This window comes from Equus przewalskii, chromosome 19, assembly GCF_037783145.1.
Source record: "Equus przewalskii isolate Varuska chromosome 19, EquPr2, whole genome shotgun sequence".
Lineage (NCBI taxonomy): Eukaryota > Metazoa > Chordata > Mammalia > Perissodactyla > Equidae > Equus > Equus przewalskii.
This window is the reverse complement of record NC_091849.1, coordinates 56,800,882-56,914,001: the sequence shown is the minus strand read 5'-3', so window position 1 is coordinate 56,914,001 and position 113,120 is coordinate 56,800,882. Positions and strand designations below refer to the sequence as shown.

The 113,120-nt window shown below is 40.5% G+C and overlaps 2 protein-coding genes and 1 long non-coding RNA gene across 9 annotated transcripts; 1 reads left to right on the top strand and 2 right to left on the bottom strand.

Moving 5' to 3' along the window:
* The first annotated feature begins 24,075 nt into the window (after positions 1 to 24,075).
* LOC103557177 (uncharacterized) lies at positions 24,076 to 87,374 on the top strand. Of its 6 annotated transcripts, XR_546396.2 has the most exons (5): positions 67,781 to 69,491; positions 72,905 to 72,975; positions 75,912 to 76,067; positions 84,128 to 84,223; positions 86,349 to 87,374. It is a non-coding gene; the product is annotated as an uncharacterized lncRNA (long non-coding RNA). The 6 variants fall into 6 exon arrangements; XR_011529826.1 differs by lacking the exons at positions 67,781 to 69,491; positions 75,912 to 76,067 and adding an exon at positions 24,076 to 24,212 and having other exon boundaries at positions 86,360 to 87,374; XR_011529828.1 differs by lacking the exons at positions 67,781 to 69,491; positions 75,912 to 76,067 and adding an exon at positions 67,554 to 67,677 and having other exon boundaries at positions 86,360 to 87,374.
* On the bottom strand, positions 34,575 to 42,634 carry PTP4A1 (protein tyrosine phosphatase 4A1). 2 transcript variants are annotated; one of them, XM_070584817.1, is made up of 5 exons: positions 42,090 to 42,634; positions 40,486 to 40,578; positions 40,018 to 40,148; positions 38,774 to 38,848; positions 34,575 to 38,034 (listed from the first exon to the last, which is right to left on the bottom strand). In XM_070584817.1, exons 1-5 carry the CDS (start codon positions 42,192 to 42,194, stop codon positions 37,917 to 37,919), a joined length of 522 nt encoding a protein of 173 aa, XP_070440918.1. In that variant the 5' UTR covers positions 42,195 to 42,634; the 3' UTR covers positions 34,575 to 37,916. The 2 variants fall into 2 exon arrangements, with proteins under 2 accessions (XP_070440918.1, XP_070440919.1); XM_070584818.1 differs by having other exon boundaries at positions 36,609 to 38,030; positions 42,090 to 42,400.
* LOC139077370 (uncharacterized) lies at positions 42,388 to 46,452 on the bottom strand. The gene is made up of 2 exons (XM_070584819.1): positions 46,271 to 46,452; positions 42,388 to 42,637 (listed from the first exon to the last, which is right to left on the bottom strand). The coding sequence occupies exons 1-2, from the start codon at positions 46,307 to 46,309 to the stop codon at positions 42,542 to 42,544; spliced, it is 135 nt and encodes a 44-aa protein (XP_070440920.1). The 5' UTR covers positions 46,310 to 46,452; the 3' UTR covers positions 42,388 to 42,541.
* Positions 87,375 to 113,120: the final 25,746 nt, after the last annotated feature.

Sequence of the window (113,120 nt, the reverse complement as noted above, 5' to 3'; positions counted from 1 at the left end):
TGTACTAAGTATATAAGCCAAGATGATATGAAAACATATGTCCATGCGAAACCTTGTTCTGGAATGTTCAGAGCAGCATTATTCATAATAGCAAAAGAGGGAAACAAGGTAACTGTACATCAACTGATGAATAGACAAATGAAATATGTTACATCCATACAATGGTGTATGATATGGCAATAAAAGAGAATAAAGAAACAACGTGTGCTACTACATGGATAAACCTTGAAAACATTATGCTAATTGAAAGAAGCCAGTCACAAAATACAATGTATTTGATGAAATGGTCGGAATAGGCAAATCAATAACATCATAAAGTAGATTAGTGACTGCGTGGAACTGCAGGTGAAGAGCCGACTCCGGAGCGGTGGCTAAGGTGTAGTTTCTTTTCAAGGCAATGAAAATGTTCTAAAATTAACTGTTGTAATGGTTACACCTATCTGTGAATCTCCTAAAAACAACCGAATTGTACTTTAAATGGGTGAATTGTGTGGTATGTGAACTTTATCTCAGTAAAACTGTCATTTTTTTTAAAAAGCAAATGAATAAATGGAAGGATATACTATGTTCTAGGTAGAGAAAAACAAGATAAAGAAGAAATCCATCTCCCAAAAATAACACCTGAAAATATTGCCATTCCTTTTTTAATTTGGCAAGTGAATTCTAAAGTTATTGTAAGAGCAGGGAAGAGCTAATATAGCTGTCAAAGTTAAAAGAAAAAAGAAGTGTACAAGAGTGGAAGGTGGGCCATTCAATCTAAGCAGAGGAATATATAAATTCATCATTATAAAAATGGCATGAGACTGTCTGGGGAATAGAGAGGTGGGCCGTTAACAGAATAAGAAGGCCAGGAACAGGGGGAATGAGGATTTGGGGCTTAGTGTTTACAGGGTTTTCACCTGGATGATGAAAAAGTTTTGGAAATAGATAGTGCAACATTGTAGATGTAATTAATGCCACCAAATTGTACACTCAAAAATGGTTAAAATGGCATTTTTATATTATATATTTATTACTACAATTTTTAAAAATCAATAATATAATACACTAAAAACAATTAAACTGGACACTTTAAATGAGTCAATTGTGTGGTATGTGAATTGACATCTCATTGAAGCTGTTCAAAAGGAGGTCTTGAAATAGGGAAATAAATATAAATAAAAATTTTGTCTCTAATAAAGATAGCTTAAGCCTATAGGGAAAGGATTATTGGCTACATGCTATTGTAATTGGCAACAGTTGGGGAAAAAATTAAAGTTGGATCCCAATCTCATACTTCATGGCCAAAGAATTTCCAGCTATATTCAAGACGTAAGAACAAAAGAAGTGTTCAGTAAACGTATCAGAAAATGATCAACTTCATATCATATATCATCCGGCAAATAGGTAAAATCTAAAGAATGGTCACTTCTCAGTGTTGATGTGGACAAGCATAAATGCTCATGTACTGAGGACAGAATATAAATTGATGACTTTCTAGAGGGAAGTTTGGTAAGGCACATCAAAAGCCTTTAAACATGCACACTTTTGATGCAGAATTTCCAGTTTTAGGACTGTACCTAAAGAAACAGTAGAAGAGGAATCTAAAAATTTAGGTACCAGCATGCTAATAACATAAAATTGAAAACAACCTAAAGGCCAGTAATCATATTAGTGTATCTCTTACAGAACTTTATTCTGTGTAATACATATATATGCACACACACCCCTTGCCCCACCCCTCTCTATATATTTTAAACTTTTAATCTATTGACTCTGGAATTCAGCTTCTGGAAATTCATCTTCAGAAATGAAAGGTTTAGTATGCAAAGATTTGTATACAAAATGGAATTTACCATATCTATCGTTTTGAGTTTGCTTTTTTAAAATCAATACCATATAGTAAAAATTCCTCCATGTTAGCCGTGTAGCTCTACGAGAACATTTCAAAGGTTGCATGGTATTCTGTCATACAGATGTGTACAATTTTATTTAATCAACCTCCATTGTCTGAACATTTAGAACATTTCCTCTGAAGTGTGACTGAGTTATAGGAATGACCAAAGGAACAGATTGGTGCAAATCCTATCCATTTCTCCTGGAGATCTCTAGAATCTGGTCTCCTCTGGACTTTGTTATTGAAGTGATTTCCCATCTAGTCTCTTTCCCTTCATTTTATCGACCACACACCAGGACATAAACTTTCTCAAAGGCCGAGGCTAACTTAACGATGTCGCTCCGCTGCTTGTGACTTCTCAAAGTTCCACACGGACTAACCCATAATGCCATCTGATTTCTCAGCATGAGTTAGAAGATCATCCATGATCTGATCTCAGTTCACTGGTGTCTTTTTCCTGCTTCCTATGGTCCAGCCATCAAATTCCTCATGATTCCATGGTGTGATCTCATGCTTCCATTCCTTTGCACATGCTGCTTCCTCTACTGGAAAATCCTATCTGACAAACTCTTACTCAGATGTCTCCTGTGTAAAATCTTTCCTGATTATCTTCCTCCTAAGGCAGAGTACTTCCCTCCCTGCTTTGCATCTTGTACATACACACTTCTATCATAGAACTTAGTAAAGTGCTGTCTTTGCCATTAGAATTTGAGCTCTAAGAGGACTGGGACGTCATTTCCTTCCTGTGTCCCTAGCAGTAAGCACATTGCCTGGCTTATTTGGTTAATGTTGCTACACACAGCACTGATTTTTTTATAAGGTTATTTGGTTCTGAAATATTTTTCTTTAAAAATCTGTATATTCACAGCAGCCCATTATAGTAGACATTGATATACGTTTGCATTTGTGTATATTCTGAGTGCTATTGCACACTCTAAGACACTGAATGCTAACTCTGGGCAGACTGAACAGTAAACCTCAGTCAAGGTGCGTTAGCACAAATCATACTGAACACCCTCTTGGGCACTGTAGGTTCTGCTGCTCTTCTCATAATCATGTTCTACAAAGAGTGTGCTTTGCTTTGCTGGAATTTTCTTTCTGTGATTTGCATTATTGAGAATAGTTTTTGACTCATAGTGTCTGACAAAATACATGCAGTTCAGAGGGATGGTTTTACCACATAAGAAACAAAGGAATAGTATCAAGGGGCTGGCCCGGTGGCGCAGTGGTTAAGCTCACACGTTCCCCTTCAGCGGCACGGGGTTCGCTGGTTCGGATCCTGGGTGGGGACTTACCCACCGCTTGTCAAGCCATGCTGTGGTAGGCGTCCCACATATAAAGCAGAGGAAGAAGGGCATGGATGTTAGCTCAGGGCCAGTCTTCCTCAGCAAAAAAGAGGAGGATTGACAGCAGATGTTAGCTCAGAGCTAATCTTCCTCAAAAAAAAAAAAAAAGAAACAAAGGAATGTATCAAGCTTGATATTAAAGGACAAGCTGATTTGCAGCTAAAACTCCCTCCATGGAAATAGAAGAGGAAGCAGTGGGTAATGACCACTAAATAGGACTAGAAGCAGAGACAACATGTGTAGCGGCTGTTTTGGGAAGTTCTGCTGTTAAGGGAAGTATAGGAATGGAGCAAAGGCGGGAGGTAAGAGAGATCTGCGCAAAGAAGAGTTGTGTGTGTATGAGGGTTTTGTTCGTTTGTTGGTCTGAGTGCTAACGGTAAACCTTCGGAAGGCAGCCTTACACACGTATAAGGATACTCGCCATTTTAACAGGAAGGAAGACAGGGCAAAGCCGCAGTTACAGCAGTGGATTTGTTGCTGTGAGATGCTGAGGGAATTCTTTCCTAATGACTGAGAGGAAGCAAAGGAGGCATATGGAATATTTGAGGAGAAAGGAGAAGCAGTGGAGTTGATGCATCCGAGTGGAAAAGCAAGCCTACCAAGGGAAATGGAGGAGACATCTTGGGTAGTGTTGGTGCCTATTTAAGGTTTGCAATGATAAGATAAAGCCAGTTAGCCTGGTGGCCTGAGTTCCCCCAGCAGCAGTCTGCTGCTCAGGCACAGGCATCGAGAATATGGATAATTGGATTCAATTAGGGTTGAGATTTTGCCAGACAAGTGTAGTGGAAGAAGAGAGAAGCGATGACTTGAAGATAATTTTTAGGGAGTAATAACAATAATGGACCTTGGACTGTAAATGGGGTGGCACAGAAAGTAAAGACAGGAAGGAGATGATGGATAATGAGAAAGTGGTGGGGTTCAGTAGGTTGGCATGTGAATGAGGTAGGAAAATCACAGTACTGTGGATAGTAAAACCAGCGTGGTGAAAGGCCAGGCTGGACTACACTACAGGATTTCTGAAATCAAGACTATTGGAGGTAGCATAATTTCAGGTCTTGGCAAGTTCTCAGATATGACTATGGGAGTGGGTAGTTGAGGGGAAGTGGAAGTGAGTGTCAAGGATCTGAGAGTTCAATGCATGAAATGAGTCCTTTACATGAAAATTGGCATCACCGACCATGATGGTAGGAACAGGAGTGCAGAAGAAGGCTGGGCTAGAAGCTGAAGTCATCAGGGAAGGAGTGGAGGGACTAGGAAGAGGTCGAGGATGGCAATGATGAGTGGGATACCGTGGTACATCTGAAGAGCAAGAATTTCAAAGGAGCAGTTTTTAATTTTTGTTCCCTGAAAGGAGTTAAATAGTCTAGAAGCAGCTGCAATGGAGAAACGGAAAGCCAAGTCCAAGGTCAGGGGGATGTGAAAAACATGTGGCCTCCATTTGAGACGGTTGCAGAGCAAATAAGGACCGCAGGGAACAGCGAGACTTCAGTTAAATCAAGGAGGTGAAGAGCATCTGCAGAGAGGCAGTTAAACACAACTTTCAACTGGGTAGACACTGATCTTCCAGTCGCGAGAGCAGTGATTTGTGCTCCGAGCGCATGGAGAACCACGTTCATCAGATATAATTAAAATAAAAGCAAGTTTTATGCTGACTGCTCCTAGGTCCAGACACAGTGGGAAGGCAAAGGGAGTTTCCTCTGCCCAAAGGCACAGGAAGGGTGAGAGCTCGCCTCGCCCCAGGTGGAAGACAAAGAAGGGGATGGCTGTCATCGCCTGCAGCTTGCCAATTCCCAAGATGAACTGAGTCTCTGTCACCCGGTCCAGACATGAGGAGGGAACTTCAACAGGAACCGCAGCAAGTTACAGCAACAGCAGACCGCAGGTCCTTTAGGCAAGATTGCCTCATATAAGGGTTAAGGGATTCTTTTTTTATGGGACTAAATGCAGTCATGGCTTTTCTCAAAGGGACAAGTCCTAGCATACCTGGGCTAGGTTGTTCATTCATCATTTTTCAAATTAAATCACTAAAAGCCAATGTCTTGTTTATAATTTGTGTTTGAATTCAAACTATTGCTGAAGAATAAAGTTACAAAATCTCGTTTGCAACAATGTCTACAGAGAGAGAGCCTCAAGAAAATGTAGCATTTGCTAGGAGGGTCCAAGCCCTGGAGGAGAATTCTCTCAGGTGGTCCCATCAATAGAAGTATGTAGGAAACTTTGCTGATCACAGATGGGAAACCAGAGACATGTTGGAAAGTTTGGAAGGGAGGTCCAGGGAAGAGAATTTCATCCAGCTAGAGGAGGAACTGGAAAGGTAGGGGATGAGACTGTGTGGTTATTTACTAACAACCAAGGAGATCACACAGGAAAAGTGCTCTAGGGGAAGAAAAAGCTAATTCTGAGACTCTCTGGTAGTAACGAATTTAGAATGTTCTAGAAACAGAAAAAGCTAATGTGACTGGAGGATAGGGTGTGAGACAGAACGCTGAGAGATTGGCAAGAACCTGGTAGGCTAAAGCGAGGAATTTAGAATCTATTACAAACAAAACTGGAAGGCATTGGGGGATTTGTTTTCAACCAAGGAGTGACATGCTCTGATTTGTTTCTTTGGTAACAACCTTATTGAGACATAATTCACATACCATACAGTTCGCCCATTTAAAGTGGACCATTCAGTGATTTTTAATACATTCACAGAGTTGCATATCATCACCACAATCAATTCTAGAACATTTTAATCGTGCTAAAAAGAAGTCTCATACCTTTTAGCCGTCACCGCCCAACCCCCATCCTCCCACTAGCCCTAAGCAACCAGGAGTCACTTTCACTAATCTACTTTTTGTCTCTGTAGATCTCCCTATTCCGGACATTTCATACACATGGAGTCATAAAACCATCTAATTTTTTGGTTTCAGCTTGAACATCATTTCCTTTGAGCCATCTTCCCTCACTCCCCATACCACAGGTCCCCCATTACATTCTCTGGGGCACCTCTCAATTTTCCCTAACTCTGCCCACTTGACATTATTTAGTTAAGCATATGTAAATTAATTGTTTAATGCTCCTTCTCTATCCTAGATAGTAGGTTTCAAAAGAGCAGAGACTATATACTGCTCAAACCTTTCTTTCTAGTACCCAGCATAGTATTTGGCTCGTAGTAGAAATTCAATAAGCATTCCTTGGCTTAATGACTTAAATCTGCCAAGAATGGATTTGCCCAAGGTCTTTAACCTCTGCAAAAGGATCTCATCACCATCCTTACTCTGTTCTTACCCACTGATCCCAATCATTACACTCTAGCACCCCCCAAACCAGGAGTCAAAGAGAGTGGAGACTGAACAGCATTGGATATTGGTTCACGAGCCAGGTTCAGTATTATTTTGTCCCAATGCTTCTGTAGGCAGAAGCCAAAGGAGTTGTTTTCAATGAAGGAATTTCCATAAAGTGTGAAAAACCAAAGCCCTGCTCCTCTGATACTGAGAAGACCAAGCTTGGTGTAGAAGGGGGAAGAGGGATGTCCTCGACCTCTGGAGAGAACACAGACAGCTTTGGGACCTACCAGACCTCAGGGAATGTGGTGCTTTGTTGGCGCCTCAAGGGTTCACAGTTTTTTGTTTTGTTTTATTGAGGTGTAATTGACATACAATATCCTATTAGTTTCACAGTTTTGATAGCTCTGAGAGGCGGGACCTTCAGCAGGGCCATCACACTGTCACAGCGCCTCCTCCTCCCTAAACACAGTGGTAGTGACTTAGTCGGCAAGGAACATGGGGAAAGCTGGGCAGGTAACAGAAGACCGTGAGCTCATGTGAAACCTTCTGATCTTCAGACGAAGGCAAATATGTCTAAACCAAAAGTCTTAGCCACTGATGTTCCTTATGGGATCACCAGACTCTTGTCCCCTCAACTCCAACCCCAATGAAGGTGGCAGGAGAGATGTTTGGTTCAAGTGTGTTATCGCTGACTGGAAGATGAGATCAAATCCCTGTACACTGAAGATGGACTGGAGCACCCTGCTCTGGCTGGAGGAGGAGGCAGTGGGCATTCTGTTCACATTACAATAAAATGGGATAAGTATTTAGTCATACAGAGATTAACATTTTAGGCAAATAACATGTGACTGAACGGCAAAGTTAGTATTCAGCAAAAGCTGATAACAAGCAAAATGGCAACTAAAAGAACCAATTTCTAGAAAATAATAATTAATCTGATGGTGATGTTGCTGCTGAGGGGATCCAGCTTTCTCACTTCTCCAGTCATAATTGACTAAAGTAAAGATTTATTTTTACTTCTGGACTTAAAGATTTGTTTGATGCTTTTGATACATATTTTTTGAAGAAAATCTCATGATATAAAGCTTTGTGTACTACCTCAAAAAGATGCTCCTACAAGTTCTCATCACAAGGAGAAATTTATCTTTTTCTCTCCTTTTATTGTATGTATATAAAATGACGGATGCTAACTAAACCTATTGTGGCAATCATTGCACTTATTCAGTGATGGATGTCAATTATTCCCCCATAAAACTGGAAAAAAAAAGATGTTTCTGATTCTTTTTCAGAAGTAGTCTTAAGATTGCTGTTCCCTTCACTATAAAGATACAATCAGGCAAATACAGAACATGGAAAATTCTCGAAGTCAAATACTCAGTTTCTTAAACAAATTAACAACATTTAAAAAAAAGAACTAACAAGGAGAGAGAAATATTATTGATTAAAAGAAACTTAAAAGACACAAAATAAGCACAACATGTGGATCTTATCTCAATTCTGATTTGAACAAACTAATAAACAATTTAACAAACTAATAATTGAACAAACTAATAACTAAACCATAAAAAGACTTTTAAGGCAATTGGAGAAAATTGAACACTGATTGGGTATTTAAAAAAACTTCGTCGAGTGTGAAAAATAATATTTTTAAAGATTCCTTATCTTTTAGAGATCCGTGTGGAAAATCATGTGAGTGAAACCACATGATATCTGAATTTTATTTTAAAAACTCCAGAAATATAAATAAAATTAAAAATTAATGAATGGAGACTAGATAAAAGAAGAATGACAAAATGCTGTTATAATAGCAGATGCTGGGTGACAGATACAAGATGGTTTATTATACTGTTCTCTCTTGTGTATGAAAAGTTTCACGATAAAAAGCGAATTTAAAAAATTTGCTTTTAAATATACTAATTTATTTTAATATATTTTCAAGAACTACTTCCTTTAGACAAACATTTTTGTCCTTAAGCTTTGGATCTAAAAATGTGTCAATGGAATATAGATTTGGCTGTAAGGAAAATAAAATCACCATTGGATTTCCCTCTCCTAGCATTCATTATATGCATACCGATTTCAGAACCTCCCTTGGAGTAGAACACTGGAGGCTTTTTCTACCAGGGATCATGTGAGAAACGGCTGCCTTCTCTAGGCATGTCAGTTCACTTCTTCAGTAGCAAATGAACTCCTTTTGCAGACAATCATTGTTGGTAGTAAATCCTACTATGCTAGTATTACAACCTGCAAAGTGTAGTAAAAAGGCTTTCTTTAGTTCCATCAGCTTTTTATATGTGTAATAGCAGACATTTCATCTTGCTTGAACAGTTTGTAAGAAGCAACTTCAAAATCTGAGTTGACAAAATTAATATTCTCTCTCTCTCTTTTTTTCTTGCTGAGGAAGATTAGCCCTGAGCTAACACCTGTTGCCAATCTTCCTCTTTTTTCTTTTTCTTTTTGCTTGAAGACGATTAGCCGTGAGCTAATATCTGTGTCACTCTTCCTCCACTTTATATGTGGGTCACCCCTACGGCATGGCTGACGAGTGGTGTAAGTCCACACTCATCATCTGAACCCACGAAGCTGGGTTGCCAAAGCAGAGCACGCCAAACTTAACCACTACGGCCCCAATATTCTCTTTTTAATTCCTCCTCACAGCAGTAAAAAATTCCCAAAGGGACTTTTTTTCTTCAAAGACTTCACAACGTAAATGAAATTAAGTACCTAAGAAGGAAGCACAATTCTTCCTCCCAAGGCAGGATGATACAAGGAGAACAACGTGGAGAAAAAAATATAATACTCTTTAGCAAAATTACACACTAGATCCAGTATTAAAAGAAAGGTTTGTTGTTTTGGTGATTTTGACCTGGAGATTGAACCAGGCGGTCAGCTTTCACTCTTCTCCATTATGTGTAGGATCTGAGAGCCAGCAGTGCCCTCCCAAACCTTTCACCCCCACCTCCTTTCTCATTCTCTCTCCCTAGCTCAGGCTGTTAGTCAGACTCAGAAGGACTCTGAGCCAGAGGGTGAGGAAAAGGAAGTGGGACGGTGTGGAGGGAGGGGAGAGATGGGAAGGGATGAAGAAGTTTATTGGGCTCTTAAGGGAGGCGAGGAAGAGAAGGCAGCCTTGATGGCCATCTGCAATAGACTCAGGACCGTCTGATTGGTAAGAACTCACTGCATGTGGGTGTTTGATCATTTGTCTGTAAGATTTTCTTTCTGGTAAGAGCTCAACGTTCTCTACCATCCAAACATGGTTAAAGTTTTCACATCTTATGGTGTAATTAGGTGCATTCAATATTTCAGAGGATTTTGGAAATGGTAACAGTGGACGTTAAGTGAGGAGGGCAGTGTCTGCCCTGACCTCACGGATGGTTTAATTTAATCCCTGCTGTCCTTAGGGCGACAAGAGCTCTTGAGCACACTCTTCACACTTTACACACGATAGGAAGGCAGAATTGAAATCGATCAGAACATGTTAAGAAATTACAGCCCACAGAATAGACAGAGGTTAAATCAAGCAGCTGCCTTATGATATAGAAAGTTGGCTTTGAAAGGATCAGAGGAGGTGGTGCAGTGTGAAAGGCAAAAGTCAGATCTAGATAAGGCAGCCCCACAGAGTTAAAACTGATTAGTAGGGTAGCCCTATGGGTTCCGAGGTTAAATATAGCACGTTCAGTCAATTACTCGTTGTATTTACTCCTCTTCCTAAATTACAACTTGAATAGTTGCAGGCAGTTATAAATAATATGCAAATTCAATAATTATGGATATGTTTACTTTTGTATTGTCAACTCTGGCCATTTATCTGTTTAAACACCCAATTCCTCTTTTTTATTTCTATTTTCTCTTACAAATAGATCTCTAGTAGGAGCTCAGGCTATCTCATTATCTTTATAAAATACAGTAATCATCAAGATACATGGTTTTACTTTAATTAACCAATGATTGTTCTTTTAAAATTTATTTTAATTTGACAATAAAATTACAACAAAAAATCTATTTAATAAGTATACTAATTATATTATTTGTGGGCATATTTCTCACTTATCCATGAAACACTGACAGAGTCAGGCATTATGCTAAATTCTAGTTGTCACATTTACTAATTTTTTCCCAAAAGGCCCAAACGACTTCTCAATCTATATTTAATACTAATCTCCCCTATGAGGTAGGTAGGAGTTGAGAGAGGAAATTCGCGATGGGCCCTGAGCATCGCTGTGCATTCGTGCTGGGTTTGCCAAAAACATAAGGCTCTTACTGCTCCTTACCTGGGGCATTTCTCAGGGTTGGGTTTGCAGTGAGAAACCTTGAGGGGTGAGGCAATGTCTCTCCCAGACATAGAGCAGGTTTACTTACTGTTTACTATTAAAGTAGGGAACCCCCAAAGCTCGGTGTTCCTCAGCCTCAATGCAAACTCTCTGCACGCATGGCTCCTGCTGCTTACTATACTGTGAGTACTAAAGTCCTTTGCCTCTGACTCATCAGTCTCGCGTCTTTGGCCAGTGCCCACAAAACCGTAACATACTAACTTACTAGTTTGTAAGGAGGGTGAGATCAAATTCCAGACTCTGACTTTAAGCAGGTAACACGAGAATTGTAATCTCTATTTCAGCAATGCCTTGCTGCATCCTCAAGCCACAGATACAATTGCTTTGACCGCTCAATGATAGACATGCCTTGAAGAAAGGACCGTGAAGTTGTAATGATTTACTCAGTGCTTTCTGGGTCTCAGATCCTGGAACAAGCACAAGCAGTTACTATTATCCCTGTTTTACAGATGAGGAAACAAAGACTCACAGAGGTTAATAAGCTCCAGGTCAAACAGTTTGTTAGTGACAGAGCCAGGTTCCAAATGCAAGTCTTCCTAACTCTAAAAATCCAGGTACATGCCATATATTTAGAAGAGAAAATCTGCAAAAGAAATCGCAAATTACCTATATCAATGTCCTACTCAGATTTGAAGAGTTATAATTATAGAAATTATTTTGCAATGTCAGTTGGGATAATTACACCAAAAGAGTTGAAAGAATCTTCTATTGGGGCCAGCCCCATTTCCCAGTGGTTAAGTTCATGTGCTCTACTTCAGTGGCCCACGATTCACTGGTTCAGATCCTGGGCATGGAACTACACACCGCTCATCAAGTCATACTGTGACAGCACCCCACATAGAAGAGACAGAATGACTTACAACTAGGATATACAACTATGCATTGGTGCTTTGGGGAGGAAAAAAAAAGAGGAAGATTGGCAACAGATGTTAGCTCAGGGCTAATCTTCCTCACCACAAAGAAAATAAAAGAAGAATCTTCTATTTAAAAAAACACTTGTCTTTGTTAATTGTCTTTTTTTTTTTTTTAAAGATTTTATTTTTTTTTCCTTTTTCTCCCCAAAGCCCCCGGGTACATAGTTGTGTATTCTTCGTTGTGGGTTCCTCTAGTTGTGGCATGTGGGACGCTGCCTCAGCGTGGTCTGATGAGCAGTGCCACGTCCGCGCCCAGGATTCCAACCGACGAAACACTGGGCCACCTGCAGCGGAGCACGCGAACTTAACCACTCGGCCACGGGGCCAGCCCCCTTTTTTTTTTTTTTGTTAATTGTCTTAAAACACACTTAAATGTTGACTATGCTCAAGTCCAGTACCTGTTTCGTGGACGTGAAAGGATTTTAGAAAGTGCACATATCACTGAAAAATACTGAGTAGAAACTAAATGTTCAAAAGCATTATATCTTAGAAAATGAGAACACAGCTGAGGCTTATCAAAGTGCTTTCCCCCGGCTCACCTGGAACAAAGATCCCAAAAATTTGGCATCAGAAATTAAGGGTGTTCTCTCGAACTTTCTCTGGAAGTTGGGCTCCGTATCCGTGGTTACCATGGCAGTGGAAAAGGCATTCGTCACACTCTACTGTGAAGATTTAGCTTTCTAACTCTCCCAGTAGACAACGAGTTCCGTCAGGCTTAGACTCAGGTCTTACTCATTTCTCTAATATTATTGCTTTGTGCTATACCAGGTTTCACTTGTTTTCTCTCTTTCCTTTCTCCCCCTTTTCTTCCTGCTTCCTTTTTCTTTTTTTTCCTGCTTTTTCTTCCCAAATGCCCCCTGTACATAGTTGTATATTTTACTTGTGGGTCCTGCTAGTTGTGGCATGTGGCATGTGGGACGCCACCTCAGCGTGGCCTGATGAGCGATGCCAGCTCCGCGCCCAGGATCCGAACCAGTGAAACCCTGGGCCACCAAAGCAGAGCACAAGAACTTAACCACTCGGCCATTGACCGGCCCCCTGCTTCCTTTTTTTAAAGAATCTAATAAAATGTTCCCCAAATGCCAAAAAGTACATAGGAAGAATCCCTTAATCAAATACAAGCCTTCATTTTGTATTCATTACATCATTGTTTTCATTTCTGTGATGCCAACTGAATCTTAAATAGAAGGCTGTAAGACAAAAATTTTATACATTAATGTAGGATGACTAATAAATACCATAACATCATGTAACAGTTAATAGCTGCTCAAATTCCAACAAGGAAAGTTCTTTTACCTAATTGCCTTTACATTTATCGCTCTGGAATTTCCTTTTAGTAATAATGCAGGGAAATTTTACAATTTTTAAAAGCAATGAACTACATACAAAATAAGACAAAACATTAACTAAGTCAAAGTCATTTTATGCTCATGCACTTAACACCAATATTTGGGGCAGATAACTTTTATGAGTTCAAAATAAATAAGCTTTCTTACCCAACTTTAGGAAATCATATTTGAAAACAGTGTACCAGGAAAGTAGAAATCTTTAAACAACATTTCCAAAATATGTCAAGACAGCAAACTCAAGTTTCTGTGTTGGGTTTTTTGTTTATTTCTTAAAGCAAACAAACAAACAAGCGAATAGCTGAATCACCCTGTTGATTGCAATGTAAGGGTACAATATATTCTTCCTGAATAAAGTGCATATACATCTTTATACACATCTGCATACACAGATACATGCAGACATATGTGGATGTACACAAACATATGTATAGGAAACATTTGAACTTCAGAAAATACTTTGCTTTGGCCTCTATTATAATCATGCAATGACTAAAGAGAAATTTTATTCTATTTTCAAATTCCAGGGCATGCTTCCAGTAATTCCTTGTTAGTGGAAACATGGGCAAATACCAGCTTTATTTAGGCTCAGATTTATTTCTTTGGTATACACACATAGTTGTTATTGATCACTTCCTATGTTAGCTTCTTTTTTTTAAATTAAAATAACTTAACTAATTAATTTTTTTGCCAAGGAAGATTCACCCTGAGCTAACCTCTGTTGCCAGTCTGCCTCTATTTGGTGTGTGGGTGGCTGCCACAGCATGGCTGCCAACCAGTGATGTAGGTCAGCCAAAGTGGAGCATGCAAACTTAACCACTAGGCCATGGGGCTGGCCCCCTATGTTAGCTTCTTAAGAAACCAAGGGGTATTTTAAGGCCCATTATGGGTGATACGGAAACCCAGTGACTAGGAAGAGGCAGGAAACACGCCTGACCACTTTTTATAGGAAAAAAAGACATTCAGGACTCATAATGTGCTCTAGAGTAATTAACTACTGCTTAGCAGTCATAACATTACAATAAACCAAATGTTAGGTGTTAAAATGATTAAGTGTGCAAATGAACTGCTGTGATCTCAACAATCTAAGCACCTTTGGCACTATCTTGGTACAAAAGAGATAGTTTCTAGAGTTGGGGAGACATTTTCTCCTCATAATGCCTCTGTCTTATGTGATTAAGGTAACAAGTGAAAAGTGACAAAGCAGCTAAAGTGTATTCCTATTACAACTTCATCAGTTTTTTATATAAACTTATATTTCAACATAAAAGTTAATATATTAGGTAAAGAGATCTTAGTACATTATGGATATTAACATTAAAACAAGAAATACCTAATGTATTTAATTTACGCTTATCATTCAGATTCTTTTCAGTATCAATGGGAAACGTCGTGGGCATTGGCCTCAAAGTTACATCCCATCTTCTTTATTTCAATTATCCTTTTCTCTACCTACTTTTTGAACTATCTTCACCTCAAATTTTCTTCACATAATAACGGCAAATTAGAGTTCGAATTTTTCCAGTAGTCTTTTCCTACCAAGACCATGACAAGCGAGTAAGTACATTTTAAATAGTTGCTAATTCTTGGCATCACATTTAGTCGCCACGAATAACTCAGCTAAAGGAGGGATATTTGGGAAAGCTGCTTTAAACTTGACCTACAACTTAAAAAATGTTGAGCTCATTTTCAGGTATTTCCAGAAAAAGCTTGAAATCTCGAGTTTCTAACAATTTTTCTAAGCTCTACAGGTGAAGAGAGAACTGCCTTTGTGACATCAACATTATTCAAGAGTAGATAGCAGACAGAAAAGAACCAAGCAGATGGGGGCTGGCCCAGACAGAAGAAATATTTTTCCAATGAATGAGTGAATTAAGCAGCTAAGGACTAAATCAGAGGGTAAATCTAAAGCTGGGATGTCATTCTATTACAAGAGAAGAGTAACTGAGCCTAAGTTATGATTGTAGCTACCACTACTGAGCTCCTCCAATTTGCCAACCACTGTGTTAAGCACTTTACACACATCATGTAATCCTAACAATGACCCTTTCAGACAAGTACTATCACGAATACTACCACAACCCCCACGATACAGATGAGGAAACTTAATAAGAGAAACACTAAAAACACCCACAAAACATTGTTCAAAGTCCCACAACTACTAAGAGTGGGACATCATAGATTAAGCGGTTTTTTTCCCCCTTAAATAATAGATCTTATTTTTTCGAGTGGTTTCGGGTTTACAGAGAGTTGAGCAGACAGAACAGAGTTCCTATATGCCTCCTCACGCCCTGGGTCATGGTTCCCCCTATTATTAACTTCTTGCACTCGTGTGGTACATTTGTTATAATTAATGAACCAATATTGATAGATTATTATGAACTGAGGTCCACAGTTCACATTAGGGGTCATGTTCTGTGTTGCACAGCTCCACAGGCATTAACAAATGCAAAGCTTAAGTTTTTAACCTCATGTCACAATAAAAAGATAGTCTAGAATCATTAGAAAGATGTTCAAACCAATTCCAAGGTTTTCTTCTCATCATAGAGATAGCAATTCTTCCAAATCCTTCTAAGAAGTTATTGCATTCCTATCAGACTCCCAACAGGGTTTCGTTGAACTTGAAAAACCCATCCTAAAACTCAAATAGAAAGGGTCCAAGAAGAGCCAGGACAACTTTGAAGATAGGGAGGATTATCCTTACTAATCATCAAGTCTTATAATAAATCTACAGTAATTAAAACATGCCCTTGTTACAACCAAGTGGACCAATTAAAAGAAATGAGTCTAACAATGGTCCATGCGTATGTGGATTTTGATTTTTGAAAGAGGTGGTATTAAAAGTCAGTGGGGAAAGTGTAGACTATTCAATAAATGATGCTGGAACAATTAACTCTCCATATGGGGGTAAAAAAGAAAATTTTGCCACCTCCCTCTCCAAAAATTCAGATGGAATAGATAATGAATGTGGAAAATGAAATTCTAAAACTTTCAGAAGTAGACATAGTAAAATATCTTCATTAAATCTGGGCAAGAAAGGATTTCTAGCACAATCCATAAAGGAAAACTGATAAATTGAATTACAATAAAATTCGAAACTTTGTATGACCAAAGGCACAATAAACAAAGTGAAAAGACATGCGCAAACTGGAAGAATTTCACAATTCCTATAGCCAAAACAGGTGTAACCAGTAGGTAGGATTTATGAAGAACTCCCACTAGATCGACAAGGAAAAGCTAGTGAAAAAACGGAGCAATCGATTTCAACAGAAGAGGAAACAATGGATGGCAAAAGAAATACATGTAAAGACGTTGACCTTACTATTAATCAAGGAAATGCAAATTAAAAGCACAATGCTAGGCTATCGCATACCCCTCATCTTGAGAACATGGACGAATTTGACAATATCTTGTATCAGTAAGGGTGTGAAGAAATAGAAATTTTTGTACACTCCTGGAGGAGTAAATAGAAAGTACTTCCACTACTTTGGGGAATGAAAGTGGCAGAGATTGCTAAGCCTTTATCCATTCTCCTCTTCCTCCTGGACACACAGCTAGATGACCTTTCCCAGCTCCTCTTGCAGTTAAATGTGGTTGTAACTGAGTGTTACCAATGGAATGGGACTAAAAGTGAAGTGCTTCTCCAGCTATCTTTCCTTTCCGGCTCACTGGGAAATGCACAGGGAAACTTGGAAGCCACGTGTTAAATGTGGCAGGATCCCTGACATGGTTGTTACCTGGACAGGTGAGTGAAGCAGAGTCCCCTTTGCCCAACCCTCTCAGCAATTATCTAGTATTCACTCAAACTACAGTAAAGGTCTGAGCACGTGCTGTTCTAGGCTCTTAGGTGAACAAGAGGTAAACTGCTATTGAATTGAAGCACTATATTTTGGGATCTATCTTTTCCTGTAGCCCAGTCTACCCCAGAGATACATTTGGCAATATACAATATCTACATACCTTAGAAGCCACAATTCTGTTTCTAGGTATTTTTATTCCCTAAAGAAACTCACAGTTATGTGAAAAGGGAGACCTGTACAAGGATGTTCATTGCAGCACTGATGGCAAGAGAGCAAAAAATTGGGAAAGAAATTAAGTACTCTTGGAGGAATGGATAAATTGTGATTTGTTCATAAAATGGAATACTATAGAACAGTCATAATTAATGATTTAGACACAGATTTATTAATGTGGAAATCGCAAAATAATTATAATATGACACCATCTATCTAAAAATGTAAAGATCAGGGGGTGGCCCCATGGCCTAGTGGTTAAGTTCGCGCGCTCCACTTCAGCAGCCTAGGGTTTTGCTGGTTCAGATCCCGGGTGCGGACATGGCACCGCTCATCAGGCCGTGCTGAGGCGGCGTCCCACACAGCACAACCAGAAGGATCTACAACTAGAATATACAAGTATGTACTGGGGGGCTTTGGGGAGAAGAAGAAGGAAAACAAAAAAGAAGATTGGCAACAGATGTGAGCTCAGGTGCCAATCTTTAAAAAAGAAATGTAAAGATCAACATATGGAGAACATTTATAACTAATCCCCATTTGCAGTGAAAGTATAAAAATGAGAATTATAATGAAAACCACTAATTTCAGCACAGTAATTCTGGGGCTGCCATGAATAATTATGTTCTGCATTGCACAATCCTTGGGGCAAAAAGGAGGCACCATTCATGTAAACCAACTGTTTACATCATGTGCACAGTCTTCACAGCAGACCTAGGAAGGGAGGGTGGAAATATGGCGCTGACTTTTTAAGTGTATCTGTACTTTCTTTTGAGAGAGAGAGGAAGGAGGGGAGCTGATGTGGTCAGATGTTAACTTTCGTTCCATCTTGCGGTTCATTAGTAGATGCCTTTTTATTTTCATACTTTTTGATATGTGTGAAGTGATTTATAATTTAAAATAAAAAATAAAAAGGAAACTAAAGAAGGTCCCAAGAGCTATTCTCTTTATTATTTTAATGTAAAGTATTTCTAAAAATTTATGGATATTCAGAAGCCATTGAAAAATATGTCTAATAAGAATTTAGTATATTCAGCAATAATTTTATCTTTGTGAACTGTAAAATTCTATCCATATAGTATTGTGATTTGTCTATAGTATATGTGCCATAAACTAGGAATATCAGATACGTAGGCTACAAAATGACTACTATGGTTTGTAGGGATCTCTACTCTATCAAAATGAAACTCATTGCTTCCAGATATTTTCAAATTGAAAGTGGGGGGTAGGGGAGTGGTGTGGTTTATGGACATCTCACTATGAGTGTGACTATCACTGGTGGGTGTGGAGCCTGAGCCAAAATGCATTGTGTCTTTCACTTGCCTTGTTAGGTGTCCACCAATATTTATAAGTGAAGATGAACTCTGGTTTAAATAGCATTAAGGACAATCCAGAGCACGAACACATTAAGGGATTGGTGCAGTGTGGCAGATTATGTTTTCTGAAGATGGCCACAACAGTATCTGTCATCCCACCTGCTCTTCTTAGAATATGACTTTTTCTCTCCTCATGTTAAGAAATGGGGTCTAGGCTATGACTTCTCTCCTCCAACCTGAGCGGGCCTTTGTGACTGCTTTGACCAAAGTGCCTGGAAGAGGGACACTGTGTGACTTCCAAGGATAAGTCATAAATATGCCACACACGTTCATCTTGATCCCTTGGGATGCTCATGCTGGGGACGCCTCCCACGTAGAAGCCCAAGTGTTCTGAGGCTGCCGTGCTGTGAGGAAGAAACAACTAACCCATGTGGACAGACCCTGAGAACTCCTGAGACTGCTCGGAGAGAGAAACTCCTGGCAGCCCCTGTGCTCCAGCCCCTCACTGTTCCAGCCACTCTGACTCGAACTGCGTTAGAGACCTGAGAGGAGCCACCTAGTCAAGCCAGTCCTGAATTCCCGACCCATGGAAACCAAGAGTGATCAGAAAATCAGTGTGGCTTTAAGCTGCTACATTTTGGCGTGGGTTTTTTTTTTTCACACCATAACAAATAAGTGTAACATGTAGGAGAGAGGGTAGGACCAGTTGCCAGCCCCTGGATCCTCAGATTATATTGGCACCAATCAAAAGCTTCCGCTTTCTTCCCTCCACTTGTGCAGTCCCCTGGTCTGGCCCCCGCAGTGCTTTGCACATTAAGAGGGAACAATCAATGTTTGTTGAGTAAACGGACAGTCTGCAGGAGCTGAGCACTCTCATCCCGCTGTCCAAACACTGCGTTTGGGGAAACAAACCAATATTGCACACCCTTGCGTTCCAGTCATTGTTCCTCCCACAGATAGGATGCACCCTTATTCTATAAAACGGTCCAGATACCTCATCCCTCTAGAGTTTTGCTTAAAAGTTCGACTATCTTCATTTTTGAGTCATGGTGTTTTTTTTTTCCCCCCGATACAAACATTAATGCACTGTCTTCAAAATATTAGGCTATGGATCTGAATTTTTCAGCCGCTGTGCACTCGAACAAGAGTATTCAGTCTTGAGGTATGGCATACCTTTCAGTCCTAGGAATCCTTTCTGTGATTATTATTTCTCATCCTTCAAATCATGGAACAATGACCCTCAAAGAAAGGATAGGACGCAGGATTCCTAAGGAAGAAGGATTAAAAATTACCTTTAAAATTACCAAGTCAACATTAAAAAACATTAAAATATTAGTTTAACTAAGTTTAACTTAGTTTAACTAAGATTAGTGTAATCAGTAACTGGGTAATCAGTTCAGAGTGTTTCTCTACCAGGATTCATTATGACTCTTGTTAGCAAATCAGAAAACCCCAGTTTAGGGAACTAATTTAGCCAGGAAAAGTGACTGTGTTGGCTCATGCAAACAAGCCCTATTAAGATGACAGTATGACTGGCATCAGAGGTGTCCAGAACCAGGACTCCAATGTCGTCAGGATCTCTCTCCATCCTTTTCTCTTCCCTTTTCTTCCTCTCTCCCTGCCACTTGCTTTGTTTCTCCTGATTGTTGATCCCCGCATCACTCCCAATGTTGACTGGGAAATAGCTGTTGGCAGCCATTGGACTCATATCCTCACCAGAAAGGGAGGAATTCTCTTCTGACTGCTCCAATTACAAAAATTGTTTCTCTCTCATTAGGTTATACCCCATTCTTCCTTTCAGAAGAAATGTTTATCCTTCTCTTTACTTCCACAGTACTTGGTCTGTTCTTCTCCTGAGGCACTTTTCCATTCTGCCCTCTGTTGCCTCTGTGGAGGAGGCAGAAACCCTCTGTCTTTCTAGGTTCTTCTGGCTGGTCTAAGAATGAAATTGACATGAGACAGATTAACAAGAGCAAATCTAATTTAATTTTCTACGTATGGGAACCCCACATACATGAGGGGGGTCAGAGACACAAAGGCAACATGAGGTATATGTGCCATCTTGAGCTAAGGAATGGGATGGGGACTAAGGCTTCAGAGGAGAAGGTAATTCACAGGGTGATAAGAAGAGCAGACATTCAGTAATTAGAGGTTTGCCCTGCCATGGAGATAGGTCACGAAAATTTATTTCTGGTAATAACTCTTCTTACGGGAAAGGCCCCCAATTTAAATTCTTTAAGAGAGAGGTAAAAGTTTTTCTTAGCCTACAGGCTCTCAATGCCTTTAGCTCAAAATACTCCACATGCCAAAGTGGTCCATTTTGGGGAGACCTGTTCTGAACCCCTTCACCTCCTTAGAGAGCTTCTCTCTCTTACTAGACTGAAAATTCCATCAGAGTGGTGGTTAGGTGTTATTTGTTGTTGTTATTTTTTTTTTCTGCTTACTATTACCTATAGTGTTAACAGTAGTAAGAGGCTTAAGAATATTTTAAACGAATGTTTTATTTCTAAAGCAATATTTGATCCTCAATCCATTCATTCAGGAGAGAGAACATTCTACACATAGTTTTGTGAAGCAGCAGCTTCATTCAACAGCATAGGGGAAGGTCCCAGCAACCCAGTGAGTATCTCACCTCATAAGAGAGTAAACCGGAATACCAATGGACCACTGTATGGGGGATGCGAGTGTTGGGGGGTGGGTATCCAGGTAGTTAATGGGGCAAAAATGGAAAGAGTCTACGGTGAGTGATACAAAGAGGCTCAGGTAGGCAGGGATTAAGCATCAAGGTAGAAGCTCAACAGTCATTGAAACTCAGGGACATGAATCCAGATCTTGGAAGGGGAATGACTTGAACAGATGCTCTAAGAAAGAACGAAGGTCTGGAGAGATGGCCAAGAATGACTCAGAAACTGCGACCTTGGTATAAAGTGGCAAGACTTTCACATTAGCAGCGAAGTGTTGAGGGGAGGATTTGGTCTTAGTTCATAGAAATTAGAGCTGGCAATGCTTGAATACAGTTATTGGCAGTCCTGGGAAGTGGGGGAAGGAGTGAGTTTGAAGCTGGAGATCCAGGGACTTCAGCTGTGTGGAGAAAATGGAAGCCAACGTGGGCCCTACAAATACAGTGTAGAGGCAATATCTAGAAGCAGGTTTGAGAAACAAATGGGTGAAACAGATGACACCTCCTGTGCCCCTCTGCTACACCTTCAAAATTTTACCCTTTACTGTGAGTATGGAAATGTCAGGTGTGGTGAAACAATAGAGGAACAAATAATAACCACATTTTAAGCTACTTTTATTCTTTAGAATAATTTTCTCTCTTAATCACAAACTCCATCTTGCAAAAATTATATCTTCAATATACGGACAAATTTTGAACAGAAAATATCAGACTAAATAACACCGTTGCTAAGTTTTTATTTGTTCATTTGTTCAATGCTCATCTTACTTTTTTGGATTCAGGCTCTAGTTCAGTACCTTGCTGAGCCCATGAAATGTAGAGAGAATTTCCCACTGCAATGCAGACAAAGCCAAATTTGAATTAAGTTCTCCCAATCATTGGGTACGTAACCCAGAAAAAATTATTTCATGTCTCTGAGACGTGGTTCTTTATCTGTAAAGTAGGTCTGATGATAGATATCAAGTGGTGTGTTATGAAGATTACATAAGATGGTGTATTAACAGCATTTGATATACAGCCTGTCTCACAGTAGACAAAGTGAATGCCAGCTACAAACATGTCTATGCAATTGAATATGTTTCATTTGTCTTTGTTCTCACCTTATTTTTGGAGACAATAAATTTAAACATTTGTTGATTAACATGTTTCATTTCCTAAGTTCTTGGCAACTTCGAAACTACAACAGTATTTCCACTTCAAGCATATGCCAAAAAAAAAAAACCATGATTACAGAAGTTCTGCCTTCGGGTACTGGTTAGATTATTCTGGTCCATCCTTTGCACTAAACAAGCTGAGGTCGAGGTGGACATAAAGATAAGCAGTTGGAAGGTGTAGGAGAGCAGCTAAAGAAGTGAGAATTCATGGGCCAAGATCCAGGACAGGACGGAAGCCAAGAGAGTTCAGCTCAGAATTTGAGACTTCCTTCTGCCTTAAGCTGGTTGTCAATTTCAAAAGCAGAAGCTGAGAACCTGCAAAGTTTGGTTTTTAAGTGATTTTAGCATAGGTCACATATGCCTAAGGTATGACATTGACAATGTGGACAGTGAGGAGGATGGTGACGGTTTCCTTCTCAGCTCTGTTCTCCACATATGATTCCCCTTTCCAGGAGGCAGCCAACATTACCACTTGCTCACGTATCTTTGTATATCTGAAAATGAAACTATTCTCATAGTGCAAAGAGAGATGTGCTGGGTGTATTTCCAGGGAGTGGCATGGTGGATCCATCAGAGCCAGTTTGAAGCCAGTTTACCACCCAAATAAAGCTATTGCTTTGTTTAGCCTCTTTCAGCCAATACTCTTAAATATTTGTTTAAAATATATTGAAACTAATTTTTAAATAAATATTATATGCAGACACCAATCCACTTATTTACTGCCATTTGCTAGTCAATGTTCCAAAACATTTGTAAAATATTTTTTATAAGTTTTGTAGTTTTCCTCTCTCTCCAGCTTTCTTTTATGAATTTTCTGAACTGGACAATTTCTGAGAATTATGACAGACACTGCTTGTGGGTCTTGCAAAAATACTCATTGGAGACATGCTGGCTTAATGAGGGCTGCTGCTTTTTCTTTTGAGGAAGATTAGCCCTGAGCTAACATCTGCTACCAATCCTCCTCTTTGTGCTGAGGAAGATTGGCCCGGAGCTAACATCTGTGCCTATCTTGCTGTACTTTATATGTGGGACACCACCACATCATGGCTTGATAGACAGTGCATAGGTCCATGTGTGGGATCCAAACCCGCAGGCCCCAGGCTGCTGAGAAGAACATGTGAACTTAACCACCACGCCACTGGCTGGCCCCTTAATTAGGGCTTCTTAAAACCCTCACTAGGATTGTTGTCTAGACTGGTTAGAGTGGGGTCAATTTAACTTTTTCTCAGTATTCACTGCATCTCGAAACCTGAAATAATTACAATTTATTCCAATGATAACAAACCTACTCAAGATATTCTCACACTGTTTTAATTAATATTCTTGTTCAAATCTATGCTTTTTTGTTCCTCTTTTGTATTCTTTTATTTTACCATCTAGCTCTAAAAGTAGAAGCCTCCTGTTTTTATTTCCCACCTCATTCTGTTTTTCCTACTGAGTATTTTTAATTCCTATCAATCTTTCTTTTTAACATCAATCTGCTTTTTAAAATTTTAATTTATTCTCTTTTAAAACTTCTTCTTAGCCTTTGAATTTTTGTCCCTACTCCCTTATTGTTTATGGTCTGTGCTTATTGTCAATTTATCTGTGTAAAAAAGAAGTACCAGAACTCAGCCAAAAAGAGGCACGGACCTACAAGTTTAAGGAAATTGATTTTCATTTATAACAAGGTGGAAAGGCAAAGTTTGGAGGGATAGCCAACTGGTATCATCTTCAAATTTGTCTTTATCACTGATTTTAACCACCAAATTTCGACTTTACAGAAGAATTACAGCTTGTTTCTTTACCCCATTTCTTGTCTAAGTCGGGAACTACATTTCCCAGAATCCCCTTTCCTATATGGTTCCAGGTTAGAACTGGACAAAAGAAGAATTCGTGTGAGATTTGGAAAGTAAGTGAAATTGAAGCCATTATGCTCAGAAGGTCGTCGTTGTCAGACGGGGTGACCGTAGAGGCAGAGATGCTCGGTGAGTCCACCCTGTCCTGTCTCTTCTCCTTTCCGCGTCTGGCCTCTCTTGCCACCTGCTGGTCCTCCTGACTAACAGCAGCCCCTGCGCCACCACGGGACACTCAGCTGCAGACCCAGAGGTGACAGTTACACAAAGGCAAGTGTTTCCCCAGAAGTGACCATCCGAAGAGACCTCTCCCTGAGCGCTTTCTCCTGAGCGGTCCCACAGTGCCAGGCGGGCGGGGTTGGCTTCTCGGACTCCTCCGCCAGCTGCGGCTGTGCTCACAGCCGTGCTTCAGGGGCAATGTTAGCGCCCAGCTCTGATCCTCTGACTCCCTTCCAGACCGTCACTTTCGCAACTCCTCCTCTATTTGTGTAAGGTCTAATTCTTATAAGAAATCCCTTCTTCTCGTTATATTTACAATGGCTGCTTTCCTACTGATACACTCGGAATCTTTTGATCTTTCGGCTCTGCCGTCCTTATCGCTGCCGCAATGTCTTCCCTCATGGCTGCAAAATGGCCACCACAACTAAGCATTATGCCCTCACATCCCGTGGCCCCAAGCAGGAAGCAGGGGCACTGGTACTAAAATATTTTTCTGTCTACATTCTGCTACCGGAAGCCTCTAGCAGAATTGACCCTAAGTGTCATCGGTCAGAACAGGGTCGTGTACCTCCTCTGGTCCCTGACAAAGGGGCGGGGTTGCCATGATTGGTTTACACCTGGGGTCCTGCTCCCTGGCTGCCTATCAAGATATACTGTGAAGCTTTTAAAACGTATTTTCACCTACAGCCAGCTCGCAGCGATTCTGATTTAACTGCTCTGGGGTGGTGTCCTGGCATCAATATTTGTAAAATTCTCTCATGCAGCTTAGGTGCAGCCACGGCTGAGAAACACAGTTGCATCAAACATGATTCATTCTCTGGAGCTGTTGCACAACAAACAAAATCAAGGTTCTGTTCTGGGAAGAAGGTGGAAATGGCTGTGAGCTAGGCAATCAAGAGTGTCTTAGGGCATTTTCTATCTAGATGATCTCATCTAAGGATGATCTATAGAATAGATAGAAATATGACTGAAATTCCCTCCTGGTTTGCATCATAGAACATCACCAGGCACTACCAGATTCTATATAAGTTCTTTGAAGCATATGTTCCATTTTTACTAACTCCAGGAATGACAACAGACAGCTACCGTCCCATTCCTTAGTTACTTGAGGTAAAGCCTTCCCAAACCACGTTGCACAGGGCCCAAGAAATAATGACTCCTTGGGAGGGCTGGAAAACTTAGGTAAGAAATTATGTGTTCCAATATACAAGTTACTCGAAGAAAAGAACACATACTAGCGTCCTTCGTTTTAGCATCTAATCAGCTGTTAAGAGTATTAGTCACTGAGAGGTGCACACCAGAGAGCTACTGAATGCGGAGTATTGGCTCACACACACTGGAATCATTTGCATCAGAGCTTTCGGTAGACAACTCTCCAAGGATTGGCAAAGTTCACCTTTTTTTAAAGGAAATTGTGCTTAATCAGTGCCTGAAAATAGAAGAAGCTGAAGGCTATACTTTACTCGAGCAGCAAGTTCGCTTTTATCTTGCAGAAAGAATATTATTTTTAAAATTTTATGTGTTTATTTTTAAATAGTCAATATATTCACGATTCAAAATTTAAAAGGAACACCTATGATGGCATCTTAACAAAACAAAATAAAAAGCAATCAAACTTTAATCTGAACAAGTCTATCACTAACTACCAACTGACAGAAAATAAAAACAACAGAGGAGCACATGAGTGCAGTCAGCAAGATCTAGAAAAATGGAGAATTCTATAGACACAGAATCCGATTTCTTCAACAAATAAATTACAAAGGAAAAAGGTAATTGAGAGATAACCTATAAATTAAAAGAAACGTGCCAACCAGTTGCAATGCATGGAATTTATGTGAATCTTCAATTGAACAATCTTAAAGAAAATTCATGAGATAATCAGGGAAATTATTTTTTCATTGCAGTAACATTGGTTTACAACATTATATAAATTTCAGGTGTACATTATTATATTTCAATTTCTGTGTAGATTATGTCATGTTCACCACCCAGAGACTAATTACAATCCATCAGCACACACATGTGCCTAATCAGCCCTTTTGCCCTCCTCCCTCCCTGCCTTCCCCTCTGGTAACCACCAATCCAATCTCTGTCTCTATGTGATTGTTTGTTGTTGTTTTTATCTTCTACTTGTGAGTGAGATCATATGGTATTTGACTTTCTCCCTCTGACTTATTTCACTTAGCATAATACCCTCAAGTTCCATCCATATTGTCAGAAATAGCCTGATTTCATTGTTTTTTATGGCTGAGTAACATTGCATTGTGTATCTTTAACCACATCTTCTTTATCCATTTGTCCCTTGATGGGCACCTAGGTTGCTACCAAGTCTTGGCTCTTGTGAATACGGCTGCAATAAACATAAAGGTGAAAATATCCTTACACATTTGTGTTTTCATGTTCTTTGGATAAATATCCAGCAGTGGAAGAATTAGGTCATATGGTAATTCTATTCTTAGTTTCTTGAGGAATCTCCGTACTTTTCTCCATGGTGGCTGCACCAGTTTGCACTCCCACCAGAAGTATATGAGAGGTCCCTCTCTCCACTTCCTCTCCAACACTTGTTGTTTCCTGTCTTATTGATCATAGCCATTCCGAAGAAAGTGAGGTGATATCTCATTGTAGTTTTGATCTGCATTTCCCTGATAGTGATGTTGAACATCCTTTCATGTGCATCTTGGCCATCTGTATATCTTCTTTGGAGAAATGTCTGTTCAGATCTTTTGCCCATTTTCTAATTGGGTTGTTAGTTTTTTTGTTGCTGAGATGTATGAGTTCCTTATATATTTCGGGTATTACCCCTTATCAGATATATGGTTTGCAAATATCTTCTCCCAATTCTTAGGTTGTCTTTTCGTTTTGTTGATGGGTTTCCTTTGCTGTGCAGAAGTTTTAGTTTGATATGGTCCCATTTGTTTATTTTTTCTATTGTTTCCCTTGACCAGTCAGACATGATACTTGAAAATATGCTGCTAAGACCGATGTCAAAGAGTGTACTGCCTATGTTTTCTTCTGGAAGGTTCATGGTTTCAGGTCTTATATTCAAATCTTGAATCCATTTTGAGTTAATTTTTGTATATGGTGCAAGATAGTGGCCTACTTTCATTCTTTTACATGTGGCTGTCCAGTTTTCCCAACACCATTTATTGAAGAGACTCTACTTTCTCCATTGTATGTTCTTGGCTCCCTTGTTGAAAATTAGCTGTCCATAGATGTGTGGGTTTATTTCTGGGCTCTGGATTCTGTTCCATTGATCTGTGTGTCTGTTTTTCTGCCAGTACCATGCTGTTTTGGTTACTATGGCTTTGTAGTATATGTTGAAATCAGGGAGTGTGATACTTCCAGCTTTGTTCTTTTTTCTCAGAGTTTCTTTGGCTATTTGGGGTCTTTTGTTGTTCCATATAAATTTTAGGATTCTTTGTTCTACTTCTGTGAAAAATGTTCTTGGAACTTCGATAGGGATTGCATTGAATATGTAGATTGCTTTAGGAAGTATGGACATTTTAACTATGTTAATTCTTCCAATCCATGAGCATGGAATATCTTTCCATTTCTTTGTGTCTTCTTCAATTTCTTTCAGCAATGTTTTATAGTTTTGGGTGTACAGATCTTTCAACTCTTTGGTTAAGTTTATTCCTAGGTATTTTATTCTTTTTGTTGCAATTGTAAATGGGATTGTATTCTTAATTTCTCTTTCTGCTACTTCGTTGTTAGTGTATAGACACGCAATCGATTTTTGTGTGTTTTGTGTCCGAATCAGGGAAATCTGAAGAGTGATTGGATACGTTGGACCCTTGATAATACTAAGCAATGACTGTTAATTTTTAGGTGCGATAAGGATATTGTGGTATGTTTAGAAAAGATAAATTATCTTTTATAAATGCACACCAGAATATATTCGATGAAATGATACTATATCTGGGAATTGCTTCAAATAACCAGTATGGTGGGATATTGTTGTATTCGGTATCTATTGCTACATAACAGATTACCCCAAAATTTACCTACTTAAAACAACAAACTTTTATCTCACAGTTTCTGTGAGTCAGGAATCCAGAAGCAGCCTAGCTGGACGGTCCTGGCTCTGGGGCTCTGTGGTCATCTGAAGGCTAGAACATCTGCTTCCAACGGTACTCAGTGGTTGTTGGCTGACCTCAGGTTCTACTGGCTGTAGCTAGACACCTCACTTTCTTTCCTTTTTGTAGACTGCTTGGGTGTCCTCAAGATTTGGCAGCCAGCTTTCCCCAGAGCACGACCCAAGATGCAGTCTGCAGTCTTTTAAAACCTAATCTCAGAAGTGACATACCATCACTTGTGCCATTTGCTATTGGTCATGCCTGCCAATCCTGGCACAATAAAGAAAGGGACCACTGATTGGCATAAATACAAAGAGGTAAGAATCATTAGGGGCCATCTTAGAAACTGGCTACCAGTTTAATCCAATGTTTTATGGGCTTACGCCAAGCCTCCATCCCTCCTCTCACCTCTATAGACCCAAACTCTGACTAGTGGACTCTAGCGGTATTTCTGGTCTCCAATTTCAGTGTAAATTCAGAGTGATTGTCTAATAAAGTTCCCAGAAGTCTAGGAATGTCCCTTTCCTTCGTGCAGAGTCAACCAGCAAACAGACTCCAGGGAAAGTCTGAGGGAAGATTCACCGTAAACACTGGTGGAAGAGTTGGAGAATCCTTTCTTAAAGGGATGAGGCCCTCCTCCGACTCTGAACTGACTTAGATTTGGGAATTGGGTAAAAAGTCACAAATCCCACTATAGGGACTTGAATTATGTTTTCCTCTCAGAAGACTGATAATTTTCCACCTTGATGTGTCAAGTGGCACCGTAGTAAGCTGACCATCTATTTCATTTCTAATGATCCCATGATGAATTAGCCGTCACCACAGATCCTGGGGATGAAACACTCTAATTCCCATTTCACCCCTGTGGCTTACTTTAGCAATTTTACCTGTCTTGTCTCTGACAGTCCAGCACTGTCACTTGACCTCTGACATTTCAAGATCTCATTATTTCCTTAGAGTTGGGCATCCCAATTCCTTTGTGGTATCCTGCAATATTATTTCTTGTTTACGGAAGATTCCCCAACACAGGGCTCACCATGGATGTTGGTGTCATCATCCCCAACCGATTTCTGAATGTCTCGGTAAATGACAAGTCCTCTGGGTCACCACAGAGGCTTTGGTTCAGTTGCACATAATAGATCCATGTCAACGTTCCCGTTTCCTTTAGAATTCAGAACCCTTTTTCTAAAGTAGTGGCTCTGAACGGGTTTTCCTGGGACCAGCAGCAGCACCTGAGAACTTATTAGACGTTCAAATTCTCAGGCCCCATTGCAGATGTATGAAATCAGAAATTCTGAGAGTAGGGTCCAGCAGTCTGTGTTTTAACAAGTGTAAGTCTTAGTGAGTAAGGGTAGGGTAGAATATCCATTGTGACTAGTCTCAGTATGCCTTGAAATTTATCATTGACTTTCAGAAATTAAAGTAAGTTTTAATTCAGAGGATGGAATCACTTATTCTGGACAAAACCTAAAAGCATAAGAAAATTGTAGAAAGAGGTGAAAGAAATAAGATATTGGCAGGGCTAGAAAAATAATAAGTTGTGTTACTTTCTATTGGGTTTCAGAATTTAGTTTTGTATATTTCAGATAGGATAAGACCACCGCTCTGTGAAGTTTCAGCCAGATTTCAAAGGAAGCGGGTACTATTTGGTTTTGTGAACTGGTTCTCTGTTAACTCTTCCTGTGCTTGCCACCCCATGGGGGAAATGATTAGTGCTCTCAGGCGAGCACAAAGTAGGAAGGGAAGCAAGTTGCCTCTCTTTAACTTTCCAAAAGCTGAAACATACTGAGAGGCGAGCTGTATCAGAAGTGAGAGGAACCAGAAGGACTTTGACAAAATAAGTCACCAAGTAAAGAATTTTCCTTTTAATATTTAACAAAGACATCACAAATTCTTGGGATTGATGACATCGTACATTGTCAACAAATGAAAGGTTCCTAGTACTAGTTTTGCCTAAATGGTGTAGTTACAAAAGATGAAATTTTCAAAGAAAGAAAAAAACAGTAAATCAGAGCAGCAGCCTTCGTTGATTGTACTGTCAAGGTGGTTAGAATGAAGTCATAATAGCCTTTTTTTCATCCATCAGGAGGTAGAATTAGTGGGCAGATTTATTTTCCAGGTAGAAATTGGTGGTGGTTTTAGATCCTCCACGAGGAACAACCTGATTTGTGTGTGTGACCAGACAAACCCCTTGCTGCCAAGGCTGAGACCTGGAAGTTCGTCCTGTCGGGTTTTTGCTGTTGGAGCTGAGTTTCCATGTTGAGTCTGAGTCTGGCACACCCAAGAGCCCTGCCAAACCTGGCAGGATTAATTTTCATGCACGGCATATGTATCAGGCATAACTACAACTAGCATTTAATTGATGTCTACACATTTGCTTCTTAGAATCTGTGTTTTAATGGCATTCTCCTGATAGCTACCCATGAAAATTATGTGAATTTACTTGTGCAGCAGGGGCATTTTAACAAACTTCTTTTGCCATCTAGAACCTTTAGGGAGAGGTTGTTTTGGTTTAGATACACTTGTTTTTATTACACTACACCTAGCAGTTCAAGTTTAAATTATGATCTGCTGGTCTAAATACATGAAGGATTTGTCCTCATCACTTTGTCCTCAATGCCAAATACATGGTACATAATGTTCATTCAATGAACATCCATGGAATCACTGCACTATTTCCTGGTTCCACTCAATTGAAAAATTCAGTAGCTTTCTCAGGGCTAGAATTTTGCCTCTCTTCTTGCCCCTCGCCCTGCCAACAAACCAGAGACTCTCTTCTACCTTTTAAAAAGAAAAAGTCTTCTTTCCTAGAAAAACATGTACGTATTGAATTGACAAAAACATCTACTGATCAAATTTGGCATTTAATACTTGAATAAATCCTAGCAAACACAACAAGAAGTCGTACATATGAAACACTAACTAGTAAAAATAGAACAGAACAAACTGTCTTACTGGGCTGTTTTCTTGGTATGTTGTCTGATTTCCTTATGATTGAATTCACATTAGGGAAATGCCCTGGCAGAGATTTGCGTAAAACACTTTTCCTTGCAAAGGAAACAGGAATTTAAATATGTTGAAACTGGGGGCAAGCCTTGTTTCAGGTATTATCATGTTACAGATTTTGCATTATGAAAATTGGAGAAACCGACTGATGAGTTGTTTCCCTCAGGCTGGATTCTTGCTTGACAAGAAATGGGGGTTATTCGTGAAGTTCTGTGGGATTATTTTATCAACGGTATTGGTGGGCGTCTAGCGTGAGCAGGTTTTTAACAAACACAGACAACTGAATAAAAGAATTATAGTGAATCACACCCATCCAGGTCCCATTAGATCGGATGGGAGCTGAACTCTGGTGCTTACTCCTTCAAACGAGGGGCTCTTTTTAGCTGTGTCCTCACTATTTGAGTCTCCAAGTAAATTTAAGCCCTAGAGAAGCAAAAGTACAGTATTTTCATTAATGAACATCCACTTATAAGGTTAGTCTTTTATATAAGTATTTCTCCCTGGTTAACACTAGCAGCATCTATTACATCCAAACCTGTTTGTTGGTCATTTTCTTGCCAATCAGTATAGCCAACAACACAATGCAAACATAAGCAACTGAAGTTTAAGGATTGTATGAAGTCAACGCGAGTGATGTTGGAGAACTCAGATCACAACGAAAGTTATTATCGGTTGGGTATCTGGTAGAGTTAAATCAATTAAAAATGGGGAAAAATTACACGGATGCCATAGTAGATGCTTCAAGAAAAAATTATCTGAATAACAACTGATTAATAAAGGTCTTTGGAAAAACTAGAACCTTGGAAAATTTTTGCAAAAATGAGCAACTCTGTGATCAGAGTGCATCAGTCAGAAGTGAAATGGATGTTATGTGGTTTGATCTTACCATTTTGTTGGATAAACTATACTCCACTCCTCCTAAAATCACTTGATTCACTAAATTGAAATTGCATGAGCTGTTTCATATTAGTGTAGATTCTTCCATTGTCACTTAAAAAGAAATGTGTGTGTTTGTGTATCAGCTTGGATATCTTTATAAATGGATAACATCAAGTTTTCCCAAAATGTGTTCTGCAGATGATCGTAGTCCCAGTCATCTGTGAAAAAAGGAAATCCACAGTGGACAGGACATTTTCTGTCTTCCACTCTCTACTTTCTCCCGTCTGCTTGTGCCCAAGGGGCTGATCTGTAAGGGCTACAGGATCCTTCGCCCTCTGCCTTCCTCTGGCATTTGGCTGAAAGGGAGGAGGGCTGAGGGGGAAGGGGACACCAGCAGGACATTAGCGGGGCTGGGGAAATGAGGCTAGGTGTTTACTCCTGGGTCTCTTACCTCCCTCCCATTGGATTGCCACTAGTTGGCTGGCTATCTTCCTTCTGAGGTCACAGCTTCTGCGGGGCAGTCCGGTTCTCTCCAGTTCAGCTAACTGCTGCCCCTCCCTTGCCTCTCTAGGCCTGGAGGTGGTAACAGGACTCCAGTCTCCCTTGTTGGCTTCCCTCTATTAAATGTTTCTCAATTACCCACTGTGAGTGTACCATCTGTTTTCTTCTGGGACGCTGATTTATACAATGGTTAAACATTATATTGCCTTCTTGAAAACATTCAGAATTCACATTAGCATATTAAAGGTTCTAAATAATACAGCAGTAAATAATGTCGAAGTTTAGCCCAATGTTTGCCAAACTTACTTATTCATGGCACCAGTTTTTGGATAATATACGTAAGAGCAACACTTGAACACAATGAATTATAAAATTTCTTGCCTTAAAATATACAAAGCCAAATCTGATGGTTTATAGTCTTGATGACTAAGGGTAATCATTATACCTATAATCGTTCTGTGCTGTGAAACACTGATGGCCTGAATGTCTACTGTGGCAACAGCCCAAGGCTATTGGCCACAGCACTGATGCGTCGCAAATGGCTGCGCTTTTTAAATTCAGTTTAGTCTTTATGATCACGTCTCTCTGCGTCAGATTGACACCTACCTCTTACCCATGTGCTTCTCTCCCCTGTGCTCTGCATCTTATTTACCATGTCTAAGTCTTGCAGGAAACTGAATTACCAAAGCTAAAGCTACATCTAAAAAAAGATGTATTTGGTTTACTAAGTGCCTATGGTTCCCTAATCACACTTTAGGGCCTAAACTTCATGATATCTATTTTGGTTGCGTGGAAAATTTACCACCTTATGCTTGATATTTCACTTATGTGGGATGATGCTGTGCATATACTCTTTAAAAATAACTCCGCTCCAAATATAATGTACACCTGAAACTTACATAATGTTATAAACCAATGTTACCTCAAAAGAAAGCCAGTCTATAAAGTCTCATGTGGCAGCGAGTAATGCTGAATATTCCCGGCGTTTCAGCACACGATAGAATCTCATTTCCCGTGCTGCTGGGTGGCTCTGCGGCCAGTTCTGTCCAACCGGTTGAATGGAATTGTCTATGCATGATTTTTTAGTCAAGAACTTAATTATCATGTGAGACATTCTAAAGCTCTTCTTGCCTTTTGTCAACTAGCACTGTTCCAGAGAGTAGATGCTCCATCAGCTTGGGTCACTGTGATGGACAGGAAGCTTGTGACAAACCTGTCGCTTTCAGGGTTGGTTGTTTCTGCAGCATGTCTTAGCCTATCCTGCCTTACTTCAAAAAGGTTTCTCTGCAAAAATAGGAGAGTTCAATCTAAATGAAGAAATTTGTGAAATCACAAAGTATTTACAAAGAACACTGTTTTCAAGGAAAACGAGAATGAGTTCCATAGGCAGGAGTTCAAGAACTCATATAAACGCTTTAACAAATGGTTACATAAACGGTCAGGCATCTGTGGCCATGGCTGTGGTGGTGGAGCACACACAGGTTTGAATGCCGCCCTCTTCCACTTTGTCAGCTAGTCATCTAGGGGGAGCCTCATATCCCTCATGTATAAAATTGGGACAATACAGGATTATTGTAATCAATTTATGAGAACTACCTGACATGGTACTTATCAAATGGTGCCATCATAATAGCTAACTGACTGATTAGTCTGGCAATATATATCAAATTATAGAATTATTCTTTCATTCCTAACTTAATGGAGATAATTAGCTTAATTCATTCAAGACAAATATATATTCTTTGTTTGCTTTCCTTCCAAGATTCTACTTAGGCTACTTACCCCAAATATAATGCAGAAACATTGTGTCAGACACTTTTAAACCAGTCTTTAATTTTCAATTCAGGTGTTTAAGGAGGCATACATACATTTATTCAAGGAATCACGGAACATATAGTATAAACATGAACCGCAAACACTACTTCATGTATTTTTTTCAAAACTGTGCTTTAAAAATAATTTTATTGTCTACATAGAAAACAAAGTGTTACTTATCCTTCCACTTCCCTTTGAAATTACATTGCCTGAAACTCCAATAGAAAGCATTCCTTTGATTATGGAAAGGGCTGGGGTACTCACTGGTAATCCAGACTTGGTGGCAACATCTCCATTCTGTCATACTCTTAGATGCCTAGCAGACAGTAGATATTTGTCAATGAATAGAGCAGCATTTTAAAACAGATCCCAGAGACTGAGATTCTGAGGCCAAGTTGGGGGACCACAAATACCATCTTGAGGTCCTCTGGCTGGAAGGGGGATGTGACTAGATGTGATAGCATTTCTGGGCTGGATGCTTCTAGGCATAGAGTTGTGTCAAAGTGTGGGAATAAATGAGCATTGTCCTAGGAAAAGGGGGCATTAGGAGGAATAATAAATGAAGGGTGCAGTGTGCTGCAAAATGACCAATGACACTTATTTCTAGGATTTTCCTTCAACTAAAAGATTGCATTTTCTTTTGTTATGATTCAGTAATCACATTACTTACACGTCAGCAACACTATTATAGACAAGCCTAGTCAAGAAATCACTACTTACATCATCCTATTGTGGGAAATTGTTATCGAAAACCAAGTAATCAAATTTTAGACCACCACCTGATAACTTCTCAAATTCAAGACCTCTACTCCTGTTTCTACTTTAATTCATTAGACAGGAGGAATCCCCAGGATGTATTACGGGTATTCCTTTGGTCATATTTACAAGGTAGAAAATATTTGGATAAAAAGCAAATCTCATGTCTTATACTGTACAGATGATGTTTATAAAGTAAATTGACTTTTAGCACCCTATATACAATCCAACACTGCAAACACTTAATGTTTGAAGTTCCAGGTATTTTTCCTTCATCATGATGGCACCTCCTCTCAATAAACACAACTGCTGTTCTATGGGCTGTGTAACAACAGTAATCAATTGCCCCAAATTATCTCAAGAATAGGCTATATTGAAAAAGAGAAAAAAGAAAAAAAAGATAGCCAGATTAAATAACTAGCCCCAATCGCCAAAGATAGAAGATTTAAAGACCCACGGCCCCAGAGGTCCTCGGGTCCCCTCTGCGTGGCTCTAAGTCTCAGGAACGAACTATCTGCAGTGCTAAAATGGCATGAAGAGATGGAAGCAAATCTTTAAAACACAAGGTGACGTATCATTTTTTTACTCAAATTTTGAGTCTTTTACTCAGTTGTAACTATCAAAAAAAAAAAAAAAGCCAAAGATATCTGTCCCATTTAGAATAACATGAGCTATGCAAAGGAAATTATTTCAGATTACTGAAAGAAACCTAACATTTATTAAGCCATCCTGTGCCCAAAGCTTAAGTTCAAATTAATTTCAAAACCTTTAAAGGTAGGTAATGATTAATTTGTAAATACGAAAGCTGAGGCTCAGAAGTTGCCCCAAACCGTTCTTAACGGATGGAAGTGAGCTTCAAATCAAGGCCCTCCTCTGCTGCATGGCTTCTCCTTGGTAAACGATGATACAGACAACTATGCACTGGTGCTGTGGGGAGGGAAAAAAGGAAGACTGGCAGTAGATGTTAGTTTAGGGCCAATCTTTCTCAGCAAAAAGCAAAAATACAAATAAAAATAAAAATAAAATAGTACAGTGGTTCAAATTACCTAAACTTTTAAAAAGGCAAGTTTATAATGGAATGAGTGCCCCTCTTAATATTAAACAGTTCTCATGACCCTAACAAATTGTGTCTATAAGGAGCTTACTAAAATGCCAACTTCATTTAATCCTTCATTTGTTAAAAAAACAAGGACACAATTTACTTCAAATGGCACTAACTGAAGCGCAATTCATTCATTTCGTTTTCTACAAAATAAGATAACTTTAAGCAAAACAATTTCAATGATGATAGATGCATTTCATTATTTATTTAGATGTTTAAGCTCTCGCACTAGATTTTTACAAGCTGGTGAACACTGACAAATTATTTCTCCCACAGAACTATAACCACACATTCCCAGACAGTATAAATATATGGTTGAACTAACATTAATACACATCACCATTTTATCAATTACATAATAAAACAAATTATCAAGTATCCAAATATTAAGTTACACAGCTCAAAAGGCATATAAAATATTAGATATCTGCTCAATTCATTAGCAGAAACCCACTTTTTTTTTTTGCAAGAGAGGTTGGGAAGAGAAGGAAAAGAAAAATCACACTTCAAACAAAAATAAGTTGGTAAACAACTTCAGATAAGTATGAAAAAAAATTACAAGAATTTCAGAAATTTTATGATTAAGAATTGCTTTAGCTACAATAACAAAGCATCTCTAACTTTTAAAAAAATATTTACTAAATTAAAGAGCATATTCTACATGTTCTGCACAAGACAAAGGCAACATTTTACTAAAAATACTTAAAGCCCCCTCCCATTCTTTTCAGGCCCTCCCTGTAAGTTGCACCCCAAAGTGCAAACATTAAAATTAACTGTAAGGCTTTTTTGTCTGGAGACATTAAAGACATGTGCTTCTGTACAATGTAGATTTTCAAAATGGAGGTTTCCCATAACAGCACAAAATGACTTTTATAGAAAGACATTAAATAATAACTGTAAGACTTGGTAAAAATCCAAAAAAAAAAGAAAATTGAGCAAACCTGATGTACACTGGTCTGAACGTGGGGGATGTAAACGTAAAGTGAGCAGGCAAGTAACCATACAGGCCCTACTTTCATGTTTGAAATGGCTGAAGGAATAAACCACACAAGGTCCAGAGTGTTCATAGTTCCTGGGATTTTAGTTTCTGTAGGATACGAAAAATTTACAAGTATTGTGCTGGGTATTTTGGCACCTAATCTTTCTAAATTTCTTATATATTGATAAGATTCTGGCATGGGAATTTTGAAGACACAACTCAACACTGCATGATTTCAGAAAAGGTCAATTGGTACAAATGATAAATACATTTTAAATGCTGAACAGCAATAATCTTTTTGCTAAGTGTCCAAACAGGTTGATCGTAAACCAAACATAGAGGCTACAATTCTGTTAAGCTTGTGGCCTGGTAAAACTGCTTTTTAATACTCCTAGGAAGCTTCCTTAGACTTAGCCACCAAGCCAACAGGTTGGCTAACATGTACGATAACTTAGGTCCTGTCTCAAGCTCCTCTCTAGGCAATGGCATCAGGCACCCTAGTTTTATTGAACGCAACAGTTGTTTCTATGACCGTTGGAGTCTTTGAAGCGCAGCCGCATTTTTGGACGATACTTTTCCAAATACAAAAGTTGCTTGCTGTTAAAAGCCCCACGCCGCTTTCTGGAAGGAAAAACAACAAAAGATGAAGTAATTAAAGCAAAATCCTTCTACATTAATGTTTACTAGGCTGTAGGCAATAATCACCTCTCTTGCGGCAATTTATCTTTCGATTATTACACTGTGATGTAATGCAGAAATAGAGACAGGCATACATGTGTAAATGGAAAAGGGAGTGCAAAGTTTATTTTCTAATAATCTTTTGAGTGGCGGTTACCATAGTCAAAATGAATTTATATGAAGTCCAACAAAAGACAAAACTAATATATGGTAGATACGGTACTATAAGTCAGATTGCCTCTGAGGGCAGGGAAGACGACTACAAAGGTCACGAGGGCACGTTCTGAAGTCATCAAAATAGTCTATACAGTGTAGTGGGTGGTGGTTTTTTTATTTGGCTGTTACTGTCAACTCCTCTACCTCTGAGACCTGTGCATTTTATTGTGTATTGACTATCCCTCAACAAAAAGGCAAAGAAACAAGCAACATATTCAGTCAAGAATTTAAAGCAAAACAGTAATTCAAAAAACTATTATTGGTTTAGAATCATTGTAATATTAGCATCTACATGGAATGCAAAAAAGGAGGATCTTTATTTCCTGGTTTTAACCCTACTGTAAAAATGAGCATAACGGTCAGATGGGCTGTTGGAAAGAAATTTTTTTCATAGTTACATAATTAAACTCACTGACATTCAACGAGGAAATAAAAAGGATGCAAATGAAATTCATTAAATACTTACTGTCTTATGAACTGTACTGCATCTTCATATTTCATCCCACCTTCAATTAATGCTAGGGCGACAAGCACCGGAGCTCTGGTAAGGTAAGAATTTTGATAAATCATTTTTTCCAAATCAAATCTCAGAAAATTCAAAAGTCATGTAGCACGTAAGGACTTTTCGGTCAATGACAGAGCGCACAGACGATGGTGGCCCCATAACGTCTGTACCCTACAGCCTAGGCGTTTACCAGGCTGTACCACCTAGGTTTGTGTAAGCACACTTTATGACGTTCCTATGAGGACAAAATCGCCTAATGACACATTTCTCAGAACGTGTCCCTGTCGTTAAACGATGCATGACTGCACTCCAAACATTCCCCAACCTGGAGCCCGCTTATTCACCATCCATCCCATCTAAGTAACTGTAGGAAATGTTGACTTATGTTAAAAAGTTAAATATCAGTATTCCCATATCAAAGCCGCAATTTTGTCTAGAACCAAAATTGAAATATGCCCTTAACGATTAGAAATAAATCTAGAAGTTTAGACTTGTATTATTAGAAGGGAATCTTGAAAAAATCTGGGGAAGGGAGTAAATCTTGATAATTACACACCGTTTTTCCTGAATTCTAAGCTGTGAAAAATATTTTCCACTTCAAAAAAAAAGAATTTGTTTTTAAATATCATAAAACTCCTTTCCTAAAGATCTTCTGGAAAAGTTTGCTTTCTCTGTTTTTTATTATCAATGATACTGTGACACAGTTGCATGTCAATACCCACAGAGCCATCAATTTTCATTTCACTCTTCTCCACTAGAACTTTTTTTGGGGAGGGGGCAGTGAATTACAAATATGAACATGCATATTTTGGCACTACTGGGTAATGAGTTCCTCAATCAGAACCTCTAGGATCAAGAACCCTCTATCAGAAGTACAGCATATACAATACAGACCACTTTAGAGGATTGATAATCCCTTTCCCCAATGAGCTTGGACAATGGTTCCAAAACAACCAAGCACACACGATTAATTCTATAAATAATTCTGCCCACAGAGACAAGTGTAAATTGCAGCTACAGCATTTGTTAGTTGCAGCTGTACTGGAATACATTATTCTGTTACATTCACCTACTTTTTAATTTAGTTCACTAACCTAATGAAGCAAATTGATTCACAAAGTGATAACCGAGTCTTTATAGGAGTCACAATCAAGTTTTTACTAGAATTAAGAACACTATTAAATGGATTTAAAAAATTCTCTCACCTCCCAAGGCCTGCAACACAATGAACAGCAATACAACAACCAGGTTCTTCACGAAACTTAATTTTCACAAGACTTAACCAGTCATCAACAATCTGGTTGGATGGCGGTGCACCATCATCAAAAGGCCAGTCCTAAGGCAAAAGGATAAACGTTTCATATTTTTCATATAAACACCACAGTAATAATTATAAATTTCTAACACCCAAATGTTTTCAAAAGCATTTTAACATAGCTCGACGTGTTTTAGGAAACCCCACTGTCAACGAAATGCAAATAAATGCCGAATCTTTAGAAAGATCTTTTATTACTTCAAACCTTTGCTTAGCTTTTCCTTTTCTTTATTTGGAAATTAAGATACTGCACAATTTTTTAACCATTTAGAAAGATTAAGCTTTTTCAAGTCAGTGGTTTATTTGAATATTTTTGTAGCACACTATCAGAAACACACAGGAACTATCAAATACTTACGAGAACATGGATGCCTTCTTTCTCCACGAGAGTAGTGTCATAAGTTGCTTCACACACTCTTACTATTGTGGTAACTCCATACTTCTTAAGTTCCTGGATAAAACATACATTAAAAAACACAATGAGGTCTTCATAACCACATCACTATTGGTCACTATTTGTCATTTTGATCACCTCTCCAATAGGTATTGCTGGTTAACAGAAAATCAGGGAATAAATGGTGTAACCTATGTACGTTTAACAGGGAAGCAAAATCTCATGCGGTTTTTTTTTTTAAGGCAACCTTTGTTTTGCTGAGGAAAATTGGCCCTGAGCTAACATTTGTTGCTAATCTTCCTTTTTGTTTTCTCCCCAAAGCCCCAGTATATAGTTGTATATCCTAGTTGTAAGTCATTCTAGTTCTTCTATGTGGGATGGCACCACAGCATGGCTTGATGAGTGGTATGTAGGTCCACGCCCAGGATCCTGACCACTGAACCCTGGGCCACAAGAGTGGAGCACATGAACTTAACCACTCAGCCATGGAGCCGGCCCCCAGAAATTCTGTTTTAAATGACAATACTAGAATAGCACAAAGGGAATGTTAAACATCACATATATTTTTAATAAACTAGAAGTTTTGTGTTTGTTTTAAATCCTGTGGCCCTTCAAATACTAAAGTTGTTTAACACTCACGGTAACACTGGCTGGGTGGAGATGAAGCACTAAAAAAAGTCGATTAGCACTCAGGGACCAAGGTAAATAGAACCAAGAGTAACATTAATGACTATCAAGTCATCTGACTTGACTCAATTACATTAACTCCTTAAACTTTTTGCTCATTTACAGTACAGTGTGTAATTCAGAGCCTTAAAGGTGTATTCAAAGACACTAAAATCCCAAAAATACAGTGTAAAACACCCCACACCATTTCAAACTACAGGCTTTAAGACTCATAATGCGTTATTACTAATTATAACTCTTCCGGCATTTAAAAAGCATACAGATGCTAATCAAAAATAATAGTATTTCTATGATCTGGGAGGCCCAGCTGCTGTTTCTGAACACCTGTACATATTTATATAATAAAGTGCGTATTCTCCTAAATACATTATTCAGCATTATATTGCTTCCTCACAGTCAAAGAGAGGGCTGGTCAAACAGTTCATCTAGCAACCACCAGGAAGCAGCAGAATTAATAGCTAAAAATTGGGTTCTAAATGTCAAATGAGGTCAAGACATTAACTTTGGTTTACGGCATTAGTCATCAGGCTAAGTGGATATATGAACAATCTGTAACTGGCAGCCTTCCTCCTATAAATGTCTTATAAGATAAGCGAGTGCCATAGTACTATACTGTCCACGTATAAATTTAAATTAAGCAAACTCCGAGGCAGGAAGAACTAGACAGTAACTTACAAATCCAAATTAACTCCAGTACATATCCTTGTTAAAAGGTATACAACAATTTACCTCTAACATAAAGAAGTCACTGATATTTCATTTTTGGGAGTTAGAACTACAGGCATAACATCTCACATTTTCCAAAAGAATATTTTGGTAGATAAAAAGCCCCACTATTAAATTGCAATCACTTTGAGACATTACAAAGCATCAAACCTTACCTCTATGAATTTGTTTAAGGTTGCATTGGTCGGATTGTGTGTAATAAGAAATCTCATGTTCTTGTATGTGACTTCCACAGGAGCTGGGCGGTTCATTCGAGCCATGTTAATTTAGTTTAAAAACACTCAGTAGGGTTATGAAAGAATTTAAAAAACTGAATATAGAAATGATGCAAAGAAACTGAGTCTACTTCAATATACTCCACTTGAAATTCTCAGTGCTTTGAGTATGAAGCTGGGGGTAATGGGAAATGAAATGAACCTCCTAACAAGAAGCAGCAATTCTTCAATCCAGTAATACTGAGGCAAGAGAAAGGAAGTGCACTGAGGTTTACCCCATCCAGGTCAGAACTCGTGTAAAATGCTCTGTGGATTTCAATTCAACACTTCTGTGTCCAGGTTAACCACTCTTACGGGGGCTTCTTGGTGGAGTAGTAATGAATTTCTACAGTTCACTTGTCTGCATACAGGTCGTGCTGTGCCTGGCAGTAATCTCCACTGCCCTTCAGAAACTCCATAAATGTGTGACCAAGAACACCACAGAACTGCTGTTTAAAAGAGAGAGAGAGAGAGAGACAAACGTTGTTTTCCAATTCAAAACGAACAGGACACGCTTTCATAGTATTTAAGTGGACAACTACCTTTCCAAATTTGGGCCCGAGCTACCTTTACAACTTTTACCTGAACCACAAAATACAAAAGCGATTACAGATTAAATCAATAAGCATAAAGCAAGCATTCACAAATAGATTACTTTAAATTGAAATGACTGATCCAGTACAAAGACCCCTGAAAAAATACCACCATATGGTCAATATCCCTTATAGATATCCTTCTACTAATTATTCCTTTTAATAGTTGGTTGTTTGCTTTACATTGTTATAAACTACATGTACAACTTTCTACAATGATCCTTCCAACTAACAAAATATTTTTACATGTCACAAACCATGAATACTTTGAAGCTGTTAGCCTTTGCATAATTTACTTACTCCTTTAAAGACAAACAGCATATTCTTAAGAGAAAAAAAGAAACTAGTTTTGAAAATGCTTCCATACACACTATCTCATTTGATTCTTAACCTATTAATTTATCATTCCCTTTTAACATTTTCCTCATCTGAGTTGCTGGAAGTTAGTCAACTTGTCATATGAGATGTTATGTTTATAAATTTTTAAAATATTCTCATTTATAACTATAAAAGATAGTCATAATTTTAATATTCTTTTGTATTCTAAAACCAAAATTTCACTTATCCAGCCTAAAACTGGAATCTAATTAAAAGGGTAAAAGGATGGGGCTGGCCCCGTGGCCGAGCGGTTAAGTTCGCGCGCTCCGCTGCAGGCGGCCCAGTGTTTCGTTGGTTCGAATCCTGGGCGCGGACGTGACACTGCTCATCAAACCACGCTGAGGCAGCGTCCCACATGCCACAACTAGAAGGACCCACAACAAAGAATATACAACTATGTACCGGGGGCCTTTGGGGAGAAAAAGGAAAAAATAAAATCTTTAAAAAAAAAAAAAAAAAAAAGGGTAAAAGGAGGTGCTGTTGGGGTGGTGGAAGTTACCCTGCATTCCTTTCACAGGTCTCAAAAGCAAGGTGACCACTACCAGCAATAAATATGTACGCATATTTTTCCCAAGCTCCCCTTTAAAATACTACATTAGTTTTCTGCCAGTATCCAATATTAACTGAATGTTCACAGATCTCCTCAGAACAGGTATACAACACATCGACGTTAACTTCCTCTTCTTCCATGTAGTTTATAAGAAACTTGCATGCTCGGCAATAGAGAGGACTAAGACATGTTAACAGCAGGTTAACAGAAGCACCAAGTGCGGGCCACTGCCCCAAACACTTTACCCATGTGTATTGTCATGGGTAAATTACCTAATAAATTACATTCAAATTATCTGCTCTTATTTTCATTTTAAATAGAGTTCCATGCTAGTTGTAGTTTCTAAAAGAACTTTGCTAAAATTTGAGGAATAATTCATATGGAGATCTGGCAGATCACAGAAAACATCAAGTCACCCCCATTCATTTTTCTGTCAAAACAAAGGAACCAGCCACAGGAGTCATTTCTTAAAAGGTCATCCCACAAGGAAGGTAACTTTCATTATTCCAAATGTGTTCAAATGAGCTCTCAGAGGTTGCTGGGTTAAAAATTAGTGACTAAATTACCACTAAGAACTTCACTATTGCAGTGAATAGAGACTGCAGTAATCTGGAAATAATTTCAATTACACTTTCACCTCAAATCCCAAATATTACTTCCTTAGAATAAAAAGCATATTCTGGCACCTTTCCAAAGACGTACAATGAATTAAAGAAGTCATCTGTAAAGCTGTTAAAGGCAATGACTGTTATCTCGGTATTCTGATTTCCAGGTAATATCTTTTTTCCGTTGAAAGCTGATTTATGAGAAAGTATTTCAAACCACTATTTCCAAATTTAACAGCTCAAATTCCTGTTAAGCTGAGTCTGGCCATATCCCTTCAGGTTTCCCCCGGAAGTAAAGAAAACTACAGAAATAATTCATTTAGTGAACTGGCTATTTTGACTGCGTGGAGCCCCCCAGTGGCTGGGGGGGACTTCCATCGAAGTGATACCTAACATCTTCCCGTTCTGCCGAAGACACTCGCCCATTCCCCATTTCCTCGCCCCAGGAAAAACTATCCACGACAGGCAGTTTGGGAACACCAAGGAATTTTTTCCCGCCCACTTATCAGCTGCGTACAATCACAATACACACGGAGGGAGAAGAGCAACTTGTTCGCCAGGATGAAGTCTGCTGCTCAGACTGCAGTCAAGGCGATCGACCTGTCTAACCGCCTTGTCAGAGTTCTCCGGAGTGTGTTCCCCGTCTCCTTCTACCTTAGGTAACGCATCGAGAAGAAAGCGTGGGTAAAGCGCTGCTTATTCCTGGGAATGATCTAGCTTTCCCGTTTTCAGCTGATTTACTGCCATCGAACAAAACTCGTATAAAAGAGGTAACAGGAAGCATTGCCTCAGAATCTGGATCCTAAGCAGGCCGACGGTTCCAAGCGCAGTGCAAACAACAACTTAATACTCTTGGAATGGTCGAGGCTTTCACCGCGGACAGAAGATAAACCTCAGACTTCTGGCTCCGGGTGGCTGCTGTTGCCACAGCCAACAGGAGGCAACAACACAGCACACTAAGGATTGCAGGGCAGTTCTCAACACTCCCCGATTAAAAGGCGCCACCCAGGGCCAGTCCCAGATTGGCAGCGAGAGCGCAGGCTGGTGCCCGGCCGGGGACGCCTGGCTCCAGCGCGACAGCAGCCCCGGCGGCTCCCAGGGCGCTCAGGCCAGGGCCCTGTCTCCACAGACGTGCCCCAGGGCAGGGACAAGACTCGACTTGTTCCCATCACCGAGAGCCCGAAGTGGGGCGTCAATCCGGAACAGCTCGAATTACCAGGTGGGGACCGAGGGACAGGGCGGGGCTCGCAGCCCGCGTCCTCACCTGGCCGAGCGCGCTCCGGCGCCCGCGGCGGTGGCGCAGGGACCCGCCCGCGGGCCCGCAATCACGGGGTCGGCGCCTTCAGGCGGGCGCCGGCGCCGAGGCCATCTTGTCGGAGCGCCGGGCCGGCCGGGAGCAGAAGAGAGGCTGCACGGCGCCGGGCCCGCTCCCGGCCCCGGCCCAGACCGTTACCCCGCCGGGCGCCCCGCCCACCGCACGCCGGCCCGGCCTGGCCCGGGCGCCCCGCCGCCGCCGCCGCGCCCTCCGAGCCGGCCGCAGGGACACGCGCAGCCCGCGCCCCTCCCCGGGCCACGTCTCCGCTCTACGGCCGCGCTCGGCCGGCCAGACAAAGGGGCCGCGGGGCGCCGGAGCCGCCGGGCCCGACCGGGCGCCCGGGCCGGGCCGAGGGTGGGGGCAGCGGTCACAAAGCGGCTTTTGTGCGCCCCGCCCGGCCCGCTGCGGCGGCCCAAACCGCCCCCGGCGCGCAGGCCCGCCCGCCGCCCCGGCGCGCAGCACTCAGGGCCGGAGCCCCGCGGCCAACCGCCCCCCGCCGCGGCGCCGCGCCGGTCCCCGGCCCTCCCGGCCGGCCCCCGGAACCGCGGCGGGAGCGGACGCCGGGCTCCGAACAAAGGCGCCGCGGGCCCGGGGGGGCCGGGGCGGGCCGGCCGAGCGGCGGCGGCGCGCCCGATACTCACAGGGCTATGTTTACTCATTGAAGATTGTGGCCTAATCATACAGCCGGTCCCGAGGCGGCGGCGATACAGGCAGCGGCGACACAAGCGGCGGCAGGGCAGGGGACGGTGGCGGCGGTGGCGGGGCGGCTGCGGCTCGGCAGGCGGCGGCGGGGGCACCAGACTCTACCATGCAGCGAGCGGCTCCGCGGAGAGCCCGTCCCAAGCCGGCCTGCGGGCGGGGCAGCCAATGCGCGCGCCGAGGCGCCCTTGCGTCACAGGCCCGCCCTTTTATAGCCGGCGCGACGTGAGCCCCGCCGGCCACCAATCACGGCCGGGCGCGGACGAGCGGAGGCGGAGCCACGCCCCCTGCGTACGTCAGCGCGCGGCGGCCGCCACCGGTGTGAACCGGTTGATGAATGGCGGAGCGCTGGGGTCGGCGCGTGGCCCGCGCGGGGGCGGACGGGGGCCGGGCAGGGACTTGGGGGGAGCAATACCGCTGTGGACTCGGGTGGGAGCCGCGCGGGGGCAGGCCGATCTCTCGGCTGGCAGGAGTCCTGCCGCACAGCTGGGTTCTCAGAGTTAAAACCAGCGACGGGTCCGCACATGTCACATGGAGGCTTGAAGTTTGCCTCCAACTTAAATGCAGTCCCTGCGGGGCTGGGGCCGCGGCCCCGCCCCGGCCCTGCTTGGCTGCCTTAAGTCAACCTCAGTCACCTTTGCCAGCGGTTTACCTTGGCACCTGCGCCCCTGCCATCTCCGTCATCAAAGAATACTTATGTCGCATGAACGCCGTCTCGGTGACTCAACACCTGGAATGCCCGGCCCGAGGCTCGGACACGTGGACACCTGTGGCCCGGGCCCTTCCAGGTGGGGAGGACCTTCTCTCCGCAGACTGATCCCGCGGAAGACGGAGAGCGGCCTGCGATGCGGATAGAGCGCTAGCTCCTACCGTCTTCCCTGGTCCCGCCTCCATGCTACAGACGCGGGCAGCTGCAGTCGGCCCAACCGTGCCATTTCGAAATCACATGCATCCTTTGTACTGTTGCTCACTTGATGTGTTGTCACAGATAATGAAAGGTTAGGCACTGCTAAAAGGAAGCGCTTTAAAAATTGAGAACCTTCGGTCTTGTGGAGGACTGATGTAATTCTTTGCGTCAAAGCTAAAGCTTCCTTTTTATTCATCTTCAGTCCTGTTGTTCCACTGTCTTCATTATTTAGGCCCTTAAGGAGTAAAGCCTTATCACAATTGTTCTGTGCTACACAAGGGCAACTCTGTCACTTATAATCTGAAAACCCGTCTCCTCTGCTTTCTGGAAGGAGGCAACAGGACTTTTACCTGCTTTGATTAACTTGGTTTTCTACTCACACTGAGGCCTTTTGTTTGTTGTTCTCACCGAGAAGTAGATTGGAGAGAGCTTTAGGGATCAAACTGTGTCCTAGGTCCGCGTACTGCAGCATCTTAGGATTTATTAGAGCCTCTATTTAGAGACTTTGCTTGCAGAGTTATTCAACTTTCTTATAAACATAGACTGTAAACAAAGTAAGTGCTTTCGAAATAAAAGAAGTGGGTCAGGCTTTCACAGGAACAAAGTCAAATCATCTTCAATTTAAAGAAATTGCTTGCCTGGGAAACTTTTGAATCCATGTAAATCAAGGAAAACTAAAGAGCTTGAGAAATATATTATGTCCCTTCACAAACTATAAAAGGAGTAAAGATTTTAAAATCTTAAGTCCTAAAAAACTATAGGAGGATTAAAAGAAATAATCTTGGGGTGGGAGGGGCCTTCCTAAGTAGGTCAAGGAACTCAAGTCACAAAGGAAAAGACAGATTTCATTACATAAAAATTAAAAACTTCTATATGGCAAAAGACTTTTGACAAAATTAAAATATTAATGGCCCACTGGGAGAAATATTGATGACGTCTCACGGGCAGCATTAACATCATAATAAATAAAAAGCTTGACCAACATATACAATAGTGTAGTTGAAAAACACATTTAATTAGCTATTCTACTCCAAAAGTTGGTCAGCACAGTAATCTCATTGGAATAGTGAAAGTGCACCATGTAATGACTTTTCAAAAAATGAATTTGGTAGGACGAGATATAAATTCAGCAAATGGTAAGCAGAGCCAAATCAGCATCAGCCAGTTTTCCTGTAGAACTTGTGATACAAGTTGTGAGCCTTGTGATCCACGGATCCCGTAATTACCACAAGCAGTGCTGGCATGAAATATCCAGTCTGCTTTGCTCACTGAGCTCTAAAAGCTGGGCTTACACTCACCATGGACTATTCAGCTCCTGGGGCTCTTCACCTCACAGATGAGGTAGCACCTTGTTTCACTCTGAAAAGGATGTAGTTCACCGATGAAAAACTAGGAAAAGCTTTTGCTCTTGAGGGAAAGGACACACTTTAGACAAGATATAAATGTGATCTTGCTGACCAGCACACTCAATCTCTCAGGGTAGTCAAGGGCCTGCCCATCTGCCAGCTGCCATGTTTCTGTGTCCTGTGCCATTATGGTTCACTGCTGTGAACTCAGGCTGAGGGTGTTTGCTCCACTCAGCCCAAGAATTTTTATTGTTGTTGTTGTTTTTAATTATAGGAGGAGTATGTTTTATAGGGTGCTCAGGAAAGGCCCTTTTTTTTTGGTGAGGAAGATTGGCCCTGAGCTAACATCTGTTGCCAATCTTCCTCTTTTTTTTTTTCCTTTCTCCCCAAACACCCAGTACATGGTCGTATATCTTAGTTGTAGGTCATTCTAGTTCCTTTATGTGGGATGCCACCTCAGCATGGCTTGACAGGTGGTGCTAGATCCGTGCCCAGGATCCAAACCTGCAAACCTGATGCCAGCGAAGTGGAGCATGAAAACTTAACCACTCGGCCACAGGGCGGGCCCCGGCCCAATAGTTTTAAGCTGCTGATTCTTAGAGAACAGTGGTCATTCTCAACATTGGGCAGGAGACTCCTGAAGTCTGAGGACTCACTAATCTCTATAGATTTTGCACTTGGAGCATCAATCAGCACCTGTACTTATTAGCAGAAGGTGTCCAGACTGAGCCAACAGCCTTGCCAATAGTGGTCCAGATATCCAAAAGTAAGAGAACACCTCTGAACGCCAATGCTCCAGAAGAGTCCTAAGAGGGAAGACTTCTGCCACTTAGCAAGAGGCCCAGCTGTAAGTTTCTTTTCTCAGCAAAACATGTCCCCTTGAGCTCATCATGATAGGCAGGACTTTTCATCAGCATATTCAAAATGCAAAAGCCAAGAATAGGAGGTAAAAAGGACCATAAAAGCATGATGAGGAGATCCCTATGGAAGATGAAACACTGCAGAAGACAAGAAAGCAGCAATCCTGACGGTGAAGAGTAGAGAAACCCTTACAAAGGCAGCAGATCTCCTGGGAAACACTGAGTGAATCCAGTTATACCGGACATACAAAGAAATGGAGGCGTTCATCTCTTTCAATCTCCTCGGATGCATTAGGGCTATGAGTGGCCAGCTGGGGCTATGGGCAAGGCTGATCAAAAAACATTTAATCTAACAAGAGTATTACCATTGCAATGATAGAAAGATCAAATATGACAATAACAACCTAGAAAAAGACAGCAGATTGCAAGGTATGATGACGTGCCAAGTATACGTAATAGAGGCAAATATCCCGGTGGGTGTCTGAGTCTAGTGCAGAAGACGATCTTAAGTGTATTCCCATACTTAAGAAGTGTTCTAAAACTTCAGGGAGACAGCTGTGCTCCTATCACCACTGGAAAAGTTTATTTTCTTTTTGCTGCTATAGAACAGACTATTTTATTTTATTTTATATCTAAAGTTAATCTTCTTGTGATTGTAAAAACAATGTTAAAAAATGTACAGTGTCCTTCAATTTCTATGAAAATATAATTTTCAGTGTATAAATGTTGTTTAAAACTAAAGCGTGCCCTATGTTAAAAAAATGACAGTTTTCTTCCTTTAAGACGTTGATTTAAAGTTATTGTCTTTTTTTATATCCATGTATTTTTGTGTACTTATTATTTTTTTAATTGAAATAGAATTGACACCTAACTATGTTAGTTTCAGGTGTACAACATAATGACTTGATATTTGTACATATGGCCAGGTAATCAACACAGTAAGTCTAGCTAACATCTGTCCCCATACGTGGTTACATTGTTTTTTCTTGTGATGAGAACATGAAGTCTTTTTAATAAGTTTGATGAATAATCAAAACCAAAGGGCAGTGCTACATCATCATTTCTGTGGGAATTTTAGACATAGAAATCGCCAATGAGCAATTAAGCTCATCACAAGCCTTTCAAGGACAAAGTCCACAGGGCAATAGCTGCACCGGAGTATTGTGTTTTGTACGACAGTGTCAGACACAGACTGTCAATCACTCATCCTGGTGGGTGCTAAAGATGTAAGTATGTTTAGATGAATGAATCCTGCTGGATCAGAAGTAAACATTTTATTAAGTCATTAAACCCCATCATTGGAGGTAATGTTTTATCTCTAAAATTGATTAAGACAGTTTTCTAAAAACTTATAAAAATAAATCTCTTTTGAGTAACAATTCTCTTTAGTTAATCTCGATTATGTCCATTTTCTGTCCCATTACTTTTCATGTCTAATTTTGATCAACTTAAATATACACCTGAAACTGGCTTAGGTAAGTATTCAAATCAGATGAAAATACATTTTCATATTAGAAACCCTGCCCTGAATATATACTTCTGTGGAGGTTCAGCATGCATATTAAGATGTGATAGATTAGTCAAGAGAATATTAGTCAAAAAATATTTGCATGCTGGAAGGAACTGCTTCCTTAGGACACTGAATAAAGGACTTATTATGAACCTATAATAGTTCATAGCATTTTCATAGCATGCCGTTATTATGACTGTTTCACATACTGGTAATGGAGGAATCTAGTTGGAGAAAACTCTTCTTATTGTTAGTGAACTTGGAAAAATTTCTTTTGCTGTTTTAAAGTCTGAATAAAAGGCATCTGGGAATTGGAAATCAGGAGGGCGACGGTCACCATGTGATTGTTTAGAACATGTTGAATTGTGCCACAGTCTGAAAGGAGGCAAAAATAGCTTAGGAAAGGAGAATTTAATCTGGCTGGAGAAAGGGAATAGAGTATAAATAAATTTTAAAGGTTGGCTATGCACGCTATGGCAAAGCTGTCACTTGACAGGTTTAATTTACAGAGCTGGCATTTAGACCTCAGATAATCCAGGCAGACACCGACCTAAGTAAGCAGCATGACCAGGATAAGCTTACATAAGGAGAAATGCTCTTGAACGGTTTGAGGCAAACACCATAACATTTACTTCACAAAAAAGCTTCAGGAGTCGTGCTTTTTCCCTCCTCTAACACAACTGTTTTTTAACTGGGCATGTTCAACAAACATTGCTATCTTACTGTATTTCTACAGCTCATTTCATCACTGGAAGATACTGAATGAGAAAAAAGGAGTATAGGAGCATTTCACAATTTCTTCTATTTAAGATAGTTGTCATATCTACCACGTGTGTCTTGAATCCTAGACATAATAATACACATGGTAGATGTGCAACCAATATTAGTTTGGATATGGTCAGGTTACTTTCCCACCTGAAATCCTTTTGGGGCATCCCGTTCCCAGTTTTTCTAAGTGTTCTTTGCAGGCTCCTTTTAGTCTCTCAATCCCTTTAACAGTGGGGTTTCGTCCTAGGGCCTCCTGGCCCCACTCTGCACGCTCCCACAGCTTTGGCTATCTACCTTCCCTCCCTCCCTCCCCAACACTTATTTGTTAAATGTGTGGCATAGGCCAGGCACTCTGCTATCTCAGGATGAACAACATATACATGGTTTCTGCCTCTAAGGGAACTGACATACAGACGAGGAAAGAGATACCAAGTAACTAAGCAAAGAATATAATTATTAGTTGTAATATGTGCTGTCAGGGAGGTACACAGAATAGCTGGAGTGACTGACTTTAGACAGGAAGTTATGGGCTGTGTCTCCCAGGAGACCCAGACCTAAGTGACGAGAATGAATCACAGACAGAGGAGGAGGGAGAGATTCTTGGTGGAGGACATGGCAGTGCAAATGCCATGGAAAGTAAGGAAAGGAAGGAAAGTAAGGAAAGGAAGCCAGAGCTGGCCTGGAGATCTGGCAGGGACCAGACCACTCAGGGCCTTCCTTGTAGGCCAGGGTAAGAATTTGGATTTAATTAATTAATTAATTAATTAATTTTGAGGAAGATTAGGCCTGAGCTAACATCTGTTGCCAATCCTCCTCTTTTTGCTGAGGAAGACTGGCCCTGAGCTAACATCTGTGCCCATCTTCCTCTACTTTATATGTGGGACGCCTACCACAGCGTGGCTTGATAAGCGGTGGGTAGGTCCACGACTAGGATCTGAACTGGCAAACCCCGGGCCACAAAAGCTGAGTGGGCAAACTTAACTGCTATGCCATTTGGCCAGCCCCAAATTTCAACTCTATTTTAAGGATAATGCACAACAGCTGCATAACAGGAAATGTATGTTTCAAGAAAATCATTTTTCCTGTTCTGTGGAGAATGGATGGGAGGGAGCCCTACAGTGGAATTGGTGCGATGGAATAAAAGACTTGATGTTTCCTACCTTGCTAAACGGTGGGACAATGATGGTGTTGACTACGATGAGGATGGTGGAAAATGGAGAAAAGTGAGTAGATCAGAGATACAGAAACAGAACTGAGACTTGAATCACAATATGCTCTCCAGCTTCCAAAAATTGTTGTCAATGTCCAAACAAAGGTACCAGGCCATTATTACAAGCCTATTTTATGCTATGGTGCTGAATTTTATAGGCACACTGACATAAAGTTCCATAATTCACATGACCGTTTTCATTAGCGATATGTTTGTAAGGAATAAACCAGGATCGTAAAAGAAGTAAAGGTACTCAAAGTGTATGCTTGGAGAAAGGCACTATTTCTGAGGATTTTAGGAATACAGAGGAGTGTGAATTCCTAAAAATTGTATACTTAAGTTTTCATAGAACAGTGAAACTCCTGATAGATAACTATATCAGTAAGAAAAGCTAAAATTTATTATGCTGTTACTGTTTTCCATGCTATGCTAAACAGCTATTTGCATTTTTTTCTGGAACTTGTGAGAAAAATCAGATTCTGAGATAAAAATTGGTTTAAAAAATTGACACTTAGTGGGTGACATCACTTTGGATATCTGCATAATGAAATATCTATGTAATGACATTTTTCAGGTTTAAAGGTATCCTTTAATGACTTTAACATGGAGAAGATGCTTACTTTGTAATGTTAAATGAAAAGAAACAGGATAAAAATTTATAATTTGTACAATTACAACTATGTAAAAATGCAAGTTAAAATAGAAAGAAATAAACCAAAACATTAACAGTGTTAACTGTTTAAGTGCGTTGTGGATGTCACTGGGTGAAGTGATGAACAATTTTTTAAAAAAAATTTCTGTATTTTCTAAAATATTTCCAAAAGTGCTATTCTTATACTTGGGGGTGGGGGATAGCAAATGATTGCTTAAAGGAATTTAATCAGGTCCAATGTTCTTAATATTTTCAGAATTTCGGGAATGTTTTCTGAAAATGAGTGTCTGGAATGTTATTTACATGGAAGCAATTTGAAATGTTTAGTTGTGTGCTGACTATTTAGAAGTAGGAGAACGGGTATTTGTATGGCCTTTAGATTTGGAAGTTAGAACTGGTCCAAGAGGAGGCGGTTGGGATAGCTCTGCAGCCTGGCTGCACCCTCCCTGGCAGCAATGGAGGCACCAGCTTATCCTAAGCTGACTCCAGCTGTCAAAATATCACAGCCATTCTTGTTCGGAATCCCTGTTCCCAGAGAATTATTCTCATTAGAATCTGCTTTTAATGTGGATTTATTTGCCATTGGATGTGGGAACGTAATGCCCAACCAGTGCGGAGCTCCTTGAGAACTTGAAATAAAAGGAAATATGGTTGTCCTCAGAGAATTAAACCAGAAACTCTGCCACAATGAAGGCGTTTATATACCATATCTGTGGCTATAAACTAAAAGGTTGCCTATCAATGGATGACTAACATTTGGAAACATCTAAAACTTGAGTCAAGGGGTCGGCCTGCTGGTGTAGTGGTCGAGCTGGCATGCTCCACCTTGGCGGCCCGGGGTTCAGGGGTTTGGATCCCAGGTGTGGACCTATGCACTGCTTATCAAGTCATGCTGTGGTGGCATCCCACATACAAAATGGAGGAAGACTGGCACAGATGTTAGCTCAGGGACAATCTTCCTCACCAAAAATAAAAATTAAAAAAAATGAATGAGTCAAGGTGGCTTTGGTGTAATCAAAGGGAAATTGTACTGGAATGTGATTGTAAGTGAAACTGAATTGATTTTATCGTATCTGTCTGAAGGAAGATTGTGAGAACAGAGGGAGGATGATGACTGCTTACACAAAAGAGTAAAGTCTAAAGATTTGAAGGTTATGTTTATCCGGCACTGTCTAGGGAAGAGTTGTTGAGTCTGTATACCATGAGCAAGCTGGTTGTTGTAGAGACATATCTTACTATAGGATGGTATTAATAACATCACGAGACATTTACTGAATGCTTACTATGCACTAGGTACTGTATTAAGCACTGGATTAATCCTTTTATAAATCTCTCCAGATTGACATTATCCCAATTATAGGAATCAGGACACAGAGCCTCAGAAAGTTTAAGGTCACACAAGGCTTCTGTGATGCAGCTGGGATTCAACTCCCAGTGGCTTCCCTACAGAAATCCCTGCCTCCGCCACTCTGCTAAGCTGCTCTTTGCCTTAAACAACCCTTAAGATCATTTGCTTTCTTATGCTCTGGTTCTTTGCTCAACAAACAAACTTTTAATTGTTAATTCGGATTCCTGTGTCTTCTAATCCTGGAAAGGAATCACTCCATTGCAAATGTACGTGCATTCTGGCGTATACATCATCCTTCTGTGGGTTTAGTAAAAGTGAGTCAGAAAAGATGAGCATGTAGTAAATTACTGAAATCCATCCTCTCCCCTCATTCTCATGGATACATCAAGAGAAATTGTCCTCTAAGCCAGTGCTACTCAAAGTGCAGTCTGTGAACTAGGGCCAACCTATGAACTGCTTGTTGCTGATCTGAGAAGAGATAAGTATAGAAATTGACAGCAAGAATTTTAGAAACTTTTACAGCAGTTTGACAGGTTAACTTTGTCTATTTGAATTTAATTGTAAAAATTAGACTTGTATTATTATTATTTTTTTTGAGGAAGATTAGCCCTGAGCTAACATCTGCTGCAACCCTCCTCTTTTTGCTGAGGAAGCCTGGCCCTGAGCTAACATCCGTGCCCATGTTCCTCCACTTTATACATGGGACGCCTACCACAGCATAGATTGCCAAGTGGTGCCATGTCCGCACCTGGGATCCGAACTGACGAACCCCAGGCCGCCGAGAAGCAGAACGTGCGAACTTAACCGCTGCGCCACCGGGCCGGCCCCTAGACTTGTATTTTTAAAGTTTCATTTTCAAGGATTTCATTTTTATTAAGAAACACTGCTGTAAAGGATGAAAACTATAGAAATCAGTTATATTGTGAAAAGCATCACCAAGGGTAACTTCTTTAGTCTTTCATGAATGAGGCCACTCCATGATCTTTTACAGTATTATTTACTTCTAGTCTGTCCATCCTGGGTTGCTGTCATCAGGAGAAAAGAAACCATTCATACTATTTCCCAGTTTCCTTTGATAAGCTTTAAATAAGAAGCATAATTGTGGCTTTAGAAATAAATGAGCGTGCTTTTGTCGATAGATTGGCGTGCGCCTGTCAGGACAACTCAGAGTTACTACAGCACACTTCCATAGAGTTGAACAAAACCAACAATGTAACTTACAACATCGGATGACAGCCAGGAAAAGTATGTCTACGACAAACTTATAGACCAACTGATTTTACAGTCTTAGGGAAATTCACTTTTTAACTCAAATTACTTTTTACTGCTGGTTAAGCTCTTTTCCTTTTCTTTAGTGTTCATCGTGTAAAGTAAATGTGCTTTTTTTACAAGTAAAGATGGAAATGGAATTCTAATAGCTTTATACAGTATGGCTTCCCAAAATAACTGCATTTAAGTCCCTGCTGTTTACAAGTGCCATCATAGTCTTTTTAATTAATTTGGAATGGCTTTAAAAATTTATGCTGTGAAGGAGTATTTATAGTCACAGGATATTTTTCTTCATTGATGTGTAAATATGAATTGATTTTGGTGAAATTGTACTAGTAAGTTCCCCAGTAATGGACATCATGAATATCAATGATCAACGACTCATTTCTCCAGTATTCTTTCCACGAGAAAGGGAACAGAGTGAGCAAAATTATCTATCCTCCACACTGCCATAGACATGTCCTGTGCAAAGCTAACCAGCCTACTCCATTTATTTAGTAGTTACTATGTGCCAGCTTCACGATAAACACTTCATGAGCATCATCTGATAACCTACTTGACAGATGAGGAAATTCACTCCTTATCTGTACTTCCTCCTTGAAACTCTCTTGTTTTGCCTACCTCTCTAGGGGCTCCTGAGAGGGCCTGGCTCCCTCGGTCTTCCTGCCTTACAAGTGTAGGTTTTTTTGTTTTTTTTTAAAGATTGGTCCTGTCTTAACATCTGTCCCAATCGTCATTTTTTTTTTTCCTTCTTCCCGAAGTCCCCCAGTACACAGTTGTATATTCTAGTTGTAGGTCCTTCTGGTTGTGCTATGTGGGGTGCAACCTCAGCATGGCTTGATGAGCAGTGCTAGGTCTGCGCCCAGGATCTGGACCAGAGAAACCCTGGCCCCACCAAAGCAGAGCACACAAACTTAACCAATCGGGCCCCCAGTTGTTGGTTTTTAAGGATATTTCTTAATCATTCTCTGCCATTCTTTTACACTCTACAGTCTCAGAGTCATTTAGATGACTTCTTTGGTTTCAACTTCCAAACATTCAATGATGACTCTAAAAGGTGCTTCTAGTAAAGACTTCTCCCCAGAGTTCCAGATATATATTTCCATGGGATAAACTCCAAGAACCTCATACTCAACATGGCCAAAGCTGAGCCAATAATCTCCTCCCTTCCCCCATGAGACCTGTTCCTCTTATTGCTGTCCTCACACCAGTGACTTGCACCTGTGCCCCTCAGGTGCCCAAGCCAGAAACCTGGCAGTCATGCTAGACTCATTCTTTTTATTCACTTCTGTCTGATTGGCCACCAATTTCTGTTGAGTCTATCTACTAAATATCTCAGAAAGTGTCCCCCTCTTTTCACTTTTTACTGTCAGAGTCTTCCTTCCTTCATTCATTTGTTCATTCCTCCCTCCCTCCCTTTCTTTATCCTTTTGTTAATCCTTTTAGTATTTACTAAGTTGTACTGAAATAGCTTGAGTCGATGACTTCCAGTCTTGGCTCCATCTAGTTTATCTGTATTTTTAAAAATTCAGTGTCTTTAAAAAATACGCAAATCTGATCTTGTCATTCTCCTACATAAAATCCTCCAGTGGCCTTCCATTAACTTTCAGAGAAAGTCCAAACTCTTTAGCAAGACGTTTAAGGCATTCCCAATCATTCCTTTGCCTACTGCTCCACTGTTACTCTTCTAGCCTTTGAGACCAAGTGTGATTTCCAAAATAGATGCCATGCTTTCTCAGAACTCCGTGGTCTGCAGTTCCTTTTACCTGGAAAATTCTCTTACTACTTCCCCTAAGACCCTAAAATTAATTATTTTATGAAGTTTTCCTGCCCTCCCCATCAACATAGGTACTCCATTCCCTGTGCTTCCATAGTACCTTGTCTATACCTCTGTTGCAGCCTTCATTGCATCATTTTTGTAAACTCTATCTGTCATCCTCTTTCCCATGAGGCCTTCCAAGGCAGAGGCCACGTCCTGTTAATTTCCCTGTGCCTAATGCAAGGCTTGGGGAAGAGTAGGTTTCTAATGAGCAAGTAGTGTATTTTGTGCCATTATTCTTTCATGCTTGATTTAAGGATGTTTGGAGGGCAGAGCTAGTGTTTGGTAGGACACCGAAACCCAAGATACAGGATCTGGCAGCAGACAATGAGATTAGAAGGTGAAATCAAGAAAGTGATGATGCTAACAGGCTGGCTTATCTTGGATAGTATCACCCAAGGGACAGCTTGTTTGCTATCGGTTTTTTTGGCTGTGTTTGAGTATTTCACCTAAAAGACTATCAATAACTCACTTGTACATTACTGCTTAGAATAACTTTACTTTTTATTCCTTGAAAAGAATAATAAGACAAAAGAACTGGCGAGTAGTATCAGTGACTCGGGAATAAATTATTGATCTATTACAGATTCACCCGAAGTGATAGTGACATGCTGATCTCTTTGGCGGAGCCTTTACGCGAAGAATTCTAGACTTAACTTCCCCTCTTGTATCATCCTCCCGTTTGTGCCCTAGAAGGCAGACAAAAGCCATGCCCTAAGAAAATACCTAACATGGCAAACCTAAAGCAAGTTTATTGTAATATTTTAAAATTGTTAAAAAAATAAAAAATAAAATTATTATATTGTGCTGGTGTGATTAGACTTTTAGATTTGCAAAAGTGTTAACTTGAAAAAAATCTAAGGAAAATATTTTATTTGTCTTTATTTTGTCTGTTGTGCCAAAGAAATGCTAATTAATACTCAAGTTGAATTGAGAAGAGTATAGTATGTGTCCTGTTGAGTGGTTGGTAATCTTTACATACACTGAAATTGCTGAGCAATCAGTGGTAGTGATAGTTAATTAAGCACAGATTTTACAATATTTATAATAGTTTTCCTGCAATTACATCTTTTTTGAGATGGAAAAATCCTGGCAGGTGATACAATACATAGGACTTAATTCAGGATGGCAAATGTCTTGTAGTAGTCGGCATCCTATTCAGGGTTTTATCCTGCAACCGTGCACAAAATTTATGATATTATGGAAATCATTAAAAATGGCCCTTAGGGGGCTGGCCTGGTGGTGCAGCGGTTAAGTGTGCACGTTCTGCTTCGGTGGCCTGGGGTTCGCCGGTTTGGATCCCAGGAGCAGACAAGGCACCGCTTGGCAAGCCATGCTGTGGTAGGCGTCCTACATATAAAGTATAAGATGGGCACCGATGTGAGCTCAGGGCCAGTCTTCCTCAGCAGAAAGAGGAGGATTGGCAGCAGATGTTAGCTCACGGCTAACTGTCCTCAAAAAAAAAAAAAAAAGGTCCTTCAAGGTTCTTAACTATTTTTTATTTTTGGACTCCTTGCTTCCACATAATAATCTTTCATTTTTAAGGAGCTTTTATCTTTTCAAAACGCTCTAACTACATGGCCCAGCCTCTCTGCCTGCCGCAGGCATTGTATAAGGAAATTGTGAAGTGTTTATCTGTGTGCCTTTTTGGAGTGGCTGAGATTCGGAAGCCGTGAGAATGATGGAAGGCAGCAAATGCCGTAAAGGGTTGGAGGATGGAGTTTTTCCAAATATAAGATGAAAGAATTTTAGAGCCATTTAAAGATAGAACTGGAAATGCCCGCAAGATCATTCAATTATACCTTAGCGCCTAGCACTCTCGAGGGGAAAAGTGACTCATCCGAGTGCCCACAGAAAGTGGCAGTCATCTCAGAGCCAAGGGGAAGTCCTCCCCACAGGAACGCTCCTTGCATTTCCAGGCAATCTGACTCCCCAAATGATTTCCTTTATATGATCTGATGGCATCTCTTACCCACTCCGGCAAGGCATTGGGAGGAGAATTGGCTAGGCCCATCTTATATCGGGAGAGGTTAAAACACACTTAGTAAATGAGCCAATCAAAACCGAAAACTGCTCCCAGACTCATTCTTTTCATAAAATCGGGATCCACAGGTCTGTTAAATAAATGCTCAAATCTTCTCTGAGGCCATGGCTCCCCAGCCCTTTAGAGGCAGCCGGGGTGATTCTGATTCACAAGTTGGGGGTCTGGGACTCTGAGAAGCTCCCAGGTGCTGCTGTTCTGGGGTAGCCAGCTCATCATGACCAGGCAGAGGAAAGCACACCTTTGGTCATTTAAGCAGGTATGCCACTCAGGGAGACAAAGTCATCCATGCCTAGTGCCGTGGGGCACACCAACTTCTTTGTGGTTCCAAGAATTATGATTGCAGTAGCAGCTACAGCAGCCGTAGTAATACTTCTGGCCCCACACCACTTATACAAATCAGTATCTGAAGAGACAAGAGAGAGGGGGACACTCTGGCCGACAGTAATTTCAAGGATTTCACTTTCTATAGGTCCAGATCAATTCTAATGCTGTGACAAGAAAATCATTTTTTTTTTGAGGGAGATTAGCCCTGAGCTAACATCTGCCACCAATCTTCCTCTTTTTGCTGAGGAAGACTGGCCCTGAGCTAACATCCATGCCTATCTTCCTCTACTTTATATGTGGGATGCCTGCCACAGCATGGCTTGCCAAGCGGTGCATATATCCACACCTGGGATCTGAACCAGTGAACCCCAGGACACTGAAGTGGTACCTGTGAACTTAACTGCTATGCCACCGGGCCAGCCTCGAAAAACCGAATTCTTAAAGCCCTGATTTCCAGAGAACTCTTCCAAGGTCCTTATCTTCACTCTGAAAATCTGCCTCAGTCTTCTAATTATGGAGATCGTTGGCGCGGTGAATCTTTCCTGTACCTCGCCTGTCTCAGGGCAGCCTCTAAGGTTTCTCTAGAGCCCATTTTCTTCCCTGAGCCAACTGTCTTCTCCTTTGAAAAAGGGAGGGTCAGTTAGCACTATTCTTCTATAACTAGAAATGAGCAGCGATTGTTCTGGGAGTGGAAAGATTAAAAGAAATGGAGGTATGAGTTTTCCAGGAATACATGGAATAATGGCTGCTTTGCTTGGCTCTGTTCTGATACCAACCACATGTTAACATCTTTAGCAGAAACCATACCATGTGTTTCAGAACTGCCCACACTGCCTCCAAAAACAATCTCCTCCTTGTATGGTTCTGAGAAAAATGTCAGTGAGCAGTTACTATGCACTGGCACTGGTCTAAGAGGTGGGTATACAACCATGAGAAAGACGCTGTTCTCCGACGTGACCCGAATGTAAGCAGCTACAATAAGGCGCAATAAAAGGTATAAAATGTTTTCTGTTGGGTGCTGTGGGAACCCTGAGGAGTGAGCCTAATTCCGCCTGGGGGATCGAAATGTGGAACCCGAAGTGACATCAAGACAATCTTCCAAAGGAGGTACTAGAGTCTAGAAGGAGTTTAAGAATTTTTGGTCCCAAGTTTTGGACCAGATAGTCCCAGTATTATGGTAACTGGATGAAAAGAACATGAATGCTTTTGATATGCCTTGAAATTTTTCCAGAGGCACCAGAAACTTGACAAGAATATTGAAAAATATTACTGTAATAAAATGTACTTAAAAAGAAAGATTGCAAGACTGAATGGTAACTAAACACACTTCTGGTGAGAAGCGTTGGAGTCTTTTTGCTGCCTCTGCTGAGAGGCGTCTACCGTCTGTTAATCTGAGTGTTCACACTTCCAGCATTCCGTTTCCTTAATTTAAATCACTGAGTTACCAAAACCAAAAAAGCCCCCCAAAACCAAAACCTATAGTCTACGTCTACGGAAATTTCTAGATTGACAACTGAGAATTCCCAGCTGTGCTTATAAGTTTCGTAAAACAAGGCCAACCGATATGACATCACTAACTTTGATGCCCTGCTATTACTCTTTCCTATTTTCTGCTTTAAACAACTATAACCATTACCTTTTAAATAACCTGAGTCAAATAAGTTAATTGTACTCCATTACAATTACACTCCCAAACTGGGCAAGAGTTTGGCTTTGCTGTTCACATCACAGTTTCCTCCTCCTTTCTGGTCTCCTAGAACCCCTGCGTGAGTTTGCAGTCATACTTTCCCTTTCTTGCTCCTATACACAAAGACACTGAATTCCAACCCCCTGACCTGATCAGAGACAATGCAATCATCTCTTCACCAGTCAACCACACCTTCCTTAGCTGCGATTCCTGTGTGGACGCATCATGATCTAAAACATGTGCTACTGACCAGAGAAGACTGACAAACCTAGCTACACATGGCACGGAAACAGCTCTACCATGCGACAGGATTCCAAGTCGGCTCTCATTAACCTGTCTTGGCCAACAAGAACTCTATTTTTAGGTCACCCGTGTAATTGCTTATTTATAAAGAGGAAGCACGGTGACCTTTGGCTTTCACTGTTGAGCTTGGAGACCAAAACCATGTGTGAAAACCACTCAGTTATCACAGCAGCTTCTACTCCAACTTGAGTCACCAACCGTGCCCTTTAAAGAAAAGAATTTAAACACAATTACCGGGGACCTATTTCATTAGTTTGAAGTTGAATAGCATACTTGGAGAAAAAAAAAAGGTTTGAATTTACTCAATATACGTGGATATACCTTTTCCTTACTACTTTCAGCTTTGGGGATCTGTTAAATACAGTCTGGTAAATTTGTATGAAGACGTCTCTGCAACTATTTATATCACATTGACCAAAGATATTCATTAAAAAGAGGTCATGGTCATGAGCAATGTTGAGGATAATGAACTTCATATGACATAAGCTTAGTTTTGAAACAAAATATTTGCATGCACATAGAAAAAAATGCCTGGAAAAAATACACCAGAATGTACACAGTGGCTATTTCTGAAGTAGTATAGATTATCGACATTTTATTTTCTATTTTATACTTCTGTTTATCTTCCAAATTATCCATTGTGTCTGTATAGCTTTCATATATGAGAAAAACTCTATCAACATTTTTTTTAAAAGGCCGGGTAATTAAAATCAAGCATGTACAATTAGATTTCCAAAGCAAAAATAATTTCAGGTTATTAAAAAAATAAATTATGGTTCACCTTTCAATTACCAGGTTGATTGATTTTTTAAAATAAAAACACTGATAATTAAATTTTTCATTGACGAGATACTACATTATTACACAGAGTAGCTCTTCCTGGACCTGATTTCAGACTTTGGTAATCCTTTGATAATAGAAATATAAATTTTGTAACCGTAGTTCCCCCAACTATCTGCGATAGGTCTGATGTCAAATATTTGTCCTATTCACTGGCCTGATATTTGGGCTGTAAAATATGGTCACGTGTAATCTGGAGATGCAGGATCCAGATTACTTCTTAACAAACTGGAACTTTGTTTAATAGAAAAAGAAATGCGCGCAGTTCTAAAAATCGAACACTATGAGTATGTTTAAAAACAAACCCCTCACCCACACCTGCACCCCAGATCCCACTCCTCAGAGAGAACCACTGTTCACAGTTCCTAAGGCCTGAGGAGCTGGGCGTTTGATCCCTTCAACACGCCGGTTGATGTGGTCGCTGTGGTCCACTCACCCTCTCCCGCCGTCGGCTCCTGGGGTAGGTTCCACTGTCTCAAAGTCCCACACTTGGTGACTTCGCTCTCAGCTCCCGAAGTGGGTCGCCCATGCCTCTCTCAGCTCCTTTTATACTCCTGAGGGAGCGGGCAGACCTCGCCTTCTCGGTTGATTAGATTATCTCTAACTCCCGGATGGGACGGGACTTTATTCACACGTCTTAATTGCAATCTAGGGAGGGGCCCACGAAGCCCTCCGTTCTGGATCTAGTATATAGATTCAAAAAGCAATCCATGTAGGTTATCTATGTGTATTTCCTGTTTCCCAATTTAAAAAGTTTGTTTTGGGGGCCAGCCTGGTAGCCTACTGGTTAAATTATTCAAGCTCCGCTCGATTGCGGACCTGGTTTGGGGCACGACCTGCACCGCTCGGTGGGGGCTATGCTGTGGCAGAACCTACAAGGAAAATAGAGAAAGGTTGGCACAGATGTTAGCTCAGGGTGAATCTTCATCAGCAAAAAAAAAAAAAAAGAAAGAAAGAAAGAAAGAAAAATGTTTGTTTTTTTAAGCCTTCAAATCTTGTCCACATTAAAAATAACTAACTACTCAGGAGTGTGTCTATATTAATTCAGTAACCCTTTTCTGAACTACCATGTGCCATGGGTGGTACTAGGTGACAGGAATCCAAGGAAGAACAAGACACAGCCTCAGGCTCTGTGTAGCTCACAGGCTGTGATGGAGACAGACAAGGAAACTGAGAGTCCGTCGTTGGAAAAGTGGCACAAAGAAATACAGGAGGAACAGTGCTACTAACAGCAAGCACTTCTCAAGTGCTTAGGGCGTGCCCTGCCCCATTCTAAACCCTTTCTAATACGTTAACTCACTTAATCCTCACACCAACCCTGTGAGGTGGGTTTTAGGATTTCCTTCACTTACAGCTGACGGAACTGAGGCACGGAACGGTTATGTCACACAGCAAGGAAGTTGGAGAGGTGGATTCAAAGCCTGCTTGTCTGGCTCCAGATTCCATCTTTTAAGGGCTGCACAGTATTGCTGTTCAATAAACACTTGTGCGAATGAATGACAGTAACACAGAAAGTGCACCGATAGGGGACATGGTAAGCCCTAAGGGAAATCAGAGGCTGAGGGTTCGCGGAGGGCTTTCACGAGGAGCTTGTGACTTCAAGGTTGAGTGGTGGAAGAGGTGGATCTGGGAAAATAGGGGAAGGGACAGGACAGAAAGAGGCAAAGTCTGGTGGGATAAACAAGTCCCTGATTGTGTAAGAATTTGTATTCGATGCTAGGGAACATGGAGAGCATCCTGAGAGAATAGGGAGCCTGAAAGGTTTTAAGTAGAAAAGCTTAAGTCCAATTTGTGGTTTTTCAAATGGTCTTGGAGAAAGTGAGAAGGGAGGCAGGGAGATAAATTTGGGGCCTGTTGGAGCATAAAGAAATATGGCTCTTTACATGAGCTCCTCTGCCCCGCCAGGTTGCAACCTCCTGAAGGGCAGTCACCAGGTGTGGTTAATCTTAGCATGCGAGTAGGGCAGAGCCAGTATAGTGCCCGGGAAAGGACAGTGCTCAAATAAAGGTTTTGATGGAAAATAAGTGAAAATTGGCTACTTTAATCTAAAATGTTTAGAAACTCTTATTTCTGGCAATAATTTCCTAAATAATCTTTCTTTCTTTAATCCATAATGCTTATGAGTCTTAAGAAACTATTTGGATCACTTTCTCATTAAATAAGTCATTATCAAGAGTCAATTATGTATAAGGCTATAATTATAACCGTATTATATATATGGATCTAGGTATTGTATATATGGATCTTGTGACAGCAGGGAAAACGGGGTTCTATGGGACCAGTTCTAAGGAAGCTTATCACCTTTATATGACATTTCTTAATGAAGACCGCTTCTCAAAGACAGAAAACTCTAAACAAATACTGAACGGTTGTTAGAAGACTTGTTTATCTCAGAAGTGTGGGCTAGAACTCTGAAATGACTTTCTCAATATTCTTGAATTAAGCAAATAAGTACTTATATTTCGTATAATGGAGGTTTCTCACTGTCGGGAAAGGAGAGTTGTAAATATGGAACATGGGAAAGCTGGCATGTTGGATTGGGATTTCCAGCACACCTGATGTCCAGTTTGGTTTCTAAAACGCATTCTTCTCTAAAGGAGAACAGGCCTCCCTGGGAAAAGCCTGGTTCCAGGGCTGGGTCTGGAAAATACAAGATGAGTCTGGAACAGCTTGAGCTAGAAATTTAAAAAGTGGTCAAAGATGGAAGGAGACATATGAAAAGGATCCTGCAACTAGTTTAAAGAGGGTCCCATTGGCCAGATCTGGGACAATTTGGTATCAAAATAAGCAAAGATAGTATCAGATTATAACCCATTAATACAATGAGAATCCGTGAGTCCATACTGAAATAAATATTTGAGGGAGAAGAGAAAGATCATCCTTATAGTAGAATGCCTGTTAGTACATATGGAAGAAATGGAATTAGAAAATCATTATATGACAACTATCCTAGTAATAATTCAGGAAAGAATCATCAATGGATGCCAAAACTAGTTAATGAATGTCTGATGTGTAATCGGATATTTATATAATCTCAAAGTATGTCCCCAAAGACACTTACTAATTTCAAAGGAAAAGTAATTGCTTTAGAGAGGGGAAACCTGGTAGTCACACTTTAACAAAATGACAAAGTCAATTTCATCAGTAATGAGAGAAATCCATTGTAAGCACCTCCTGGTAGGATGCATAGAGAAGAAAACAACATCACTCCACGGATATTCCTGCCAAATATGCAAAACCCAAATCTAATCATGAGAAAACAGTGGACAAACCCAAACTGAGGCACACCCTAAAAACAATTGCTTGTACTCATTAGAAATGTCAAGGTTATGAAACATTAGGAATGACTGAACCACTGTTGAGATTAAAGGAAAAATGACATGACATGATCACTGAACACAGTCTATGACCCAGGATTTTCTTTCTATTTATTTATTTATTAAGGTAACATCGGTTTATAACGTTATCTTAATTTCAGTTATTTATTGTTATTATTACTTTTTTTGACCCAGGATTTTCTTTTGCTATAAACAACATTATTGGGACTATTGGAGAAATATGAATGTTTTTGGATTAGCTAATAGTATTGTATCTATGCTAGTTTTCTAACTTTGATAATTGTACCACACTTATGTAAGAGAATGTTCTTATTCTTGCTTTTAGGACTCTAGGGTGTAGGACACTAAGGGGTTAAGGGCATGATGTCTGCAATTTCCTCTCAAACACTGTATACATATAGTATTGTGATTAGAAATCTCATTTTGTGTCTATTTTTTTTAAACCAGGACTAGATTTTAAGACCTATGTATGTTTCTATGTGTACATCTAGTCTCCTGTTTCTTCTAACTGCTGGATGGTAGTTAGTTCAAGGAATTATTGCTTCCACTACATTTTGTTTGTCCGCTCCTCAGTCATGGACACCAGCTTGCCTCCAGCTGCCATCACAATCTTCAAACGTGTCTGTTTTTGGATCTGCAAGATTTCTTAGTGATGGATATTCAGGAGCTAAATTGCAGAGGTCGTAGTGTATACTACCTATATTGTTTGGATCCAGAAACTCTAGATTGTTTTCTAGAAGAGTCCATCAATGTACTCTTCCACCAATAGGCAACAACATTCCTGTATACCCCCCAGGGCCAACCCTCCAACCCTTGGCCTTACTCAACTTCCTAAGTTTTGCCTATCAAATGAATATAAGGTGTTATTCCATACTTTTTAAAAAACTTTTATTCCTGTGATTATTAACAATTTGAACATGTCTTCAGATAGTTGCTGATCTTTTGGGTTTCTTCCAAAAATTGCCTATTCATATTCTTTTCCTATAATTTTTTTTTTTAGATTTTCTGTTTCTCTTCGATTTGCAGTGTTCTCTGCAAACCTTAAGGAATAATGATTAAACATGAAGGATATTGATTACTCCCAGGGTTGAAGTTGGAGGAGGAATGGAATCCAGAAAAGATTTGTAAGAGATTTCAACTGCATTGTAATGTTTAATTTCTTAGGCTAGGTGGTAGGTCAAGTATATTTATTGGCTTATTCTTTGTCCCTTTGTAAATCTTACATGTTATGTAATTTTAAACAAATTCCACGTGCTGGAATTTATTCAGTATTCTAAATCAGTGATTCTCAGAGTGTGGTCCCCAGAGCAGTAGCATCAACATGACCAGAGAACTTGTTAGAAATTCAAAGTTGGCCAGCACTCCAGACCTCTGGACTCAAACTCTGGGATGAGGGCCAGCAATCTGTGTTTTAACAAACCTCACAGGTGACTCTGGGGCAGCTAAAGTTTCTAAACTATTGTAGGGAAAACTAAAGCACATTTGGATGCAGTTCTAAAAATAAGAAATTATACTGTTGAGACTCCCAACTATTCTTTTTTCTCTTTTGCCTTCTATTTCTTTGTACCTGCAGTATTTTATATGTCTGGACCAAATTTCAAATCTTCTTAATTATTTAATACAGCTTAAAGTTCTATGTAACTTCATCACCTAGTGTCTTCAATTGAAAGTTAAACTAATCTAATTTCTTTTAACTTGTAATATCCAATATTCATGTTTTATAATTCAATTGCTAAATTATTATCCCAGGTTTTGTGTGTTTATTCTTTTTTATGAAGAATGGAAATCCCTCCAATGGTGTTTGCTAAACTTTCAGCACAATTTCTTGAAATCTTGGTGCTAGAGAAACCAGTAGCAGAAAAGTCCTGGGCTTTTCTCTTGCTGCCAGCTCCCAACGGGAAGCCTGGGAAACACCGTCTCTTGAAAAACCTGTCATTTCCTTATGGTAAACACCCAGCTCATATTCCAAAGAACCTTTAATGGCGATGATTGGGTACAACCTGCTGAGATAAGTGCCTGGAAATTTGCATGTACATTCAAAGTCAGCAATTTAAAAAAATTTCCCCACTATTTTGCAAAATAATTTCACAGATAACTTATCTTTATATCTGACTAATCTCCATTTTGGCTGTACAAGGCGAGCCTCATGTAAGCTCTGATTGACGCAGTTGAGATCTGGCTGTAACACCATATCCACTTTTTGTTCTTTTAAACCCCCCGTCTGGGCCCGCCTGTATGTCGGTGGTGGGACTCCCCCAGCCTCCCCTTCACTGGGGCTGTGGCCCTTTCTCCAGATTCTTGGCTGTGCAGGTGTCCTCACCGGGCTGCAGGGGTCTGGATGGTCACCCTCCCTTCCTCCTCTCCGCACATACAAACATTGAGCTGTAGGGTCCCCATTCCCTCGGGGTGCAGATTTGCCGACGAGGGCATTAATGGATTGAAATAGAATTAATCAGTTCTCACGGTACTCAGTCTGTGGTTTTCATATTTCTTTTAAGAAAATCTTTCATTGAGAAAAAAGTAAAGCAACTAGTTCAAGATTCAACGAATCCTGTTGAAGCTGGGTTAATTTTGGAGCTCAGCCAGTTGGTCTTTTCCGAAAGTGATTCTCTGCCCAACACTGGAAGCACCTGAGTGTTGAAAACCACATCCCCAGAGATTCTGGTTTAATTGGCCTGGGACCAGGCTTTGGGAGGTCTAAAAGCTCCCAGGTGTTGTTAATATTGTCCTCCACCTCTAGAACGCAGTGGAATCACCTGTATGGCTTTGTTAAACTATGATTACTGGGCCCCACCCAGAGTTTCTGGTTCACTAGCTCTGGGATGGGGCCTGATAATTTCCATTGCTAACAAGTTCCCAGGGATGCTGATGCTGCTGGTCCAGGGGCCACATTCTGAGAACCACTGCTCTAGTGAAAACTTGAAACCCACTGTGCAAGGTGAGTTTTGTCCCACCCAGGAAATACTGCCACCCTCCCTTTTTAAAATACTTTTTAAACTTTAGAACGCTTAAGAACATTATTCTCCTTAATTCATTTTACTTTATTCTCATACTCAGTCCATGAAAGCTCCTCTTATTTTAGTCTTTTTTTAAACTTTTTACCTTACTTCTCAATCCCTACTCCCATTCTCTCCTCTCCCACCAAAGGCACTCCCTCTAATTCATTTGATATGTGACCTTTTATAATTATGAGGAAATACAATGCAAAAAATCCCATTGAAGTAGTAACACCAGTCCTGAGACTTACAGCCACAGAGAGTTTACTCAGAGGAGGATTTTAAATCTGCAGTGCTTTTGGGGGAAGTGCAAGTTACAAAATGGCCCTCTACTGCTAAGACTGTCAAATATTCTATACCCCCAAACCTTAAATTTATTATTTTTGTAAAGAAATGATATATTGAAACCTTCCCTAAGAAACAATAAAGGTTGCTTTTTCTTGAAGTGATGCTTATTTTCTATGGAGTAGGAAATTTCTTAGACCATTTATTATCCTTGATGATAAAGTACAGCTAACACGTATGTTAGAGTGGGGAAACACTATAAATCATTCATAGGTTATCTTTAAAATTGGATGAAATCACGTGCATAAAATATAAATGATGATTTGTTTTCCATGGGGTTCCTGGGTTCAGATGTTTCCTAATTCCACTGTTTTAATCCTATCTTTTTATATATTTCACTCTCTCAGCGAAGTTAATGAGACATCCTTAAGCCTTTGCGACTGGCTTTCATATACCAGCAAAGCAGAGTAATAAAATGACCCGTGCCCAGAATAAACATATGCATTGATTTTTAACTAGCGATAATGTTCTGGAAGGCAGTCATGGTCCTTTGATATGTGTGGGGCGCAGTCCTAGTAACTAACTCGCCAAACCTACCCTCAGTGTGTTTGTGATGTTGCTCTGGGCATGACACTTATTTTTTCAAATATTTCTATATTTATTTGTATTAACATTCAATTTATCTCAGAATATTACCTTGGAGAAATGACACATAGAAGTGACAAATGCCACTAATTTTAGTTTTGAAATAAGTAGAATTTATTTACTATTCAATTAAGGAAGAAAATGCATTTTATTGCTGTGTTTTCAATCCTTCTAAATCCTCCTTTGCCCACAGACACATACCCTGTGTATCTTGTTGCCCGTAGTACTTAGTGCAATGTTACGTGTAAATGTCTTATAAGTACTGGTTGAACTGACTTAAAGAGACCCCAATTTTAGGTCCCCTGTCTCACGGCTCTGACATTCCTTCCACTCAGTGAAGAAATCTATCAGATGCAGAAGCTGTGTAGTCAAATGCCCTCAGAAAACCATTTTCTCCCGAACTATAGTAAACCTCCACCCAGGAGAGATTTCACGCTACCAGATGTAGTGGGAAAATATATTATTTTCTATTTCCTTTCAATTACACTGTTGTTAAACCACCTCCAAAATGAAGCATTTTTAAAAATGTAATTGCTGTCCTTACTGATGTGTATAGAATTTCTGATGGATGGTGATTTCTACATTTAAAAAATGTTTGTTCAAGAATTTGCTATATTTTGTTTGTGTAGTTAAAAAGAAAATTCCTCAGTGTACTTCTCCACACGTTTCTCAACGCAATTGCTCATCAGTCTATTTATATGACTGCTTTTCCAGCTTTGCAAGGTCATTTAATTCTAATCTTGTCCTCCAAAGTAATAACCACTTATTCCAATTTGCTATTATCTGTAAATTTAATCATCACGCGCTCTAGTCCATCAACCACACAACTGATGAAAATGTTAAACAGCTCTGTATCCAAGATGAAACAACGGATGCTGTCGGTCGGTAGGCACTGTTCTTTGTACCGCATCTGTATGATTCTCCAACCAAGCTATTTTTTGAATAGGTTTATTCTAGCCTTTCTTTTTTCCTAATTAATATGTATAATATGAAATGAAGCTGTTATTAATGCCAAGATATATTTGATTTCTTTTAATCTATCAATTATTTTAAAGCAGAAAATGATTGCCTATAGATTCTGATGCCCCTCTCAGATCAGTAGCTCTTCAATGGCAGACTCTGCTGATATAGTTCTGTGTTTACCTCCTCCTTTCTCACGCCATTGGATACAGACTTGCATCAGGAGTATAATATGTTATCTAATTATTAACCCATTAACTAATAAGTAGATATAATTCAGTCATAATAACAAAAAAATCTATTGTGCACTATCTTGCTTTTTTTCCAGACAGCATTTTTTGATAGCTTGTTCCCAAATAGAATGCAATTTTATGGGACCTGGATACTGATTTAACCTGGTCATGTGTTTTTGTAAAATTTGTAGTAATGGGATATTGCAACTCTCATCAGTTAGGACTGGTTTTTGTTTCACTCTCTAACTTCCCCTCCATGACACTTGCCCTTCAGTTGCATGATATGCAGTGACCTGGAGCATTTTTGAGATCCAGTTAAGGAGCTGATGAATAGGGAATATATATGTATATTTTTTTGGTGAGGAAGATTGGCTCTGAGCTAATGTCTGTGCCCATCTTCCTCTATTTTATATGTGGGATGCCTACCACAGCATGGCTTGATGAGCAGTGGGTAGGTCTGCACCCTGGATCTGAACCCGCGAACCTGGGTCACCAAGGCAGAGCTAGCGAACTTAACCACTATGCCACAGGGCTGGCCCCCTGGAATATTTTTATTTGGGTTTAATGGCATATATTTACCTGGTTTGCAATTACTCCCATGTACAGTTAGCTGCCTTGGTGTAGAAAGGGCTTCCAGAAATAGTCCTATCGCATGTTGTGCTGTGCTAACCCATACACAGGATGGATGGAGCCATGAGGAGGTCATGTCGTGCCTTGTGCTGAAAGTGTGTAGGTAGTAGAGGACATTCAACATTTGAGAGGGATGGATCCAGAAGCTAGACTGTGGGAATTTGGTAGCCATATGTGAAAAAATTAACTTGATAGGGTTTTACCTAAATTTGATAACATTCCTGCAAATTTATATGACATTGCTGATAACAAATTGTGAAGCGAAAAGAAATTTTTGAAATTATCAATAATAAAAAGAGTTTCAAATTATGTATGCTAGAGGAAAGACAATAGTATTACTATTTTTTTCTTTATCAACTGTTACACAATTATCACATGAAGAGGCAATCAAAGAGAATTTGGACAAAAAAAGGTAAAAAAAAGTATAATAGGGATGTGACAGGAAGTTAATTAGTAAAACTATTATGTTCTCTTTTCTGGATTTTGTGATGTTTATGGCATTTTGCATCTTTTTAAAATTTATAATTTGGGTTTTTCCCCCCATTCTAAATAACTATTTATTTTCATAATGAATTCGTCTTTTTTTATTGTTTTACTTAAAGAGAACCCCCAGACTGAAGAAGCTCCAGGCTCCACAAAGCCTGTATTTGCCCTTGATTCCGGCCATTCCAAGGTATGTAGCAGTGATGGAGCGATCCCTGGTCCAGGGTAAGTCCTGGTTAATCTACACCAGTCCCCTCCTCCTGCCTGTGATAGGTTTAGGGGCAGACAGTCCCGCTCTCCATTGGCTGTAAACCAGGAGTCACATGGGTCCAGTTCCTGCTGGTAGGTATGAGCTCTAGATGAAAGCCAACCCACGAGGTGGGCAGCGCTTAGAGAACCTCAGACCTGAGGGAGTGGTACTTGAACCCTGGTCTACCTTCAGAAGTGTGGTATACACGCTCGCTAGCATTTACAATAAAGTCAGGGCTTTCAAGAGCAAAACGAATCCTTATATTTTACTGAATAGTTTAAAATGCAATCTAGTTTAACATGTAAACACATGTAGAACCCACATGTGTACCATGATGGATGGTAATTAGTCTTTGGGTGATGAACATGATGTAATAGAGACAGAAATTGAAATATAATGATGTGCACCTGAAATTTATAGAATGTTATAAACCAATATGACTTCAGTAAAAAAAAAGTAACTCAAGGAAAAAAAAGAAAAATAGTGCCCAATTTTTCTAAGGATTTTCCATGTGTATAGAAAGCATTCTAATCATTACATCCTTGACACTTTACAACATTGAAGCTATAAATAGTATGAATTTGGATGTTTTCAGCTACTAATTTATTAAATGTAAATTTATTAAAAAGCTGCTAATTTATTCCATTTGAAAATACAGAAAACTAGGAATAAGAAAAAGTGAACGCATGTGTACTTCTAGAAATTTTATTACTTTGGTGTAGTTCCTGCTGGTCATTTTTGTGTATCTATGTTTTATTAAAAAAAAATCACCACTGTACTTTATATTCAATTTTAGATCCTGCTTTCTTCTCTTGTTCTATGTGACCCCAGTGATTTACTCTGCAGGGCCTCCACATCTCACAAATTCAGGGGTCTCTTTTCACATAATAGTCCATGTGAACGGCGCCCCCTGGAGTTGTGCAGTGCACAGCATGTGTGGCTATATGAGGCAGTCATTTGTGTCTGGGTGCCTGAGTCTTCAAGGCAACTGGGAGCATCTTCTTGGACCACCCATTAATTAATTAATTAATTAATTTTTTGAGGAAGATTAGCTCTGAGCTAACATCTGCTGCCAATCCTCCTCTTTTTGCTGAGGAAGACTGGCCCTGAGCTAACATCCATGCCCATCTTTGTCTACTTTATATGTGAGATGCCTGCCACAGCATGGCTTGACAAGTGGTGCACAGGTCTGCACCTGGGATCTGAACCGGCAAACCCCAGGCTGCTGCACCACCAGACCAGCCCCATGAACCACCCATTTAAACTATAGGCTTTGGAATAAAACACAGGGCAAACCTTTCCTGGCTGCCTTCCGGTAACACCAAATAAGTGCCATATTCCGCCTTTGTGCCTTTTTCTCGGGCTGGCTTTGTTTGAAGCTGAGTCCCACAGCTCTCCTCTTACAAGGTTACACCTATCCCTTTCCTTCACCTTGGGATAATCTGCTGACTCCCGTGGATGAAAGAGAGTGTTAAGTAAATTAACCTCATGGCTGTTTTCATGAATGCATTTCATCGTTACATCATCTTGCGTGGCTCCAATTTGTCTTCCTTCTGCTGGTTTATTTGGATTGATTTTCTATCTGCTCATGTTCAGGAACCTAAACTGCTATTATCCTTGCCCTAACTCCAGCAACAGTTCATCTTCAGGATGCTAATTTTCTTTTTGTCAGAAAATGAAACATTGCTCATAATCCTATAAAGACCTCTAAATAATGGTGAAAAGCCAAATTACAGAATCATTTATAATGGCAAAATAGCACATTTCTCTAATGGTGAAAATACTTACCTGTAACTGCAGACGGATTTTTACATTTAATTTATAATTTTTAGTCCTCTGACAGTTCCTGCCAACTCCTCTTGAGTACATAGTTTACCAACATAAGACGTGGGTGGATGAGGGATTACTCAGAAAAACTGTGCCAAGTTCTCTGCCGATAGCGTGAACTTACGGACGATGGACTGTGCAGTAAAATTCATGACTCTCCCCTCGGCCCTAGGTTCATGAAACTTTCAGTTTTCTAACTTTTATTTTATGCAAACAGGGTTGACTCCTCAGAGCAGGCTTTAGAGGAAGTAAGCCCCTACTCCTCAGAAAGAAAGAAAGGAGGGAGAACAAGAAGGGAAAGAGTTGGAAAGGGAAGACCAGGAGCTTAGGCAAAGGGCAGGGGAGGCCAGAGGGGGCCAAGAAGGGGGCACGGGGGAGGAAGTGGGACAATGGGGGTGATTCTTTTGACTCAAAGTTTGAGAGACGTTATCTACTTGAACGGATGGAGGGAATTCAGCCTTACCAGGTTTGATCTTTGCTCTGACCTGGTGTTTGTCTTGTAATAAGGCCATCGTATGTATCAAATCTTATAGAGAGGAAAATTAGAAGTTAATTACGTATTTTGGACACTCCGGAGGACCTGGGTACCTCTTGACATTATCTGCAAGCTCTGTAAAGTTAACAAATATTTTTATAAAATATATTCTTCTCTACAAGCCCTCCTTGGAGAGTGCCATCAAAGGTTTGTATTAATCCTGTTTTTCAGAGAGCTCAACAGGAGTGGAACATATTTTCAGCGTGCTCAAACTATCTGCACAATGGCCCTCTATGTTGCTAGCGTATTTGAAATTTTGTGGGCCAGTAAGACTTTCAGTGGCTCCCTAGACTTTATGACCAATGTACAGGACCGGGTCACCCAGTGACCACGCTAGTTTGAAGATGGGGAGCTGGGGAAGCTGCACTTACCTCTCTGCTGCCTGCCTTCTTCCTCCCAAAGCCATGCTCCTGGCTGGGGCAGGTCGCTGGGTGGGGATCCTCCAAGAGCTGCAGTAGTGTCACCAACCCATTGGGCTCCTGTCATGCACTCAGAGATGCTTTTCTAAATCCAGCAGAAATCCGACTCCCTGGCCTGCTCATTCGACTTGTGATCAGAAGCCCAGCACATGAACTGGCACTGCTGCTGGGAACTGTGAGTCACTCCTTCCAGGTTGCTCCTGGTGTTGGAGCGAGTCTCTGCAGGGGAAGACGAGCAATCTGCCTGTCAGGTGAGCTCGTCATGGTCATCATCACTGTCTGAGCACTGGCTTTCCGAGAGATCCTGCCCTGTCTGTGAAAAGAGCCCTTGTCAGATTCCAGGAATATCACTGTCTTACTATGTGACCTTGGACAAGGTCACTTAAGTTCCGGGAGCCTGAGTTTCCTTGGTTAAAATGGAAAATGGTTCCAAAGAATTGGCACCAAAATTTAAATAGTTAATGTATGGAACATATTATGCAGATCTAGACAAATGAAGAACTTATAACACTGTGGACATAGTATAACGCATATTGGATATTTTTGATGTCTTCTGAATTTGCAAAAGAATTGGAGGTATCTATAATATAGTTGAGGAGAAAGGAATGACTCAAAAAAGTAGATAACCATTCATAGGTTATTTATTCACTCAACAAACATTTATTGGTCACTATTCTATGCAAGGTCTGTGAGGCACTGTGGGGATATAAGGATATATGATATATGGCTTGTTCATAAAGAATTTATATTCTAGGAAGGAAGATTGGACATATATATAAGCAATTCGCAAGATAACATTTGCTGTGTACAAAATGTGTACATAAAGTAACTACTATGGGCAGTTCAAAACAGAAAAATCTTAAAGAAGGCTTGACATAGAAGGACGGCAATGGGAGCCAGTTTCAACACGTGTTGAGTTCCCATGATGTGTACTGCTTTAGGCATCTGTAGATTCAGTGAGGACTCCTAGGCAGAGAAAACCATGTAAGCCAAGGTCAGGAGGCGGGAATCCACACACAGTAGAAGGCGTGGCAGCAACAGCAACCAGTTGGGGCAGAAGCGACACCCTAACGAGGATGGTGGAAGAGAGTTTGAGTTGTGTAGCTGCAGCATCATGGATGGCTTTAAATATAAGGCCAAGGTTTGGTCTTTGCCTTGCAGAGAATGTGAGTAATGCTTTCTGTGGAAGTCCTTATGAAGAATACAGATCTTTCCTGAGAACAATTTCTGTTCTGCTGGCAGGCTCGTGAGTGGGCCACCGCCACGTAGAGCTTGGTTAGCTCTGAATGTGGGAAAGATTACGTAAGAAGTTTTAATTTTCAATACCAGAATTTCAGCTTTGTCATGTGCTCGTCTGTAACCCAAAGCTTCTGGAAATTTCTTAAGGCAATAAAATATCATAGTCGAAGCTCTCAGTACCAGTCTTTTAAGGACTTCAACAATTGGTAATTGAGAGATCCCTTGGCTAAGGGATACTTATCTCCTTCACACACCAAGGCACTAGAACTCAAACTCTAACATTTGTGTGTGTCCGAGTCCTAGTCAGGAAAAAAGAAGCACACCAATGATTGTAAGAGAGAATTAATACAGGGAATTGGTGATACAGGGATTGGAGGACTGAAAGGGCAAAGAGAACACACCTAACCCAGAGAGCAACTGCAGGAAGCAATTACCCACACTGGGCCAGTGGGGCCAGGGGAGAAGGCTGGGGTGGTTGGCACCCAGAAGCCTGGAGGAGGAATCCAGGCCCCAGAGGGGAGGCAGCTGCCTGGATGGTGCCGGTGCCTCAGGAAGTCCATGGAGAGCCCAGGGAACCTGGATCCCAGCAGTCAGAGATGCCGGTGCCCCCGGAGTGCCATGGGGCTGCTTCTGGGAGATGCAAACAAAGTGGAAACTGGAACCAACTGCCACCAGAGAGTTAGAACTGCTAAGGTGAAGAGAGACAGCTGGGGGACCCTGACAGGATCAGCAAGCAGACTGGAAGCAGCGGGGTCCGTCTCCTCCCTCCTGGTTTCCTGTCTCCCCCTAGGGCCCCACCGTGGGCAGAACCTAGCAGCGAGCCTATGGCGAAGAAGAAATGGGGTTACAGAGATCCAGCTTCAGCATCACAAGGTTAAATAGAGCAGGATGAGTTTGATCCTGAGAGATCATTAATACGCGGCACCACATGTACACAATTCACAGGGATAACTTATTTACAGTCCAGATTCCGGAGATCCACACCTGAAATTCTGACTCAATAGTGTAGAGTGTGGTCCAGGTATCTCCACTTTTGAAAAGGAGCCTCGAAGTATCTGATGCAGGGGATCTTCATGTCACATTGTCAGAAATGCTGCTATATGGGCTGACCCTGGCCGAGTGGTTAAGTTGGTGCCCTCGGCTTCGGCGGCCCAGGGTTTCGCCAGTTGGAATCCTGGGCGCGGACATGGCACTACTCATCAGGCCATGCTGAGGCAGCGTCCCACACAGCACAACCAGAAGGACCTACAACTAGAATATGCAACTGTGTGTCGGGGAGCTTTGGGAAGAAGAAGATAGGGGAGGGAAAGAAGATTGGCAACAGATGCTAGCTCAGGTGCCCATCTTTAAGAAAAAAAAAAGATGCTGCTCTAGTTTTTCCAAGCAAAATCCTTGAGTCAGGTTAGAACAGGAGGTGGTGAAATGCTCAATTCCAATAATTTAGTTCTCTGAGGCAAACAATTACGCTCGTGAATTAATTTTGCTTTCTTATCTTTTTCCACCTTAAGAAATTCTAATTTGAAGAACCCTCTGGAGCATCTGCACCAACCACAAATGACAGTTTTCTTCATTGCAGTATTCAGGGTCTGTTATTTTGGCATTCATATGTAATTCCCCCTATGAGATAATACCAGGAAAAGGAAAACCTGTCTTTTCGTGTAAACTTATAGAGTTTCTCTTATCAGACCAAAGGAAAGAAAGAAAACATCACCTTAAATTTCTCTTTTGCTTTGGCTGCCAGGAAGCTCAGAGTCATTTGCTGCAATCTCTTCCAAGGCTTCTGATGTAATCATTTTGTTTTTATATTTTTAAAGTTAGGAGTTGTCTCACATCTTTTCTTCTTGAGGCAAGTTGGATGTAGATAAATACAGATAATAACTAAGATTATACCTGTTATATTTTTCAAAATACTTTTGCATATAATACCTTAAAGTTCCTCATTGGTTAACTCAAGGTGAAACAAAGGCCGAAGGTGATGTCCTTCTAGAGGAAATGCATCTGCTGTCACAGTTTTGAGAAGGTACAGGGTTTGAATATGAATAATTTTTTATATGAATGTCCATTGTTAATATGTCTCCTAGGCCTCTGTGTACTTTATAAACCAAATTAAAAGCCTATAGGTAAAATTCTATCTTTTTTATATCGAATTTATTTCTACTATTTTTATAGTCATGGCTTGGAAACTTGAGAATGATGACAAAGCATGATTCTGCTAGGAGCAGGTGGTCACTAAAACTTGAGACAGAACTCTCTAGCAGGTAGGATGTCTTGGCCCTGTTCTGAGGGGCCTTATTGCAGATTGACATGAGATTTCATTTATTTAATTTATTTTTTTTTTTGCTTTGCTAATCACGAATTTTATTTTATTTTATTTATTTATTTTTTATTATTTTCGGATATACATCCTATTTCGAATTCTGTGTAGATTACATCATGTTCACCACCCGAAAACTAATTATAGTCCCTCCCCTCACATGTGAGCCTAATCACCCGTTTTGCCCTCCCCCCTTCCCCTACGGTGACCACCAATCCAATCTCCAATGCTATGTGTTTTTTTTTTTTGTCGTTTTTATCTTCTACTTATGATTGAGATCATATGGTATCTGACTTTCTCCCTCTGACTTATTTCACTCAGCATAATACCCTCAAGGTCCATCCATGTTGTCACAAATGGCCGGATTTCATCATTTCTTATGGCTGAGTAGTATTCCATTGTGTATAAATACCACATCTTCTTTATCCATTCGTCCCTTGATGGGCAGCTAGGTTGTTTCCATGTCTTGGCTATTGTGTATAATGCTGCAATGAACATAGGGGTCTAAGTGAGATTTCATTTATAAACATCATATTGCGTACAACACCTGAGAAAGCACGTAATAAACAGTGAAGTAAAGTAAATATCCTGGACCCTTCCTTTGTGGTTGTTTCCTGATAATTCTTAAAGCCGATTCTGTCTTCTAAAGGAGTCATGTGACTCCCTCTGTGTCTGAACCCGCTTCCATGGGCATTGACGCGAATCCATTGCCCTGGATCTTCCGCTGTAGTGGTATTATGGTGTCGCCCTCACTGTCCAAGGAGTAGCAACTCTGAGTAAACGTAGAAGCAAATGTTTGTTTTCTGACCGTTATGCTATTTCACACTATATTACTATTGTGTTCTTTTAACTAATACAAATAATATAATTTTGGGGAATACTCAACTTATAGTCCTTTTCTACCCCAAAGAGAAAGCACTTCCTGTTGTCCCTTTTGCGTACCTGAAGCTTGTCCTGGAGATGGTCTTGGTGACAGTGCCCAGAGCTCTGGCATTTGACCCCAGAGCCAGCCTCATCTGCGTTGTAGCCGGAGTCTCCTGGTGAGAGCTATCCACTCCACAGGCTACTGATTTGTTCATTATCATCTCTTTCTCCTACCAGAACCTTTTCAGCAGATAGGTGGTGATCCCACTTACACCACGGATAGGGTTTCTGGACTTCTTATCCTCATAACTATAAAAATTGTTAGTTAACTGCAAATAAATAGGAGAAACAATAGTTTAAATTTGCAGTATAGCTCCTGAAATGCTCTGGAGAAAATATGATGTAAAATCCTACAAAATCATAAATGTAGGATGGTGATGAGGAAATTGAGGAGCCCACTGGAAGACAAAGGACTTTGCGCCTGTTTACCAAAAGCTTCTACCCCAGTGATGTGATCCCATACGTGAAACACAAATGGAGGGAGCCCGTGGGGAAAGAGCACGGGAGAGTGAGCTGGACGGCCTGGGTTCTGTCTGGGCTCTGCCACAAAAAGAGTGTGTGCCCTTGGACAAATCAGTACTCTTTGGCCATCAATGATTTCATGTAAATAATCAGAAAATTGGATCAGTAAATTTTATTGTAAGATTCCCATTGGTCTAACAGTTTGTCTCTGGATGCTCCATAAAATACCCATGCAGGTAAATTTTAGTTACCTCTTAGCTGAAAACTAGCTTGAAGGTTCTTTGAAACCCATTTTGCATACAGATAGTGGAAAAGGCAACAAGGGCCTGGTGGGGCCACAAAGCAGATGAGCAGGATCTGAACCATTCACGAGTTACTGCAGGGGAGGCGGTGAAGGGAAGGCACATCTGATTATTCTGCAATTCCTGCAGTCAAGGGGCAGTTTCTAACATACATGCTATTTGTTTCCAAACTATGTTTGTTTAAGAACAAAATAATTTTGGTGGTTAATGGTCACACTTGTGAAACAGTTATGGCATTTAGCCACCTGTCATCTACCCTTTTTACAGGTGTTTTGTGTGTTTTCTGTTTTTGATGTAATTAGCTATTTTTGTGCATTTCTACCCAGAAGGATGGTTGCCTCTTTCTGATGCTACATGTGCTTCTGAAAGAATGAGATTGGGGAAAAAAAACCTGAATTGAGAGCTGATAAAATAATAATGTTCATGTATTTTATGTTAGGCTATGATAAGCCAGACATTACGTTCTGTGCAATAATTGAAAAATTACGTGCTGGTTTTGTCTTTGCTCGCTCAGTTTTAAAACTGTGCACATTCCCTACAGCACATGGTCTAATTAAGTGGTCACTCTACCACTTGTTTACAAGGCGAGAACTCAGAAGAAGGATAACCATTGTCGCATAAACACAAGTCTCAAGTTCATTAAGGGAAACAGTCATGTCAAAATTTTTTTCAGATGTCTAGTTTCATTTTTAGTTTTACTATTTTTTTTAGTGTTTAGATTTATTAATTGATGAATCCCTTGAAGACCAAGGGCAACAAACTTCAACATTTAAAAATAAGAATCACATGAACATCTAATGGGAAGATATTCCCAGCTGTAGAATCAAGGATGACTGAAGATAAGAAGAGATGGACACAGAAGAGGAAAGAAAAATATCAATGTAATACTAAAGCCTAATGACGTAAGGGATCCGGTGGTTGATTTTTGTTTGATAACTGTATGCTTACTTGCAAATTTATCTGTAGTTTCAAAATCCAGAGATAGAGGCTCTTCAACAGATGACAGACGATGACACATTGAATCACTCCATGGGTTTATGCAGTCACAGGGTCAAAGTGATTGTTTGCTGAATTTTAATGTATTGAATGTTTATTTCAAATCCATTTGTCAAAGTAAGGTATGGTAACAAATGTCTTTGATGCGAACAAGATGGACCTTAATGGTACATTGATGACTGAATTTCAAGGACGAATAATCTATGTGTAGTACCTCCTAATTTTCTGAATTGTTTATTTGCAAGTAAAGTATAAAATTTGGAAGTCAACTGTAGTTTTAGCATTAAATTAGAACAGTCACGCATGAATTGCTTCATAGCTTACCTGGATTTTAGTAGACTGACCTGTATTTCATTTCCATGGCCTACTTTTTTATTCAATTGAGTCACATATTGCACTGTAACTGAGTCACAAAGCAGGAAACAAGCTTGTGCCAAGTATATGGGACAGAGTTGGCATATATGGTGTCTTCACTCTGTTAGTGGAAAGTCAGTTCTGGTAAATCAGTCAGTCAGTCTAGCATTAGCATTTCCCCCACCTGGTGAGACAGGATATAGTCCAGGTCCATGTCCCTTACCTGCAATTACGAAATCCAAAAAGCTATGAAAATAGGAAGTAGTTTAGAAACTCAAAACCTGACCTGACTTGAACTCATTTAGCAATGAAAACTGCTGAACTGACGTATGACTTTTATAGTCTTTATTTATCCCTCTTGGTGTGAATATTCATACACTTCACTACAGAAATATGAATGGGTTTGATAACGGGGTTCTCTCCAGATCCTGCTGGAAGTGTGTCATAATATATGGCACATGTATTTCCTTCTATTTTCTTTCTAAAATCTGAAAGATACTGAGTCCCAAAATATATCAGTCCACAAGAGTACCTTTTCCTTCATCTGAAATCTCTTAATAAGTATTTCTCAATGTTGAGTCCCATTTTTATCTTTTCTGCAACTTCCCAGGCACATTCATGATTATTGCATTACTATTGCAAGCATTAAGGGCAAAGCCCTGCTTTCCTGCTCTCTGTTGTTAGCACATGGTGGAGGCTGAATGGCTCGCTGGAAGGAGCCCTAGCTATAGAGTTGGAGCGATCTAGAATCGAATCCTGGTTGGGCTGCCTACAAGCTGTGTGACCTTTGTCAAGTTAACACCTCTGAGCGTTACATTTATTTACTTGTAAAATTTTGATTCTAGTACCTACATCTCCCTTTTTTTCTTGCCTCAATCCCAAAAACGTATGAATCCTGGTGAGGTGGAGTATGGCCATTGTCCTCTACCACTGGTGGACTCCATCGCTAGTTCTTTCTTTGCCATGGGGATGCCTAAAATGCTAATTTTATACTTAGCAATTATAAAATGTATTCCTGCCTTTTCTGCCAGGGTCTGAAGATACCTAGGCTGTGAGTTTAGGTACAGGTAACTAGAAAAGTAAGTAAAACCAACAGAATTGGTATTATAATTATTAGAGAAAGCAAAATAGCGATCTAAGATGTGTTCTGGCAGCAGAAGAGTAATGGAAAAGAGATGAACATCGTGTCAACAGAATCTTTGAAAGACTACTGGTTGCATTAATAGAAAGCTTTTACGATGATATTTTGGACCTAGTCTATGATTAGCGTAGAGCGAGGCTGCCCCTGAATTTTCAAATTTTCCGTCAATATCTATGATACACCTTATGTAATTTCAAATGATTCTTGACAATTTCTGATGCAGAAACATATATATATATTTATTATTTTTAATTTATTATAATGTATCTATATTTTTTTCAGTAATGGTCCTTCTTTTGAGCTTTTGGAGTTTATTTCTGTTTCCAAAATTGCCGCTTCTTTGCATAGTGCTCCTGTTGCTATTTGAGGTTATCGGGCAGCACATCCATCGCCATTCGAAGGGTCTGCTTTCCGGGGTACTACATGGACATGCTTTTAGTTTCCACTTTAAATTTCTCCTTAAAATTCAGGGTCCTTCAGACCAAGAACATTGGGTAACACTTGATGTAAGAAACTATGTGGTTACCATGGGGATTAGGAGTTATTGCAGGTCTGTTTGACCTCTTTTCTTTATTGCAGGTAATTTATTCTAATAACATCGCAAGTTGCTTCCCAGGAGAGAGTTTATCCTTTGATAGATGTCTTTATAATTCCTTAATGCCACTGGTCTAAAAGGTAAGCTTTGCTAGATGTATTTTGTTCTTCTGAATATTTGGCCTGTAATGTTGTTGTTAGTGCCGTGGAGTGGATTCTGACCCCTAGCGCCCCTGTGTCCAGCGGAGTGGAACCCTGCCTGGGCTTTTTGCTCCATCCTCTCCCTTTCCAGTGACGTACCAGCCAATGCTCCACTGCTATTTATAGGGTTTTCATGAGCAATTTTTCGGAAGTGGGTGGCTAGGTCCTTCTTTCTGGTCTGTCTTAGTCTGGAAGCTCTGCTGAAACCTGTCCACCGTGGGTGACCCTGCTGATGTTTGAAATCCCGGTGGCACAGCTTTCAGCATCACAGCAACACACAGTCACCACAGTATGAGAACCGACAGATGGGTAGTGTGGGTCCCTGACCAGAAAACGGGGCCAGGCCGGAGTGGTGAGAGCGCCAAATCTTAACCATTAGACCACCAGGACTGGCAGCCCATAGTATTATCTCTGAATAATAATAATAATAGGCAGCATTTGTTGTTCACTTGCTATATAGCTGGCACATGGTCTCATTTAATTCTCAAAACCTTTCTTTGTGGTGTATTATCAATTAAGATTAGTGTTGACAGAGAGAGAAGAACTAAATACCCCCAAAACAATGGCTTAAGGCAAGTGGTTTATTTTTCTTTCCTGTTGAGGAAGTCCGGAAGTAGTCAGTCCAGGACTGGTATGGCATGGTGGCACGGACTCAAGCTCTTTCTGTCTTGTACTTCCGGCTTATGTAGCTTTCATTCCCAAGGTTACCTGATGAACACAGAAGGCTGTTAGAGCTCCTGCCATCATGTCCATATTCCAACTGTAGGAAGAAGGAAGAGTGGGGAGGCCACACCCCTTTCTTTAAAGACACTTCCCAGAAGCAGCACGTACCATTTCCACATATGTCCAGAACTTAGATGACCAGCCTAGTTATAAAAGAGATTCTTTTGCAGTCATTTGTGTGCCTAGCTAAAAATTAAGATTCTGCTGCTGAGGAAGAAGAGGAGAGTGGGTCCTGAGAGACAGCTAGCAGTCTGCTGCATTTGAGCTGTTACTATCCCCATCTCACAAATGGAGAAGTTGAGTTATAGAGAAGTTAAATGGACTTAATAAAATCTCACAGCTGATTGAGCTAAGATTCAAACCCAGATCTATCAAACTTCGGAGCCCTTAAGCACTACTTTGAAGTGCTTCTACCTTAAAACAGTTATTTGACTCTATTCTGTCTCTTCGACTAAATGAGTATAACGAAGGCCTGACTAAGTCACTAGGTCGATCGATTGAAACAATGGAACCCTTTATTTCACCAAGCGTTCTTGGCGGAGGACGTGGTACTGGTATCAACTTGTGCAATGCCTTCACTTCTGCTGACCTTTGGGATCGCTGGATTCACAGTTTAGTGACAGGTTTAGAAAATTGCCTGGCTGACAGGTTAAAGTCTTGTTTTTGGTCTTCGACTTGTTCAGAGTTGCAACAGGTTTCAACTTCATTAAAATATGCTTTGCTATCCTATTGAGGGTTTAGATTTTAAACAAGGTAATAAAAAACAAGGTTTTCAATAGGGTCAATGAAAATAAATAGGAAAAATGGTTTACTGTAGGAAAAAATCACAGCATCCTTATGGCTTTTGTCTTCAAAGGCATATTTTTAAGTTAATGACAGCACATCTTAGAATAAACAAGACCATACTACTTCTAAGTTATTTGAAAATTATTGCGTTTAGAAGGTTAACCTGTGATTCTCTAATATCTTACTTGAGAGAAAATCTAAATCGTAGAAGACTCTATGAGCTAGGGCTTCTTTCCTTTCTTCCTTCCCTCCTTCCATTTCATAAAGCTTAATTTGTCATTCTTTTCTTTTAGCTTCTGTTTTGTTCAGGTCCTTGCCTCTGCCTAGCGTGTGAGGGTTTTTGATCTTTCTTATGCCTGCTTAGCTCTTTGTTTTTAGCACCAAGGGAGAATGTGTGAAATGTGAATGAATAAATCAACAAACAATAAATGCCATGTTTTATAAATGTCACAACTTAACGTTGCTTTGTTGCTTAAACTTTCCAACATTTGAAGGAAGCTCTGTACCTTTATCAATACTTTTCAGGAATGCTATTAAAGTAAATAACATAAATCAGTTATTCAACAGAGGTCCTTCCTCAACCAGCCACGACCACAGGAGGGAGGCCTAGCAGCTAATGACAAGATCGAAAGGTTCGATGGTTTGCCTGGAAGTGAAGAGAGATTTTCGGTGCTGTGACAACTTGCAGAAAAGCCTGAGCAAGATGAAGAAACACATGATGAGAAATCAGAGGGAACAGTGTTCACGGAAGAGATCGAGAGTCAGAGCTCAGGAGGGACTTTCCTTGTTTGCTGTGCATCACTGGTCTGGTTCTTCAGAAACTTTAAGCAAGAACAGGACCAGTTGCTGGGTGATGTGGACAAAAGAACAAAAACTATGACTGTTTAATAGATTTTCCATTAATTCTTTTTATTGATTATGAACTTGTAAACAAGTAATACATTAACGCATATTCCTTATTAAAAATTTTAACGTCCCATTTGAATAAGGGTGAAATCCCCCTTTCTCAATGATTCTCTATCAATGGTATCTTTATCAGATGGCCGGGAGTCTGGGGATAGTTTGGTTCCTAGACTGGCTAAACCGTGTCATGAAGGACGCAAGTTCTTTCCATCTCTCCATGCTCCCATTCTCAGTGTGGTGGCTTAGTCCTCAAGCTTTATCCTTTGTTTTGCAAGATGGCTGATGGAGGTCGTGACATCATATGAAGACCTGAGAAGAGGATCATTTCCTTCCACTTACCACCTTTTCTTAGTGAAAAATACCTTTCTTCAAAGTACCCAGCAGAATTAGCCCCATTGGCCACAATTGTCTCTCATGCCCAGGCATAAGACACCCCATCATGCAATTGGTATGAGACCACCATGATTGGCATGGGCTAATCAACATTTATTTTCTGGGACTGGAGAGGGGTCTATCCTCCCTTAGATACTGTGTTCAAGGGTCAAGAAATCTGGGGTTTGGTTAGCAAGAAAAAAGCGGTATAAGGCAAAACAATATGCATGGCACATTTTGTTTTCAGAGAAATTATACTCAATAAAAATTCAGTATAAAATAAATAAAATATCTTTACCACTCACAAGTTAGGTCTGATGCTTTGTATCTGAACTAAAATCCACTCATCTTTTTATTCTTTCAACAAATATTCTTTGGCCGCTTACTACGTGTCAGCCACTGGTCTTGGTACTAAGGCTGGAGAGATGAACAGGACACACACTGATCTCCGCTAGCAATGCTTTCAGCAGCAAGTACCATAATAGGCACTTAAACGTGGCTTAAACCACAGGGACAAGTAATGTTTATCTAACAGAAATTTAGGACGGGCAGTCCATAGTCCAGTCCCTCTAAAATGTTACCAAGGGCATGGTTTCATTCTTCTCTGTGTTCTTAGCATGCTGGCTTTTGTCTTTATTTGTGTTGCCTCATTGTCCCATGGTTGCCATAGCTCCCAACATCTCCTCTGCTTTCAAATCACAAAGAAGTGGCAAAGGAATCTCTTCTTATTCTCGTCCCTTTTAGAAACATTCAAAAACTCTCAGAAGCCTCCTAGCAGATTCCCAGAAAAATCTCGTTGGCAGGAATGTGCTATGCTGGTGTCCTCAACAGCAAAGGAGTCTGGGAAAATGATTATCTCACCAAGTATTATGAGCTGTACACATTGCTGCCCCCAATAAAATTGAGATTCTGTTTATAAGGGGAGGCGAGGAGGATGGTTCGTCAATTGCAATGTCTTCCATAGTCCCCTTCTTCATGGAATTAATTCTCTGACCACATCATGGAGAGGTAGAAATACATCAGGAGTATTTTTTATACTCTAGTCTTTGAAATATGTTTGAGGAACTTGTGTAGTAAATGGTCCTTAGTGTTTGTTTTGCACATTCAGATAGAAAAGCTGTTTGCTTATAGAAGCTTGACATGAATTGGGATTGGGATCTGTAGGGCTTCATTTGGGTTCATCCTGGGCATGTAAGATGTTGTGGAGAGGGAGAGAAATGTAGACCCAGACACTTGTGTTAAGTATTAGCTGATAGCTGCTCCTGGGGTAAAAAGTGCCATTGGCAGAGCATCCACTGATTTCCTTACTCTGGCACCAGCCGCATCTTATTGCCGTCTCAGCTTATTTGTCTAGCTGCTCCACTAAACAACTAGCTTCTTGAGGGAAGAGGCTATGTTTTACTTATTTCTGTGTGCCTAACCCTGAGGATGGTGTCTGGCACATAGTAGGGACTCAGTGAAGGTTGGAGTTTGGAAATTATCTTTCAGGGGGGAAAATGTGGGAAGGAAAGTTCAAATATTCATATTAAAGAATTAAAACTAGAAGTGTTTAAAAAACTAACTTAAAAAATAAAAGTAGTCAAATGATAGAAATGGATTAGGTAGCACCTAGACCTCAGGAGGAGTAATCTGTCTCTTCTTTTATTTTTCAATTTTTTTCCATCTCTCTGGGAGGTTGAGGTCATGTGGTGTTTGTTCAAATTGTTTGGGTCTACATGGCACAGAAGTGGGACTAAAGTGCAGATGAGGTGGAACTCAGAAACAGCCTGTCAAAGCAAGCATGATTTAAAGCCGTTGCCACGTACATTGTATCGTTTTTATAGCATGGGAAGCAGTAAGGGCGACTTTACTGCAGTCACAGCTACCTTTACTACCATAGATAAGTGAATTCAAGCAGGCCTCCTAGAAGTTCAAGGGTGTGTAGTTGTTTCTTTCTTTCTTTCTTCAGAAAATTCAACAATCAAATCTCTCCAATATTAGTTTTTAACATTTGCTTTGTTAGATTGTTGTCGCCTTACAAATTTATGTTTCGTTAGTGATATTGCTTCATTATAATTCCCACATACGCATGTTTTGGAAAGTCGGTGAAAGGCTTTGCATTCTCCCTGCCTACAAGGCACGGGTCAGTGTGAGAGGGAGGGGAGCCCTGCGCTGAGCTGGACCCTGTCCCAGGGCTGCCACGGATCCTGGACCTTGGCCAAGTAGTTAACTATCTGCTGCTGGATTTCTACTTCTGTAAAATAGAGGTGTGTGAGAAGATCATCGCTTACGATTTCTTCTAGCTCTAAATTTCATGATCGTAACGTATTAAGTGCCTGTGTTTCTAGGAACTGAAGAGGGTTAAGGGTTAATATTTACTCTACGAGTTAGGTGTATCACCTCATCCTTTGCAATAAAACTTTTATCTTACAGACTATTAGATTGTACGTTTGAGAAACGGTGGCAGTGATATAACATAATAAAAAACTGAAAGGTACAATTAAAATTTGATATGTTTATTTTAGTTTTTTTTAACATCTTTTTTTTTTTTTTTTTTACTGGGAGAGATTTGCCCTGAGCTAACCTCTGGCGCCAAGCTTCCTCTCCTTCTCTCTTTTTTCACCCCTCCCCAAATCGCAGTACGTATTGTATATTCTGGTTGTAAGTCCTAGTTCTTCTATGTGAGCCGCTGCTACACCATGGCTAGTGACAGACGAGTGGTGTGGTTTGGCACCCAGGAGTTGAACCTGCACTGCCAAAGCGGAGCACACCAAGCTTTAACCACTATGCCATCAGGGCTGGCTCTGGTATATTTATTTTAATGTCTATTTCTACAAATATCCAACATGCATGTGCATAATTAGAATCATACGGCATACAGAATTGTGTATCTTCCTTTTTTCCACTGAATTTTCTTATGAGCATTTTCCCATCCCATTAAAAAATCTTTAAAAAAACAATATTTTGCTGTCTTAAAGAATTTTATATTGTTAAATGTAACACAAATACAGGAAAGTGCCTAAATGAACTATTATAAAGTAGACACTTGCAGCCACAACCTGTCTCAGCCACCCCAGAAATGCTTTTCTCTTGCCCTGCTGAAATTTATTGCCCTGATGACTTTTATGGTAATCATTTCCTTATTTCTATTTACATTTTTACCACTCAGTGTGCATCCCTAAACATTATCGTTTAGTGTTGCCTGAAAGTATAATTTTTAATGGATGTTTATTATTCCATCTTATGAAGATAAATTAACACATGCACGCACAGCTTATTGGATTATTTACTTTCCTTCTTGCTAGCTTATTGTTTTATTTTTTGAAGAGATATCTGTTCACATAATGCAGCATCTTAAAGCTTCAAAGGGGCTGCAGTGAAAGGTCTCTCTCCTGCCTCTGTCCTCCAGCCACCTGGCTGTCTTGAGGACCACTTGCTACGAAGTTGTTTTTGAGGAAAAAGGAGCCTAAGAATGGGATTGATGTTTTTTCAGGTTTAACATCCTAAATGAATCTAAGTAGGCACAAAAAATACAATAGAAGTCTTATTAAAGCATGCAAAATCCCTGCTGATTTTTCTTTTATGTGAAGTTGGCATAATATCTGGAGTGTTTCACTCTTAGCTTAGTTCAATGCATAACATTGAACAGTTGTGTGAATTGGATGTGAAATAACCACAGAAGGAAGTCTAGGATCAAGCTAGATTCAAATAGAGTTGAGACATTTTACTTTGCTTTACTGTAAAGCTGAGAGACCCAAGTTACTTTCTTTGTCTCTTGGGCACAATGGAAACTAAAACAGTTTCTCATGTTTTTCTCTAGTAGATCAGTAAATAATGCCATGATGATAACATGTTATGCAAAAACACATAATTCAGTTTGCATGAATGGAGGAAGTAATTATCTAACTTGTCTGACTAGTACACCATTTTTATGCATCAGAGTTCTTTGGTCACAAGAAACAAAAGCAGGCTCTGCTTAACTTAAATAAAAGGAATTTGCTGGAGGGATTCAAGTATTCATTGTTTGGCAGAAAAGCTGGAGAACCAGGCTTTGAAATGGACAGAGCTAACACAACTTAGGAGGTCCAGGAATTGGGGAATGACAAGAATGGTCTCATATCAAAATTGGCTTTGGGTATTTTATTAAATTCTAGTAGAAACGGTGCCGGATCAGGGAACATCAGGTGACTACACAACTAGAACTGCCCAGCAGGGTATTATCCGATGCAATGAGGGATACGTTTGGGCGGGTGCATCAGCAGACTTACGATGAAAATAAAGCATTGAGATCCAGCCTGAACAAATCCAGAAGGCATGAATAAACTACATGTATCTCAAAACTCTCATGTCAGCTGTCGGTGTTGCACCAATGGCCCTCCCTCCAGTCACATCTAGAGCCTCATCGGGGCTGGGAGAGAGAAAGTGGGTGGTCCCCTATGATCAAGTGATGGAAGAAGAGACAACTTAGGCCCAGTTTACACATGAATTCTCACAATACCTTAATGCTAGTGGAAAATGGATTGCCACCACATTACAGCCCCACTCAAGGATGAAAGGACAGTCTTGAAAGGAAATTCTCACTGTAGGCAGTGTTATGAGTAGTACCAAGGGTCATTGACATAGCACCGAGAGAAAAAAAAGTGTTCTGAAGTACGGATACATAGGGACTCTGGGGCAGGCGGGAATGACTTGGCTGCTTTGTCTGAGGCCTGATACAGGCAAAACGGGAAGACTGTCTTGGTAAGGCGTCCTTGTGTTGCTCTCCCACCTCCCTTTCCTCACTCTTCTGGTCCCTCACTCCTGTTTCCTTAGAGTTGCAGGGATACCAACAAGATAATGTGACACAAACTGTTGCCTAAGTTTTGGGGATAAACCTCCTCTCTGAAGAGTTCAGTGAAATATTTGTGAGCAATTCAACTCCCAGACCAAATTATGAATGTTCTGTCCAAGCAACGATATATGTCTAGTGATGGCTTAAACTATTCTTAGGACTGTTTCCATTATTTGAGACAGGAAATGAAGAGACACTTGTCCAAATAATTTCTGATAGTTTGCAAGGAATACTCCTTCTCTGAAAATATCTCTAACTTAACCATTTATAAAATAACTGGGCTCGTAATCAGAGATAGAAAGCTGTCTATGAGCAGGCTGGTGAGAAAATTGTCTCATCAACAAAACAAGAAGCTACCTCATTCTCCTTACCCTGGGAAAAAACAATATGTAATCGAAATTTTTATTTTTTTCTTAAAACTACTCAACAGATTGAATTTGACCATTTCTCAGTACTGTCAATTCCATCAAAAACCTAAGCAAAGAATGTAAGTACCTTCTAAAGTATTTCTTCCACTCTGCTCTCTGATGAGTCTAAAGTTGTTCAGCAAATGGTAACTGTTCTCTTTAGTTTAGCTTTTGGGACATTTCCTTTCTGAGAACTTCCAAGACACTCTGTGTCCCATTAAAAGTAAACAATGGCAGAATTTCCTCACTAAAGAGGATAGGGTAAAGCACGGTAACATCATTCATTGGCCTCTCTTTGTGATGCTTGGTAGAGAGGGAGTGGGGAGATATTGATAAGGTGGACTAAGCAAGTTACCAGCAGGAACAAGGAAGCAACAGGGAGAGTCAAAATGTGGGATGAGGTGGGCATTCTGGATAATATAGGACAACAGAGAAGAGAAGGAAGGCCATGTCTGTGGGGATGACTGGCCAGTTGGTGGTGTGGAAGAGAAATGAAGCACAGCTGATCTTATCATGTTAGGTGACATTATTCATAGCTTTCACTATGGCTCAACAGAATGTGTGATAAGCCACTTTCTCATCAAATCAGCTGATTATGTTGCCACTCAGCAATGGGGAGAAAACTCCGTTAATGGACTGACTATGTCGTGGACCCCTTAGAGCTTTCCATCACTCTGAACTCCAGCTTGGATAAAATCCACTTAGACCTTTTTGTATTTCAGTGACTGAGGTTATCAAGCAAATGGTAGGGAGCTCCCTGGCTTTTCAGAATAGCTGTAAAAAATTATTTTCATTTAACCATGAGTTGAAAATGGATAAGGTAACTTACAAAAAATGGTTAAGGATGGTGTGTTGGGCACCTGTAATGTGTGGCTGTTTAGCATTCATTTCCCCTTCTTAACAACACACATTTCTTTTAGAGGAATTATAATTGTATTATTATTATTGTTGTTGTTGTTATTATTGTTATTGTTATTATCATTATTATTATTTTGAGTTCAGCCTAGTGGACTTGTGCTTCAGGGCCCCTACACTTTCTTAACCGAAGTTTCAGTATATGATTAAAACTAGGTCAATCAGAAACTTATTCCCTGGAATTTTAATCTTAGGTAGAAGATTAAAGACAAAGAAAATGGTAGGAATTCCTCTAATCCAGGGGTGAGGTCATGGATTTTTGCTACCATGACACTTTCTGTTGTTCCTCGATCCTGGACCACTGGGGATACCTTGGCTCTGTACCTTCTGAGTCTGGTTCTCCAGCCATACTGCAGATAATGAGGTCTGATATCTTTCAGTAAGTTTCCTTTGCATAAATTAACTAGAGCCTATTACTGTTGTTTGCATCTATAGAACCCTGACTCATTCTTAAGGTGTACCTCACCAATTAGGAAGGTTAAAGGAGAGTTGACTTTATTGCTAGAAGTGGTAGCCAGAAAAACTGTTTAATCATTTGAACAACAAATTTTTAAAAACCTGCAGAAAATATTTATTAATGATAAATACAATTTTTTAGAGAAAAAACAGACTGGAAAAAAATAAGTAATATTGAAAAAATCAGGAAATGTATTTTTGATAATTATCTCATGGCAAAAGTATGACATAGATGACAATAGGTTTAAAAAAATCTGATGACTGATTGATTAATTCATTGATTACCACTGAGAGCTTAGAGCATTGTCTTATTCTAGCATTAATACTCGTTCCTCATTATTTAAATCCCACAGAAATTTTCTGACTAGGTCTGTATTATTAAGTACAGAGGTGTAAAATCTCTGGGCTATTGGGGCCGGCCTGGTGGTCTAGTGGTTGGGTTCACAAGCTCCACTTTGGTGGCCCTGGGTTTGTGGGTTTGGATCCCGGCACGGACCAAGCACCAGTCATCAAGCCACACTATGGTGGCATCCCACATAAAGTGGAGGAACATTGGTACAGTTGTTAGCTCAGTGACAGTGTTCCTCAAGCAAAAAAAAAAGAGGAAGATTGGCAATAGATGTTAGCTTAGGGCCAATCTTCCTCAAAAAAGAAAAAAAAAGGATTCAGGGCTGTCGAACTTGATTCAACTCAAAAAATCCTCCCCAAAGTGAGAACTGTATAGTGAATTTAGTCAGATGGGATTTAATAGGATCTGAAGTTCGAGATTTATCTGTTGTTCCCTTTGAAGTTTCAACAACATTGATGACTTCTGTGTGGGAAGAACGTCTTGGTATCTCATATTAAAAAAAAAAATGAAGGTCTGATTCCTTGTCACATTCCATCTGTGTCATTACCCTGAAGGGTCCTCACGTATAATCCTTTTTATTCATAGGCTTAATATCTGATATTACCTTTGTTTTTTTAATGCATTTTTGGCACTAGAAATGAAGGCTCATTTGTATCCCATGTCTGAATTTCATTCTCACAGAAATTATGTAAAATAGAATAGAATGACTCATAGAATATCAAATATCGTCCCTTTTATTACACAAGGACTGAGAATTATTGCCCTAACAGGTAAGCAGTTGACATGCAGAAAAGACTGAGTGGAGTCTGAGGTGACAATGACAGCTAGATGTGGCTGCTTTTTCTCAGAAGAGCCAACACTTCTTCACCTGATATCTCCATCTAAGGAGACAGGGTTCTGAGGTCGTCCCTCTCATCTTAAGGTGACGTCTCCCTTTGCGTTTGGTAAGTCTGCGTGATTCTGAATTTGTGACCCAAACTGTAGTCATCACAGAAAATTTACAGTAATGTTTAGTTAGTGATCTAGTTCTCTGCATGACTCTGTAACACTAGGGTCTTCTTAAAAGATCCCCAAACAGCAGGATTCGTCTTAAGAACGATCTTCTTAAAAATATGATCATGCCACCTCTTTGCAAATAATAGAAAAATTTAACAATTACTTAAATGAATAGTGCTTTATTTTTCTCACATTGGATGAAGTCTGGCAGCAGATCTCAGGGCTGTCTAAGGACTCAATAAGTTCACCAAGGATGTATCTTGTTTGTATTTTTCTGTTCAGCCGTATATAGCATATTTGCTTGTTGCTTCACAGTCTCAAAATACTTACCACAGCTCCATGCGTCACTTCTACACTGAAGGCAAGAAGAGGGAAAGGGTAGTGAGAGGGAGCTCTCCTCTCTAATTTTCTCCTTTTAAAAAGAAACAAAGTTCTCACAGAAGCTTTCTATCATATATCTGCTTATGGCCTCATTTGCCCGAACATAGTCTCACACCCACCAATCACTGAAGGTGATTAGCATTACCACGATGGGTTAAAACCAACTGTTACTCATCTCAGGTTCTAGGGAAATTGAGGTTCCCTACATAAAAGTACCTGTGCTAACTATCAAAACACAAAATTGGAGGGAAGAAAGGGAGAATGTTGTTCTCCAGGGAGCAATACTTTTTCAACTCTTTGCCCAGCTGGTTTCTTCTCATTCCTTAGGTCTCTCTTTAAATGCCATCTCTTCAAAGAGGCCTTTCCTAACCAAATAATCTGAAGTAGGTCCCCCTGATTTTTATGATTGTTATCTATATATTTATTTTTTTTGGTGAGGAAGATTAGCCATGAGGTAACATCTGTTGCCAATCTTCCTCATTTTGCCTGAGGAAGATTGTCCCTGAGCTAACATCTGTGCCAATCTTCCTCTATTTTGTATGTGGGACGCTGCCATGGCATGGCTTGATGAGCAGTGTGTAGCTCCATGCCCAGGATCTGAACCCATGAACCCTGGACTGCCAAAGCAGAGCATGTGAACTCAACCACTACACCACTGGGCCAGCCACCCCTGCTTATTTTTGACTCCAAAAAACTGCCCATCGCATTCTTCTTAATCAGTAACTATGCATTTTTTTGCCGATTTATTTTACTGTCTATCTACTTTTTTGCCCACAAAGATGATACCTCTTTTTAGGAAAAAATACTTTATTGGAACTTGTGGTTTGCAGAGCAAAATAAAAATCCTATTCCGTTATTGAGGGATACAATTCATAAAGAACTTAACTGATCTACATTAAACAATGAAGTTTTTGTTTTGGGCAGAGGGCCGATTAGTTTATTACGGGGCAAAAACCATTTTTCTCCAATCTCTAAGTCCCAGACAAAATTGGAGATGTGTACTTGGGGGAAGAGCAATGACAATGAAATCCCAGGAGGTGGGTTAATCCCTAGAGTGGGAGGGCAGGCTAGGTACTGGAGAGCAGTGACGAGAATGGTTATGATAATTCTAACAGGAAACAGTGATTGGATGCTTACTAGGTATACTGCTTAACGGTGACTCAGTTAGTTTCCAAGATATTTTTGTGTGCTGGGTACCCTCTGAAACCCAGAGAGTTTCAATACCCATCACGGCTCACCTTTCACCCAGGCTGTCCACTTCTTTAGCCATGCCACTGCCTCCTTTGGATCAGAGATGGCCGATTTATAGGATTAACACTCTCCTTTTCTCATTATAATTCCTCTTTCTGTCCTCAAGTCTTTAGGAAGTTTTGTTCAATGCTATACATAGCTTGGTTTTAGGGGTGCTTTGCGAGTTTAGGCAGGCGCCTCTGTTAACACACATGGGGAAAATCTGGGTAGGAAATACTGGTTTCTTAAAGTGATCTGCAGTGGTCTGGAGCAGAATGGCTGTCCAAGGGGATGAGTGACAACCAGTGCAGCAGCATGAATTTGAGGAGTATGCCTTCCTCAGAGATAGATGCCCAAGAACTTGAAGAAGGGCACCCTCACAAAAGTGTAAAATTATACTTATACGGAAGCTTAAATCATCCTTACCTGGATTTGTAAATAAGGACCTTGGAAGGCCAGGAACTTGGACATCTGGTTGCCTGAGTCTCTGACATCTGGTGTCCACCCCCTTGACTTAATGAAAATTGGACACATGGACGTGACCAGGTTCCTCCTTGCTGCTAATTCCAAATACCACCCTCCATTCTCCCCAACCCCCCTTGGACGCCGTGAAAAGTGGGCTAGATTGGTCAGGTGGCACAGAGCCAAAAGGTGTCCCAGCAGTGGAAGCCTTTCAACAACATAAAAGACACGAGCAGATGTCCCACAGGTCGGGTAGGGAGAGGAACCCATGCCTGGAGGATTCGCTCCACTGCAAGTTCCAGCTGCCTCATGAAGATCTTTGATGCACCTGAAGCAGGAGAGAAATGTCTTCTGCTGCAATGTCATGAAAAGGGAAGGTTGTCTCTCTATGACTCAAAACTCCGCTGTAAGGAACTAGGAGGGAGTGAAAGGCCCTTAAAGCCATACTCACAGCAGCTGAACAGCTTTTCAGGAATCTAATGGTATACGGTAAGATAGCTAAACTTTGAGCTGTTACTATTTGCCAGACGTAGTTTATTTATCTCACAACTCTACAAATCAGGGATTACTCTTCTCCCCATTTTACAGCCTCCAGCATAGTGTTTCTTGTCTGAGGTGGCACAGCTGCTCAGTGGCAGAACTGGGAGAGCTGGCACAGAACCCACTGACCGCGCTCTACTTTCTTCTGCTCTCTGTCTGGCTTTTCTGCAAATTCCTAAGGCTCTCTTCCAATGGGAGGTCACACAATTCCAAACGTCAATGTGAAAGTGATTGTGATTCAAACGGTTAAAGGAAATTCTGTGCACTGTGGCTCCTACACAGGGCATGGACAGCTCGCTGAGTAAGCATGCAAACCAGACCAATTTACCTTTGGACGTGGAATGAAAAATCCCAGAAACAATGTGTGCACAAAGCAGATTTGCTTGACTTTTACGCTTTTTTTTTTTTTGTAATCCCTAAAGAACATAGGATGTGGGAAAGAAACTCTAAAGATGTTATATGTGATGTGATTTTTGTGTTAAAGCACGTGTTTTAGGTAGGAGCTGATAATAGATTAATAAATGTATTAATGTGAACTCAGTGTAAACTCCGGTAGGTACCAGATGACCTCTTGCTTCACTGCTGCTCTCTCCCTGGCTTTCTACATCTCAGCTACCCTACAATCTTCCCAGTGTTACTCAATCCAAACCCACTTTACACTGGGGGAGTTTCCCGTAAAGTTCCCCAATTAGTTCTTGTTTTCTTTCATTCCCTGCCCGCATTCACTCTTGTAAATTAGTAGTTATCTCAGAGCCAGAACAGCGGGAGGGGGAAGAACCATGGGAATACATCGCCCCCCCGTCCTGCATTTTTTCCGCCAACATGTCCCCTGTCATTGATGAGACTACAGCTCTTGGGGATTGGGGTTTCGTTCATTTCTGCAACAATCCATGATTAAGTGCCTACTACTTGGTGGACGTTGTGTAGGTAAAGATCAGAAAACCAGACCCACGCCAGCCCCTGCTTTCATAGAGCCTAGCTTCCAGCGGGAGCAAAGAGACAGTAAACAAATTGTAGAGATAAGCCAAGGGGGCTGAGATGAGTTCCCAAAGCCACTAGCGAATGAGATGAAGAGTGATGGGTGGGCTGACTTAGTTGGGGCTGTCAGGTAGGGAAGGCTGCTCCAATTGGATTTCCTTGAAATTGAAACCTACCTGACAAGAAGGAGCCCGTCAGGGTTCGAGCTGCTTGTGCATCGAAACGGGGGAGAGACCACTGGCGAGTCCCTGAACCTCTGAGTCTTAGCTTTTTCTTCTCCAAATTAGGAAACATAACAACTTTATAGAACTGTGAAGAACAACGAAATAATTTGTCAAATGACTTTGTATATGGGAAGAGGGTTACTATACAGTCATTGAATCTAGAATGTATGTTAATTATCTCAGTAAACATAATTCCCACAAAATATAAAGGGCTATACAAAGGTCTGTTGTTCTTCTTCTTTTTAATTTTATTAAATTCCCCTCTGCTCCCCCCAGGTCGGTCTTCTGTAGTCCTTCTTTCCTAAGATGGCTTCCAGGGAATGTCCTGAAGCCCACTTAACCTAAATGTGGAAAAAAAGGGAACAACTGTTCAACTTCCCTGTGTACTTTTCCCTTTTCAACTCTCTCCCAGTGTTAGGCAATGCTATAACTTTCTTACATTCCAATCACGAATTTTTGTTGTGACCTTTGAATCATTGTTCTCTTTCACTCTTAACATCCACGTAGATGCTCAAAGTGCCCTTGAACCCTCTCTACAGGCAAGGGCAGAGCAAAACTGCAGGAGCTCTTGACACAGCCACTTCCTGCCTGGGCAGTGTTAAATTATTTATCTCTGTGTTTTAACTATAAAGTGGGGATAATAACAGTGCCTACCTCATAGGGTTGTTGTTGTAAAGAGTAAATGGTTTACCACCTCTGGAGCCCTTGGAATAGCTAGAACTCCATAAATGTGGCTCACTTTATTACCCATTTCCTGCCTCTGTCTCTTCTTTCTCATCTGCCTTATCCAGGCCTTTGCTATCTCCCCTAAGCTATTGCCACTCCCTCGCTAGGGCTACTCCACACAGCCATATGCAACATTGTCTTACTGCCTGTAATTCCTTCATTCATTCACTCCACAAATATTTATAAAGCACTGACTATGTATGTGCTATTGTACTAGCGGCTAAAGCAGATTCCTAGAATAGAAAACCCAGCCTGCATTGGTAAGGTCAGAGTCCAGCAAAGGAAAGCATTCACGTACATTCAAAACGCTCAGTGACAATATGGGTTAAATAGACATAAAAATTAATACAAGAGGAGGCACAAGACATCATCTGTGAGTTTCCCACTTAGCAAACATGCATGCAATCCTTTACTTTACTGCTTTAATAATTTACATACATGTTTTCAGGCTTATGCAGTATTTATTCAATTTTCCCTTTGATCCTTGTGCTAATCCTCTCACTAGACTAAGGTACCTTTGAGAAAAGCGAGCAGATCTACAGCAGAATTGTTAGTGCAGAGGCTGAGGGCAGAAGAGTCTCTGCTCTGCTCCTTCCTAACCGTGAGAAGCTGGGAGAGTTGCTCAGCTTCTCCGAGCCTCATTTCCTCTCTAGAAAATGTGGATAAAATAGTACTTTTCTGGGTTACTATGAAGATTCAATGATATAATCCATGTAAATCCTTAATGCAAAGCCTGGCATTTGTAAGTGCTCAATAAACATAAGCTATACCCATAATTGCTCTTTATAGAGATTTTAGTAAGTGAAAAATCAATGTAACTCACTGGGTGTCTAGTACAGTGCGGTATAACTAGTAGACAATGAGTTAATTTTGTTATTCCAAAGGTTACAGACAATAAAAACTCTCCCCTCACCCTCAAAAGCTTAAAATGCATATTTTAATATTTACTAAAACGAGACATGAAAACTTATAAATATATTTCAATGTTATTGACGTTGAAACCAGTAGTAAACGTTTTCCCAGTAAGCATTTTGTTTCAGAACATTCTTCTACTGATATTATCTAGTTTAGTGGAATGTCAAGTGTTTGTTACCAGACTCTAAATGAAATAAACTTATCAGATTCCATAAAATGTAAAACGGATAAAGCAAGGTAAAAGTTTTTGCCTATGACACACCTTTTCTTTAGAAGCAGAGCAGAATGATTCAAAATCCTCAAATGCTGCTTCTCTTTAGAAATTGGACAATGGGCCTTTCAGTACTTGGTGGAATGCCAATTCTCAAATAACTTCAAACGTAGATCTGTAATTAAAATCAGAAAGTTGAGCCATAGAAACATATGTTCTTGATGTGTTCCACAATTTCTCTTCATTTCTTTGATTCTTTTACTCTCCCCTTGCTTTCATATATATATGTGTACATACATATATATATATTCTGAACATATATATATTCCGCTTACTCTGCATATTTTACATGGAGACTTAGTGAATATATGGGACTTGTGATGATAAATTGCTAAAGGCTGCTGCTTTGGGGTAAATATAGGGATCCAGGGAACCATAGGGATGATTCTTTCTCTCTCCTTGCTCCAAGGGAGCCTGAGATGTAATGACTCACCTTTTCTATTGTTGGCAATTACATCTGTCTCTGAAAAGCAATGTTGGTTTTATAAAGCCGTAGTTTATAGAACTTCAGAAATCATTCCCAGGGGCCCCTTGAGAATGAATCATCAGGAACTGATACTGAATCAGAAAGCGTGATCACTCACAGACCTCAGGCTTGGCAGGCCAGCAGGCTCACGATTTTGCTTTACAAGAAATAGAGGGCAGGAAGAGGTGGCTGAGGGCCCCTGTCATCATCCAGGAAAGGTCAACGGAGGAGGCTCCCGCTGCAGGTCAGAGGGAGACCTGAGATCTAATGTCCACAAGGCCTCTGTCGTGGCGGATGGCTTGAACGTTTTCACACCTGGATTAATACCAGAAACCAAGTTATTAGACTGAAAACCTGGAGAGTCCTACAGAGGTGCCAACCCCAACTATCAGGGTTGAAATCTAAGGAAGGTTTCTCCCATCCCTCCTGAAGGGCTGGGGAAAAGAGATGGAAAGAAGGGCTTTGTAACCTGCAAGCTGAGTCAGACTGCAGATTGCATTTTGTGAAACTTGGGTAAGAAATCTATGCTCTGTAAAATCATTGCTTCTAGACTTTTGCATTTTCCTTACTTCCTCTTAGTTTTATAATCAAAACACTTTCTATTTTAAACCCATAGGGAGTCTTTGTGACTTCACTCTCCTAGGAGTCATTTCTCTTGAAGCAACTAACCAAAGCAGATATTCAGGGAAAAATAAAGTGATGAAAAAATACGCTAATTTTCTCATCAAACCTGAAGGGGTTGGGGAGAGGAAAGAGGAGACTTTAAGACTTTAGAGAACTGTAATTAAGATCGCCGAGTGTGTTCACTTCTATAAACATATCCCAAAGCAGAATATTCTGTAAAATGTGACGTTCAAAGCCAAATCAGCACTTCAGGCAAAAATGACACTTCTTTCTTGGCTTCATGGGACAGAATCCTGAGGTCCACATACCTTCAAACAGCTTTAAAAGTGCAATCATTTCTCAGAAGTACTCCGTCCGAAGAGTGATTTTAAAGTTGTATTTAGACATAAAACTCAAGCCATTACACCTGTGTGTTTACCGAACTTTTTATAGATGTGTATTTACTTGGGCAACCATTGATATTGTCTTCTACGAGTACATGCTGTTCTGTGCCTGGAAAAGGTTTGCTGCCTCTGTGTGGCTGCCTTAAATGTCAAGGCTGTGGTGGCAGCAGCACCCCTCCTGCCTCAGTGGGGCCGTGTGCAAACTCACCAGCATTGACAGAGAAATGGAGTTCTCGGGCACGAGAGTAAAATGTCCTGTTATGCACGGGCGCTGTCAGAACTCTGTCTGCTGTGGTGCTGAGCTCACTCCCAGCTTTAAACGTGTAACATCAGTTAATCACACAATTGTTGGGGATGCAAACCAGTGTATAATTCCTGACGTTGTCCAAGGAGTTAGCATGTAGTTACTATGAACAGCATGTTCTATTTTGTGGAAACTATGCAATTAACTTGTCCTAGGCTAATAAATTCAATGTAGCATAAGCTCATATAACAGCTGCTTGGAAGGAGGGACTGGCTGGCAACACATTTATTGAGATCACTTTGAACTTATTAGCTTCTATACTCAATGCAGGGATGTTATGCCCATGACCATATTTACTTAATAGATATTCTAGGAAGTTTTAACATATTTGGTTAGGGGAGAGAAGGTGGGGCAGAATGTGGAAGGAGGAAAAAGTAGTGAAAATGATGCTATATCATTAGACGCTAATTTGGGGTTGAAATAGAATGGCAATAAAACATATGTGAATTTATACTGTGAGTCTATGCTTGCACATGACACTTGCAGAAATTCCCTTTGTAGGCAGTTTATCAGGAACATCTCTACTGCCCTCAGGAAGGCATTCCTGTGACGTGCCCCAGGAAGTTCTTGATCATTTGTGATGAGTTAAAAGTCTCTCTAACTTTTCTTCTAGGTCTTCTGCCCATTCAGATTTATGATAATAATTGGCTTGGATTTGGGTGAAAAAGAGGAAACAGCCCTCAAATTCATTGTTTCAGTGGAGGGGTTGAGAGAATTCTGAAGCAGTTTACTGGTCACCTTTGGACCTCTTTCAGAAATCAGCTTTGGTGCATCTTGAGGAAAATACCTAGAGTCTCCCAGCTTAGGTAAGAACTGCTAGAAGTGGGGGCTGACTTCATAGTGCCCAGCCCTGCAACGGGGCTAGCAGGTCCGGGGTCTCGGTGAACTCTCAGTCCCCAGTGTTAATGTTAGAGATGAGGAATGTCCCCTCTGTCTTGCAACGAAGTTCCTAACTCTGATTAGGGTACGGTTAAAGATTAAGCTCAATGACTGGAAAGAAGAATTTTCTTTCCAATATCTTTTGCTTGACCGGAAACTGTAAGGTTGTATACCTCATCTCAGTGTCTGCCAGCAACCTCTCCAAGAAATGATCCATTCCCTTATGGAAGTAGGGATCACACATTCTTTTTAGAAATTGCCCCTCCTTCTTAACTTCCCTGCAGTTGCCCATTCACTCTCAGCCTTACACAGATTATCAGTGAAAGCAGATGGGAAAGAGGTACGGTTGTTGTCTAACTGGAAGCGAGGCAGGCAACACTCTGTTCAGGCATCAGTGAACCAGCGTCCCCAGGCAGCTGTGTAAAGACTTCAAGCCAAATATTTTACTTTGGATTGGACCTTCTGCACGTGTTGAGTATTTTCTTTTCCTGCGTAACAGAGTGCATTCAGTAGAGTAAAGTGACAGTTCATGGTTTTTCACTGAAGACAGACCCAGTGGCCAGTCTAACAACAAAAGGGACTGTAGGACAGATGGCATTTTCTTCATTATTTTTATGTTTTAAAAGTGAAATATAGACAATTCATTTTGAGTTAAAGAGAAATCTTATTGCTGGCTGTTTAGACATAGCAGAACCTTATATTGTATAAATATGGCAAATAAAAGTCATATCCTTAGCAGAATGTAATTATTGAGTACGTTACATGAAAAATTAATTTTGTAGAGCAAGAGTATTCATTTAGGTTGGTTAAACTATTCTATGAATTGATTTTACAATGCATTTTCATTCCTGAATTTGTTATATTTAAAACATGATCCAAAGATATGTGTTTTTGTTTAGTAGTGTATCAATGTTATTTTAATGATTCTTAGCAAAAAATTAAATATAATTTTACCCCCTCTGGTGTCAGCTACATTTATTTGCTATCTTCTTTCAGTTCAAAATTGAAAGAGAATTCATTTTCAAGTTACTCCTTTAAAAGTTTCCATCATCAACGTAACGATAAAAATTATTTCAGGTGTTCAAAGTTTTGTCAAGATTTAATACTCTTTGAATTTCTTCTCCCAATTTATTTGCTTTCTTTATTACAGAAGAGTCTTTTTGAATAATAAGAAGGGAAATTCATACCCCAAATCACATACATTCTCATGTTTCCTCAGACATTATTGAGAAAAGAACGATGTAGGGAGCTTATTGGTCAGAGAAGCTGAATAGTCACGAATTTCCCTTTATGGGGAAAGCTAAAGAATGGCCGGGTAGAGGGGTGCTGGCCATGGCTTCCTGCTCATCCCCGTGGAGCAGAGCTTCGGGGGACCAAGAATGGGAGTGGACAGACCTCTACTCTCCCTCCCGCTTCCTGTCTCACGTTGGGCGATTACCAGCAGCAGCCCTGACTCTCCCTTTTTTCCCCTGCAAAAGTAGGATAGTACTTAACTCGTAAAGTAGTAATGAGAATTAAACTAAATGACATAATAATCTAGAGCATTTAGTGGATATTATCATCATTTTTGATAAAAGGTGCCTATTATCAATATCAAGCTTCTAGACCCTTCCCTAAGGAGAAATTGTTCTCGTCTTAGGTTATCTGTGATTATGAGTATATCCTGTTAAAGAAACAGCTGGATATTATTAACATGGAAAAGCCTTCCTGATGCACGGTTTGGTTAGCTGATCACAAAATTTAAGGATTCTAAGAGTATTTAGAATTTATATAGATTTAAGGCCTTCAAAGCCAACAGATTAAAAAAATTTAGTCCCTCGAGCCTTTCTACCTTCCCAACACAGAAGTTTGTTGTACACACAGCTGGTGACCATCTCAGGCAGAAAAAGTCAACTAGCAGAAAACATCATAGACACATCCTCTTATGGCGCATCTATGTAATTTTCGTAATTATAAAAATGATAGAATTTTTACTTATGGAATACTCACTCTATTTACCCCTCCTTTAATTGTGATCATGTCTTATTCACTTTTGTATACTAACAATATGTCTGGTATTTAGTATGTTATCAATATCAATATTCTTGCTGAATAAAATGAATGCGTGAATAAGTAAATGGGTACAAAGATGACTACTGTCCTTTGAGGCCACCCTTGGACATATTTCCTGTTAATAGAAACTAAACCACTTGCCTTCAGACTTAGTGACTAATTAAAACTGCCAGGTTTCCCCTGTCTCCACGGACACCAGGAAGAACTGTTTCTTATTTATTCATACCTGTGTAACCCCTTCTCTCGTTGACTGATAACCTACCAACCTACTGAGAGGGCCAGTAATTTTAAAACATCCATCACTCTTTCAGTACAGTGATGGTTTTCAACTGTGTTTGGAAGAGTATGAGGTTTTTGGGATGCTCGGAAGCTAAGCTGGGCCAGAATCTAGCTCAGGGAGGTGAAGGGAAGGGAGCTGAGGGGAAGTCCCAGCTCCTGACAGTGCCACCTCACCTCCTCTGAGAAGCTAGTTCTGCTTTGATCTGTTTTAGATATTGAGGCTCTGTGCAAGATTCTGCTTGAGATACGGGATGCATCACTAAAAAGTGTTGAAGCCTGAGTTCATGATTATACGAAGTACTAAATAGACACATTTACCCTCTGAAGTCAGTGGAAGAAGACAAGGTCGAGTTCTCCCAACACCCAGGCTAACTTCTGAGTCATCAAAGCAGAGCATATTAAAAGGTAGTGTTGAGAGATAATTCTGGCATTTCTGGAAGCCTTCTGAGTAAAGAACATTGACAGCCTTCTTCAAGGATACTCACAAAGCAGCCCCAGGCAGGGAGTAGATTTGCTTATTCTCTGGGACAATAAAGCTCATTTTGCTCCTTCCTTGGAGATAGTCCAGGGTGATAAAGATCATATCTCCGTCTTAGTCAGAAGGCAGATTTGTTTCCCGATCAGGACAATAAAAGTAATGCCTCTCTCTGTAGCAGTGGATGGACAGGTTTACAAGAAACTCCTTCAATGGATTGGGGTTTTTCTAAGCTTAGGGTTCCTTACCATGACACAAACCCGCCAGGATGGCAGTGTCTGCTCAAGCTGCCTCTTCATCGCTACTGTGGAACTTGGGGGTAAGAGGAGCCATTGAACATGAAGTTCACGCTGTCTGCTGTGCCACGTGCAATAAAGTGTACACATCCATTCGGGCTCATTGTCTCCATATTGGCTGAATCTCTGGAAGTCTGGCAAACTGATTCAGCAGCTGCCCTGGAGGCTGCCCTTCAGGATCTGTTTGGCTGCTTGCCAGGTACGACCTTCAGCTCTTTTTAGAATCTTGGCCAGGAGCACCTTACCTGAAAGACAACTCCCACTCTTACCTATGCTGTTCAGCTTATAAGAGAGCCCTTAGCCACGTGACGGACTTTAATAAGAGGATTTGTAATGACATCGGGTTAACGTATGTCCCATGTACGAGCATATTCAAAGCAAAACTGTGGTTGTTGTTAATATTTCTCTTCCTGCTATTTTAAGAGTATTTTTTTCCCCATCTATCTGCCAAAGTAATTATTTTGGATATGAGATCCTGGTCAACTTCTAAAAACAATGTTCTTCAAGTTTTCACATAAGAATCACTGGGAGAGCTTGTTGCAAAAGCAGATGACTGAGTCCCATCCCAGGGAATCGCATTCAACGGGCTTGGAGAGCCACACTGTCTGCTAATAATAGGACCCCAAATGATTCTGATTTTGCTGGAAAGGGTCACACTTTAAGAAATAAGATTTTAAAAGACCAAGAGTGTCTCTTTAAGTAAAAAGAAAAAGTGTTGAAAATCCACAATTTCCTTCAAATCCTGAAGGTTTGATTGGGGCGGTAGATAGGCAGAAACAGGGTCTCCACATTCTGGTACATTAACCCAGCACTTCACCCCCACTTCAGTTCTAAAATACTGAAACCACTTCAGGGCTTCCTTTGTAAGGATCTCACTATATTTTTTCAACAATAGCAGCAGGTGTTACTGACACAACTGGTCCAGAACTTGTTCACCTCAGGGCCAAGTCACTCTTCAATATAATGTCTTGAACAGTCAATCATCTTTTAATACGTGCCTTGGTGTAGAACGCAGGTTTGCGGTGCCAATTTGAAGCTAGACTAAGCCTGTCCACTTGCCAAAAGACTGAAAGCACTCCTGCAAGGCTCTCTAGTTCCTTTCTTTATATGCTGTCAATTAGCTTTCATATCTGGGCAGCCTTCTGGAATATTCTTTGTGGGCTGATGCTCATTTATTTAGCGTGGGCATGTGGTGCATGAATTAATTTTAATATATATTTTGTTGTTAACTCTGAAGCCTAGAGAACTGAATTGTGTGCTCCCCCAAATTTGTATGTTGAGGCCCTAACCCCTAGTACCTCAGAATGTGCCTGTATTTGGAGATAAAGTCTTCAAAGAGATAATTAAGTTAAAATGAGCTCATTAGGGTGGTCCCTCAACCAGTATGACCGATGTCCTCATAAGAAGAGGAAATTTGGACACAGACAGGGAGAAGGGGTGGGCATCCACAAGCCAAGGAGAGAGGCCTCAGAAGGAGCCAACCCTGCCCACAGCATGATCTCTGTCTTCAGAAATATCAAAAAATAAATTTCTACTGTTGAAGCCACCAGTCTGTGGCCCTTCGTTGTGGCAGGCCTAGCAAATGGATACACTGGGTTTTCTTTAAGGGTTTCTCGGGGCAGGTCTCTTAGGCGTTAGAATGAGTGTGCTCGCATTTCTTCTGCCAGCCTTAAGGGGCGTCTCTGGTGGACCAAACCTTAGACAACACCAATTTCTGTGAAGCTTCCTGTTTTACTCTAGTCACCAGGTCTTTTTGGATAGTCCCTGAGAAACCCAGCCTTGAGTGACAGAATCACTAAATTGTCTCAGAGGGTATTTCCCTCAAATGAAGGGATCTAGATGGCAGACAGATTTGAATTACTTATTCAATAAATATTTTTTGGCTGCCTACCATGTGCCAGGAATTGTTCTATGTTCTAGGTACTGGGAACCTAGCAATTTGAATTTTAAACTTTGTTTAAAGTTCAGGTTCTCATGAAACTTACATTTAGCAGGTGGTGTGGGCGGGGGGGGATGCAGAGAAAATGTACACTTAAATAAATATATAACATGTCAGGTGGAAATAAAGCAGGGTAAGTGGAAAAGATGGCTGGGGTTGTGTTTGGGGCTAGGAATGGGGCTATTTTATACAGGATGGTCAGAAGGGCCTCTCTGAGGAGGTAAGCTTTTGCAGAATCTGCATGCAGTGAGGGATGTGTAGATGCAGAGATGTGCCACCTGGATCCCCCTTCAAGGAAGAACTTTCTGCGCCAGTTGCTGGACATCTGTCACCGGACAGCCTTCAATGTTAGAACTTTCAGGCATTGCCTCAGCTGCAAAGAACCTCTCTCTTAAGAGCATGTCCTTCCTGTGGGTGTCGCATGTCCAGCGACTGATCAAAGTAGGAGTACAAAGGCCCAAACAGGACCTACCTGACAGGTGGTTTCAGTTTCTGAGACCCCAGCCGGGGCCAGCTAAGGCTGTTGAGCCTACATCCCTTCCTTCCCCTCCTTTCCACACTTGATTCTGAGAACACCCCCTCATAAACATCCCATGTGCAGAAGTGTGTTTCCGAGGGAGCTTCCTGGAGAACCCAATCTGTGACAGGCAGGGAGCCACATGGACATTCCAGGAAGAACATCTCCTTGCAGAAGAAACAGTAAGTGCAAAGGCCGTTGAACACCCCGTCTCCCATAGTAATGACGCAGTTATACAAAGCAGGGACCGAGGGAACCTGCCTGGCTTTGCGTGGCCATCCCAGAGGGACCAGCGGGGGTGGCACAGAACTGGCCAAGGAAGGTATTAGATAGGAATTTCCTTGTAGAGGGTAGTGAAAAACTTCCTAGGGAAGAGGAAGTCAAAAAAGGAGACACAAAAATGGACGTGGTTTTGATTTTGAATTAAAATATAAATCCAACAAGCTTCTTTGAGACTTCTAAGACTCTGAGGCTGTGGTTTCTTTCACTGATGACTTGTCAGAGTGCTCCCCAGTCTCAGGGACCTGCTGGACCAGTTTTCAGGCTCAAATCCCCTGTCTCCACTCCAACTCTCCACAAGCTGCTGCCTCCTCCCTCTCCCTCTCCCCCTCCTCCTTCCCCTCCTCTTCCTTTTCTTCTGTTCTTTGACTGCAATCTTCTCACAAAATGTCTTCATTTTCACCCTCAGGGCTCTCAGAGGGGAAGGAAACAGCTTTGTTCAGCCTAGGATGCTAATCGATCTATTAGGGATTTGAACATGCTGTTAGTTAAAAAGAGATTATGGAAGTTAGTCATAGAAAACAAGCAATGCCCCCTGCACCTCATCCCCCAAAATAATGAAATAAAGCACAATGCCTTGAAATAGGCTCAAGGGGAAGATGGTTATAGAACCCAGTTTTCTTTAGAAGGGGAAATAATTACAAAATTAAGTTATCTTTTTTATTTACATGAAACATAGGGAAGTGGTATGCACGAAAATTAGACACAGCTTGACTTTTATATAACTAAACAAAACCCCATAGTATGTGTTCTGATTTTCAAACCATTTTACTATTTTTAGTACTATGTTTGTATCAGCATATCCAGTTCGTAAACCAATAAACATTCTAATTATTTACTCAAGATTGTGCTAGATTTTTGCAATTCTCTTTGAAGGCATAAGTTTAAATTCTTGAATATTTAGAGTAGAATGAAGTATGATCAAGTAAAAATGGTCATATGACTAGAGTGAGCCATACGAGGGGGTGGTGAGGCAGCACTTTCAGCTCAGGATTATTTTTGGCTCTTTGTTCCTCAGAACAATTCTTTCCTGCTTACCTCTCCCAACCCCACAATGGTGGGGTAATACAACCGATTTAGGATTGATGTTGGAAATTTAGGATTTCTTCAGAATAAGAACAGGTCCTAGAGCCCATAGGGTATTAGGGAAAACTATAGATAGAGAGCTGAACCTTTATAACCAGAACATTTCATCACCCCAGTAAGAAGCCCGTACCCATTAGCAGCCGTTCCGTGCTGCCCTCCCCAGTCCCTTGACAACCACTCATCTGCTCTCCATCTCTATGGATTTGCCTATTACGTACTATGTATTTTAAATCTCTTTGAGCTTAATAATTTACTGACCTTTCAAAATCCTCTCTCTTTGCTCTAAATAGCCTTTTCAGCTTAATTTAAACGACTGTCTAATAAGCAGAAACCCTTCTAATTTGGGTAGGGTCAGCAAAGAACCATATGTTTGTTACAGTGAAAGACAGACAAAGCTTCATTTTAGTTTTTCCTCTTTTATTTTGATTTTCCTTTCATATAAATCCAATGCAAGGATGCAGAATGCTAAAGAGAGGGAAAAGAAATATGAGAAGCAGGAGGAGGAATATGACCGTATTATAGAGTAAGGAAAGTTTCGTTGAAGAAACGGCCACTGGTCGATTCTGAAAAACAAATCTGCCTGCAGCCCCCCACAAACAGAAAGGGAAGAAAAAGCAGAACCAGATCTGACATGATGAAAAACATTTTTTAAGTTTCACAGTCTAGGAAAGGGGCCTCCAAGGCATCTTTCAAAGAAACTCTTCATTTTCATGGTAAGCTCTAATTCCTTTCAATAAGGCATCTCATTTGGGGTGGGGATTTAAAATGCTTTATTAGCCATGAGGAAAGAAGATACAGCAATTTCATCATTCTGGGGAAAATAAGAACATCCTTTTACTCTTTATAAAGTTTAAGAGATCAGAAACATCTTTTTACACAAGAACAAAGGAAAAAGAATTTGATTAAAAGTGATATTATGAGTTTATTGCATAAAGGTAATTTGAGATTGACTAGGAACAGACCACATAACACCAAATGTACTAACTAGACCAGCACGTAACGAAGAGAAGTCTACTGAGTGTCTTTCCTGATTTCCGAGCTTAAGAAACTTTGTTTTGTTTTATTTCTGCAAAGAAATTAATTGAAATTCTATGCACTACATTTCAATTCAAAAATAACATTCCTATCACAAACTGTGGATGAGAAATGTTGCTTCTAAAAGTGTTGATGTTGCAAAACAGTGGATTGAGTGTTAGAAACAAACAAACAAAACACGGAGGACTGATTTTCTGTACCTCTAGGCTTGACTACCAGGAAAGTTTCAATGAAAAGCCATAGCTTCAGAGTAAAGGATGTCAGTTTCCAAATTTAGGCGGGAAAGAGTAACCTAAGAAATGTAGAAGAAGCAATTACAGAAGATTTAAAGAAGAATGATGGAAAGGCATTTATGGTGATTAAAGACGGTGGAAAATTCTCTGACACTCCTTTTGTAGAAAGATGGGTCCATTGAATTTGGGCTGGTCTTAGTGATTTCCTTGACCAGTAAAGTTCAGTGCCAGTGACACTGACTGACTTCCACAGCTGGGTCAGAAGAAGTCTTGCAGCTTCTTCTTTGGTCTCTTGGAATGTTTGCCCTCTGTGCTCTTCAGACTCTCAATGTCTTAAGAATACTGCTTCTCGGAGCAATGAGAAGAGCCAGCTGTGCAGTGGGACAGGATGTAGGTGCTCGAGTTAACAGCCCCAGCTGAGCTCTCAGCTGACAGCCAGCACCAGCTGCAGGCTGTCTTGGACATCCAGTCCCGCTGAGCCTTCAGATAATTACAGGGCAGCCGATATCTGACGGCAGCTGTCTAAGGGCCTCCAAGGAGAACTGTCCAGTTGAGCCCTTCCTGAATTACTGACACCTTGCATGGTAAGCAAATAAAATGGCTGTCTAAGCTGCTAAATTTTGGGGTAATCTGTTATGCCACAGGAGTTAACAGGAACAGTGTTGGTTTTGTCAGACTGCTCTAGCAACTTCTGTCACATTGGGCTTTCTATGACGAGGTTGTTGGATTTGCAAGGATAGGAGAACTCAGTCTGAAAATTTGCAACAAGCAAGTCACATAATCATGAGGTGGTTCTACAATGCCAAGGTGAACTTTTAACGATTTTGTGGCTTAGTGGAGAACCTCCTTAAGCCCCTATCTGTCGTCATTACATCTAACAGTAAAAAAAACCAACCTACCTACATAATAATTTTCTTTATCTCCACTCTGCTCTTGATCTGAATGATCAAGACTGAAGGCATCACTGCTCTACCTGCTTGAACTTTCTCCAGATCCCTGGCCCTTTGGCTCTTCCTGGGGAGAACTGCCGTTGATTACAGCACTGTCTAGGCCTGCCAGGATTCCAGCAGCCCTGGCTCATAGTTGTTCCAGGGCAGACTGTCCTGAGCATGACCTGTTGGCATCACAACCTGTGTGTGACTACGTGCTGATCTGCTCAAAACACTTTCCGACTTTAGCCCAGGCCACCTGTGCTGCTGCCTCTTTCTCTTCCTCCTCCTTCTTGCCTCATCAGCGCTTGGGGGATTGATTTAACTATCACTAGCCCAAATGTTAGAAATGTGTTCCTGCCATATCGATCTGGAATGCTCTGTATCAAGTTTGAAGCATATTTCAGTCCTTATTTCCACATAGCTTTGCACTGGTCTAGGGCGGGAGACAAATTCAACACTGAACCTGTTTGAAACACCTAGTTGTATAAATGCCCCGTTTCATCATTAAGTCATTGAGTTTTACTGGGCATCTCAAAGTATATACATATCACTTCTCCATAATTTGTAATCACTGTTGACCAGAAAAATACCATGCCGTGTGATACTTTTGGATG

What these genes read in the sequence shown, in the direction of transcription:
- LOC139077370 (XM_070584819.1), bottom strand. Translation starts at nt 46,309, where the DNA reads ATGATTAGGCCACAATCTTCAATGAGTAAACATAGCCCT. An exon ending in CAATGAGTAAACATAGCCCT is followed by an intron (nt 42,638 to 46,270) that starts GTGAGTATCGGG and finishes TCTTTTAAACAG; the next exon opens with CAGTTCTGTGGTGTTCTTGG.
- PTP4A1 (XM_070584818.1), bottom strand. Translation starts at nt 42,194, where the DNA reads ATGGCTCGAATGAACCGCCCAGCTCCTGTGGAAGTCACATACAAGAAC. An exon ending in CCTTAAACAAATTCATAGAG is followed by an intron (nt 40,579 to 42,089) that starts GTAAGGTTTGAT and finishes TGTTTTATCCAG; the next exon opens with GAACTTAAGAAGTATGGAGT. An exon ending in GCAGTACAGTTCATAAGACA is followed by an intron (nt 38,031 to 38,773) that starts GTAAGTATTTAA and finishes CCTTCCAGAAAG; the next exon opens with CGGCGTGGGGCTTTTAACAG.